Source organism: Neofelis nebulosa, chromosome 2, assembly GCF_028018385.1.
Source record: "Neofelis nebulosa isolate mNeoNeb1 chromosome 2, mNeoNeb1.pri, whole genome shotgun sequence".
Classification (NCBI taxonomy): Eukaryota; Metazoa; Chordata; class Mammalia; order Carnivora; family Felidae; genus Neofelis; species Neofelis nebulosa.
In genome coordinates, this window is record NC_080783.1 from 8231358 (window position 1) to 8371328 (window position 139971).

A 139971-nucleotide genomic window follows, 5' to 3' on the forward strand; every position below is an offset into this window, starting at 1 on the left:
CTGACACACAACAGCCCTCTGGATTCTCGTACATACACAACCAGAAAATGCAGGGATGCTAAGAGCCCTGGGAGGAAGCCAATTAACAACCAATTATCTGGTCCTCCAGGCAGATGGGTTTGGGAGGCATGTAAGCTGCTCTGCTTCAGGAGCTAAGGCAAAGAAAACTGAGCTTGTCTCCAATTATTCATTATTTTACAGAAAGGCTGTGCCTGGTATCCTCTTACCTCATCTCTGTATTTGAGCTACAATTCTTCTTCTTTTTTTTTTTTTTTTTTCACATCAATGTTTTTAATTAAAAAAATTTTTTTAATGTTTATTTATTTTTGAAAGAGAGAGAGACAGAGCAAGAGCAGGGGGAGGGGCAGAGAGAGAGGGAGACACAGAATCCGAAGCAGGCTCCAGGCTCCGAGCTGTCAGCACACAGCCTGATGTGGGGCTCGAACTCATGAACCGTGAGATCATGACCTGAGCCGAAGTTGGATGCTTAACTGACTGAGCCACCCAGGTGCCCCTCAATGTTTTAAACTTTATTTATTTTAAGAGAGGGAGAGAGTGCATGTGCGAGTGGGGGAAGAGCAAAGAGAGAGGGTGAGAGAGAGAATCCCAAGCAGACCCTGCACTGTCAGTGCAGAGGCCATTGCGGGGCTCACAGTCACAATCTGTGAGATCATGATCTGAGCCCAAGTCGAGAGTCAGGAGGTTAACGGACTGAGCCACCCAGGTGCCCCCACATCACATTTAATCAGTACAGACCAACATGGTCAATCAGATAATTCTTTTTAATTTTTTTTATTTGTGTGTGTGAGAGAGAGAGAGAGGGAGAGAGAGAGAGAGAGAGAGAGAGAGAGAGAGAGAGAGAATCTTCATCAGGTTCCACGCTCAGCACGGAGCCCGGTGCGGGGTTCGATCCCATGACCCTGGGGATCATGACCTGAGCCGACGCGCATGACCTGGACGCTCAACCAATTGAGCCACCCAGGTGCCCCAGTCAGATAATTCTTAATATGAACAAATGGGGAAAAAGAAAAAAAAAGTACATAAGTAAACATGGGAACGAGATGTGTTTTAGCAAAGAATGTCAGGTTCTGGATGTAACTTGCCCCGCAGTTTTCATTTCCACAGCTGTGTGCCGAGAGTCTGAACGGATGAGCTTCCGGGCCAGCCTGCTGTTGGGTTGGGGGCTGGCCAAAACCCACTGCAGGGTTCGTGCTACTGATACCCGTGCCAGTCATTTGCTGATTCATCTGCAAGAGGTTCTACTGGGGCCGTTGAGCTTGCGGCAGGCCAAGCTCACCCGAGGGTGTGCCCCTCTGTCCTACGGTTCCTCCTTGGGGGCCGACCACATTTGAAGGAAGTGACATCACACTGGTTCATGTGTTTCCCATAGACCCGCTGGGCCTGGGCATGCCCACCATCAGGCTGGCGCTCTGTCCCATCACATTTCCTAGAAGACCAGGAGCTGCAGGCGGAGGCACAGGCGTGCCCGTCGATGGAAAGCCTTGAAAGACAGACGGTGCTCCGGAGGCAAATGGCATATTTGTGGGTCCCATAAGCACACCAGGAGTACTCTTCTGCCGAACGGTTCCTGTACCACACAGAGAGAAGATGGAGTCTTTGGAGCGTCGCTTCTTCCCCACCTCTTCTGACTTTGTAGCTTGCTGAGTGAACAGATCGAGCACGCCAGATATTAATGTAGACAGAGTGGCAGCAGCAGGTATAGAGGACGTCCCCGGAGCTGGGGGTGTAGACGGTTGGAGGTAAGGGATTCGAAGTCTTTGGTCCAAAGGTGTCCAGATCATCACTCAGGGCTGGCAGCGCGGTTGTGTTCCCATTGGTCACTGGTGCCTCAGCAGCGCCATCAGGTCCTAAAAGGTTGGCAGTGGGCTCTGCGACTTTTTTAGCGCTGGTACTTTTATTTTCAAAAATTTTTAATGTTTTTAATATTTTTAATTTATTTTTGAGAGACAGAGAGAGAGAGACAGAGTATGAGCTGGTGAGGGGCAGGGAGAGAAGGGGACAGAGAATCTGAAGCAGGCTCCAGGCTCTGAGCTGTCAGCACAGAGCCCGACACGGGGCCCGAACCCACAATCTGTGAGATCGTGACCTGAGCTGAAGTTGGATGTTCAACCGACTGAGACACCCAGGCGCCCCAATATTGCATTTAAAAAAAAATTTTTTTTTAACGTTTATTTATTTTTGAGACAGAGAGAGACAGAGCATGAACAGGGGAGGGTCAGAGAGAGTGAGACACAGAATCCAAAATAGGCTCCAGGCTCCAAGCTGTCAGCACAGAGCCCGACGCGGGGCTCGAACTCACGGACCGTGAGATCATGACCTGAGCCGAAGTCGGACGCTTAACCGACCGAGCCACCCAGGCGCCCCCCCAATATTGCATTTTATCGTAGTATTTCTTCTTTTCATATTCGTCTCTGACAAAAAAAAAAAAAAAATTCCACTGCTTGATCTACCCGTGGTCTTCGAAAGTTCTCTGGAAGATTGGCTTTATAGAATAGTCTTGCTTTACTATTTCCCATATCTCGCATGCCCTGTATCTGTCCTGGTGTCCACTGCGTCTAGGTTGACTGACTTGACCTTGGATAAATGAACCCCAAGATTTCTATGGATTCCAGCACATCTGATGCAAATAAACACACCAATATTCCAGGAAGCCCATGGAGGACCTTTGAGCTTGCGGTTCACGCACTGTGTGCTGTCTTCCTCCCTCAGCACCTTGGACAGGAAGAGCTGGCGCTGTTGTTCAGCCTCTGAGCCTCCTCATGGCAGGAGCACGTGGCCATCTCAGCAGCGGGGTGGGGACCCCTGGGCAGTTTCGGCCGTGGCGGTCATGGGCAGGAGCTGGGCAGGGTGAACGCACCTGGAGCCGTCAAGACCGCAGGTGGACTCTTTTTCATACATTTTTAGAGGTAGAGTTGCAGGGCCAGAGAGAGAGAGACATCTCTATATTTTGGTACCTGCTGCCAGGTTTGTCTCCGGTAATGCTGTAATTCTCATCCTTGGCGAGGAAGCCTGTTCCTCTCTATCTGAGAGGCTGCGTGCGGCGAGGAGGGTGTCCTGTATGCCTCCCAGATAAACGTGGGGAGAAGCGGGGACAATTTAGAGGCTTAGAGAGGGGGAGGAGGGGTCCGCAAAGGGTGGCAGCGTGGAAGACTGGTTACACACTCCGGGGGCGGGGGGGGTCGACCCTACCAATAAATATGCTGAAAATAACAAAAGGCACGTTTCTCACTCTCAGGGAGGGATGAACAAAAGGGGATGAATGCCGTTGTTGGTTAGATTGGAATTGGAGGAATGACCCTGGGATCATGACCTGAGCTGAAATCAAGAATTGTGTGCTCAACCCACTGAGCCACTCAGGTGCTCCAAAGAACTGCATTTTATTTATTTATTTATTTATTCGTTTGTTTATTTAATTTTATTTATTTAAATGTTTATTTTTGAGAGAGAGAGAGAAACAGAATGAGAGGAGGAGGGGCAGAGAGAGGGGGAGACACAGAATCCGAAGCAGGCTCCAGGCTCGGAGCTGTCAGCACAGAGACCGATGGGGGGCTCCACCTCAGGAGCCCTGAGATCATGACCTGAGCTGAAGTTGGACGCTTAACTGACTGAGCCACCCAGGCGCCCCCAAGGAACTGCACTTTAAAATGAAAAAAAAAAAAAAAAAAAAAAATAGGAGGAACAAATTTGACTGTTGAAACAAATTTCTAACTCCCCTCCTCCTCCCACCCTAACCAACCCCCAGAGGTAACCACTGTTCACTTCAGAATCAGACACAGGAAGAGACACGGAACACAGCCGCCCCTCCCGCCAGGCCCTGCTTCACTCCCCAGCCCGTGAGTTGCACGCTGTCCACGGCAGGGTGGGGGGCTGCGGGAGAACCTCGACCTGTTCTCCCGTCCTCAACTCCATGGAGGGGACTATGTGTCCCCCTTCTGCAGACTAGGAAGCTGAGGTCAGAGGAGGGAAGGGACTCGTCCAAGGTCACACATCCAAGTCCTTGCTTTTGCTGCAGCCGCCCTCTTTCACCACAGAATGACCTCTGCTCGGGGAAAGAGCCAGCCTGGAGCCAGGTGGGGGCTGGGGTCCTCCTGGGTCCCTTTCCTGAGGGAGAGGGGTTCAGCCTGACTGAACTGGTTCTGCCCTAATAAAGGCCTGCTTGTTGCAGCCTGCTCTTTCCATCTTTGTTTACAGTGTTTGCACACAAACACACTTGAGAAGTTCGTGGGAACATGAGTGGCCGGAAGGCAGGATGCTAGCCTGAGGGTGGACAGGGCCTGCCGGGCCACCTACACGGGGATGGGGCCTGCCTCCTTCCTGTAACTCCTCTGGCCCTCTGTCTCTCTCTGCGTCCTTCTCCTCCCAGGGGGTGGAGAAGCCTCTACATTATTGTCTCTTGCTGCCTCAAAAGAGAAATATTAAAAATCCCTTCATTTTTGCTCAGAAGAGGTACCAAGCTTCTGAGACATGCACCTACTTTCTTTTATTTGAAAAATAGTTATCAGGTGCCAGCTAAGTGCTTTCTGGGCACTCTACATCCTTATTTCATTTAATCCTCTCATGACTTCATGAGTAGGTCTGTTGTCATTTCCGCTTTACGGATGAGGAAACTGAGGCATAGAAAGTCTAAGCAACATGCACCCCTCCCCAAGAGCTTCAGAACAGAGGTTATAAAACTGCATCCTTGGAAACTCACCTCACAGCCTCTGAGCTGCAATCACACGTCCTAACCCCTTGGAAGGCACGAAGCCCTAACTAGGAAACTCTTGAATTTTTTCCAAAAGTTCCAGAGCCAAATGGGTACCGATGCTGCTCTTCAGGGAAAGGCACTCAGTAGCTGCCCATGGGCTGGGAACATGGAGGGAACAGACCAGCCCATGGAAAGTGACACTTCTAAGCAGTTCAGGGCCACTAAGAACCAGGCAGGGCGGTTCTTGAAGACAACTCATAACCCAGCGAGGGAGAGGCAACATGGGCTTGAGAAGGGGAACCAGGCTAGGCATGGCCACAAAAATCCAGTCTCTGAGGGGATGAATAATGCATGTGGACATTTATTTTTAAGTCTAGACTCTTGAGGGGCACCTGGGTGGCTCAGTCAGTTAAGCGCCTGACTTTGGCTCAGGTCATGATCTCACGGTTCATGGGTTCGAGCCCTGCGTTGGGCTCTGTGCTGACAGCTCAGAGCCTCAAGGCTGCTTTGGATTCTGTGTGTGTCTCTCTCTCTGCTCCTCTCCTGCTTGCACTCTGTCTCTCTGTCTCTGTCTCTCTCTCTCAAAAATAAACATTAAAAAAATTTTTGAGTCCAGACTCTTGAAATTTGATTGTCTTTGGAAATGGGGGATGTAGTGTCAGAACCATAGAGTAAAAGGTGGAAAGTTTTTTATTTGGATAAACTTAGTCCCAAATCCCACCTCCAGCACTTGTTAGCTACAGGACCTTGGACAAGTTATTCAATGTTTCAGACTCACTGCTTCCTTGTGTTTAAGGCCAGTTTGTCATAACCTCCATCTTAAGGCAGCTGGCAAGAGTAACAGACATTTTGCTACTTGAGAACAGGCTGTTTATAAGTCTGATTTTTTTTTTTTTTGAGTCCAAAAAGATCAGAAAAGGTTTAAACTTTCAGTTCTTGGATGTGGTTTCCTCAAGTAGGAGGGTGAGCTGGTCTTTCCGAGTTTTAAAATCTGCAATCTCTTATCTTCCCTGCAGATGCATGTTCTCCTGGGCATCGTTTTCCAAAAAGGTTTTGTCGGCTCAGTGAGCCTTTTAGACAAGCCACCCCCCACCCCCAAAGTTGGGTCCCACTGTGCCCACATGAGCTGCTGGCCCCTTTTTCTGATGTTGGTGCATTTGAAGAGGCCTTGAACCTCTGAGTGGCAGGGACCCATGCGCTTTGTCTCAGCTGCGTGGCACTCGGGCTGTCTGCCAGCAACGATCCACAAGGTGGGAATCTGCCCTCCTCCACTCCAGAAGGCTCACCTGTCCCAAGCAGTGAGAACACCGGGGTCAGATCCAACTTCACTTCAGGGCATCCCAAGTCTCACCCGGGGCAGGAAATCCAGGCAAGTGTCTTAAAAAGTAGGGATGTGGTCCCAGCCCAGGGCAAGCATCCGGAAGATGTAGGGCCACACCCCAGGCCTTTTGGCTACATGCCTGGGGCGGTGGGCCACACCGAACAGCCTCCCTGGTCCTCCAGCTACCTGATAGTCTCCAGGAAATTCTGCCTTAATTACAGCCAGTCTGGATATTTGCAAACCAAGATCGTTACATTGTGCACAGGAGCCTGCTATCGTTTGCAACCAGAATTTCGGTAGCGGCATCTCTTGGCCCACTGCCTTCAAGTGCTCAGCTTCCTGCCTTCTTTTTACTTGGGGCCTGCTGTGTCCACACTGGGGTCCAGCCCTCCACCGCACACTCCCAGTGTCCCTGTGTTCCGTCCCTTGCCCCATGTCTCATGGTTGCCGGTTGATATGCCCGGCATTTTTCACTTACCTCATGATAACTCTAGAAAGATTCATTCCATATGCATGAGCAACGGTCCTTTTTCCACTACCTGCAGGTTTGGAAATTTATTTCATGTTATATCCTTTGGAATCCTGAGCCTCTGTTTGCCAGCACTTCGAATATTTACTGCTTTTGTATCTGTTGACTATGGAGGCCTTGGGAATGGCAATAACCATGATAAAATATAAAACAGTACTCAGACTAACTAAAAGTCGTCTGCTTTCTATTATCAGACGTGCTAAATGAGAAGCGATTACTCCTCCCAGGTGGAATTAATGATATTCATGGGACACTGAAACTAAACCAGAATTGACGTATTTAGTGGTAAAGGGGCATTATAGCTGCAATTGACTCTCAGATTATGCCGGTATAAAAAAACTCAAAGGGAAGACAAAAACACTAAGGTAGACACAGCAAACCCATGTGACTAACGAGTCCCTAAGCCCTCTGACAGCAGTCACTGGCAGGAGGTCAGGAGCTTTGGTTATGAGCTAACCGTGAGCATTCACAACAGGGAAGATCCCGGGAGGGGCCTCCCTGCAGTTAACTGAGAAGGATGTGTGGACGAGCAGGTGCCAGGAGCACCAGTGACAACTAGCCCCACCCCGGGGTGGGATGAAGGACACACAGACTCAGGACAAGAGAGACCCAGGCATTTTCTGGCCCTCTCGATGTGCGACCTGAGTCTGTCCTCCCTTTGGCCACAAGTGGACTGACTCTGTAGCCCAGACCCTGCCCGAGAGACCGGGATGGTTCAGAGCCAGGCCGCATGGCCCTCAGACGGCAAGAAGCCAGACAATTAGTCCCGAGTGGCCCTCTCCGTGGGCAGGAGAGGCAGAGGCGATGCTAACTGGAGGTCTTGGCCGCTGGTCCTCGAGGTCCAACTGCAGGGCCTGGGCCTCCTGCACTGTGGCCAGGTTCCCCATAAGTTTGTGTTTTCCTTCTTCTCACTGGGGAGTAGCTTTCCTGCCCTAGGATGTTGGGGACCTTGCCCTTCCAAGCCCTGCTGAGCAAGCTTTTCTGTTCTCTAGCTTCCTCCCCAGCCCTGACTCCTGGCAGCTTTCTAGTATCTTTCAGAGAATTCTGAGCACAGTTACGGTTACCATTTCTTGAGTGTGTCAACCCTAGGTGTTTTAACCCACATTATCTCACTTAGCATCTAGAGAAGTAAGTGCTGTTCTTGCTCTTTTACAGACCAGGAAGCCGGTGTCTGGAGTGCACAGAGGCTTGTCTAAGGCCACACAGCCAGTTTGTGGCAGTACAAGCAAGGATTCTCATCCAGGCCTCACTCTTCCTTGCCTTCCTTTGCCTTCTCTCTCCTTGGGAAGTGTGCTGGTTTCTGTGAGTGGATCCAGGCTGGGGGACTTGGGGAGTGCAGATGGCCACACACAGGCTGCATGGCTTACTGAGGTGCAATCCCAGCCCCTGCACTGGGGAACCCTCCCCCACTCTGAAGGGACTCAGACCTTTCCTCCTCTCTCCCTTAGCCCTGGCCTGGCCCGGGTCCAGCCCAGCAGAGCCAGGTGACAGGTGTCTGACGTGGAGAAGTTCCTAGGTAAGCATGGGCACTCTCCCCACTCCAAATGTTTGCTATGCCCAGCTCTCCATGTTTGCTGAGCCTGATTACTGGTGGACTCTGGGCTGTCCCCACTGCCTTCAGAACAATTCCTCTCTCCCATCCAATACCTTGGTGTCCCCAAGCTCATCTCATCCTCCTTGTCTGGTCCCTGTAGGCAGTAGAGCAGGGGGAGGGGTGGGGGTGAATGGTGAATGTTCCAGAAGCTGCTCAGGTGGTGCCGGTGAAGACTTGGCTTGGGGCAGCTGCCCTTCTGTGGCTCTCAGCAGGGTGAGGAAAGGCTATGGAGCTAATCATGTACTTCAGGCCCTGCGAGCCCTGCACAGACTCCAGGACCTGAGAGGTCTCCCGGCTGCCTCCCGTAGACCCCTGAGGCATTTGCGATTGTGCACAGTGGGGCCCTTAACACCCTGGTCTGGGCAGATGCCCACCAGCCAGGCCAGGAGACTGAAATGTATACCCAGAAAACCTAAGATGCATTTACTCCAGGCTTCAGCCCTGCAGTACCCCAGCGAACGTGGCCCTGGAGAAGCTCCCTCAGGACGGAGCAGGGAGGCAGCAGCATACCTACCATCAGTTCCGATGGGACATGCTGCCATGGCGGTCTTGAGCTCAGGCCTGAGGCTGGGACACCCAGGGCCCTCTGAACAGTGCAGGGGTGGCTATAGCCATCATGGCCATTGGGCCTCCCCTTTTGGGGGGGCCACCCCTGTATTTTAGCCTGGCATGGTCTTTGATTTCAGTTAATGTTGTGAATGATGCAGCCAGCTAAAGAATTCCTATTGGCAGGAACCATTGTGTCTCTGTCAGGCAGAAATAGGTCCTTCCCTTTCCTTTCCTGGGCTCGGAGCACCTCCAATGAGTCCACAGTGGGTTTCAGGATGCTCAGAGTGTATGCAAAGTGGTGTGTGTGGTGGGAGTGTGATTCCAGTGATGGGGGCAGGGGTTGACAATGCTCATCACATGCTAAGTACCACCCTGACCCCATGGTGGGCTGTTTCCCAGTGATGCTGCCTACCCTTCAACGCTCCTCTGATATAATAGCAGCTTGGACCTTGAAGGTTCTGGGTGGGGTCACTCATCTGGGGTGGAGTAGTTAATTCTCAGGGACACCCTAGGATTCTTTTCCCCAAGGACATCTGCCCCTGCACTGGCCTACAATTTCCCTGTGCCTGGGGTTGTGTTTACACGTGGGGTTCCTGGGAAGGCAGGGCTTGTGGAGGCTCTGAGAGGGTCTGACTCCCAGTTCCCAAGGCCAGACAGTGACTCATGGGGGAAGGGGAGGCAGGGAAAGTCTGGGGGGAAGAAGGTCACACCTCCACTTGTCGTTACATAGACTTTTTTGAGTGCTGGCTGCATGCCAGCCCTGTGCTAAATCTTTGCACTGATGTTTCAAGGAACACATGGTTACACATTCCACCGGGAAGGAGAGTCAAGGCACAGAGGGGCTGATCTCTTTCCCATTCACACTGCCCAGGCAGCCCTTCTGGGTCCTAGGACTTGGTATTTAACCCCTTCCGGTGCTTCTCAAAGTGTGATTCTTGGGTTTGGGGCTCCCTGGAGGGTGTTCCTCGAAAATGAAGGTTGCTGGACTCTGCCCAGACTAAATGAATCAGACCCTGGGAAGAGGCCCAGGAACCAGCATTTGGGCCTGCAAGATCCATGTATGTAAGCTCCCTAGAAAGTTCCTAATGAAATAACTTCCAGCTAAGGAGCTGGTTGGAGGAAGGGACAGAGCAGGGAAGGGGCTCCCTGCTGGAGTTCACCTGTCTACAGCTTCTGGGAGCAGGAGGAGGCTGGGATCCCAGCACTCATGAATCTTCCCTTACAGTTCCCTCCTTCCCCCTTGGGCACCCTGCGGTGGGGTGAGAGGGATGGAGAAACATTTGAATGGATGAGAGGGAGGGCATTTGGGGGTGAGGGAATATAGTGGGGGGAGGCAGGAAGGCAAGTGGGGCATGGGGTCCAACACCAAGCTAGACTTTGGTATGTTCTTTTTCAGAAGGAAGTGAGGTGGGTGGCTGGGGAGGTTTTCCAGCAGAGGAGTGAGGTGTTGGGGGCTCCCACTGGGCAGTGGGAGGACAGACTGGAGGGAGGACGGAGGCTCCCGCAGCAGGCAGAAGTCCTGGGAGGGCAGGAGGAGATGCTCAGGGGCCGGGAACCCTAGGGAGAGGGGTGGAGACTGTTGCCCTGGGACTTGGGGCCCCAGAGAGGGAGAGGAGACCCTTTGGGGCACGTGGACTTTCAGGTGCGTCTGAAATGTGCGGCAGGAGGAGGCGGGGGCTGGAGAGACCCCATAATAAGGAGTTAGGGTCAGAGCACGCTGGAGACCCTGGCAAGGGTGTGAGAGCCAGACCACTCGCACTTCGTGTCTCTGAGGCTCGGTTTCCTCATTTGTAAAGGGGTTGTTGTGAGGGTTCCGTTAGGGTTCCGTGGGAGTTTGATAATGGTGCTCCTGGGAGTGTCGCGCCAGACGCCTGGAAACAACTAGGGGTGGGTGTGGGGACCCCAGATGAGGGTGTCTGGGTCCAGCGATGCGGGGGGAGCACCGCCCCCTGGTGGCGGTCCCTTTCGGGTCACCCAGACTACAGGCGGGGCGACGGGAAGGGCTACTCGGGGGCCGGTCGCCGTCCAGCCTCCAGTCGGCTGGTTCCTGGCGCCGCGTCTGGGCGTCGGTCTCCGCCGCCCGCCGCGCGCCTCGATGTCTCCAGCCGCTTACGGGAGGGTAGGTGAACGCGATACCGCCGAGGCCAAGGGCGCGGGCGGCTGGACGGGGCGCGCGGGTGGCCTGGGGCTGGGGCGCGGGACTGGGAAGGGCGCACAGAGGGTCTCCCCAGGGCCGTAGGGATCGGAGGCGCCCCCCTTCCCGGAGGACTCGCAGCCTCCGGGTTATTTCTGTCTTTTTGCCGGCCACGGGCGCTGCGACCGTTCCCGGTGGCGCAGAGATTCTCCCTCGAACCCTGCTCGGCGCCTGCGGGTCCCCAGCTCCTCCCCGCGGCTGCCTGCTCGGCTCTTGCCCCCAGCCTGGGAGGCGGGCAGGTGAACCGCCTGGATGGGTGAAAATGCGTTCCATCCCAGGGTTCGGGGATCAGGTGTGGGACTGGCAGGGAGGCTGGGGGAGACTTCTGGGTGGAGGTTCTGGTGAGGAGGAAGACATTCCGGATTAAGAATTCTTGGGGTCTGGGACAGAAAAAGACCTAGAAAGAAAGTTGAAATGTGGCCGCGCAGGTACATGGGCAACGGGGATGCCCCAAGCCCCCGTTGGCAAGAGGAAATGTAGGTGATGGAATAAGGAGAGGATCCAGGAAGAGAGCTTGAAAATCCGAGGTTGCCCTGAGGAGAGGGGTGGTGGTGATGGCGGGCTTGGCAAAAAGGCTAAGGAGGACAGTCCCCAGCTCCCGGCCTGTCCCACCAAACCATCTGCCCAGCCGAATCTTGTTTCGGCCCCTGTCTCATCTCCCTTGGACGGTTCTTTCTTACATTTGTTTTTTAAAATATTTTATTTTTGAGTGATCTCCACACTCAGTGTGGGGCCCACGCTCGCAACCCTGCACCCTCTACCTACTGAGCCGGCCAGGTGCCCCTCCCTTGGACTAATCTTCCGTTTCCACGTGGGAAGTAAGGATAATGTTCCTATGCGTTGATCTCGACCACCTAAAACGTACCAGGCACACCCCTTACAACTTGATATGTGTTCCCTCACTTAATCTTCACAGAAATTAGGGGGTAAGCTTTGTGGACACCCCGTTTCACAGATGAGGAGACTGAGGCACAGTGAGGTGAGGTCACAGCTAGAGTGTAGCAGAGTTGGCATCTGACCCCAAAGCAGCGTGTTTGGCTCTGTGGTCTGGGTCCTTACCACTATATCCCACGGACTGGCAGAGATAGGGACCCAACAGAGGAGAGGGGGCCCCAGAACTAGCAGGGTCACGGTTGTCAAATATTTCAACGTTTAACAGCGCAGGTGATAGGAAACAGGAACACTAACCAGCTGTGGGGTTACCATTCTAGTTTTTAGCCTTTGACCCCCTCGCTTCGTCCCCACAATGACTCAGTCCTCCCTGAGAGATGGCTGATAACCGGGCCCTTCTGTGTGTCAGGCAGGCCCTGAGCTAATACCTTTTGTAGCTTAAACTCCCTGCATCCTTGTAATAAGGAGACAGTCAGAAAGGTTCCCCTACAAATGGCCACACAGCCCAGAACTGAGGAGTTGGATTTGAATCCGGGCGGTTGCTTCCAGAGACCTTGTTCTTAAAAACCGTACTGATAAGATACTGCATGTTGTGCCCATTTTACAGATGCCCAAACTGAGTCTCTCTCCCAAAGTCCAGGGCTTGAAAGGGGACAGACCCAAGGGGAGACTGCTGACCGCAAAGCCCATGCTCCGGAGGATCCATTGTTTATTTAAAGCTTCAGTGGATTGTGAAATTTATAACTGAGTCCTGCTTTTTAAAAATTTTTTCTTAATGTTTATTCATTTTTTTTTTTTTAATTTTTTTAACGTTTATTTATTTTTGAGACAGAGAGAGACAGAGCATGAACGGGGGAGGGTCAGAGAGAGAGGGAGACACAGAATCCGAAACAGGCTCCAGGCTCTGAGCTGTCGGCACAGGGCCCGACGCGGGGCTCGAACTCACGGACTGCGAGATCGTGACCTGAGCCGAAGTCGGACGCTTAACCGACTGAGCCACCCAGGCGCCCCAATGTTTATTCATTTTTGAAAGACAGAGACGGAGTGTGAGTGGGGGAAGGGCCAAGAGAAAGGGAGACACAGGATCTGAAGCAGGCTCCAGGCTCTGAGCTGTCAGCACAGCGCCCGACGCGGGGCCCGAACCCACAAACTGCCAGATCATGACCTGAGCCAAAGTTGGACGTTTAAGCAACTGAGCCACCCAGGCGCCCCGACCGAGTCCCGCTTTTTATCGTTTCCAAGATGTACATTTTTACATCTCTGAAATCGTTACACACCTTACAACGGATGACGGTTTTTTGTTTCTCAGTGGTACGTAAAATAACCTTCCTCCTAGTGTCGCCGGCACCTTTGGTTTAATGAATTACCAGGGATCTCTGAGTGGTGTTTCCGGGGGGTCTCTCTCTTCTGTTCCACAGACTCCTCTCTGCTTCAACTGCTCCATCCTCCCTGGAGACATGTCCCCGACGGAGGCAGGGAGTCCGGTGCCCTGCAATGGCAGTAGGGCCTGGGGGGTCTTTGGCCCTGAGGACTTGAACCTGACAGATGAGGAACTGAGACTCAAGTACCGGGGCCCCCGGCAGACGGAGCTGTTCGTGCCCATCTGCGCCACGTACCTGCTGATCTTCGTGGTGGGCGCCGTGGGCAACGGGCTGACCTGCACGGTCATCCTGCGCCACAAGGCCATGCGCACGCCCACCAACTATTACCTCCTCAGCCTCGCTGTGTCGGACCTGCTGGTGCTGCTCGTGGGCCTGCCCCTGGAGCTCTATGAGATGTGGCACAACTACCCCTTCCTGCTGGGCGCTGGTGGCTGCTACTTCCGCACGCTGCTCTTCGAGACGGTCTGCCTGGCCTCGGTGCTCAACGTCACCGCCCTGAGTGTGGAGCGCTACGTGGCCGTGGTGCACCCGCTGCAGGCCAGATCCACGATGACTCGGGTCCACGTGCGCCGCGTACTCGGAGCCATCTGGGGCCTCGCCGTGCTGTGCTCTCTGCCTAACGCCAGCCTGCACGGCATCCAGCATCTGGAGGTGCCCTGCCGGGGCACGGTGCCCCACTCAGCTGTGTGCACCTTGGTCCGCTCGAGGGCCCTCTACAACCTGGTGGTGCAAATCACCACTCTGTTCTTCTTCTGTTTGCCTATGGCCACCATCAGCGTGCTCTATCTGCTCATCGGGCTTCGGCTGCAGCGGGAGAGACTGCTGCTGCTCAGGCAGGAGGCCAGGGGCAGGGCCAAGTCCAGCGAGAGCCGCAGGTTTCAGCGGCCGCAGGATCAGGGTCGGACACAGGTGACCAAGATGCTGTGTAAGTGTTGCGGCGGGGAAGAGGGACTGAGCCAGGCCCTGGGTAAGGGGCTAGAGCTTCCAGGACCTGGGGGCTGAGTGTCTGGGTTTGAGATGGGGGCTGAGTGTGAAGTTTGGAGTCGTCACCGCTGCCGCCCATGCCGCCCTGTGTGTGTGCACGCACCTGTGCGATTACTCTGTAAGAAACTCAAAGATAAATGGCAGGATGGGCCACATAATTTGTGGGGTCCAGTGTGAAATGAAAATTTGGGGTCCCTTGTTCAAAAATCATTAAGACCGTCCAGGCAAGCGGGGCACCTCAGTGGCTCAGTCGGTTAAGCGTCTGACTCTTGGTTTTGGCTCAGGTCATGATCTCACAGTTCGTGGGTTTGAGCCCCGCGTTGGGCTCTGCGCTGAAGGTGTGGAGCCTGCTTGGGATTCTCTCTCTCCTCTCTCCTTCTCTCACTGCCCACCCCCCACTCGTGCTCTAAATCTCTCTCTCTCAAAATAAATAAAGAAACATGAAAAGGAAAAAAGACTGTGCAGACAGCAATAATCGAGCATAAACTAAGCCACGAAGCCTAGGGTCCTTCTCAGCTTGGAGGCCTGTGCAGAAGCTGGTGCTGGTTCGTGGAATCAAACCACAGACAGGGCCAGGGCATGTGGCTGGGTTCCAGGACGGCAGAGCTGTTTGTGGCAGCTGGATCTCCAGGTCTCTCATCTTTGCTCCTAAACACGTCTTGGCTTTGTCCTTCCCTATAGCAGCCTGGGAGGCATGGCCATGGGCACAGAATTCCCCTTTCTTGAGGAACTGCCCTCTTCCCTTAATGGCTGTTGAAAAATCCCAGGGAAGGATTCCGATTGGTGGGCTTAGGTCACAGCCCGCCCCTGGCCCAGAGTGCAGGATGCTGAGGTTTGCAGTCCCCATGGATTCACGTGGTGGGATCTGGGGGGAGCAAAATTCCCCAAAGTAGGGGAGCAAGGTGTTGGAGAGGCAAGATGATAAATTCCCTCCATGCTATATCTCTGGTTCCTAGGGAACCACAGGAATGGCCACTGCTGTCTAAAAGAGTCTCATCAGGGGGCATATTTGTGAAAGTCAGGGCAGAAGTGTGGATTGGGGCAGGCCGTGGCAAGCCCAGCTGGGTTGAGGCTCTGGGTGTTACTGTCATCTAGATCTGGCTCTTTTTCAAAAACAGTGGCCCTGGGGAAGCCAGACAAAATGACACTAAGCCAATCACTGATTTCGTCCCCATCCTGCCCTACCCTAGCAGGGTCTGAATCGGGTAGGTGGGGTGAGCCAGGGCAAGACAGAGCTAGTGAGACCCTGGTCAAAGCCATGGGATTATATAGGGGACTGCCCCATTCCCAGGGAGAGACCCACTCATCGTGTCCTCCAGAAAGTGTCCCAGAGCCCAAGGCCTCTTGTGCTGCTCCCTAAAATGAGGCTGACCCCAGAGTTCCATGCTTGCCCCTCAGCTCTGTGAAGCCTGCACTGCAGACAACCTGCTCCCTGCCCATTCTGCCTCTGCTTTCTACTTACTTCCTTGTCCCATGGGGGTCAAGTCTGCTCAGCTGGGATGGCTCTCCCCCTGGGAAGTTGGGGTGCTTCCTTAAGCCTGCCTTGCTTGCTGGCCTGGGGCTCTGGCTTTCTCCTTTCCCCACCTCCCTGGCTCCTTCCCCCACCTTTACTTTCTGAGGGCCTGGTGGGGATATTGTAAGCAGCATCCTGATTGAAATCCTGGATTAGGAGGGAAAACCGTGCTGGGGTGTGGTGGGGAAGGCACTGCAGGGGAAAGATAGACAGTCGCAGAAGCAAACACAAGAAATAAACAGAAATCGAGGCAAGGCCATGAAAGAGACCCCAGGAAGGGCGTGGCTGGTCAACACCACAGCTGGAGGGAAGCTCTGGGAAGCTGGGTGAACTCTTAGAGTCACCTAGTTCCAAACTCTGTGGTGAGAGAGCCAGACCGGGCCAGTTTGGCTCAGATGTCCACACCCGGTCCAGTTGACTGTGGCTGGGGGGTGGGGGGAAGGGGGGTAGAGCACACGCCCACTGCCCTGTCAGTGACAGCGGTGGGACCAACCTCTCTGAAAGGGGTGATGAGGCCAGGGTGGGCAAACTTCTAGAAACTTCCATATGGACGACGGGCGGGGGTGGGAAGGTGAGAGTGGGCAGCCTACACTGAAGCCCAGGGAGGGCGGTTAGTTGAGAGGACACCGGCAGGCACCAAAGTCTCCCCTCTGTGTCCCTGCAGTCGTGCTGGTCGTGGTGTTTGGAGTCTGCTGGGCCCCTTTCCACGTCGATCGCCTCATGTGGAGCTTTGTGTCCAGCTGGACCGAGGGCGTGTACCTGGCCTTCCAGTACGTGCATATTATCTCCGGTGTCTTCTTCTACCTCAGCTCCGCCATTAACCCTGTGCTTTACAACCTCATGTCGAGCCGTTTCAGGGAGACTTTCCAGGAAGCCCTGTGCTTGGGGGCCCGGCGCCGCTACCACAGGCCCTGCCACAACTCCCACAGCCTCAGCAGGGTGACCATGGGCAGCACCCTGTGTGACCTGGGCTCCCCGGGCACCAGGGCCCACCCTCTGACTGAGAATGGTGGCCGAGAGGGGCAGCAAGAGACTGACCCCTTCTGAGCGGAGCCTCGAAGCAGCTACACCCAGAGAGACCAGAGTGCCACACGCAGTTTTGGGAGCCACACTCGCCTTCCTCTGCTGGGGTGTCTTCGAGCCCTGTCCCCCTTTGTGCCCGTCGCCACTTCAGCCTCTAAACTCTGACTGGCACCTCAGTGATTCCTACCCCCACCCAAGTTTTGGAAGGAATATAACGTTGCTATCTGCCCTCCAGAGCCCCAGGCCCACAGGCAAAGCCCTTCTTCTACAGAAACATGGCAGCTGGTTAACTGGCGGAGCCAGCCTCCATCTGGTCTCTCCCCCAACCTCACCCCCATTTTTTTTTTAATTTTAATTTTAATTTTTTATTTTTTTTTCAATATATGAAGTTTATTGTCAAATTGGTTTCCATACAACACCCAGTGCTCATCCCAAAAGGTGCCCTCCTCAGTACCCATCACCCACTCTCCCCTCCCTCCCACCCCTCACCCCCATTTTCTGAAATGTTTTCATCGGGTCCCACCTTTCCTTCCCACTTCTCGTTGAGATTCTGCAGGTTCCGGCCCGTTCCGGCCCTCTCAGCTCTTGGTCTGTACCCGGGGCCCCCTCCAGCCTGGCCCTCCGTGGCCCCCCGTCAGCTCGTTCTGCTCTGGATCTCCCCCTGGTGGAGTCGCTGGGTGGCAGGGGTGCCGGGGATCCGGGGGACCTGGTTCTGGTCTCAGCCCTGCTGCCACCACCTTGCAGCGTGACATCACCTTTCCAAGCCTTGGTCCCTTGTTTGCAAAATAAGAGGGGCCCTGACATTGTACAGTGTCACACTTTGACTTTAGCCGCAGTTTTTTGGTGCGTGTGCTTAAGTCACTGCTTGTAACAAAACTGATGGAAAACCCAGGATCGACAAGGCAGAAATTACTCTGTATTTCCTCACCACCCTCCAGCTCCTACTCCCTCCCTGACCTCCCTGTCTGCGCCGCCCCCCGCCCCCCGCCCCTGCCACTGCACTGAGAGCCACCCTAGGCATGTTCTTTGCCTGACAGCGACTGAGGGCCAGCGTGTGAGCGAGGCCCCTGCCTGCCTCAGTCCTCGCCTCCACGTGGGCTGGCTGGGAGGCCTGAGGTGGGCAGAACCCGGGCCTGGCTGACCAGAGGATTCCGGAGGTAAGAGACATGGGCCAACCAAGGGCAAGGGGTGACCGTGAGGACAGTTTTGCCTGGGGCTCAGTGAGGGAAGAGCGACCAGGGGTAAGTATGTAAGTCCTGAAACGAGCCCCATCCCAAATGCTTGGGGGCTGGTGCCGTGCTCAGTCAGGACCCACTCGGTTTCTGGAACTTGACCTGTTACAAGTCTGTGGACCCCAACCCCTTCCTGAAACAGGACTGCTGTGGGAGGACTCCCAGCCTCCCTGGCGGGTGCTGCAGGTGCCCAGAGTGAAGAAGGTGGCATGACGCAGGTCTGTTTGCCCAGGTTCTCCCCGTGACGTGGAGAGATTGTACAGGGTTGTGCACAATGATCTGGAGGTTTTGAAATTCAATTATAAAAATTTCGAATGCTCTTGGTAGAAAAATTGGAAAGTACAAATAAGCAAAAATGAATGAATTTTAAGTAATTAAAGACCATCTTTGCTGGGGTCGGCAGGAGCGGGAAACGGGGAGTTGTTTAACGGGTACAGGGTTTCAGTTTTGCAAGATGAGAACGTTCTGGAGATTGGTTGCCCAACAGTGTGACTGTACTTAATACTGAACTGCACCCTTAAATGGTTAAGGTGGTAAATTTTATGTTATGTGTATTTTGCCACAATTTTTTTTTTTTTAAAGAAAGGATTAAGGCTAGGGGTGCCTGGGTGGCTCAGTCAGTTAATCATCCGAGTCTTGATTTTGGGTCAAGTCATGAGATGGAGCCCTGCGTCGGGCTCAACACTGGGTGTAGAGCCTGCTTGGGATTCTCTCTGTCCCTCTCCCTCTCCCTCTGCCCCTCCTCTGCTCACATTCTCTCTCAGCACAGGAAGGAAGGGAGGAAGGGAGGAAGGGAGAAGGGAGGAAGGGAGGAAGGGAGGAAGGATTAAGTCTAAAGGAAAAGAGGAAAGTTAGAGACCACCCATAGCTTTACTCTCCCGAGGTAACCACTGTGTGGAAGACAGACGGGGGCCTTCAGAGAGAGGGGCTTGTGAAAAGAAGCAGCACAGAAGGTCGCCTCTGAAGTGAGCTCCCGGGGCTCCGGGCTGGCCAGGGGCAGCAGCCAGGCCCCGGACTCCAGGCTGGAGCTGCGGTTCCCAAAGACTAACCGTGGGCTCCCAGGGACCTCTCTCAAGCGACTGTCAGAGATGACCTATGGTCCCGAGGAGCTTGGGCCAGTGTGCGGTTATGGGAGGTTTGCTGCAGAGCAGTGCTGGGCTGAGTGGGGAAGGTGGAGATGTGACTTATCAGAAGGCATGGCTCCCCTTAGTGTAAACTCGATGCCTGTCTCTCAAGTGTCTCCCCAACGTGTCAGTGGCTGGGTCCCATTTGTCACAGGTCACCAGTTACCATGGAAAGTGGAAAAAAACCACTCTGGGCTCTGCCCTGGAGCAAAAGGGATGGAGGTGGAAAGGCCAGCCAGCAGGATCCCACTCCCCGGCAGTGAGTCCCCTGCGGCAGGCCCTTCTGCACCGGTCAGGGTGGGGCAGCGTTCCCCGGAGCGCCCGGGGCTACTCCCAGGCCAGGGGTCCCCAACTCTTCTTAAGTGTCTGGGGTTTCTGGGGCTCGAGCCACCTCCCCCTCCTGGCTACGGTCACCCACATCTCTCCTCCTCTGTGTTCAAGAGCTGGGGCTCTCTCCACTTCCTATCTACTCCACTCCTTTTTCAAAAAAGAGAGAGTGCACATGCGTGAGGGGGAAGGCCAGAGAAAGAGGGGGACAGGGGATCTGAAGTGGCTGTGTGCTGACAGCAGAGAGCCCGATGCGGGGCTCAAACTCACAAACCTTCAGATCATGACGTGAGCCGAAGTCGGACACTTAACCGACCGAGCCACCCAGGCGCCCCTCCATCTATTCCACTCTTGCCATTATCCTGGGAGGCATCGAAGTCCACATGGATGTCCCACTGCTGCCCTGTTTCAGTTCCCGATCTTTCCTTCAGCTCTGGAGACCTCTCCTCCACCCCGCCTCTTGGATCCTTGGTGACCTCCTCACTCCCAGGACCTCCAGGAGTTTTTCCATTTCTGGAAGGGGGAACTCTTGACCATGACAGCCTCCTTCCTGCTCTTCCCCTATGATAGATTTATTTTTCTACCTCAGCCAGCCTTCCTCGTTCTCGACTGCTCTGCTTTCCTCCACTTCGTCAGCTTCCTCCCATCTTCACCTCCCTTCGGATGTGTCCTACATCCCATGGTCCTTCTCGGCCAGGTTACACACAACCTTCTATGCCAGAATCTCTAAGCGCCAAGGTGAGCATGCTGGAATCATCCTTCTCGAGAAGGTTTATTTTCTCTGGGAATTCACAGTCCCAAGACTAGTCTCAACAAACAAAGCTGCATTTTCCCACTCTTCCTTCTTTTAAGTATCTATTCAGAAAATGTAAAGGACAGGGGCCGCCTGGTGGCTCAGTCAGTTAAGTGTTCAACTCTGGATTTTGGCTCAGGCCATGATCTCATGGTTGGTGAGTTCGAGCCCCGCATCAGGCTCCACAGTGCTTGGGACTCTCTCTCTGCCCCTCCTGCATACGCTCTCAAAATAAATAAATAAACTAAGAAAAAAAAAAAGAAGAAAGAAAATGTGAGGGACACGGCACTTCACATCTATTGCTACATAGTCAGATGGTATTTCCAAATCAGTCCTGACGTGTGGGGACCCACCTCATGTTGTATACTTCTCAGACTCTTCCTTCCCCATGTTCCCTTCTAATGGATCCACCAAGTTTTCTTTGTCCCAGGACTTCCTTGTAGAGAGGAGCTGCCTGGCATATTTACCGCATTCCTGGTGTGTGTGTGGGCCAGGAGTCCCTCAGAGTATGACTCTCGTCAAGAGACCAAACCCAGGCTCCCACTGCAGACACTGGAAGGGTTCCGGACACTCTACCGCTGACATCACCAAGTGGCCCGTGACTCGCCCTCAGGCAGCTTGGCTGATCTGACATGGGACTCCTGTCTGGAGCAAGTGATCCTAAGACCCGTGACAACAGGGGCAGATGTGTCCAGGCCCACAGTGCCAACAGCAGCATCCCGTCCGGGCTGGTTCCTGGAGCTCCCGCCACCCGGGCTCCTTGGTTCCTGCCCTTTTTGCTCTGCCAGCTGTTCTGGCCTTCCTGTTGCTGTTGTGAGCTACTGGGAGCCTTTCAATAAATTCCTTTTCTTCTTGAGTCGGCCAGAGTCGTTGGCTGTTTTTTGCAACGAAGAACCTTAACACGTGCATCCGTTCACTGGTTTGAAGATGACGCATTCTGTTTGTTCTACTAGTGGTTATCTTTATACGTTTCTAAGATGAGCAGATATTATCACTATTTGTTAAAAGCCCAAACTACAGTAATACTTCTTTTTTTTTTTTTTTTTTTCAACGTTTATTTATTTTTGGGACAGAGAGAGACAGAGCATGAACGGGGGAGGGTCAGAGAGAGAGGGAGACACAGAATCCGAAGCAGGCTCCAGGCTCTGAGCTGTCGGCACAGAGCCCGACGCGGGGCTCGAACTCACGGACCGCGAGATCGTGACCTGGCTGAAGTCGGACGCTTAACCGACGGCGCCACCCAGGCGCCCCACTACAGTAATACTTCTTAATCATCATTCTCTCTCACTGTTTTTAAAACTAGCTTTTTTTTTTTTTTCAAGGCAAGAAAAGACGAGGACAGATTTAAGGCATTTGATCCTAGAAACATATGTACATTTTTCTAACAGCCTAAACCTCTTCAGCACAAGAAAAGAACCTGAGTGCGACAAAGCAGTAGGGTACAGAGGTGGTGAGCAAGGCCTCTGGAGTCAGGCCCCCTGGGTTTGAATCTCGGTTTAGCAGCTCATTAGCCTTCAAAGTCAGAATGGCCTTAGGCCAGAGTCAGACTGGACTGAAAGGTATTGATATTTCCAAACAAAGAATGTGCAACCTGCCTGCACACAAATAAGAGAACTCACAGGCTCAGAAGCCAGCATCCTTCCAACCAGTGTCCAGGTTCCTAAATCCACAAGGTTTAGTGTGAGGATGGTAGTTGCCCTCTCAGGTAAATGTCCCTTTGTGTGACCTCCTTTAATGCGGCGCCCTAACCTTCACCCTCTTTCAAGCTTCTGCGCAGCGCAGGGAAGGACAGCTAGGGGGCTGTTTAGGAACCGAGGCCCCAGGCCCAGGTGAGGGATTCATACCAATTCTTTTTTTTTTTTTTTTTTTTTTAATGTTTATTTTTTAAATTTTATTTATTTTTTTTAATGTTTATTTTTGAAAGAGAGAGAGAGCGAGAGAGCGAGAGCTAGCGTGAGGAAAACAAGCTGGGGAGGGGCGGGGCGGGGTGGGGGGGACCGAGGATCCAAAGCAGGCTCTGTGCTGACAGTAGATAGCCCCCAGGTGAGGGATTCATGGAAGGGTGTACCTGGCTGGGGAAGAGTCCCCTGGCTCGGGAGAAGTGGCCACAGGCTGGGGCTAGACCGGAAGGCCCGGAAGCTGCTACCACATTCTCTGGAACATCTATAAGAGGAGCGGGATCTTTTTATCTATTATTCAAGTGTCTCCAGCAGCATGAAAGCAATGTGGGCATCAGTCATTCAGCTAGCACCACGTGCCAGCCATTGTACGGGGGTAGGACAGGGCATACAAACCTACTGGCCTAGAAGTGCTCTGACAGCTGGAACTCAGGGCGGCACCGAAGGGGGCACCTGCCTCAGCAGAGGGAAGGCGTCCAGGAGGAAGTGATGCTGCTCAAGACTCAAAGGCGGGGGAGAAGGAGTCTGACTGGCCTCTGAGCTTTGGCCAGGAGAGGCGGAACTTCTCTTATGACGATTCCACCAAAACTGAATCCAGGGGAGGAAGGGAGGGACCCTAGAGGGAATGCGGGCTGTCAGAAGGAGGAAGGGACACCGGGAGGCAAAAACACAGCAAAGCAGACTGCGCTCCACATTCATGGCTTTCACTCTGCGCACTTCCCTGGCTGCCCTTCCTGGAATTTGGATTTGGAATCTTCCTGCCAGTCATTTTCCCTGGCTGGTTTACCTCATTAGACATGCATAGGCAGGATTTCTTTTGTTTCTATTTTAGTCAATTTTAAACAATGAAGTATACAGAATGAAAATGATACTTCTGTTCCCAACACCTACATAAACCACTGTTAGGCTCTTGGCAATTTGATTCCTATCATGTCCCCACACATATCCCCTCCCCCCATAACGAATAATAGATTGTTTCCAATCATTTGCTTTTCAAAACAAACTGCCTAGAACCATCAGGTAGAAGATTAATGGTTACAATGGGTGATGAAGCTGACAACACCCGGAACAGTCTGATCGATTTTAACTTCACTAAAGTGGGACAACCAGACCCTAAGTGCCTCCTAGAGGAAGGCAAGAGAATTACACGCCACCAACCATGAAGTCTTCTGCAAAAAAACCCTGAGCCTTAATGTAACGGAGCCTCCAGATCTAACTACCAGTTTAAAAGAACACTGAGGTTGGACGAATATGTTCAAGATACCATGAAGAGGGGCGCCTGGGTGGCTCAGTCGGTTGAGCATCCGGTTTTGACTCAGGCCATGATCTCATGGTTCATTGAGTTTGAGTCCCACATTAGGCTTCGCACTGACAACGCAGAGCCTGCTTCAGATCCTCTGTTCCCCTCTCTCTGCCACTTCCCCACTTTCTCAAGTGCTCGCTCTCAAAAATAAACATTAAAGAAAAAACAGATACCTTAAAGGTGTCATCCAAATCCAGAATGAGGTCAAATTCTATAGGACAAATGACTTGGTTTCTTCAATAAATAGATAGCATTTAAAAGAGGTTTTCTATTAAAGATTTTAAATGATTTGAGACAGTAACAACCAAATGGAATGTGTAGAAACTTTTGAATCTTAATTCAAGCAAACCAACAGTAAGAAGGCATTTTGGAGACAGAAAATTGAACACAGACTATTAACTGGTATCAAGCCAATATCATGTTAATGTACATAATAAAGTGTTTATAGGTAGACTGATAGGATGCCTAGGATTCACATTAAAATACTCAAGTAAAAAAAAAATGAAGGGAAGAGGGGGGAAAGTAAGGCAGGGAATAGTTGCAAAAAATTTGGCAAAAATATTGAAATTTTGAACCTGGGTGATGGGTAAAAGTGGATTCATTTTTTATTCTATTTAATGTATGTTTGGAAATGTTCATAATAAAATCCTTTTTCTTTAATGTTTATTTATTAAAAATTTTTTTTAATGTTTTATTTATTTTTAAGACAGAGAGAGACAGAGCATGAGTGGGGATGGGGCAGAGAGAGAGGGAGACACAGAATCTGAAGCAGGCTCCAGGCTCTGAGCTTTCAGCACAGAGCCCGATGCAGGGTTTGAACTCACAAACCTCAAGATCACGACATGAGCCCAAGCTGGGACGCTTAACCGACTGAGCCACCCAGGTTCCCTAATGTGTGAAGTCTTTACTGCAAACTTAAAAAGAATTTTATTATGGGGGCACCTGGGAGGCTCAGTCAGTTGAGTGTCCGACTTCGGCTCAGGTCATGATCTCACAGTTCATGAGTTCAAGCCACACACCGGGCTCTCTGCTGACAGCACAGCACAGAGCCTGCTTCGGATCCTGTCTCCCTCTCTGCTTTTCCCCTTCTTGTGCTCTCTCTTAAAAATAAACATTAAGAAATATTTTAAAAAATTCACGTCTATCAGTGTGACTGCTTCTTTATTATTTAGATACCTATAAGTGGAATTATTAAATATAAGGAATGAGAATTTTTACCTTGATTGGAAATTGACAAAGTTCTCTGAGTGACTGTAATGAGGGGGTTCAGGGCACACTATCCCGAAGTATGGCGCCTTGGCATATTGAATATTTTAAGCTAAATGAATTTGAACAAAGCAGGTGCAGAGAGGACTCTGAGGCAAAGGTACCCTCCCTGTATGCGGAGGAAAGGAGCACCCTTTTCTCCAAGACACCATGAGGAATATGAACCAACAGGCCTTGCTGTTTTCTCTGGTTTCCCACACTGAGCTCATACTCCTTTGTCCCATTCTGTGTTCCCACAAGTCTCCACTCTTCATCAAACAGCATAAAACACTCAGGCTTAACCACTTCAGGTCTTCCTTTTGAAGGCTCCCGCGTTACATAAAACTTACGATGAAGAAACTTACATGCTTTTCTCTTGTTTATCTCTTTTGTCCCCCAACCCAGAATTTAGGAGGATAGAGCAAAAAAAAAATGTATTTTCTTCCCTACAGTAGCAATTTGCCAGTTTCCCACAATCCTAAAATACTGCCCAAAATACTGTTTGAGGTTTTAAATTCTGTTAATCTGACGGATACAAATGGTATCTTACTAAATTGTATTTTCCTGACGGTTGTATGGTCGAGCACGGTTTCACACTCTTTTGTGCTACTTAAACGTCTTCTGAAAATCGCTTTTCGTATCCTTTGTCCATTTTTGTCTTTTATTAATATGTCTCTTATTACTGATTTAAAACAAAATTTTAAGTGAATTCTCTACCACATGTGGTGTTGAAAGTCACAACCCCCAAGATCAAGAGACTCATGCTGCACGGACTGAGCTACCCAGGCACCCCTCTTATTCCTGATTTTAATAAGAATGCTTTTTACTTACCGTCATCACATCTTTCACTTTTACATAGGCATTATTTCAAATGATATGGTATTTTATTAATAACACCTAAATCACAAGTTTCGAGAAGTCCATGATAAAATGTGTGAAACGTAACTATGCCGGGCACAAAACAGGTATTGATGGCTAGAACCATCACCAACGTCACGGGCGGCGTGGCGGCGGTGCCCGGGGTTGAGAGACCGTCCGCCAATCCCTCCTGTCGGGTCGCAGCCTCTGATGCCCTGCGCCTCCCTCTCGGCTACGAGCAGGTGGCGGCCTCACCGGGTGAACTGAGCGCCTGGAACCTATCTACCCTTGCTCACGAGCGGGCAACGAGTGGCTGCTTTTATGACTGCCATTCACTTTCTCCGGACCCACCGACAAGGGTGTACCGGGACGTGGGACCACCCGCCAGGTCCCCAAACCTAACAGGACTTGCACCTCCTACTCCGCCAACCTGAACCGAACACCGAACCGACCACGAAAACCGACGAAAACCAAGATGTCCGCCCTGTGCGCAGGCGCAGCATTGGTGGCCCTGACTCGAGACCCCGCCCCCAGGCTCGCGCTCTCAGTCTCCTCCTGGGGCTCGCGTCTCGGATTGGCCCAGAGACTGTGCGGGCTCTGATTGGCCGACGCGGAGGCACGAGGGCTCCGTCTCCTTCCCGAGAGCGTTCAGCACGGGTCCAGAGTCCTGGGCGGCCGCTGGGAGGGCGCTCCAGATCTGCCGGCGCCAGGGGCTTCCTGCTCGGCTCTGCAGTGCGCGGTGGCTCGCTGGGCCCTGGGTGGGCGGGGCCGCACCCCCGCAGTCGCCTGTTAAAGGAGGGACCAGACTGTGCGGGTTAACTTGAGAAGTGGCGGCTCTAGGTTCTGGTGCGAGACTCCTCATTTGTGTTGTAAATTTGGACGGAGGTAGAGATGGACGCTGCTCTACTTAACACTGAGTTCTCAGTCTGGAAAGGTAAAGACATTTGAACTGTAGGTACTGATTTTTTTACCTGTATGGGGGCTTTATTTTGGCCCGGTGTGCCTTCATTTGAGCAGTTGGTAGTGGAATTAATTTTTAAAAACATCGAAATTATTTGAAAACGCGTGGTGAAGGGAGCCGATGAGAGGGAAAGGGAGGAATTCTTGGAAGCTTGCCTAATACCTTGAGGAGTTACCATTTCTAGGTTTTGGCAGAAATCACGGTATGGGACATCTGACCTACAGACATTTACCAAAAATTATCTTTTTCGATATATTTTGTTACTCCCCAGTGTGAGCAAAATATTCCAAATATAACTAACTTTAGGATAAGGCCTAAATTTATTACAAGTAGAATTCTTACAAATAGAATTTATTACAAATTGAAACTTATTGCAGATACTAGAGGCAAAACGTACCTAGCATGGAATGTCAAAGGCCCTGTGATGAGCCTAATCATCTTGTCCATTGTAAGCAGGAAAAAAAGCAAGATGAACTGAAGAAAATGAGTTTTTTTCCAAAGGAGATAGAATATGGGGAAGATGAGATGTCAGACGATGGAAGTAGAGATGAGGTAATTATATATACAGCACGTGGCATAATGACTTCCTACTGTCAGAATCCAGAGTAAAACAGTTAAACTGCCTTGTTTAATCTCAAAAGTGGTATCCTGAACACTTTCTGACTAGTTTCACAAGCCCACCCTCTAGACTCAGTGCTAAAATCTGACAGTCACTTTTAGAAAAAAAAATTACAGACCACTCCCATGAGCATGGATGCAGAAATTCCAAACAGAATCTTATCGAGTCAACTACCCGCGTCCTGTAAAAAGAATAATGATACGTTGTGAGAAGTGAGGTTTGTTTCGGGGGAATGCAAAAGTGTTTTTTTGTTTTAAAAGGTGATATTGGTTGCCTGGAAATACTGGCTTGAAAGGAAATCTCTTGATTTGTCAGGCTGCCCCATTAAATGTCTTTAGTTTGTATGCCCGCCAAACATCTCTGTTTCCATATCTATTCTTTTGACAAATGTTTAGGTCCCTACTACATTCTCTGCTTCTGGCTGGGAGCCTCTGTATTAGCATTTGAATATGGACGGGTTTAAGTTAAGTCCTGAAAGAACTGAGGTGGATGAGTGAGGACACAGCTACTGAATAGTGAATGTTTCCTGTCTGCAGCCACTGTGCTCGGGCTTAGCGCATTAAGTGACCATATTAGGCAGGCGGCATCAGCCCCATTTTATAGATGGGAAAACAGATGTAGCCATTAACTAACTTGCCCATGGTTTTAGAACTAATAAGCGACACAGCCAGGATTTTCCATGGTTCTGCAGAATCCAAAGCCCTTACCCCTTCCCAGCTCATTTTTTTTTGTCTTCCCCCCAAGCATTCGTTGTAAGAGGCAGTCAACAATCGTTTATTGTCCACTTTGAGCAACCAGTTGTATAAAAGAAACTTTCCTCAGCCCTATTCAGTCTAGTAGTTGTTTTAATCAGTCAAAAGTAAATTATCCATACATACCGTTTGATTTTAATTTAAAACATTAAATATATATTCATTTACCAATCCTTTGATGTGGGACTAAGGTTTTGTCTTTGACTTTGGGTTCAGCATTGGAATAATTTGTCTTCCCTGTACAAAGTACACCCATAAGTGCATCTTCTGTAATTTGAAGGGTTTTTTTTTAAGTTTATTTTTATTTATTTTGAGAGACAGCGTGAGTGGGGGAGGGGCAGAGAGAGAGGGAGAGGGAGACAGAATCCCAAGCAGACTCTGCACTGTCAGCACAGAGCCGGATGTGGAGCTTGAACTCTGTGAGATCATGACCTGAGCTGAAATCAAGAGTCAGACACTTAACTGACTGAGCCACCCAGACGCCCTGAAGTTTGTTTCTTTTTTTTATTAAATTTTTTTTTTAAATGCTTATTTTATTTTTGAGAGAGAGAGACAGAGCATGAGCAGGGAAGGGGCAGAGAGAGAGGGAGACACAGAATCTGAAGCAGGCTCCAGGCTCTGAGCTGTCAGCACAGAGCCTGACACGGGGCTCAAACTCACGAACCTCGAGATAATGACCTGAGCCAAAGTCGGATGTTTAACCGACTGAGCCACCCAGGTGCCCCAAGTTTGTTTCTTTAGAGCAAAGAAAACCAGAAAGACTACTAGTAAAGCGATTTGAATACTCCTACATATTTACCATTTTTTCCATCCTTTTATGGCTGCTCACCCACACCTAACCTGACTACAGGTTTTTAAGCTTTATCTAATATGTCCAAAGCATTCAACTTGGTTTTCATAGATTTAGTAACTTACTTTTTGCATGATTCGTTTCTATGATTTGGTTATGTAATTGAAACTGCAAATACGATGGTCGCTTGCAGGTTTGGAACAAACGCAATTGATGCTTTTTAAGGATATACTTTAGCCATATGGAACAGAAATGCCTGGGTGTATTTTGAGTACCATAGAGGAACCTGCTAGCCACACATGCTTGGCATTTCATGGATGGCAAGTTAGTAAGTCCTGTTTGGAATTGAGACTGTCATTTAATCTAGCCATAGATATGTTATATGATGGTTAGACACAGTTAAGAGAACATCTAATGTATTATGATGGTCACTATACATTGCATTAGCTTTCCATACCGATCAGCCAGAAGGTTCTTGGTGAATGCAACTTTTTATTTTATTTTATTATTTTTTTAATTTTATTTTTTGTTTTTTAAAATTTACATCCAACTTAGTTAGCATATAGTGCAACAATGACTTCAGGAGTAGATTCCTTAGTGCCCCTTACCCATTTAGCCCATCCTCCCTCCCTCAACCCCTCCTGTAACCCTCAGTTTGTTCTCCATATTTATGAGTCTCTTCTGGTTTGTCCCCCTCCCTGTTTTTATATTATCTTTGTTTCCCTTCCCTTATGTTCATCTGTTTTGTCTCTTAAAGTCCTCATGTGAGTGAAGTCATATGATTTTTGTCTTTCTCTGACTAATTTCGCTTAGCAGAATACCCTCTAGTTCCATCCACGTGGTCGCCAATGGCAAGATTTCATTCTTTTTGATTGCCGAGTAATACTCCATTGTATATATATACCACATCTTCTTTATCCATTCATCCATCAATGGACATTTGGGTTCTTTCCATCCTTTGGCTATTGTCGATAGTGCTGCTATAAACATGGGGTGCATGTGTCCCTTCGAAACAGCACACCTGTATCCTGTGGATAAATGCCTAGTAGTGCAATTGCCGGGTCGTAGGGTAGTTCTGTTTTTAGTTTTTTGAGGAACCTCCATACTGTTTTCCAGAGTGGCTGCACCAGCTTGCATTCCCATTGGTGAATGCAACTTTTGCTTTGGAACTCAGACTCTGGTAGCTTAGAGGAAAACAGGAGTAGTCACATAATATTTTTCTTAGGCTGATAAGCATGTGATGTGGTTCTCGACTGTTCACACTGGTCACCCTTGGTCATTAAAGTGTGGTTCTTATAATCCTTGATTAGTGCAGCATGTAGTAATACTGTTGCAATTAGATGAACGTTTAAGGTAACCAGAACCTAAAGCTGGCTCATTGAAATTATTTCATTAAAACCCTCATCTTTTGGGACACCTGGCTGGCTCAGTAGAGCATGTGACTCTTGATCTCTGGGTTGTAAGTTCAAGCTCCACGTTGGGTATAGAGATTACTAAAAATGAATAGATTAAAAAAATAAATAAATAAAACCCTAATCTCTTTCACCTAACTTCCCTGATCCCACATCATTACCATGCCAGATGCACTGGTCCCCCTCATCTGCTTGCCTATAAATTGTGTTCATAATCAGTAATGCTAATCACATGTACTTATCTCTTCCTATGATGTGGATTGAGGGCTATATATATATATACACACCAGTTTGCTGGGGTTGCCTTAATAAAATATCACAGACTGGGTGGCTGAACAGCAGAAGTTTATTTGCTCACAGTTCTGAAAACTGGAAGTTGAAGATCAAGCTGTTGGCAGGTTTGGTCTTCTGAAGCCTCTCTCCTTGGCTTGTAAATGTCTGCTTTCTCAGTGTTTATTCACGTAGTCATTCGTCTGTCATCTGTGGCCTAATCTCTTATAAGGACAGCAGTCATATTGGATTAGGGCCAGTGTAACAACCCCATTTTAACTTAATTACTTCTTTAAAGGCCTGTCTCCAGATACAGTAATATTCTTTTTTTTTTTTTTAATTTTTTAACATTTATTTATTTTTGAGAGACAGAGCGTGAGTGGGGGTGGGGCAGAGAGAGAGGGAGACACAGAATCTGAAGCAGGCTCCAGGCTCTGAGCTGTCAGCATAGAGCCCAACACAGGACTCGAACCCACAGACCGTGAGATCATGACCTGAGCCAAAGTCGGATGCTTAACCGACTGAGCCACCCAGGCGCCCCCAGTAATATGTTTAGATGCTGGGGATTAGGACTTTGACATATGAATTTTAGTGGGATATAGTTCAGCCCGTAACACCAGTAATGCCTTCCCTGTATTATGACATGGTTCTAGGTAGCACTGGCAAGATAAAGACAGTGCTTCTCTTAATTGCCCATCTTGTTCTTTTGTGTATGGTGAAACTGCATTCAGTGCTTTACTAAAATTGTCATCTTTAGGTATCTAATTTTATAATACCATGCCCAGTTATTAGTAGCCGTGGGGTGGGAATTGATGGTATAATTAGAAAACATGAGACTCAATGTTTGGGGCTTGGCTCTCATTCCCGTGTATGTTCTAGTTGTCCGTTGTGGGAGGCTCTTCACTCTGATGTATATTTGTATGCAAAGATTTGGCACTCTAAAGGCATGTGGAGCCATCTAAACAGTAGTTGACTTGGCATATTTTCCTAGGGCAGTAGCTTGGATACTCCTAGAAACTAGTTCCTTCCCTGTAAAGATTCTGATTTGATAACTCTAAGTGAAGTCTAGGAATTTGTTTTTCTTTTCCTTTTTCTTAAGACGAGCACGTCAGGTGGCGCTGGGAGCTCTCTTACTGCACATTGAGAAGTTCATCTCAGATCAACATAGACATTGACATATGTGCCTGACCAAATCTTGCCCTTGCTCACTGTATATGTGGCTGTAACCTCTTGGGCAGGGGGAAGACCTGCTTTCATTGTTGCTACTTCTCCTCCAGGCTGTCGTCCCTCAGAAAGATGGTGGGAAGGTTACTACTGCTCTAGAAAATAAAGTCAGGGGGAAAACGTCTCTGGCTCCCATGGTTGCTGAGAAACTAACATCACCACACAGGAAGACAGCCACATGGGCCAAATTGCCAAAAGACAGGAGGAGTGCCAAGAAGAGAAGTGGGAACGATGAGGAGGAAGAAGATAAGAACACGGAGTTGGGCCAAGATGAGAAAGGTAACAAGTCCTCTTCCAGAGGCGTTCCTGGCTAGTGGCTACAAGATAGCAAGGGTCAGCCCTGTGTCCTTCCACATTGCTGTTAGAGGCGTTCTGCGAAGATACCCCCCTTCAGAAAGTTGCCGTGGCAATCCCTGGCTGATTTTTCAGGCCTGGCTTCATTGAGGAGGAAATCTCAGTGGACATTTGACCTCTGCTGTCCCCATGACCAGAATCAGTTTTCACTGAACATTATACATTGATTGTTTCTGTCGTGGTGCCGTGAGCCACGCGCGTTAATAGTCCCCCAAACTTAATTCTCAGTGACTTTGTTTTTGTCTTGATGGAATCTATGTAACATTTTAAATTGTATTGCTTCCAGGAGTGCCTGGCTGGCTCAGTCAGTGGAACATATGACTCTGAATCTCAGGGTTGTGAGATTGAGCCCCATGTTGGGTGTAGAGATTACTTAAAAATTAAAAAAAAAGATACTGCTTCCAAATAAGTAATTATTATATTTTTATTAAAATACAATGGCAATGCATTTAAAGTTATTTCAAAATAAGAGGTTAAAGTGGCAGTGAATTTTTTTTTTTTTTTTGGTTTGTGCATTATAGCCAGATTTATGGGAAGTTTTTCTGAAAGAACAATTTGTTATTCTCATTCTTTTTTTTTTTTTTTAAACTTTTTTTTTTTTTTTAACCTTTTATTTATTTTTGAGACAGAGAGAGACAGAGCATGAACGGGGGAGGGGCAGAGAGAGAGGGAGACACAGAATCGGAAGCAGGCTCCAGGCTCTGAGCCATCAGGCCAGAGCCCGACGTGGGGCTCGAACTCACGGACCGCGAGATCGTGACCTGAGCTGAAGTCGGCCGCTTAACCAACTGAGCCACCCAGGCGCCCCTGTTATTCTCATTCTTAATAAGTCTGTCTAATTGATTAGGTAGATTTTCATTTAGAATCTGAAAAAGAAGATGTGTATTCTACATGGGTCAGAGGGAGAAAGCTCTTCCTGTAGGGGTTGGGGACAGTGACTGAGGAAAAGGGCTGTGAGGAAGAAGAGGAAGAGGAAGGTCAGAATGACCTAAATCAGTTCAGTAGAGGGGTGGCCCGTATCAAGGAATTCAGGTTGTAAGGGAAGCCCTTGGGCAGAGGCTGTTGGATTTCTTTTAGGAACTTGAAGAACTTTCTGATTAGTTTATAAATGCTTTCACAAGTACTCTGACCAGATCTAACCTATGTGTTTTGTGAAGAGTAGACATACCATAGGTGTGATATTTGTGATTAGAGTAAAAGCTTCCGGTTTACTCATTAGTGGTACAGACAGATCATTAAAAATATAGTATTCTGGCTTTTGCCCACAGAGCCTATCAAAAAAACACCTGATAAATGGAAGAAGGAGATGGCTAAACAGAAGGCTTTCCCTGAAATCAAAAAACAGAGATTGGAAGGTAACTTGTTTGTTGTGTTTTAAAGCACAAGACAAAACATGGAGACTTGCATACTGGTTAAGTGTAGATTTGATGTTTGTGGACAAGGCGAAAGCCCAAGTGATAAACAAGGGGATTTTTATTGCAGTTTGGCATTACAATATGCCAGAAACTTTAACGGAGTTTTCTTTTAGCATCATTGTTACTGAACTGTTTATTTGAGTTCTTTCCTTCCTTCCTTCCTTCCTTCCTTCCTTCCTTCCTTCCTTCCTTCCTTCCTTCCTTAACCTTTTTGTATGGCAGTTGAACCACCTGTAACTTTCAGACTGTTTGTTGGAAACCTGAATTTCAACAAAACCGCTGCTGAACTAAAAACTGGTCTCAGTGAGTTTTTTGCTAAAAATGATCTCACAGTGGTTGATGTCAGAGTTGGCATGTCCAGGTAAATACTGATAGATGAAGAATGTTGAGTCGATCAGCCCAGCATTATTATCCCTGGAGAAATTACGAGTTCCCGTATTTTTCTGTTTCATTGTGGGTTACCAGACTTCTGTCTCATCGGATCCTTCTGTTACCTGCTGTTCACCCTTTAGTGGGGTTTCGCATCAGTCTCTGGCCCCCGTTGCCCTGCGGGGCAAACATTCTAAGATCCCCAGTGGATGCCTGACACCACAGATAGTACTGAACCCTGCGTATACTATGTTTTTTCTTTTACAACATACTGTGATAAAGTTGAATTTATAACTTAACCACACTAAGAGATGAACAACAATACAACAAAATAGAACAAATGTAACAGTATACTATAATGAAAGTTACATGAATGTGGTTTGCCTCTCTCAAAATATTTTTACTCTGCTATGCACACCCTCTTTCTTGTGATGCTGTGAAATGACGAAATGCCTCCATGATGAGATGCGGTGAGGTGCGTGGTATAGGCGTTGTGACCTCGCTTTAGAGTGCTGTTGACATTTTGAAGCTAGGTCAGAAGGAGGATTGTCTGCTTCCAGACCACACAATTGACTGTGGATAACTGCAACCACGGATAAGAGGGGCTACTATATTTAAAATCTTTCAGTGGCTCTTAGAAAATCCATTGTATTGGGGCATCTGGGTGGCTCAGTCAGTTAAGCATCTGACTTGGATTCAGGTCAAGATCTCATGGTTCGTGAGTTCAGTTCCCATGTCGGGCTCTCTGCTGTTAGCACAGAGCCCGCTTCAGATCCTCTGCCCCCCTCTTTCTCTGCCCCTCCCCCACTCACATGCATGCACTCTCTCTCTCATAAATATAAATTTTAAAAAATTTATTAAAAAAAATCCATCATATTAAATTGCTATCCCATTTTTCCAATTGAAATGTTAAAATAATCCCGAGATTCTCCTTGTCTTTACAGAAACATATTTCCATGATTTTCTACAGTGAGTGATGTTATTTGCCCACGATTATTTCATTTTACTTTATTATTTCTTAAATACATTTATTTTGAGAGAGCACAAGCAAGGGAGGGGCAGAGAGAGAGGGAGAAAGAGAGAATCCCAACAGGCTCTGCACGGTCAACTTGGAGCCCGAAGGGGGCTCAAACTCATGAACTGTGAGATCACGTCCTGAGCCAAAACCAAGTCCAGCACTTAATGGACTAGGCCACCCAAGCGCCCCTGCCCAGAATTATTTTAAACTAAGCTGCACATTTAATCGTAGCCCCCTCGCTTTGGTGGCAAATATAGGTTCTGTATCACTTCTGCTTTTTTTGCCAAGTTGAATTTCATCTTTCTCACTTCTTTTTCATCAGAAGCGTATTCCCTGGGTGTGAGCATATTTTATAGTACTCAGACTGTCTTAGGTAAAAACAAACAAAAAATAATAATAGTAACAGGGGCACCTGGGTGGTTCAGTCGGTTGAGCATCCGACTTCTGCTCAGGTCATGATCTCACAGTTTGTGAGTTCGAGCCCCGTGTCGGGCTCTGTGCTGACAGCTCAGAGCCTGGAGCCTGCTTCGGATTCTGTGTCTCCCTCTCTGCACCTTCCCCGCTTGCACTCTGTCTCTTTCTCTCTCAAAAATAAATAAACATTAAAAAAAAATAATAATAATAGTAAACATTCATTGAGCACTCACTGTTCCAGGCACTGTTCTTCGTTCCTTATTTCTATTAACTCATTGAACCTGTTAAGACAATCCTCAGTGGTAATTACTGCTGTTCTTCCCATTTCACAAAGAAAATTTAGGCACAGAGAAGTTAAGTAATGTGCCCAACATCACACAGTTAGAAAGTGGCAGAGCTCGGAGTTGAACCCAGCACTCTGGCTCCAGAGCCTACGCCACAACTTTTGTCACATCGCTCTTACGGTTTTTGTTAACTGTTTGTTTGTAATTTGCAATAAATAAGAACCCTTTGTGCGTTAAAAAAAAAAATCTTTCTGTAATACCCCTTGGGTTTGCTAATACATTCCTCATTAGGAGTGATATTTTTGTTCTAATTTACGAATGCACATGGATTTTCCTTAAAACAAAAATTCAAAACCTTACTTTTAAACTTCATTTTCTATAGGTTTTGGTTAAATTTGGTCAGTTGCTAAACAGAAAACTAATAAAGATTTCAGCAGGTGAATTTGCACTGACTTCAGATCAGATCCAGAACAGGCTTTCTCCATTTTGGCACTATTGACATTTTGGGCCGGATAATTTGTGGGGGACTGTCCAGTTCATTACAGGCTCTGTAGCAGTGTGCCTGGATTCTCCCCACTGAGTAGTAGAAGCACTCCCCCAGTTGTGACAGCCAGAATGTCTCTAGACATTGTCAAACTTGCCTATAGGTGAGAACCACTCCTTTGGTTACTTTATTGGCATTCTTATTGCTGGTTGGTGGAGCCTTAGTTTTAAATTGTAAATGACTCAGTGCTGATTTCCACTTTCACATCCAGTGTGACTAGCCAACCAGAAGTCATGTGCCTCTTGATCTTACTTGGTGTTTTTTTCCCCTTTTACATCTCTGTAGGAAATTTGGTTATGTGAATTTTAAATCTGCTAATGATCAGGGAAAAGCCTTGAAACTTAGTGAGACAAAGGTCCTTGGGAATGAAATTAAATTGAGAAAACCAAAAGGAAAGGAAGTAAAGAAAGGTATGTAAACAAGGTAATTTATTTATAGATAACTGTGGGGGCACCTGGTGGCTCAGTCGGTTAAGCGGCCGACTTCGGCTCAGGTCATGATCTCATGGTTCGTGAGTTCGAGCCCCGCGTTGGGCTCTGTGCCGACAGCTCAGAGCCAGGAGCCTGCTTTGGATTCTGTGTCTCCCTCTCTCTGCTCCTTCCCCACTCACACTCTGTCTCTCTCTCTCAAAAATAAGTAAACATTATAGATAACTGTGTATCTAGAAGACTCTGGGTCAGGAACTAGTAGTATCAGATTCTTTCTTATTGTGTACAAGTACTTAGTTACCACCAGGTCACCTGCTTCCACAGCACAAACTTTATCTGCATTGCTCTCACCCTGTGTGCTCTAGCTGCCTGGCTCACCTTCCCTGTCATAGCATCCTTTGTCTACAGTGCTCTCTGTCATTATGTATCTTTCCTTCTCTGCCATAATGTTCTCTGCAGGACTCAGTCCCTGACCACCTGCAGCCCATCCATAGAATCTCAGTTTAAAGGTCACTTCCTCAGATCAAAAAAATTTCCCTTCCAGACTAGATTAAGTCTTTTTTTGGGGGAGAGGGAGTATGGGGGATTTCCTTTCCTTTCCTTTCCTTTCCTTTCCTTTCCTTTCCTTTCCTGTCCTGTCCTGTCCTGTCCTGTCCTGTCCTGTCCTGTAATCTCTCCACTCAATGTGAGGCTTAAACTCACGACCCAGAGGTCAAGAGTTGCATGCTTTTCTGATTGAGCCAGCCACGCGCCCCTAGGTTAAGTGTTTACTAGATGTTCTCATTTCCCTTTTACTTTTCCTTCTTAGCACTTATCAGAGTTTGTAATTATGTGACTGTATGTTTGCTAGCCTTTTCCTCTAAAGCCACATTCCCGAGAGTAGAAACCTGTATTTTCATGTACCATGTAGCATAGGCCCTCACCCAGATGTGTGTTCAAACATTTGTTAAGTGAAGGACTATGTATTGCTATTAACACTCCCTAACTCTTGGAGAAGTATTTTTCCTCCCTTGTACAACTTTTGATGCTTATTAGATCTGAACTCAGACTGAAAATATGCTTTTTTGTTATATAGCTTGAAATACCAAAACACTTTTGATCAAGGACTTGCCTGATAAAGTCACTCAGCGTGAGTTAAAAGAAGTGTTTAAGGATGCCTTTCAAATCAGATTGGTGAGCAAGGATGGGATGAATAAAAGGTGTGTTTTGTACCGGTGTTGAAAAACAATGTATTTCTACTGGGTTCAGACATAACAGAATTTCACTACATTCTCCCAAGTCACTTAGGCCTGATTTTAGAAAACAAAAGAGTAGTTATCCAACCTTTCTACCAGTAGGCATAAAAAACTGAAGGGGGCAGGGGCGCCTGGGTGGCTCAGGTCATGATCTTGCGGTTTGTGAGTTCAAGCCTCGCATCAGGCTCTGCAGCACAGAGCCTAGAGCCTGCTTCAGATTCTGTGTCTCCCTCTCTCTCTCTCTGCCTCTCCCCTGCTTGCACTCTCTCTCTGTCTCTCTCTCAAAAATAAATAAACATTAAAAAAATTTTTTAAAAAGGAAAAAAGAGAATAAAAAAAACTGAAGGGGGCATCATAAATGGACAGTCAGAAGTTTCTAGAAAACTGTAGTGGTGTCATTGAGAAATGAAGGCTTATGCTACCAAGTTCGAGACTGAAGATTGGAAGAATTCAGTCATAGATCATCTCCATTCTTCTCTCTCCAGGGCTGACTCCAGTAAAACAGCACACTTGGTGAATTGCCTGGACAGGTGGCCAAACAAGCATTGAATTGGCCCGTTAGAACTATGTTGTAACAGGGGCGCCTGGGGGGCTCAGTTAAACATTCGACTTCAGCTCAGGTCATGATCTCACAGTTTGTGAGTTTGAGCCCCGCATTAGCCTCTGTATTAATATAGCTCGGAGCTTGGAGCCTCCTTCAGATTCTGTGTCTCCCTAGCTTTCTGCCCCTCCCCTGCTCATATTCTGTCTCTCTCTCAAAAATAAATAAATATTAAAAAGACAACAACAACCTTAAAGCCATCATCGGTAAAAAAAAAAAAAAAAAAAAAAAAAAAAAACCAAGGGGGGTCGCACCTGGGTGGCTCAGTTGGTTAAGCCTCCGACTTTGGCTCAGGACATGATCTCACTGTTCTTGAGTTCGAGCCCCACACTGGGCTCTGTGCTGACATCTGCTTCAGATTCTGTGTCTCTCTTTCTCTCTGCTCCTATCCTGCTTGTGCTGTCCCTTCCAAAATACATTTAAAAAAATTTTTTTTAAAAAGAACTGTGTTGTAATAATTAATGAAAAACTAGCACTACGTATCTAGGCTTTGGTAGAGTAAGAGGGTGAATGTGGTGAAATCAGAAAGGATGGAGTAGGATGTATTTTGAAAGGAATTCTCTTTTTTTTTTTTAATTTTTTAATTTTTATTTTTTTTAATGTTTTTACTTATTTTTGAGACAGAGAAAGACAGAGCATGAGCAGGGGAGGGGCAGAGAGAGAGGAAGACACAGAATCCAGAGCAGGCTCCAGGCTCTGAGCTGTCAGCACAGAGCCCGACGCGGGGCTTGAACTCATGGACTGTGAGATCATGACCCGAGCTGAAGTCGGACACTTAACCGACTGAGCCACCCAGGCTCCCCTGGAATTCTCTTTTTTAAAAACCTTTTTAATGTTTATTTTTGATAGAGAGACAGAGTATGAGTGGGGGAGGGGCAGAGAGAGAGGGAGACACAGAATCCGAAGCAGACTCCAGGCTCTGAGCTGTCAGCGCAGAGTCCGATGTGGGGCTCAAACTCACAAACTGTGAGATCATGACCTGAGTGGAAGTCAGACGCTTAACTGACTGCGCCACCCTGGCACCACCACCACCTCCCCTTTTTTTTTACGTAAGCTCAAAACTGCCTCATGTAAGGCTTGAAGTTAGAACCCTAAGATCAAGACCTGAGCTGAGATCAAGAGTGAGATGCTTAGCTGACTGAGCCACCCACACAACCCTCTTTTTTTTTTTTTTTTAAGATTTTGATAATTTTTTTTGAAGTTTTTTTATTTTGAAAGAAAAAGAATGAGTGGGGAAGGGGCAGAGAGAGAGGGAGAGAGAGGATCCCAAGCAGGCTCTGTATCATCTGCACAGAGCCCTATGTGGGACTTGAACTCATGAACCGTGAAATCATGACCTGAGGCAACATCAAGAGTTGGACGCTTAATTGACTGAGCCATCCAGGTGCCCATTAAAATTTCATTAGGGGCGCCTGGGTGGCGCAGTCGGTTAAGCGTCCGACTTCAGCCAGGTCACGATCTCGCGGTCCGTGAGTTCGAGCCCCGCGTCAGGCTCTGGGCTGATGGCTCGGAGCCTGGAGCCTGTTTCCGATTCTGTGTCTCCCTCTCTCTCTGCCCCTCCCCCGTTCATGCTCTGTCTCTCTCTGTCCCAAAAATAAATAAAAAACGTTGAAAAAAAAAATTTTAATGTTTATTTTTGAGGGAGGGAGACAGAACGTGAGTGGGGGAAGAGCAGAGAGAGAGGGAGACACAGAATCGGAAGCAGGCTCCAGGCTCCAAGCTGTCAGCACAGAGCCTGATGTGGGGCTTGAACCCATGAACCATGAGATCATGACCTGAGCTGAAGTTGGACGCTTAACCTACTGAGCCACCCAGGTACCCCTATTTTAAGGCAGCCCTTAAGATTTTATTTTTAAGTAATCTCTATACCCACCGTGAGGCTCAAACTTACAACCCCTAGATCAAGAGTCCCATGCTCCACCAACTGAGCCGCTCAGAGGCGCCTATTTTGGAGGAATTCTTAATGAGGTGCAGCTGGCATATCAGAGTTACAGATACATTTGAGTGAAAATTGTTGGAGTAGGTAAACTCTAAAATAGTCTATACCAGTGTATTCTGAATAACCTCTCTAGAAAAGAATCCTACCAATTCAGAACACAAGTCTGAAAGGATGAATCCCATATTGTTAGCAATTAGCTATTGTCAGTGTTTTCTGTGAGGAGATTTGGGGACTCTGCCATGCTTACAGTCAGAAACACTGGAAAACAACAAAAAATTGCTGTCAAAAACCATAGAATTTCTCTAATGATATTTAAATAAGTTTTGATTACATATACTTAAGTCTTCAGAATCATTCCTTTACATGAAGAATTATTATAAAGGGGAGATAGCGGAAGCCAAGGAATCCATGGCCGTATTAAATAAAGCCTAATACCTATGTCAGAAGCGAGTGTGGTACATTCTTCAAGAATATTCTTACTCAGCAGATCCTTTCTACTTATCTTTCACCGAAGTAAGTTACAGGTTCATGAAGGTTTACGTTGAAAGTATGGAATCATAAAGTACTAGAGGAAGACTTGGAGAATGTTTTTGTTTTGTTTGTTTTTAAAGATTTTGTTTTTAAGTAATCTCTACATCCAATGGGGGGCTGGAACTCCCAATCCCAAGATCAAGAGTCACATGCTCTTCCAACTGAACCAGCTGGACTCTGCTGTTTGTTTGTTTTTTTTTGTTTTGTTTTGTTTTTTTTGTTTTTAACATTTTTAATTTATTTTTGGGACAGAGAGAGACAGAGCATGAACGGGGGAGGGGCAGAGAGAGAGGGAGACACAGAATCGGAAGCAGGCTCCAGGCTCCGAGCCATCAGCCCAGAGCCTGACGCGGGGCTCGAACTCACGGACCGCGAGATCGTGACCTGGCTGAAGTCGGACGCTTAACCGACTGCGCCACCCAGGCGCCCCTGTTTGTTTGTTTTTAATCTTCAGCAGGGGAAGACCCGTTGAGTGTGACACAAATCCTGGAAGTCCTAAAAGAATAGATAAGTTTGACTGCATAAATATAAAGTATTTCTGTGTGGGGGAAAAAATCCCTTAAGCAAAGTCAAAAGACAAGTAAGAAACCAGGAAAAAAAATTTGTAATTTCTATCAAAACTGAGGGCTAATAGGGGTGCCTGGGTGGCTCAGTCGATTAACCTTCCGACTTTGGCTCTTCGTCATGATCTCTCAGTCCATGAGTTCAAGCTCTGCGTCAGGCTCTTGCTGACAGCTCAGAGCCTGGAACCCACTTTGGATTCTGTGTCTTCCTCTCTCTCTGCCCCTCCCCCACTCACACTGTGTCTTTCTCAAAAAAAAAATAAAGAAATGAAAAAAAAAACAACTGAGGGCTAATTTTGTTGATAAAGTGTATCTTACAAATCAATGAAAAAAAGACCAACAATCCAGTAAAAATATTGGCAAAGTATGAACAAGTAGGTCACAGAAAAGGAATTTTTTTTATGTGTATCTTTTTCCTTTATTTTTAAATTTTATTTATTTTTATTAACTTGTTTTATTTTTTATTTTTTTTAATTTACATCCAAATTAGCATATAGTGCAACAATGACTTCAGCAGTAGATTCCTTAGTGCCCCTTACCCATTTAGCCCATCCCCCCTCCCACCATCCCTCCCTAACCCTCAGTTCTCTGTATTTAAGAGTCTCTTCTGGTTTGTCCCCCTCCCTGTTTTTATATTGTCTTTGCTTCCCTTCCCTTATGTTCACCTGTTTTGTCTCTTAAACTCCTCATGTGAGTGAAGTCATACGATTTTTGTCTTTCTCTGACTAATTTCACTTAGCATAATACCCTCCAGTTCCATCCACGTAGTTGCAAATGGCAAGATTTCATTCTTTCTGATTGCCGAGTAATACTCCATTGTATATATATACCACATCTTTATCCGTTCATCCATCGATGGACATTTGGGCTCTTTCCATACTTTGACTATTGTTGATAGTGCTGCTATAAACATGGGGGTGCATGTGTCCCTTCAAAACAGCGCACCTGTATCCCTTGGATAAATGCCTAGTAGTGCAATCGCTGGGTCGTAGGGTAGTTCTATTTTTAGTTTTTTGAGGAACTTCCATACTGTTTTCCAGATGGCTGCACCAGCTTGCATTCCCAAAGGAATTTTGAACATAAGACACCCATCCTCATTCATACTAAAAGAATTGTTAATTAAAATGTAATTTTAAGGGGCGCCTGGGTGGCTCAGTCAATTGGGCATCTGACTTCAGCTCAGGTCATGATCTCACGGTCCTTGAGTTCGGGCCCCACGTCGGGCTCTGTGCTGACAGCTTGGAGCCTGGAGCCTGCTTCTGACTCTGTGTCTCCCTCTCTGTGACCCTCCCCCATTCATGCTCTGTCTCAAAAATAAATAAACATTAAAAAAAAAAATTTAAAACAAAGTCTACTCTTAAAAAAAAATGTAATTTTAATTAATTTAATGTAGATGCAACTTCCTACCTGTTAGATGTTCACAGATCAAAAAATGTATCACCACAGTGCTAGAGGGTTGGAGAAACTGGCATGCTCGGACTTCGTTGGTAGAAGGGATATATTGGTGAAGTCTCTATAGAGATGAGTTAGTATCTGTTATAGTCGCACGTGCTGTTTTATCCTGCAGATAGAGTCAGACAAGTGTGACATAATGTGTTACAAAATTGGTTGTGCAAAATTAGAATTGACCTGAATATCTGTCAATAGAAAACTGACTAAAATTTTCTGGTAGATCCAAAAGATATTCTAGTATACAGTTGTAAAAAGAAGTGAAACAGCATTTTGTGTACTGATGGGAAATAATCTCCAATATAAAGGCAAAATATAGAACAGTGTGTGTGATGTTCTACTTTTTATGTAAAAATATAATGGAGGTTGTGTTTTGTGTACAAAACACAAATGTTAAAAACAGATCAAAGACCTAAAACAGAAGAGCTAAAACAAGACTGTGGCAGAAACACAGGAGTAAATCATTGTGATCTTAGGTTAGGGTGTTGCACAGGTGATGGAAGATTGACAGGTTGGGCTTTATTAAAATTAAAAACATTTGTACTTCAAAGGACACTATACAAAAAAACTCCACAGACTGGGAGAAAATATTGCACATCATGTGTCTGTTAAGGGACTTATCTTCAGAATATGTGAAGAACTCTTAGAACTCAATAATAAGACAACCCAATTAAAAAATGGGCAAAGGGCTTGGGGTGCCTGATGACTCACTCGGTTAAGAGTGTGACTCTTGATTTCGGCATAGGTCATAATCACAAGGTGTGGGATCGAGCCCCACGTCGGGCTCTGCACTGAATGTGGAGCCTGCTTGGGATGCTCTCTCTCCCTCTCATTCTACCCCTCCCTGCTTGCGATCGCTCTTTCTCTCAAAAATAAGTAAACATCTTTATTTTTATCATTTTTTTATAAGTAAACATTTTTTAAAAAAATGGACAAAGCGCTTGAATGGACATTTCTCCAAACAAGGTGTAAAAGTGCCCAATAAGAACATGAAAAGATGCTCGACATGAGTCGTTAGGGAGATGCAAATCAAAACCATGGTGTGATGCTACTTCACAACCAGTAGAGTGGCTATAAAAAATGGCAGGCCATAACAACTGTTGGCAAGGATATGGGGAACTTGGAACCTTCGTTCGTTGCTGGCGGGAACGTAAAATAGTGCCGTTGCTTTGGAAAACGGTTTGGTGGTTTCCGAAAACGTTAAGCATAGAGTTGCCATATGGTGCAGCAATTCTGCCACTAGGTGCGCACCCAAAAGGAATGAACACGTATATCCACACGTTTCGACAAATGTTCATATCGGCTTCATCCTTACTAGCCCCAAAGTGGAAACAACCCCAAATGTCCCCCAGCAAATGAATGGATAAACAAAACGTGGTTCTTCCATGCAACGTAATACCATTCTGTCATAAAAAGGAATGAAATAGTAACATATGCTACAACATGGAGGATCTGAAAAACATTCGGCTACGTGAAAGAAGCCACTCACAAAAGATTGCACGGTCCTGTGATCCCATTTGTATGAGATGTCCAGAATAGGCAAATAGCATAGTGGTTGGGCCAAGGGTTGGGAATGACTTGGGAGAACGAGGAGTAACCACTGACGGACATTTTGGGAGATGATAAAAATCTGCCGAAATCAGATTATCGTGATGGTTATAGAATTCTATACATACATTAGAAGTCATTGTACGCTATTTTATTTTTAAGTCATCCCTGCACCCAACATGGGGCTTGAACTTACAACCTGGAGATCACGAGTCACATGCTTCACTGATGGAGCCAGCCAGGTGCCCCTCCCGGTGCACTTTATTTATTTATTTATTTATTTATTTATTTATTTTATTTTATTTTTTTAATTTTTTTTTTTAACGTTTATTTATTTTTGAGACAGAGAGAGACAGAGCATGAACAGGGGAGGGCCAGAGAGAGAGGGAGACACAGAATCCGAAAGAGGCTCCAGGCTCTGAGCTGTCAGCACAGAGCCCGACGCGGGGCTCGAACTCACAGACCGTGAGATCATGACCTGAGCCGAGGTCTGACGCTCAACGACTGAGCCACCGAGGTGCCCCCTCACTGTGCACTTTAAATGGATGAGTTTTATGATACATGAATTATATCTCAGTAAAGCTTTAAAAAATAGAGTGTGGGGCACCTGGGTGGCTCAGCCGGTTGAGCATCCAACTTTGGCTCAGGTCATGATCTCACGGTTCATGAGTTTGAGCCCTGCGTCGGGCTCTGTGCTGACAGCTCAGAGCCTGGAGCCTGCTTTGGATTCTGTATCTCCCTCTCTCTGCCCCTCCCCTGCTCGCACTCTGTCTCTCTCTGTCTCAAAAATAAATAAAAACATTAACAAAAATAGAGTGTGTATATGTGTACATTTGCTTTTATATGTACAGCATGTTGCCTCTGAGGATAGAAATTGGGCAGAAGGCACACTGCACCATATCCTTTTCTACCTTTTGCCTTTTGAATCTTGTATGTGTATTACTAATTCAGAAGCCAAAAGTACTGAATGCTGACTATGCTTTCTTCTCCCCTCCACCCGGTCCCCACAATTGCAGGATCGCCTATGCTGACTTCAAATCACAGGCTGATGCAGAGAGGGCCTTGGAAGACAAGCAAGGAACAAAGATTGGAGGGCTTGCCATAGCTCTGGACCCTGTTGGAGAGAAAAGTCAAGGCCAAGAAGAGAGAGGCTGGAAGAACAGCACGCGGAGAAGTAAGGGACGCTAAAGCTCCATAGGCTGAAACTTGCCAGGGTCGGGTTGTCAGCCAGGTTCCCCAGAGAGGGGCTGGAATCAGGATAGGGACACTTTTTTGTTTTTTAAGTTTATTTATTTTGAGAGAGAGAGAGAGAGAGAGCAAGGGAGGGGCAAAGAGAGAGGGGAAGAGAGGATTCCAAGCAAGTTCCACGCTGCCAGCACAGAGCCTGACGCGGGGCTCAAACTCACGAACTGAGATCGTGGCTTGAGCTGAAACTAAGAGCCGATGCTTAACTGACTGAGCCCCCCAGCGCCCCTCAGGATAGGGACACTTAAATACAATTTCTCCCTGTATTAAAAATGGGTAAGTCCTCCTCAGATCAAGTTAATGAGTATTGTCCTAGTTAACTGTAACCTTGAAGTCTGCAAAAACACAGCACTTTGAGATACATCAGCTTAGCTCCCCTTCTTGGGGGCTCTCTAGGATTGTGTTTGGACAGGTTCGTAAAGCTGTGGTTTCAGAAATTAGATATTTAATTCTCTTCAAGTAGAGTTTTTGTCAGGTTTAAACCAGAGACCCCAAACGAGTCCCTAATCTGCCTAATCTAGTGAGTAGTCATAATGGCTTCTACAGTATTTACAGGGGGAAAAAACCCCACAATTTATTATGAATATTTTTAAAAATCAAGAAATTTCACATAGAAATCTGGATTTCCAGCTTCTTTTGCTGTTGCATCAGAAAATCTGGTGGCCCTGGGGCTGCATTCCTACATGTCTGCAGTTGTCTGCACAGGAAAATCAGAGGCTTCCTCTTAGCTGTTGACTACAACCCCCACCATTCACTAAGTTCTTCCCTAACTGAAGGAGCGAACAGCACACTTACACTTTGCAAAAATAGAGTCAGTACTTTTTTCTTGCAAAGCATTAGCGAAGGTGACATGTTAATATTTCTTATGCATTTGTCTCTTTCAAAAGTGGGAAAACGGAAGCTAGAACAAGAAAGCCACACATTTCAAGAAAAATGGGAGCGAGCCTATTTCTTTGTGGAGGTAAAGAATGTCCCTACGTGTTTAATATGCAAACAAAGCGTGTCTGTGTCGAAGGAGTATCACCTCAGACACCATTATGAAACAAACCACAGCAGGAACCATGAGGGATATACAGAAAAGATGCGTGATAAAAAACTAAATGAGCTGAAAAAAAGACTGAAATTTCAACACGATGTCCTTTTGAATGTGAATAAAATAAGTGATGCTGCTATGAAATGCAGTTATGTATTAAGTGAGAAAATTGCCCGGGCATCCAAACCTTTTACAGATGGCGAGTTTATAAAGGAATGTCTATTGAGTGCCGCGGAGATTATGTGCCCTGAACAGAGACACGCATTTGCGAACATAAGACTAAGTGCTAATATTGTTCCGCAGCACGTTGGCGATGTGGCTGGGAACTTACAGGACAAGTTGCGAGGAAAAGGTAAATCATTTGTGGCTTTCTCCATTGCAGCTCATGAAGGGGCTGATGTAGATAATGCCCCCCAACTGGCTGTATTTATTCGTGGTGTTGACGAAACTTTTGATGTGACCGAAGAGCTTTTGGACATGGTACCCATGACAGGCACCTCATCAGGAAACGAATTATTTGTATGTGTTGAGGAAAGTCTTAAAAAATTTAATGTAGACTGGTCGAAATTAGTCAGTGTTAGCACCGATGGCAATTCTGCACTGGTTGGTGTTGAACAACTTGTTACAGAACTTAAATCTAAGGTGTCAGGGCTTTGCAAAGACACAGAGCTTAAGTCTGTGCACGGCCTCATTCTCCAGGAGTCACTTTGCACTAAAAAGTTAAAAATGGATCATGTCATGGACATAGTAATTCACACCATAACCTGGATACGTTCCCATGGCTCAGACCACAGAGAGTTCAGTGCTTTGTTCAGTGAGTTAGATGCACAGTATGGAAGCTTGTTCTCCGTGGGACTTAAGTGGCTGAGTCGTGGCATGGTGTTAAGGCGGTTTTTCGAACTGTTGGAAGAAATTGATTTTTTCATGTCTTCTAAAGGAAAACCTGTTCCCCAGCTTACTAGCAAAGATTGGGTCAAAGACTTAGCCTTTCTGGTTGACATTATGACTTACCTAAACATGTTGGATATCTCCCTGCAAAGGCGTTCACAAGTGGTTACGCAGATGTATGACTCAATTCACTCGTTTTTAATGAAACTGTGTCTTTGGGAGACTCATTTGGCAAGGAACAATCTGGCCCACTTCCCCACGCTGAAATTAGTTTCCGAAAATGAAAGAGATGGCCTGAACTATATTCCCAGAATTAAAGAGTTGAAGACTGAGTTCCAAAAACGGTTCTCTGATTTCAAACTTTATGAAAACGAGCTGACATTGTTCAGTTCACCTTTCTCAGTTAATATTAACAACGTGAGCGAGGAGCTACAGATGGAGGTTATTGAACTACAGTGCAACACGATACTGAAAACGAAATACGACTGTGTCGGAATCCCAGAATTCTACAAACACCTTGGGAATGGTTACCCTAAATATAAAAACCATTGTGCAAAGATTCTGTCCATGTTTGGAAGTACCTACATTTGTGAGCAGCTATTTTCAGTTATGAAACAACAGAAAACTACTAAGTATTGCCCCCAGTTAAAAGATTCAGGGGTGACTTCCCTGCGGCGCGTTGCTGCACCAGATACACACCCTGGCGTGGAATGACACCTCGGGGCTTAAGAAAGGAGTGTCACGTTTTGGATTTCAAATCTAAGGACTAATACATTATGAGACTTTGATTATTTCTATTTCCAAATTGTATTTGTTCACTGTCGAATTTAAACCACAATCTCTGGCATCCTACGTTTGTATCTTATCACGTATAAAATAACGTTTGATTATACCTTGGCGGTTTATTTTTCCCCTGCCGTACCTTTCTGGCCCTGAAGAGTGATTCACGTTGGTAAACCTCTGCCCTAGAAGCAATCGCATTTTTCCCAAAGGCACTTGTGAACCGGGGATGTGAACCAGGGAGTCTGCTGGATGAATGGGGTGTTTAGATGCCTAGAGCAGCTCTGTCCCCAAGGATGACAGACTCAGCCCCCTCCCTGGAGAGAGCTGGGACCGCATAGCCAATACTGGCCCCTCGGCTTCTCTTTTGGTGCTTCCATTTTGCATTTACACATTTCTTTGAAATTTCAATGTTGTTGGTCAGCATTAGAAGAAGTTGTGGCTGGGCCCACAGCCATTCTGCCTCTCACAGGCACGGATAGGCATTTCCTCCCCATCAGGGCCGCCCCCAAGGGGATGCAGAATGAGGTGTCCGTGTGCGGAACAGCTTATGAGCATCATTCTGGGGAGAAGGCCCATAGGTACCAGCAGCCCCTTACAAAAGTCTGTGACCCGAAATGTGTTTTTCCACCGTGAAATTGGGACATGACTGCTCACTGTTACAGACACTGTATTTTAAATAGTCCAATTATGGGGCGCCCGGGCGGCTCAGTTGGTTAAGCGTCCAACATCGGCTCAGGTCACGATCTCACGGTCCGTGGGTTCGAGGCCCATGTCGGGCTCTGTGCTGACAGCTCAGAGCCTGGAGCCTGTTTAGGATTCTATGACTCCCTCTCCCTCTGCCCTTCCCCTGCTTGTGCTCGCTCGCTCTCTCTCAAAAAAAAAAAAAAAAAATTTAAATAGTCCAATTATGAAAGTGAAATGTACTTATTGTAGAACATTTGGAAACTATAAAGAAATAGAGGGAAAAGTCTATAATGTCAACAACCAAAGGTAACCCCTATAAATATTTAAATATGTTTGTTTCCTTTCACTTCCTATGAATTATTTTATATGCTTGAGTGCATTATGTCTGAATCATTTTGTGTTCTGTTCTCCTTCCCCCCCTCCCCTCTTAACAGTGAAATCCTAAGCATCTATCAGTCTTCCAAGCTCAAAGTTGAGTTTATCTGATTGCGTCAGGTGTGTACTGACGGGCCTTTGGCAGCCAGGGTGAGTTCTCTTGGCGTCGCATAAGCCATAGGATTGATTTTTCTGTTCTGCCAGGCTCTGAGAAGGCCAGAGAAACACCCTGTTTTCTGGGGAAGGAATGGGAGATTACGTCTGATGACACTCAGGACAGCCTTTGGGCAGAGGTTCTGGGACCATTAAGGAGCATGAAGAAGCTCAGCTTTCTAGATCTGACCTTAATCTCTGCACCATTTGCCACCACTCTCCTCCCTTCCCTCTCCTTGAAATCTCACTCTCATTTTCCTCCTTCCTCTCGGAATGCTTCTTCTCAGGCCCTCTCCTTCCTCTGTCCTTTAAATGATGATTTTCCTCCAGTGACTTTTCTTCCCTACAATTTACCGGTGGCTTTTAGCATGGGGGCGGGGGTGGGCAGGGGACAGGGGAGGTCAGTCAGGGCTCTCTTAAAGCAATACTTAAAAGATACCAACCTAAGACGCCTAGGTGGCTCAGTCTGTTAAGTGTCCGACTCTTGGTTTTGGTTCAGGTCATGATCTCATGGTTCCTGAGATGGAGCCCTGGGTCAGCTCCACCCACTCGCAGATAGCATGGAGTCTGTTTGGGATTCTCTCTCTCTCTCTCTCTCTCTCTCTCTCTGCCCCTCCCCCACAAAAAATAAATAAACTTCAAGAGATACAAAGCCTTTTCCAAGAACTATGCACACATGTACCTACATGTGTGTTTTTATCACACTTTCAGGAAGTCTCCAGACCCTAGAAGCCCAGCTTGGGACCATCTAGTCCCATGGCTTCAGTTATATCTAGTCCTATGGCTTCAGTTATGTGCAAGCTTTCAGCATAGAATCTCCAGCCCTGCACTTCTTTCTAAATGCCAGCCTGGAAGCCGCTGGACCTCTCCACTGGGATGTCCCACAGGCCCTTTCAATGCATGGTGTTGATGATTTAATTCATCATTTCTCTCCCCAAACCCTTAAGCCAATTCTTTTCTAGTTTTCTTTATTTTACTGAATGGTGCCATCATCCACCAGTTCTGGCTCAAGGCAGAAACCTGGCAGTCATCTTGGACTCCTCCTTAACTCACTTCCCATTTCTATTTCGTTGCCAAATCTTGATTATACTACTTAACCAAGGTTTCCAATCTTCCCACTTCTCTACAATCCCATTAGTAGTGAACACTACCCTAGTTAGGACCATTGTCATCTCTTGCTTGAACTCCTGCAAAAGCCCCTACCTGGTCTCCCTGCTTCTGGTTTCCCCATCTACAATTCTCGGCTTCCAAAATATTCTTCATAGAGTTACCAAAAAATAAGTCAAAACAAAATCATATTAAGTCACATTACTCCCCTGCTTAACATTCTCTGATACTTCCCTACATCATTTATAATAAAAGTCAAACTCCTCTAACTCAACAACAAAAACAACCCAATTAAGTGGTCAAAGGACTTGTACAGACATTTCTTCAAAGAAGATGTACAAATGGCCAGTAAGCACATGAAAAGATGCTTAGCATCACTGATCAATAGGGATATGCAGATTGAAACTACAATGAGATACCACCTCACGTTCATTAGGTGGCTACTATAACACAAACAACAGCAAACAGAAAACAAGTGTTGGAGAGGCTGTAGGGTAATTGGAACCCTTGTACTCTGTTGGTGAGAATGGAAAATAGTGCAACCACTGTGGGAAACAATATGGTGATTCCTCAAAATTTAAAAATAGAATTGGCATCTGATCCAGCAATTCCACTGTTGGGTGTATACCCAGAAGACCTGAAAGCAGGGTCTTGAAGAGCTTTTTGTATACGCATGTTCACAACAGCTAAAACATGGACGCAACCCAAGGGTCTCCCAACGGATGAATGCATACGCAACATGTGGTATATACATAAAATTGGAATATCATTTGGCCTTAAAAAAGAAGGAAGTTCTGACACATGTTCCAACATGGATGAACCTTAAGAACATCATGCTGAGTAAAATAAGCCAATCACGAAACAAACAAATATAGGATGATTCCACTTAGGAGCTTAGAGTCGTCAGTCAGGATCCTAGTGCGGGGGGAATGGAGGGGAGGGGCTTCGTGTTTAGTGGGTATAGAGTTTTAGCTTTGCAAGATGAAAAGAGTTCTGGAGATGGATGGTGGTAGTAATTGCACAATATTACAAATACATTTAATACCATTGAACTGTACACTTAAAAATAATTAAGATGACATGTTATTTGTACTTTACCCGGTAAAAAAAAAAAAGGAGGGGGTGCCTGAGTGGGTCAGTCAGTTGAGCATCCGACTTTGGCTCAGGTCATCATCTTGAGGTTTGTCAGTTTGAGCCTCGCGTCAGGCTCTGTGCTGACAGCTCAGAGCCTGGAACCTGCTTTGGATTCTCTCTCTCTCTCTCTCTCTCTCTCTCTCTCTCTCTCTTTCTCTCTTTCTCTCTCTCTCTCTCCGTCTCTCTCTGTCTCTCTCAAAGATAAATAAACATTAAAAAATTTAAAATAAAGAGGAAAAAAACCCCAAACTCCTCACCTACGATGGGTCTACAAAGCCATATGTAATAGGGGCTCTCCTGTCTCCCTGATTTCTTATCCACTTTGCTCTTGGCTGCACACCTGATACTTGCCTTCTTTCTGTGCCTTGAGTCCTTTGCATAGCTGTTCCTGGAATATTCCTCTCTGGGTCTCGTGACCACCCAGGTCAGAGCTTCAGTGTTGCCTCCTCAGAGAAGCCTCTCCTGACCCACCTTAGAATGACCGCCCCCCCAGGCAACCCCTCCCTCTCCTTTTTTGTTTCCACTTATGTGATATCCTTACCCCAAAATGTATCCTCCGTGTCATATCAGGAGGCATATGGAGTCCATTTGCCCCATTCCTGGTGATGTTATCTTTGATCATTTGCTTAAGATGGTTCCTGTCAGGTTCCTTCACTATAATATTACTTGTTTATAAGTATCTCATGGACAGATACTAAGAGACTCTCTAAATAGTCTGTTTCTTATCCTACTTTCTCCTATTAATTTTAACGTCTATTGCTGATTCTTGCCTGAAACAGTTACCACTGGGGTATTTGCCAAATGGTAGTTTTCAATTTTGCTCATTCTATATTTATTGGTTGGAATTCCATGAGGAAGTCCTTTCCCTTCACCCTCATTAATTTTTTTCTTCATTCATTCAAGTATTTATATCCATATGGACTCACAGATTCTTATTTAATCCTATAGCTTCTTATTTTATCCTATAGCTTCTTATTCTAAGGGCTATAATCCTTTGTGATCATTATTTATTTTGTCTATCAGATTGTCCCAGATCTGGCATGGGAGCCCATTCAAGTTGCCTCCTGTGTCTACTGATATGGGTCTACATGTCCCCATTATTATTTGAACCCTTCCTTACCTTCTGGCACCACAAGGTGTTAGAGGCTCATCTTGTAATTTCCTTGCCACAGCCGTGAAGATACGGCTGTTCCCCAAGAAGTCTTGGGGACTTTCCTTACAGGATGGCAGTAGACACCGAGACCTGGGTGCTGGGTGAGGTCATTGATGTTGGGCATTGGGACCTTCAGGCCCTCTCAGTGGATGGTCAGGAAATGTATGTACATACACATAGATACCAAAAGCTATTTTGACAAATCTGTCTGTAATTTTGAAAACTATGAGTTCACAATGATGGCTCTACTTCCAGCCCAACACCACAGTGTTTATTCTAGCTGACCCCCTTTCCATATTTTTAACTCATTTTTATGACAGAAATCTGGCTTTTATTAGTATAATTTTCTTTTTTTCCTTTTTTTAAATAATTTTTTAAATTTATTTATTTTTGAGAGAGAGAGAGAGAGAGAGAGAGAGCATGAGTGGGGGAAGCAGAGAGAAAGGGAGAGAGAGATCCCAAGCAGGCTCCGCACTGTCAGCCCAGAGCCTGATGCAGGGCTTGAGCTCATGAGCCATGAGAGCACGACCTGTGCTGAAACCAAGAGTCGACGCTTAACCAACTGAGCCACCCAGGTGCCCCAGTCAGTATAATTTTCTTATCTGCTTAGTGCAGATACGAAAAATAAACCTACTACTTAGGGTACGATATTGTACAAGTTTTTTCTTTAGTCTCAGGGTATTTGGTCTAAATACTCTTTTCTAAAGTTGCTTATTTGAGTTGTCCCCGTGTCCTCGGGGTTATTATTCATTTGTAGTACACTTGGGGTCATTTGTTCCTGTTTATATTTCACTTCGGGTCATCTCCACCCCTCCTCTTCCCCAATTGCTTGTTGATTAAAAAATGTTTTCAATAGTAATGATTCTAAAAGTCAGAACCATACAGCCATGTCCCTAGAAGCGTCACTTCCCCGTGCCTTCCACCCGTCCCACTCTCCCACCTTCACACCCCGTGACCAGCCAGGTAACCAACCTCAGTTAGTTTCTGCTCTATCCCTACTGTATTTCTTTTCACACGTTTCCCTTCTTTACATGACAGGAAGCCTACTATAGATTGCTTTTGCACTTGGCTTTTTATACTTAACAGTTTCTTGGAAATTGCTAGGAGACCTTGTGAGCTATTATGTTATGGTGCTGCTTACTCACCTACAGTTCCGTTTCATCAAGTTCACCATCAGCATTTGTGAAGTTGTTGAATAGTCTTGCCTCTTGTGCATGAAAAACAGCATGGACTATTTGGGGGAAGTGAAAGGTGGACATCTGGCCAATACAAGGCTCTGAGGAGGGGAGGTGATGGGATTATGCTCATCAGTGTGGGCCTGGGCCACCTGCCTGAGCCCTAGGCCCAGGTGGGTCAGCACTTAGGCCAGTGGGTACCCTCAAAAATTATTAGGGACTGAGACAGCAGAGAAGGGTTATGGTAGGCAACCACAGTAGTCGAAAACTCGAATTCTTCCTTTCATTTACTCATCTGTGCAGGGTATCATCTCTCTGTTGTGGGGCTGAAAGGAACAGAGAAGACAGGAGAGAATGGAGAGACAGGCAGAGGCCAGATGAGGGCGAGGGCCCTGGCTTGCTACACTTGGGAGCGGATACCCGCAGACCGGACTGGGACAGGGCCAGGGTGAGAAGGCAGGGAGATCAGCAAAGGTGTGGGCGTGGCTGAACAGAGGCAGTGCCAGAGGGGACTGTCGGGAGGGTGACATCTGGATATGGAGGGACACCAGAAAGTGTCAATGATGCCTCCCAGGCTTCTTGCTTGGTGACCAACAGAGAGAACGAAGGCAGAGGAGCTGGTTTGAGGGAAGCTGAGGGTCTGCAGTGGTAGGCCGTGGGTGTCCTCAGCAGGGAGTGGTGCTTTAAGCTGTCTGTGGCTGTGCCTGGAACACCAAAAAATAAGATTCAAAAGTGGGAGTGGCCTGATGGTAAGTGAAAGAAGCCAGGCCCCAAAGGCTACCTGCTGTATGATTTCATTTCCATTACCTTCCTGAAAAGGCAAAACCATAGAGACAGCAAGTGGATCAGGGGTTGTGGGGGCTGGGACCGACTACAAGAGGGCATGAGGGAAACTTAAGGGGGGCTGGCAGCATTCTTTCTCCATTATACCATGACTGTACATGTTTACTAAAACTCATTGAACTGTCACCCAAAAAGGTTGAGTTTTACTGTATGTAAATTACACCTTAGTAGGTGACTTCTTAAAAAATGGAAGGAGGGTAACCTGGGTGGCTCAGTCAGTTAAGGGTCCGGCTGTTGATATCAGCTCAGGTTCATGATCTCACAGCTCAGAATAGAGCCTGCTTAAGATTCTCTCCCTCTCTGTCCCTCCATCCCTCTCCTGTTTGTACGTGTCCTCTCTCAAACAATAAAAAAAATTTTAAAAAAAATTAAAAATAGAAGGAAGCCCAGGGGACACTGATTGCTGTGAAGCCGTGAGGAGAGAGCCCAGAGGAGAATGAGGGGAGTCCTGAGACTGTATAGAATAGAGACCTTGAGTGTCAGATACCAAAGGGGTCAAGTTAAGGTAAGACCCAGGTTTCCAGCAGATGTAACAACCAGGAGGCCACTGATGACCTCACTGGAGAGATTTATTTTTCCCCCAATGTAGGGTCCCCGTTCTCCCCATGTAGGATCGCCATCCTTCCCCTGTAGGGTCCCCATTCTCCCCATGTAAGGTCTCCATCTTCCCCCTTAACAATTGTTAAGATTTCAAGATAGTGACAGTGAAGCACTAAACCAGTCCCAGGCCACTCCAAAGTATGTATCACGCACCCATGAAGCTGGCCCTGCTGCCACCTGAAAGTCAGGGCCCCGAAGAAGTCGCAGCTGCTTCAGGATCTGTCTGGAGAAGCCAGCAGGGTCTCTATGGAGAACAGGCTCACAGGCTTGGCGGGAACCAGAAATTGCCTTGGCGCTGCCACCTGCTGGCCATGTCATGCCACTGCACCTCCCTTCCGAGAACAGGACCTTGGATAGAGTGAGAAACTCAGCTCCAAGGCTGCCCCTCCTTCACTGAAGAGAAACAGTCCCCTGGGGCATTCTGCTGATGTCACACCAGCCACAGCACCCCAGTGATGATGGCAGCACCTCACTGTCACGTTTAAACTTCTCTGTTCTTACAACCCCACAAAAGAGAGATGATACCCTGCACAGATGAGTAAATGAAAAGAAGAATTCGAGTTTTTGACTACTGTGTTTGCCTCCCATAACCCTTCTCTGCTGTCTCAGTCCCTAATAATTTTTGAGGGTACCCACTGGCCTAAGTGCTGACTCACTTGGGCCTGGGGCTCGGGCAGGTGGCCCAGGCCCACACTGACCAGCATAATCCCGTTACTGGGCCACAGGGTGGGCCTCTAACCCAAGGCCAGTGGAAACGACTTTTTTTTTTTTAGCTGGGGCTGCTGGAAAAAATGTTTTTTAGCTCCCTCTAGACTCTAGGATGTATAGACATGAGGTTCTTTTTTTGACCGCAGCAAAAGACACTGACACCATGACGAAAGCTAGTCTAAGCATGAAGCTGACACAGAACAGTGGGAAAAGAAAGATGAAAAACAACTGGTACAGGACGACATCTTTGAGCTGCCGGATCAAGCCAGCCCTGAAGTGCTATGAGACGGGGCACCCAGAACCTTGTGGTGCTGAGAGCCAATGAACCCCTTGGGCATTTAAACGGTTCGAGCAGCTGCTTACAATGAAAGGTATCTAATCTTTCATCTGCATCTCTAGCTTTTCTTCCCATCCTCTTGACCGTGAGTCTTCAAGCCCCTCAGTCTCCCTTGAGTCCTCAGCATGGCACCAGCCCTCTCTCTCCAGGCTTTTGCACATTCCGTTGTGCCTGCCCAGGGCACTCTCCCCTTGCCCACCAGGCTGACAGATCCCACAGACCCTTATGGTCTCAGCCTAGATGACACCTCCTCAACGAGGCTCTTCCTGACTGCAGTTCCCTCCAGAAACATTTGCTGAGCTCCTGCTCTGCCAGACAGCGGGCTAGGGCCCCACACCCCATGGGGGCTCTGGAGATGCCGGTGATCTCAGGGGAGGCAACCTGAGTCAAAGACTCACACTCATGTCCTCAGACAGCAGAACGTGGCTGGGTGAACCTGGAGATTTCAGAGAAAACCGGCAGGGCTGGAAAGCAGAGTCAGGGAGCTGGGAATAGATCTTACTCTCACGGGAGTGCCGACATGGTGAGGAGGGTTAGGATTCTAGATCTGTTGTGAAAGCGGTCAGCTGGCCTTCTATGTCTGCCAAGCTACCTTCCGATTTAGCTTCCGTTGTCAATTTATGAATAATACAGTCCTGGTACAGTGAGGGCTGTATTTCTCCTTGAAGGTTCATATACATACATTTTTAATTTTTAAAAAAAATTTTTTTTAACGTTTATTTATTTTTGAGACAGGGAGAGACAGAGCATGAACGGGGGAGGGTCAGAGAGAGAGGGAGACACGGAATCTGAAACAGGCTCCAGGCTTTGAGCCGTCAGCACAGAGCCCGACGCGGGGCTCGAACTCACGGACCGTGAGATCGTGACCTGAGCCGGAGTCGGACGCTTAACCGACCGAACCACCCAGGCGCCCCTAATTTTTTAACATTTATTTATTTTTGAGAGACAGAGAGAGACAGAGTGCAAGCAGGGGAGGGGCAGAGGGAGAAGGAGACACAGAATCCCCAAACGGGCTCCAGCCTCTGAGCTGTCGGCACAGAGCCCAATGCGGGGCTCCAACCCATGAACTGTGAGAACCTGACCTGAGCTGAAGTTGGGCACTCAACCAACTGAGCCACCCAAAGGCTCCCCAAAGGAATTTTTTTTATCATGATATAATTCCCATACCATAATATTCCCCCTTTTATAGTATACAATTCACTGTTTGTTTTTTGTATATTCACAGCACAGCTGTCCAATTGTAGGACATTTTCATGACCTCAAAAAGAGACTCCATACTCAGTTATTCCCCATTTCCTCCTTCCCCTAGTCCTTGGAAACCACTAATCCCCTTTCTGTCTCTAAAGATTTGCTGATTTTGGATATTTCATATAAATGGAATCATGAAATATGTGTGGTATTTTGCATCAGGGTTCTTTGACTTACCATAATGTTTTCAAAGGTCACCCATATTGTAGCATAGTACTTTTTTTTTTTCCAGTAATCTCTATTTCCAACATGGAGCTTGAACTCATGACCCAGAGATCAAGAGTCACATGCTCTTCTGACTGAGCCAGCCAGGCGCCCCACTTCATTTCTTTTTATCACTGAAAAATATTCTGTTATATGGATATTCTGTGTATCCATTCATTAGTTGTTAGACATTTAGGTTATTTTACTTTTTGTCTGTGATAAATAATGCTACTATGAATGTTCATGTACAAGTTTTTGCATGGACATAGTTTGCATTTCTCTTGGCCATATATACCTAGAAGTGGATTTGCCGTGTTATATGGTAACTCTATGTTTAGCCACTTGAGGAGCCGCCAGACTATTTTCCAAAGCAACTGCACTATTTTACATTCCCCTCAGCAGGTGTTTGAGGGCTCCAGTTTCTCCGTATCCTCATCAACACTTGTTAGGATCTGACTTTTGTTTAATTTTTTTTTTTAATGTTTATTCAGTGTTGAGAGATAGAGACAGAACATGAGCAGGGGAGGGGCGGAGAGAGGGGGAGACACAGAATCCGAAGCAGGCTCCAGGCTCCGAGCTGTCGGCACAGAGCCCGACGTGGGGCTCGAACCCACGAACCGTGAGATCATGACCTGAGCCGAAGTCGGACGCCCAACCGACTGAGCCACCCAGGCGCCGCAGGATCTGACTTTTTGATTGTAGCTGTCCTAGTGGGTATGAAGATGTATCTCATCGTGGTTTCAATTTGTGTTTCCCTGGTGGTTAATGATGTTGAGCATCTTTTCATGTGCTCATTCACTATTTGTATATCTTTGGAGAAATGTCTATTCAAATCCTTTGCCTTCTGCACCCCCCCCCATCCTTTGCCATTTTTTTAAAGATTTTATTTCATTTTTTAAATTTTAAAAAAATGTTTATTTATTTTTGAGAGAGGCAGAGACAGAGTGCAAGTGAGGGAGGGACAGAGAGAAAGAGAGAGAGAATCCCAAGCAGACTCCATCCTGTCAGCGTAGAACTCACAGAACCTGACTTGGGGCTTGATCTCACGAACCATGAGATCATGACCTGAGCCGAAATCAAGAGTCAGACGCTTAACTGCCTGAGTCACCCAAGCACTCTGCCTTTGCCATTTTTGTTGTTATCATTAAATTGCAGGAATTCTTTATATATTCTGGATATTAACCCTGATCAGATACATGATTAGCAAATATTTTCTCCCATTGTGTGGATTGTCTTCAACTTTCTTGATCATGTCCTTTGCAACACAAGAGTTGTGTGGCAGTGGTTTGTATTCTTTCTTTTTTTCTTCCCCTGAAGTCCAGTGTATCCACTTTTTCTTTCGTTGCTTATACTTTTGGTGTTCTATCTAGGAAACCATCGCTTCCTCTAAGATCAGGAAGACACACACCTATGTTTTCTTCTAAAAGTTTGGCATTTTAGCTCATTTAGGTCATTGATCCATTCTGAGTTAATTTTTATAAACGGTGTGAGACAGGGGTCCAGTCTCACTCTTTTGCATGTGGTTATCCAGCCGTCCCTGCACCATTTGCCGAAGAGATTATTTCTCTGCTGAGTTGTCTTGGCACCTTTGTCAAGATCAATTGACCATAAATGTATGGGTTTATTTCTGGACTTTCCAATCTATTCCGTTGATCTATATGTCTATCTTTAAAAATGTTTTTTAATGTTTATTTATTTTGAGAGAGAGAGAGAGAGCATGAGTGGGGGAGGAGCAGAGAGAGAGGGAGACCCAGAATCCGAAGCAGGCTCCAGGCTCTGAGCTGCCAGCACAGAGCCCGACACGGGGCTCAAACTCAACAGACCACAAGATCATGACCTGAGCAAAAGTCAGACACTCAACCGACTGAGCCACCCAGGCGCCCCTGATCTATATGTCTATCTTGATGTCAGTACCACACAGCCTTGGTTACCACAGCTTTGGGGTAAGTTTTGAGGTCAAAGAGTGTGTCCTCCAACTTTGTTTTTTTCCAAAACTTTTGTGGCTACTCTGGGTCTCTTGCATGTTCACATGTGTTTTGGGATCAGCTTATCAATTTCTGCAAAAATTGTTGGAATTTTTACTGGGATTGTATTGAATCTGCATATCAATTTGGGAAGTATTGCCATCTTAATGAAATTAAGTCTTCTAATCCATGAACCCAGGATTTCCTTTAATGGTGCTTTGTGGTTTTCAGTGTACAATCTTTTGTTAAACTTACTCCTAAGTGTTTTATTTTCCTTGATTCCAGCATAAACAGAATTGATTTCTTAATCCCATTTTTTTAAACGTTTTTTTTCAATGTTTATTTATTTTTGAGACAGAGAGAGAGAGAGACAGAGACAGAGACAGAGACAGAGCACAAGCGGGGAGGGGCAAAGAGAAAGGGAGACACAGAATCTAAAGCAGGCTCCAGGCTCTGAGCTGTTAGCACAGAACCCGACGCGGGTCTTGAACCCACGAACTGTGAGACTGTGACCTGAGCCGAAGTCAGACACTTAACCCACTGAGCCACCCAGGCGCCCCTAATCCCATTTTTGATTGTTTATTGCTATTTTATAGAAATAAAATTGATTTTTGCCCACTGATCTTATACAGTCTTGCTGAACTTTTCATTATCTCTAACAGGTTTTTTTTTTGGGGGGGGGGAATCCTGGTGGATTTCCTACATATAAGATAATCTCATCTGCAAGTAGAGATAGTTTTACTTCTTCCTTTTCAAACCAGATGCCTTCCCCACCCCCATTACCCTGGATGGAACCTCCAATCCAATGTTGAACAGAAGTGGTAAGAGTAGACATCTTTGTCTCGTTTCTGATCTTAAGGGGAAAAGCTTTCAGTCGTTCACCATCAAGTGTGTTAGCCATTTTGTCGATGCCCTTTAGCAGATTGGGGAAGTACCCTTCTATTTCTTTGTTGAGTGCTTTTATCATGAAAGAGTGTTGGATTTTGTAAAATGCATTTTCTGCATCTGTTGAGATGCGTATATGGTTTTTGTTCTTTATGGTTGACACTTTTTAGAAAGCAGTTGCCTGTGCAGGGTAGAGGAATAGGAACAAGGAAAATGGGAGACGGGAGGGCAAGAGACACTTTCTACTGTCTATCCTTTTATATTGTCTGGTTTCTTGAATGTATTTCTTATCAAAAACTTAAATTATCTTTTTAAAAATCATGGTAAAATAAACATAAAATAGAATTTACCATTTTAACATTAAGTTACAGTTCAGGGGCGCCTGGGGGCTCAGTCCATTGAGCGTCCGACTTCCACTCAGGCCATGATCTCCTGGTCTGTGAGTCTGAGCCCCACATCGGGGTCTGTGCCTTCAGCAGCTGAGCCCGCTTGGATCCTCTGTCTTTCTCTCTCTGCCCCTCCTCTGCTTGCACCCTCTCTCTCTTTCTCTCTCTCAAAAATGAATAAACGCTTAAAAAAAAAGCAAAGTCTTAAAAAAAAGTTCAGCTGCGTTAAGTATATTCACATCGTTGTACAACCAAGCTCCAGAACTTTTTCTTTTTTTTCCTGTTTTTTTCCAAAGATTTTATTTTATTTTTTATTTATTTTTATTTTTTTCTGATGTTTATTTATTTTTGGGAGAGAGACAGAGCATGAGCAGGTGAGGGGCGGAGAGAGAGAGAGGGAGACAGAATCTGAAGCAGGCTCCAGGCTCTGAGCTGTTAGCACAGAGCCCGACGCAGGGCTCGAGCTCACGAGCCGTGAGATCATGACCTGAGCCGAAGTTGAGTGCTCAACCAACCGAGCCACCCAGGCGCCCCATCAGAGATTTTATTTTTTAGTAATCTCTACACCCAACATGGGGCTTGGACTTAAAACCCTGAGATTGAGAGTCACATGCTCCACTGACCGAGCCAGCCAGGCCCCCCTGGAACTCTTTTTATCTTGCAACACTGAAACTCCACACTCATTAAACAATAACCCTTCATTCCCTCTGCCCCCCAGCCTCTGGAAACTACCATCCTGTTTTCTGTTTCTGTGATTTTACTCTGGCTGGCTCGTGTAAGTGAAAGCATACTCTCTTTGTGACTCTCGTATTTCACTTACCATAATGTCTCCAAGGCTCATCATGGTGTAGCATGTGTCAGAATTTCCTTTCTTCTTCGAGCCTCAGTAATTTTCCATCGTGTGAATGGGTATGTACACGTCTACAAAATGTGGCGCATGTATATATTTTTTTGTCTTTTGTTTGTTTACCCACATTTTATTTATCTATTCACTTACTGATGCACATTTGTGACCTTTTGGCTGTTGTGAATACTAGCCAGACGTGGCTATTGAATATGAGTGTGCAAATGTCTCCGAGGCCCTGCTTTCAATTCTTTTGGATATATACACAGAAGTGGGATCGCCGGCTCAAATGGTAATTCCATCTGCAAGTTTTTGAGGAGTCTCACGCTGGTGTCCATAGCAGCGGCAGCATTTTACATTTCCACCAACAGTGTACAAGGGGTCCACCTTCGCCACATCCTCACTAGTACTTTTTGTTTTTTAAGTGTGAGGGATAAATTATCTTTTTAAAGTTCAGGTTTCTGAACCTACAAAGCTAAGGTCCAGACCCTCGTCTATTTTCAAGCTCGCCTGCTTTCAGTCCTTTGCACAGGGCACAGTGCCCTAGACCTGGGAGGACAACCGGAGGACTGGGCGGGAACAGAGGCTGAGGCCAGGTGGGGGCTGGAGATTCGGGAAAGACAGTACCTGTTTGGGAAGGGTGCCCCAGGTCCGATGAGGTGGCCGTGGGCTGGGGTTAGGCTGTGGGACCTGGAGGCAGCTGCCTTATTCTCTGGAGTTCCTGGGATCTCCACAGTCTCCTGGAATACCTGTTGGAATTCTGGGGATCTTCATCAATAATCCTGAAGTTCCTCCGGTGGCTCTAAGGCACATGGGCATCGTCCATGGAATCAGCAGTTATTGAGCACCAATAAAAGGATGAATCCTGGGGCGCCTGGGTGGCTCAGTAGGTTGAGCGTCCGACTTCAGCTCAGGTCACGATCTCGCGGTCAGTGAGTTCGAGCCCCGCGTCGGGCTCTGGGCTGATGGCTCAGAGCCTGGAGCCTGCTTCCGATTCTGTGTCTCCCTCTCTCTCTGCCCCTCCCCCGTTCATGCTCTGTCTCTCTCTGTCTCAAAAATAAATAAACGTTAAAAAAAATTTTTTTAAAAAAAGGATGAATCCTTTTAGGATGAATTCTACATAGCCTCAAAAACTCATTGCTGAGTGGAGGGACAGAAATGCAAGCATACTCACCCATATGTGTTGTGACAGCTGGGGTTTTGGGGGCAAAGAGGAGCCCTCATCTCAGTCTGGGGGTAACAGGAGGACTCCTGGAAGAAATGGTCGAATCCTGAGAGCTGACCAGGAGGCTGGACATGGGGCAGGTCATTTCAGGTGGGGGAGGGGCACAGGAGAAGGTGCTAATGGGACAGAGACCAGAGGGCCCACTAAGAAAAGGACAGTAGTCCAGTTGGCTGAATCCTGGAGGCCATAGCAAGGCACAGGACCAGGACTAGGTTGAAACAAGTGAGGGAGTTGGGTGCAAAATTTAAGGCCGAAACCTCAGTAATCAATATGATATTTTTATTTTTTACTTTAAAGAGAGAGAGAATGTGAGCAGGGGAGGGGGCAGAGGGAGAGAGAGAGAATCTTAAGCAGGCTTCATGCTCAGTGAAGAGCCGGATGCGGGGCTCGATCCCACAACCCTGGGAACATGATGTGAGCCGAAATCAAGAGTTGGATGCTTAAAAACAAAAAAAAAGAGTTGGACGCTTAACTGACTGAGCCACCCAGGCACCTCCAATATGATATTGTAATGCAAGACTTAAAAACCAAAATTAGGGGCACCCGGGTGTCTCAGTCGGTTAAGCATCCGACTTCGGTTCAGGTCATGATCTCATAGTCCATGGGTTTCAGCCCCGAGTTGGGCTCTGTGCTGATAGCTCAGAGCCTGGAGCCTGTTTTCGATTCTGTGTCTCCCTCACTCTCTGTCCCTCTCCCGCTCATGCAGTGTCTCATTTTCTCTCAAAAATAAATAAACATTTAAAAAACTAATAATAAAATAAAAATAAAATAAAAACCAAAATTAGGGGTGCCTGGGTGGTCAGTCAGTTCAGCATCCGACTTTGGCTCAGGTCATGATCTCACAGTTGGTGAGTTTGAGCCCCCGCATTGGGCTCGCTGCTGTCACCCTGTCAGCAGCACAGCCCGCTTCAGATCCACTGTCCCCTTCCCTGCCCCTCCCCCACTCGCGCGCGCGCTCTCTCTCTCTCTCAAAAAAAACCCTAAATAAAACATTTAAAAGTTTTATATAAATAAATAAATAAGTAAATAAATAAGAACCAAAATTAGGGGCGCCTGGGTGGCTCAGTCAGTTGAGAGTCCCACTCTTGATTTTGGCTCAGGTCATGTCTCATGGGGTCATGTGTTTGAGCCCTGTGTCCAGCTCTGTGCTAACAGTGCAGAGCCTGCTTGTGGTCCTCTGTCTCCCTCTCTCGCTGCCCTCCCCTGCTTGCGCTCTCTCTTTCTCAAAAATAAATAAATAAACGCTTTTAAAAAATAAAAATAAAAACCAAAATTAATGCAAGAAAATACATGATGAACAAAACGTTAAATTTTAAGTAAAGACGGGATCAGTAACAGTGGTTACACCAGTCACAGTGGAGCCTAAGGCAAAAGTAACCCCAGTATTACTGATCCTGTGTTTTCAGTCGTGGGCTAAGGCACTCGATTTTATCCTGCCCACTCGCTATGAGAAGTCATTGGAATCTTTTTTTTTTTTAAGCTTATTTATTTATTATTTGAGGGGGAAGGTCAGAGAGGGAGAGGGAAAGAGAGAATCCCAGGCAGGCTCTGTGCTGTCAGTGCAAGCCTGACTCTGGGCTCAATCTCAGGAACCATGAGATCATGACCTGAGCTGAAATCAAGGGTCAGATGCTTAACCAACTGAGCCTCCCAGGTGCCCCAGAAGTCATTGTTTGTAACTGTTGATTTAAAAACCGAGGTGCGGGGCTCCTGGGTGGCTCAGTAAGTTAAGCGTCCAACTCTTGATTTCAGCTGAGGCCATAAGCTCACGGTTTGTGAGATTGAGCCTCACTTGGGCTCTGCACTGTCAGCGTGGAGCCTGCTTAGGATTCTCTCTCACTCTCTCTCTGCCCCTTCTCAGCTTGCATATGCATGTTCTCTGTCTCTCAAAAATAAATAAACGTTAGAAAAAAAATTTTTTTTAAATTTTTTTAACGTTTATTTATTTTTGAGAGACAGAGCACAAGCAGGGGAGGGGCAGAGAGAGAGAGGAGACACAGAATCTGAAGCAGGCTCCAGGCTCTGAGCTGTCAGCACAGAGCCTGATGCGGGGCTCGAATTCATAAACCGTGAGATCATGACCTGAGCTGAAGTTGGACGCTTAACCGACTGAGCCACCCAGGTGCCCCGAAAAAAATTGTTTTTAAAACCAAGGTGGCTACTGTATGGGTAGATCAAGATACAGGGCAAGACTGGTGTCGGGGAGGTGTTAATCCAGGCAGGAAATGATAAAGACTTGAAGAGAGAGAGGCTGTGGGAAGGGTATGGACGATTCCTAAGTCACTGGGAGGCCAGGCCTTGGGAAGCCTTGGCTGCTGGAGCTGAGGGAGAGAGTAGGATCTACCACACATCTGGCTCTTGGCTGGGAGGGTTAGGAGGGCTGCTGGCTGTGTTTCATTTACTGAGGTTTGAAAGATGGCAGTTCAGCATGGAGGAAGAAGCTGAGTTCAGTTTGTGGTGCTCTGCTTTTTGAGATTTATAGGACACCAAAGGGAGATGTCTGGCAGGCAAAGGGTTAATGAGCCTGGAGCCCAGGAGGAAGTTGCTTCTGAAGAGCACCCTCCCCCCATTTGCACACGTTGGGTGACAGTCCTCCGCTGGGAGGCGGCTGCTGCCACCAGAGAAGGTGCCCCAAGCAGAGGGGCCGGAGGCGGGGGCTATACACATGCGGACATGGAGGTGATCCCGGGAGAGAATGGAATGGAGGCAGGAGGCCAGGAGACCTTGTGGGCAAGAGAAAGAAGCCACAAAAAGGTTCAGAAAGTTAAGGTCTAAAGTGTCCTTTGGGCTAGCAAGCAAGAGGGTGTGTGGGGTCCCCCCAGAGCACGGGGCTGGAGGCCCCTGCGGAGTCTGAAAGGGCCTGGCAGCATCTTTTCTCAATGATTCCAGAGGCTTGCTCCAGTGAAGGACAGCAGTGCAGAGGAGAGGAGGTGTTGAAATGGAAGGTGTGGCTGAGGAGATCACCGCAGTGGCCCCCAGGAGGAAGGCGGGGAGGGACTTGGGAGAAAGGATGTTGTTTTAGAAAAGATTCCGGTCCCTGGAGCCTTGGAGGGGAGCTAAGGACTTGGCTGGATGTAAATCAGGCTGTGGGAGTGCCCTGGGGAGGTCTGTTTTTCTCTGTGAAGTGGAGGGTAGGGTAACAGTCCAGAGTGAGAGGAGGGAGGTGGGGGGCCCTGGAGAGAGGCATGGGTAGGTGCTAGGGAGGTGGGAATGAGAGCCCATGAGCCCTGGGAGCTCCAGGAAGACTTTCTGGGCCCTGCTGGGAACAGGATGGTTGTCATACAGGATCCCTCCTGGGGGCGGGGCTGGCCACCGGTGAGGTGGGAGCTGAGGGCTGGCTCTGGGCTGTGAGGAAGACAAAGGCTAGGTGGCTTCCTTGCACAGGTCGCCTCACACATGGGGCACTGGCCTAAACACCATGCAAGGCCTAGCAAGGAAGGAAGAGTTCTGGACAGCATCTGAAGGCCCCACGAAACAGAAAAAGGCAGAAGCAGGGTTTGGGTTGGTAAAGGGAAGTTGGCTCTGCCCATCTTCACCTCTTCACAGCAAGCTTGGAGGCCTGGACTTGAGGCTGCAAATTCCTCTCAAGGCCAGTAGGGCGCCCTCTGCTGCCTTGCACCCTTCCCTCCCTTCCCCCTACTCAGAGCGCTGACCCTCTGGTTTGGGCATCTGCCCTGATCACTCCACCGTGGCCTTCCCTTCAGTGGACTGGCCTTCCCTTCAGTGGACTAGCCGTCCACTGGCCCCTGGGCTGAGGGTGGCAGCAGTTTCCTGCTTGTGCCTCACACCCCCATTTGCCTTCTCGGCAATTCAGTCAACCAGTTCCCTGCTTTAAACTCTGTTTTAAAACACACCACACACACACACACACCCCTCCCTCTGTTTTAAATATCTGAGGCAATTTTTCTTTGCTGGTTGGAGCCTGACTGAGGCATTGGGTTCCTGAAGGCCGCATCTGGGAACTGGAGTTTCTCCTTCTGAAGATGCACAGACTTCCTCCGCTGCGCTGTGGGACCCCTGTGCTGATGTGAGGCTCACTGTGGCCGACTGGGCCTCGGGGTGCAGAAGTGCCCGTGGATGCTCAGAGTGGGCACCTCAGTGCAGACAGGTGCAGTGGGAGTGGGGGTTGGTAACGGGGCTGTGCCAGGCAGTGGGTAGAAGAGGTGGCCACTGGCTGTTCAAGGCAGTACCCCAGGCCCTAGGCTGTTGTCAGAAGTTGGTCGGATGCCTAGTATTAAAATTCAAGGAGGGGTGCCTGGGTGTCTCAGTCAGTTAAGCGTTCCAACTTCTGCTTAGGTCATGATCTCAAAGTTTGTGAGTTCGAGCCCCGCATCCAGCTCTCTGTTGGAGCGAGCTCTCACCGTGGAGCCAGCTTCGGATCCTCTATCCCACTCCCCCTCAATAATAAATCAACATTAAAAAAAGAAAATATTTAAAAAAAGAAAATTCAAGGTAAAGAATTAGAGTGATACCCCGGCGGAAGTGGTGACCTCACACCTCTCTCCCATCTCATCCCTCCTCTGCAAAAATGTACAGTGCTGTCTCAGCCCTGGAGCTCCGGGGGCAGCAGATAACCCCAGCCAGCCAGACAGGGGGGATCACCCCTGGCTGGAGCTGCCTCCAAGAACTCCAACCGAAGGCCACACTTGGGAGAGCACCTACCAAAATGTGAAAGGCTGTCCTCTTTGACCCCACTGTTCTACATTTAATTATTCTACAGATACGAACTGTATATGTGCAAAATAAAGTATGTAAACAGTTTATTTACTGTGGCGGCCTTGTTGTGGAAACATACAGCAAACAACCCCAAATGTCCAGCAATAAGGACAATTGGTTAAATAAAGGATCCTCCCACAGGAGCCACACTCTGTAGCTCTTGAAAAGAATGAGGCCGCTCTGCGTGCACTGATGCGAGTTACAAGAGAGGGCTGGTTAATAAAAAAGAAGGCCAAGTTCAGATGAGTGTATAGTATGCATATAGCATTTGTGTGAAATATAATAAATACATGTCTATTTGTAAATGCATTGGTCGAATCTGGAAGGATATGCAAGAGGCTACTGCTGGCACTTGTGTTGGAACAGGGTGGCCGGGGGACAGGGAGGGAGGAGACCATTTACTGTGTATCTTTTTGAACTTTATACCATGTGTGTGCTTTGCAATACAACAAATAAAGAAGTCATTTTTAGAAAACTGAAAAAAAAAAAAAAAAAGGCAGCATTTGGAAACAAAACTCCTGTGCTGCGGTTACTCTACTCTGGGTAGGTCCTGTGGTCAGGTTAGGGATAGATGGAGAGGTTAGGGAGCATTGGGATTCTAGCAGCAAGAGAATAAAACTGGAGTTAGCCTTACTTAAGTTTCTGGGTATTTGGGTAGCTAAGGTTTCCTTTCCAGAATTTCAGATTTAGAACCCCCAAGGACGTGGATCTGAGCTGCCTTTGCTTTACTTTTAATAATTAGCCATATTGGGGTGCCTGGGTGACTCAGTCAGTTAAGCGTCCGACTTAGGCTCAGGTCACCATTTCGTGGTTTGTGAGTTCGAGCCCCACATCGGACTCTGTGCTAATAGCTCAGAACCTGGAGCCTGCTTCAGATTCTGTGACTTCCTCTCTGCCGCACCCCCGCTCATGCTCGCGCGTGCTCTCTCACTCTCAAAAATAAATAAACATTAAAAACATACTTAGATGTATCCTTGGAAAAGGGAAAAATAATCCCTGCCTTCATTTAATAGATGAAAAACACAGAGGCAGAAGGTCAGAGTGAAGAGGCAATATTTCATATTTCATATCTGCCACCAGGTTCAGGTTGCAGGTTCAGACTACAGTTTCCCCTCATCCAAGGTCCAATGTATTTGGGCCTTGCTAGGGAGGTCCACCCTGAAGGGCATCATCCTGTGTTCAAAGCAATGGTCTGCTCTGCCTCGTTCTGGCTATAAGCAATTTATTTCACATGGCGTTTACTCACCTTTTATTTTTTAATTTATTTTCAGATGCTCTGTGTTTCTTTTTAATTTCAGTGTTGACATTTAAAATTGTAAGATATTTAAAGTGTATGCATTATGGTGATTCCATGTACATAGACGTTGTGAAGGATTCCCCCAATTGGTTAATTGACGACATGCGTCATCTCACATACTTGTCTTTCCTGTTTTGGTGAGAACATGAAAGTTCTGTTCTTAGCAAATTTCAGTTATACAGTACAATATTATCAATACAGTATTACCAACTATAGTCACTATGTTTTACATTAGATCCTCAGACCTTCATCTTCTAGCTGAAAGTGTACACCCTTTTACCAACCTCTCCCTATTTCCTCAAACCCCCACCCCCTGGCAACCACTTTTCTACTCTGTTTCTAGGAGGGTTTTTTTGTTTTTGTTTTTGTTTGTTTGTTTTTTGTAGATTCCACATACAAATGATAACATGCATTATTTGTTTTTGTCTGGTTTACTTTACTTAGCATAATGACCTCGGGGTCCATCCATGTTGTCCTAAATGGCAGGATTTCCTTGTTTCCTATGGCTGAATAATATTCCATTGTGTGTGTGTGTGTGTATATATATATATATATATATATATATATATATATATATATATCTCGCATCTTCTTTATCCATTCATCCATTGACAGACACTTCGGTTGTTTCCATATCTTGGCTATTGTGAATAATGCTGCAATGAACATGGGTGTGCAGACATTTCTTTGAGATCCTGTTTTCATTTCCTTTGGAAATATACCCGGAAATGGGATTGCTAGATCATATGATGGTTCTATTTTTTTTTAATGTTTATTTATTTATTTTGAGAGGGGGCGTGGAGACAGAATCCCAGGCAGGCTCCACACTGTCAGCGTAGAGCCCACGCAGGGCTTGATCTCACAAACTGTGAGATCACAACCTGAGTGAAAATCGAGAGTCGGACGTTGAACTGAGCCACCCGGGCACCCCAGTAGTTCTACTTTTTAATTTTTTGAGAAGCCTCTATATTGTTTTCCATAGTGGCTGCACCAATTTACATTCCCTTGCATATCTTTTGTTTTTAAAGATTTTATTTTTGGGGCACCTGGGTGGCTCCTTTTCTCCTACTACTCTCTGCTCTATAAACTCCCATCCCACCCCCTCCCTCTCCTTTAGAAGACAACAGACACGAGCTACCATGATTCTCACATCCACACTCCATTCATTGAGTGGATATTTACTAAGCACCTTTTTTTTTTTTTTAATTATTTTTGTTAGCATTTGTTTATTTTTGAGAAAGAGAGAGACAGAGTGCGAGCAGGGGAGGGACAGAGAGAAAGAGAGACACAGAATCGGAAGCAGGCTCCAGGCTCTGAGCTGTCAGCACAGAGCCCGACAGGGGGCCCAAACTCACAAACTGCAAGATTATGACCTGAGCCGGAAGGAGGATGCTTAACCGACTGAGCCACCCAGATTCCCCTTTACTAAGCACCTTTTATGCACCAGGCACTGTCTGGGCACTCAGGAGGCACTCACTGCACCAGACGGACGGTTAAGCCTTGCTGCCCCCGCCCCTCAGCCTACATTTTGGTTTACACTTACTGGGTAGCTACATAGGTGCTCTTACCTTTACTCTCAAACTGGTCTATATCAAGGGGTGACCAGCCCCTTTATTCAAGAATTCTTCCTCACTGAATCTTGTCCTCTCATTTCCTTCCTGACCTATCATCTCTCCCTCTACCGGCTCTTCCCCACAGGCTGTACAGATACGTTCATTTTCCTCTTCCAGCAGCATCAGCAGAGGGAACACTTCCTCTCCCCCGGGGGGTGTTTCCTACACAGGCACCCTGCACTTAGCGCTGCCAGTTCTCTGTCCAGGGTGGTGTGGCTTCTCCCCCAGCACACTGAAACAAGTCTTGCCAAGATCTCCATCATTTCTCAGTCCCAAATCCAGCAGACTCCTTCAGACCTCACCTCATTTGACCCTTTTATGGCACTGGGCACTGTTCTTTCTTTCTTCTTGAAACCCGCTGATCCCTTGGCTTCTAAAACTCCCCTCTTAGCTCTGCTTCTGCCTCTGGGCCTTCTCCCACTCCGAGATGTCTCTCATCACCGGGCCTGGGATGCCCAGCCTTCTCCTCTCCTTGTTCTAGCTGCTATTCTGGGCATGTTCCTCATACCACCTGTGTCTGTGGCTATGTGACCATTCCTGCAGAGCCAGTTGTCTGAAACAACGGGGATCCCTCATGCACGCAACATGTCCCACACTGAACTCATTAGCTTCCTCCAAAACCTATGGCCCTGTTTGTATCACTCCACTTACACACACACACACTCAACAGATAATGGGTAAATTATCCTCTCTTCCTCTATTTGGGTCACCAAATCTGTCCATAATAACAATAGCTAATATTAGTTGAGGGCTGAGGGCTTAGTATGTGCTCTCGAAAAGTACACGCAGCATCTCACTTAATACACATTATGACCCAAGAGGCTGGTACTATTATTATCCCCATTTCATAGATAAAGCACCTGGGATGACAGAGTAGGGTCCTAGCTGCTCTACTTACTAGCTGTGTGACCCTGGACAAGTTAATTTACCTCTCTACGCCCTAGTTCTGTAAAACAGAGATACCTTTCTTGTAAAAGTAAATGAATCAATATGCAAAGAACTGGAATAGTGTTTGGAGCTCGGGGAACATTATATAAATACTAAGCATTACTATTTTTCTATCCCAGACTGATTCCAAAGCAAGGCACTTGAACACTAAACAACACCGAATCGTCCCATTACTTCCTTTACCTGAATCATTCACTCATTCACTTAGCAAATAATTTTCACCTCTACGGTGTCTGGCAATGCTTTAGGTGCCAGGAATACAGCAGACAACAAAGTCTATGTTCTCAAGGCCAGGGAGGGAGCAAACAGACAATTAACGGCCAAGAAAAATGCCAGTAATAAGTACTTGCAGATGACTCAATTAGGGGGATGTGATAGGGAGTCCCCAAGTGATACCTTTCATTGGAGGGTCAAGGATGATCACCTCTTAAGAGGTGATATAAACTGAGATCTGAATGACAAGAAGCCAGCCACACCAATAAGTTGTAGAATATTGTCACTTGATCATGCCCACCTCTCATCTCTCATCTCTCCAGGCTCTTCCTATGAGTACCCTAATCTTGCTCTGTGCCAAACTGCTTGAAAACACCAGAGTCTTCTTATTCCACCATGTCTGGGCCCATGCTGTTCTTTTTGTCCTCCATAACCCAGTAAGTGTCCCCTTGGTCCCCATCCCAGAGTTCAAAATATGAACTTCCTCAGGGGGTCTCCATAGGTCAGAAAAGCAGGGTGCTGGGGCGCCTGGGTGGCGCAGTCGGTTAAGCGTCCGACTTCAGCCAGGTCACGATCTCGCGGTCCGTGAGTTCGAGCCCCGCGTCAGGCTCTGGGCTGATGGCTCGGAGCCTGGAGCCTGTTTCCGATTCTGTGTCTCCCTCTCTCTCTGCCCCTCCCCCGTTCATGCTCTGTCTCTCTCTGTCCCAAAAATAAATAAAAAACGTTGAAAAAAAAAATTTAAAAGAAAAGCAGGGTGCTGACCCCAGAACTGGCCCCAACCTCCTCCAAAGAAAAGCAGGGTGCTGACCCCAGAACTGGCCCCAACCTCCTCCCTAATCAGAGCCCCAGTGGCTAGCTGTGGGTTTCCTACACACTCAGTCCCAGGAGTATGCTAGTTAAGCATTGCAAAATAACTTGATTGCTCCCTAAGAATCCCCATGGGCCCTTGTTAAAATACAAAATCCTGGTCCCCAATTCAAACCTCTTTAATTAGAATCTCCAGAGGCAACTCTGGACATCAGTTCAATTGTGGAAATATCATCACAGCTGAAGGTATCCTGGTTTTGCAGAAACGTTTATTTTTATGAAAAAAATATTTTTTAGTGTTTATGTATTTGAGGGGGGAAGGGCGGAGAGAGAGAGAGAGATGGAGAGACAGAATCTGAAGCAGGATCCAGGCTCGGAGGTGTCAGCACAGAACCTGATGAGGGGCTAGAACCCATGAACCGTGAGATCATGACCTGAGCCTGAGCAGAAGTTGGAAGCTTAACCGAATGAGCCACCCAGGCAACCCTGAAGAGACATTTAGATACCAGATGCCCAGGATATATCCTAGGCAGGCTCTATACTGAAGGAAGTGCTCTGGGTCAAGTTTGGCACCAACTAAATTTGCCCGCAGTGACCTATCAGAACTGGCAAAAGCACCACCCAAAGAATCTCCTGTGCCTCTGCCATTGAGGAAACCTTTCCTTGCCTCTTGACTAACTCCTGGACCATTTGGTGAGACTGACTTCTAAGTCACATTTTAATTTATGTTTTAGTCCCAAATAACAAAAAGGGGAACTTGTGAGTGGTCAAAGGGTTGGCCTGTGGTTGGCCTCACCAAGTTCCTCTCCCCACCGCAGTTATAATGCCCGGTGGCCACCAGAAAGTTATCTCTCCGGTCTTGTTCCTCGTTGGGAGAAATACCCAGCTCATGAGGCTACTTGACACTAAATGTAATGTTTGTGCACTGTTCACAGACATAGGCGACTGTCTTTATTAACAGCTCTTAGGAGGCAGCTTCAGGCACGTGGCCTGGGAGAGAATCACCTGCAGACGGGGATTTTCTGGCTCGGGTTCATTGGCGGGCCAGGCTGAAGTGCGCCTCCTACGAGGGCGCTGTGAACCTGGTGGTCCCTTTATTTCGGAAGGTCTCGGGCTCATCAGCAGGGAAATGGGGACGAACTACTCTCTCCACGGCCGCCGGGCGGCTCAGCGTGGAGAGCGGGCTGCAGCCGCTCGTGCGGCCGCCCAAGATCTCCACGCACCCCTCCCTCCCCCGAGTAGACAGGACACCGACACGGTCAGGTACCTGAGACTACCCATATGCAGCCGCCCGCGTCTCGGGAACTAGCGGCGCCAAAAGCGTCAGTCCCACGGCGCAAGCGCCGCGAGCGCGGGCAGCGAAGAGGCTCTTCAGGAACCGCGCGCCTACCACCCAATCAGAGCCGGCCTTGCACAAAGCGAATCCCGCCCCCAGGGCGCCGCCACCGAATCCCCTCCCCCTCCCGTGCCCGCCTCGGCCCGCCCACCCCTGCCTGCGCCCCGCCTCGCGCCGTTCTTGGGTAGAGGCTCGCGATTGGTCCATAGGATGGACGCAACCTCTGGTTGGCCGAGACGGAGTCACGAGGACGCCGTCGTCGCCTTTCCAGAGGCGATTACTGGGCAGGCTCAGTCTTTCGCCTCAGTCTCGAGCTCTAGCTGGCAGCCAAGCATACGTGCTCCGGGATATTCTGTACCAGCGGCCGCCATCGCCGTCGCTTGGGTTCCTCTGGACTCGTCTGCGCCACTCGCCCGCCACACACTCCGCCGGCATACGCCGCCATCATGGTGAAGCTCGCAAAAGTAAGAAGCCTGCTTGCGCAAGCATGGACGTCGAGGCCTGCTTTCTGAGGAGGGCGCGCGCGGCGCCGCGAGGAGGAGGGCCTGCGCGCCGTCCCGGGCGCGCTCGAGGGCGCCATGCTGCGGGAAATCTCGCGCGGTTAGCGGGGAGGTCTCGCGTTTTTTGGCTAATCGGTGGCGAGGTGAAGGGCTTCGGCAGGTTCCGCGGGTGGTTGTGGTGGGGCGGAAAGACTTCGAGACTGAGTGGGGAGGGGGCGCCGGGCCTTGGGGTGGAGGGATGATGCCAAACTCCTGCGACGGGCCGAAGCGGGGCCCCGCCTCCTGACGCACGTGCCCCAGCGCGCGGCCCGCCACGTGGGCCGCCCCGCGTGTGTCCCGGCGTCTGCGGAGGGGACCTGGCCGTGAGTTGGGCAGAGGCGGGACTGCTCTAAACGGAGGGCCTGCGGCCTACGGGATGTCGGCTCCGGCCAGACGGGCGGGCACGAGGTGGGCTCCAGGAGGAGGCCCTGCCTCGTGCTTTTTATGCTGTGCTGCGCGCACATGGTGACCTGCGCGGTATCTTCACGTGGTTCCGCGGGGTCTGGAAGGGGCGGGGTTTCCACGGGAAAGAACTTAGGAAGAGCGAAGGTTGTAAGGGCTAGCGTGGTTTTTTGAAAACTTGTCTTAAAGACCCTCACCACCCCGAATTTGGATTCAGGCGAGAGTGTCGGTTGTGGTGCCAGAATTAACGAAAGGCTTTTTTAAGGTAGTTCCCCCCACGCGGTAAAGAGCTGTGGGTTGTTGGCCGTTAAAATGGGCCGGTTGTCTGTACTGTTAAAACCATTCGTGATGTTTGTAAATCACAGGAAAAATGGGGGAGCGGGGCCCAAGAGTCCTACCGCTTTACCGTTGACCTCACTACTAGTTTACCTAGTAGTTCACGTGTCAGTATTTTTATCCGGCAGTCTGAAAAGCGGATTTAAAAAAAGCAGGTGGCTTACTACGCTTAAGAATGATGGGAAAATATGAAGGGTCTGAGATGTTGGAGGTGTGATGTGCTAATTGTTTGTTTTAGGCTGGTAAAAATCAAAGTGACCCCAAGAAAATGGCTCCTCCCCCTAAGGAGGTAGAAGAAGACAGCGAAGATGAGGAAATGTCAGAAGATGAAGATGATGATAGCAGTGGAGAAGAGGTAATTCTATATAGCTTCATGCCGAGTTGTGTTAAACTGCCAAGCAGAGAGTTAAAACAGGTGGTATCAGGTGTCTGAAAATACTGGCAAAAATAAGATTATATTCATTCATCCGTGGTCTGCGGAGATTGTTTCCCAAGCTCTTCATTGGCATGTTGAGATACAGGGTAAGTATTTGGATGAATTTGACAGAAAAGATTTAGAGTCTCCTTTTCCTGTGCTCTTTGTAGGGCTTGGTGCCATATGTCCTATTAAATCGTGACATTTTTCTAGTTTTAGTATGTTAGGCCAACACACTAGATGAATAAACAGCCTGGACTGTTAAGTGTCTAGTAAGTGGCATTGCTGAGCATTGTTTTCAGGTCTCGGTTAGCCTTACCAGATCCTTTCCTAGCCTCCAAGGAGGATTGATTATGAGCTGTGTGATACTAGTTACTGTTAACCTCTTGGTGTGGGTTGACGGTGGCCACCTCTCTGTATTAACTGATAACATGCCTGGCTACTGTTTGCTCACGGTAAAGACCACCAATCCCTATATTTTTGCCTAGATTTGTTGAGGATTTGATAAAGGTTTTACTGTTAATTCATTACCTGATGAAACTAGGAGCAAAAAGTGGCTTTGAGTGTAAAATTAAGGTAGACGAATGGAAGTTTTTATCAAGCTTAAGATGCTCACTCTTTATTAATTTTGCAAGGGTTGACTGTCCAGTCTATTTGTTACTCATTTTATTTTCTAGTTCTAAGAATGAGCTTTTTATACCAGCACCCACTGTAAGAATCCTAAATGATTAAGTAGTACTTAACAAGTAGAGCTTTCTGTGTGCGAGACTTCTAATAGATATGCCAACTCATAATCTCTCTAACAGTATGAGAGGTTGATGTTATTATCCTTTACGGATGAGGAAAAAAAGTTGAGGCTTAAAAGTTATTTTAAGCTTTTCCTAAGGCTGCTAAAGTGGCAGGTAGGATCCAAACTGTTGTCAGAGTCCATATTAAGCTGTGCCACTTTAAATGCAGTTAGAATGTATGAAGTACAGGAATTCAGAGGTATTTTAACTGTTCAGAGCAGTTTTTTATGCTTCCGTATTGTATTTTATCTGAAGAAGAAGGCTGTGACTTCAGGCACATGGGAGGACCCGATGTCATGGCCCTGTAGTTTAACACACTAACATACATCCAATGTGTGTGGTCTTGAGCCAGAACCAGTGTGAGAATTTAGTACTTGCTCAGGGGACCAAGGCACTCTTTGGGATTGGAAACAGATTTATGTTTGGTTTTATTTATTCTTCAGGTTATCATTCCTCAGAAAAAAGGCAAGAAGGCTGCCGCAACTCCAGCAAAGAAGGTGATGGTTTCCCCAACAAAAAAGGTTGCAGTCGCCACACCGGCCAAGAAAGCAGTTGTCACCCCCGGCAAAAAGGCAGCAGCCACACCAGCCAAAAAAACCGTCGCGCCAGCCAAAGCAATAGCAACACCTGGCAAGAAGGGAGCCACCCCGGGCAAGGCATTGGTAGCCCCTCCTGGTAAGAAAGGAGCAGCCACCCCAGCCAAGGGAGCAAAGAATGGGAAGAATGCCAAGAAGGAAGACAGTGATGAGGAAGATGACGAGGACAGTGAAGAGGACGACGAGGAAGAGGAGGATGAAGAGGAGGATGAATTCGAGCCGGCAGTGATGAAAGCCGCCGCTGCTGCCCCTGCCTCAGATGATGAGGACGACGACGAGGAGGAGGAAGAGGACGAGGACGAGGAAGAGGATGAGGATGAGGATGACGATGGTAAGGAGTTCTTTTGTTTCCGGACTAGTTTGTGGACGGCGCATTAGAGGTGAGGTTTTGGCAGTAACGCTACACATTCCAGGACGGTCTGGGAGTTAGATGAAAATCCTCCCAGGGATTTTCCGGGGTGTCTGTGGTACAGAAGTCTTAAGCCACCCAAAATGATTGCCTGCCCCTGAGAAAATGTTTAAAATGGCCTATTTTGTGAGTATTTTTCGTAAGGTGGGATTTGCTCCCAACAGATCTGTTTACTCCTTTCTGTAACCGCTGAGCATGGTGGCGTTGGTAGGATTGCATTTCTTTTCCTTTAGATTTTCCAAGAACTAAAGTTGGTTTGGGGAGAATTCTCTTGAGTTTTTGAGTAAGTTGCATCTCTTTCAGACTCTGAAGAAGAAGCTATGGAGACCACACCAGCCAAAGGAAAGAAAATCCCTGCAAAAGCCGTTCCTGTGAAGGCCAAGAGTGCAGCTGAAGATGAAGATGAGGAGGAGGATGATGAGGATGAAGAGGAGGAGGAGGAGGATGAGGAAGAGGAGGATGATGATGAGGAAGAAGAGGAGGAGGAGGAGGAGGAGGAAGAAGAAGAAGGTAATCAAGTTAGATTCTGAAGTACGGTGATAAAAATTATAGAGGTTACTTGGGAAGAAAAGGCACTTCAATATGTGTGACTACTCACTGGTAACAGTGTTGAAAATCTTGTGTACAGAGCCTATTAAAGAAGTACCTGGAAAGCGAAAGAAGGAAATGGCCAAACAGAAAGCGGCTCCTGAAGCCAAGAAACAGAAAGTAGAAGGTAACTTGCAGAATGGGGGGTAGGGGAAGGGTGTGGCACCTGATCGCACAAGTGATGAACAGCAGAGGGACTTAATACTGAAGCCTGATGTGATATTGTGATGTCTGATGTGCTCTGTGTAGAAATTTCACACTGGAAATTTAAGTTCATGCCATACTTTATAAATAGACTAATTTGAATTCCTGTTTTGTACAGGTACAGAACCAACTACATCATTCAATCTTTTTGTTGGAAACCTGAATTTCAGCAAATCTGCTCCTGAATTAAAAACGGGCATTAGTGATATTTTTGCTAAAAATGATCTTGCTGTTGTGGATGTCAGAATTGGTGTGTCTAGGTGAGTATGGAGGAATTCTGCACATTACTCCTGGATTTGCAAGTTTCCAAATATTAGACATGAATGAGTTAAGTTACTAGATTATCAAAATGTAAAATCCCAAATTGAAGTTCCTAAAATCTCCCTTACGTTTTGTTACAGCGTTAATTTTTAGTAAGTTACAAGATTTGAATTTTAGGTTTCTAGAAAGATCTGAAACTACTGGATTTGAAGAGATGTAATGGTTCTAACTTCCATTTATTTTGAGAGAGAGCACAAGTGGGGGAGGGGCAGCAAGAGAGGGAGAGAGAGAATCCCAAGCAGGCTCCAAGCTGCCAGCACAGAGCCCAGTGTGGGGTTCGAGCACAGGAAACTGTGAGATCATGGCCTGAGCCGAAACCAAGAGTCAGACGCTTGACCAACTGAGCCACCCAGGAGCCCCTAAACCGGGTTCTTTTGATTGCTGTTAGTATCAGTTGTTAGGAGCAGTATGGCTAATGCAGACCTCAAAGGTGAACTTGCATCAGTTCCCTGATACCTTGCTCTATAGCAGCAGTTTAATAGAGCCTTGACTCCTGTTAAGACCATAGGTTTTTCTTTGCTTAATTCTTGTTTGCATCATCACATCGTCACATTTTGCCTGCCTGGAAGGGATTGTGTAGTCATGTTTTCATGGGGTTTTTTTTCCCCCATTCGTAATTTTGCATTTTTCATCTTACTGTCTTAAAGGAAGTTTGGCTATGTGGATTTTGAATCTGCTGAAGATCTGGAAAAAGCTTTGGAACTCACTGGTTTAAAAGTCTTTGGCAATGAAATTAAACTAGAAAAACCAAAGGGAAAAGACAGTAAGAAAGGTATGTAAGACTGGGTAATTGTGATGACTGACCTCTAACTTCTTAATGGTTATACATCTAGTTGGGAGCTAGTTGGCCAGGGTAAATAGCTTAACTTTTATTGGTTTCCTTATAATGTGAGGGTTTAAATGAGTTCAAGTGATAAATGTACTGTTTGCCGGTTTTCTAAATTCCCGAGCAAGAATAGACTTCTTTAAAAAAGAATTGGTTAATAGAGAGAGGTCTTTCCTCAATAGAACTAGATTAGATCCTAACTACTCTTTTTGTATTCTTTATCTTTTCTCTCTGTTTGTCACATTTCAAAATGTATGATCATAATCTTTTTTAATTCAAAAAGCATTTAGCACCTGTTTTAGTTTGAGCACTGCTCTGAGTATCCAACACGCAATTTGATTTCACTGGTGACAGCAGCTTGTGTTTTTGCCATTTGCTGCATCTCTATACTTACGTGCCGTGTATAAGTGTGTGTACGTATATGTACATGCCTTGTATATCGTAGGATCTCAAATTATTTGTTGAACAGAACTTTTCCATTAGTTCTTCAGGGAGGGGAGGGTATGTCTTTCAAGCAATACGCTTCATTTGTTTGGTTTTTTTTTAAATCTAGATCGAGACGCAAGAACACTTTTGGCTAAAAATCTGCCTTACAAAGTTACTCAGGATGAATTAAAAGAAGTATTTGAAGATGCTGTGGAAATCAGATTAGTCAGCAAGGATGGAAAGAGTAAAGGGTATGTTTTGTGTGTAAGGAATGTCGACTTCTATTAAAATTAATGTACTTTTCTGATTTTATAAAAGAAATTTTGATCTCACTTTCCTAGGTGTGTGATTGGTGCAAACTAATCTTTAACCAGTGCCTTAACTTTCTACCTGTGCAGTGGGAAAACATACTTTAGGGTCATTGTAAAAGACTTCAAATATATACCAAGTATTGTGAAATGTACTTAGCTTTGTAAGTAATAGCAGTTGTGCAGTGAGATGGGGTTACCATGAACAAGTTTTCTAGGTGTGCTTGGCAACCTTCTGTAGTGGACAAGTGAAACATGGCAGAAAACCAGAACATTTCAGTTCTTTAAGAACATTTTTATTGTACTCATTTGAAACAAGGTTCTGTTGGTGAGATTAGAACATTTGTGTTAACATGGTTTTTGTTTTTTTTGTTTTTTTTTTAATTTTTTTTTTTTTTAACGTTTATTTATTTTTGAGACAGAGACAGAGCATCAACGGGGGAGGGTCAGGGAGAGGGAGACACAGAATTCGAAACAGGGTCCAGGCTCTGAGCTGTCAGCACAGAGCCCGACGCGGGGCTCGAACTCACGGACCATGAGATCATGACCTGAGCCGAAGTCGGCCACTTAACTGACTGAGCCACCCAGGCGCCCCTACATGGTTTTGTTTTTTTTTTTTTTTTTTTAAATCAGTGTTTTTTAAGTTCTTAATGTCTTTCTATTTTTTTTCTACTGTTGCAGGATTGCTTATATTGAATTTAAGACAGAAGCTGATGCAGAAAAAACCTTGGAAGAAAAGCAGGGAACGGAGATAGATGGGCGATCTATTTCCCTGTACTATACTGGAGAGAAGGGTCAAAATCAAGACTACAGAGGTGGAAAGAATAGCACTTGGAGTGGTAAGAATTTACAGAATTCCAGGATTGATGGAGGGACATCTTTGCATTTTTACTGCTGTTTTTTTTTTTTTAAGTTCACTAGTAAATTAGATATAGCTCTAGATCGGTCAAGTTCTGTACCTCTATGATAGTAATTCAGTGTCTTGAGTGAGGTGTATGAAGTCGTTTTGCATTGGAACATAGATCTCCCTGTGTGTTTGACCCTTTAAAGGACTTCGATGATATGCGTCTTTAAATTAGAATATTTGTTCTAGGAACATATAAACAAATAGCTTTTACATATTTAGGTAATAGGAATATAATAGTGCATGGTAAGTACTCAGTATGAGTAACAAGTGGAAGTCCACCTGCATGTCCATTGACGTGTTAATTCTTTCCAGTCATAGAAGTTCTCGAATAAGGTATAGCTGTGACTGAACTTAGGAACTATTGTTTCAGAGTCTTCATTTGGCTTTTTTTTTCCTTTGTAGGTGAATCAAAAACTCTGGTTTTAAGCAATCTCTCCTACAATGCAACGGAAGAAACTCTTCAAGAAGTATTTGAGAAGGCGACTTTTATTAAAGTGCCCCAGAACCAAAATGGCAAATCTAAAGGGTAAAATAATTAGTATGGTCAGGATATTAATTATGGGCTTTAAGAGGCTGAATCATTTTAGCTCACAAATTGGGTATAAAGAGCATCATTTAAGTATCTCTTTGGTGGCATTAGATGTCTGCAGCCCAGCAACTATGTGCTTGGTAACTAACTCTAAGTATTGATTATTATTCTCAGGTATGCATTTATAGAATTTGCTTCATTTGAAGATGCTAAAGAAGCTTTAAATTCCTGTAATAAAAGGGAAATTGAGGGCAGAGCAATCAGGCTGGAGTTGCAAGGACCCAGGGGATCACCTAATGCAAGAAGCCGTGAGTTAACGTTTGACATGGTGTTACGTTGAGGGTCGGCACTCGGTGCTATGCTGCGTCAATGTTTGTGTTTCCTGTTGCTGCTGAGTAAAAGATACTGGATATGATGATTGATTATCTGAGAACATAACTGATGAAATCCCAAGAAAATTCCTCTAGATAGTCAAGTTCTGATCCAGTGAGGTCTTCTAGCAGCACATTCGCCCACAGTTACTGCCCTATGTGGTGATTGCAACAGCTGCCCGCTTGTTTAGGGATTGCTGTCTTTGCATTGCTTCTCCTTTTTCCCATAAAGGATCTGAGACAGGACCTCAGCTGCTCTGGTGATCGGTACAAACTTGAGATGATTGATCTATGCCTTTTGCTTTAATTGAGCACTAGTTTGCTAAGTTGCTTTTATGTGCCTTTTTTCCAGAGATTTTTAAGTGAAAGGCTAGCTTCTGCTAAGCCGGGTATTCTTGGCCAGTAGTCCCATACTGGACGTTATTAAAAGCTACCATCTGGTTATTGTGGCTTTAGGTAAAATGTGCGATTTTTCTTCCATAGAGCCGTCCAAAACCTTGTTTGTCAAAGGTCTGTCTGAGGATACCACAGAAGAAACATTAAAGGAATCGTTCGACGGCTCTGTTCGGGCAAGGATAGTCACTGACCGGGAGACTGGGTCCTCCAAAGGGTAAGATGAAAGGAAATACTTGTCCACGTAGCGGAGACCTCCTTTGTAGTATACCTTCTCACTGAGCTCCTTTCTGTCGATTGGTGGCAGTTTATGGATTCGCACGAGAAGAAGAGACAATTCACAGTTAGCATTATTTTGCCCTCTGTCTTCACAGAGGTATATTCTGATCTGTGAGACATTTCTGGGGGTCGATAAAATGAGTTCCAGCCTTCCACAAGGAAGCCTTTCACTCTGTCACTTGGGTCTTTCCTCCACTGAGCAAATCTACTTCCTGTGGAATCACTGTCCCAACATGTGAGGTTAATCTTGGCACTTGGCAGTATGTGTTCTTTCTATAACGAGTAATCTCATTTGGCATTTCAGGTTTGGTTTTGTAGACTTCAACAGTGAGGAAGATGCCAAAGCCGCCAAGGAGGCCATGGAAGATGGTGAAATTGATGGAAACAAAGTTACTTTGGACTGGGCCAAACCGAAGGGTGAAGGTGGCTTTGGAGGTCGCGGTGGAGGCAGAGGTGGCTTTGGAGGCCGAGGTGGTGGCAGAGGAGGCCGAGGTGGATTTGGTGGCAGAGGCCGGGGAGGCTTTGGAGGTAAGGAGGCTGGGGCTTCCTCGATGTGTGCACTGGACACTGACACGTGTCCTTCACGATGTGTCCAGAGCCCAGGGCAGGGTTCCTGCATCAACCTCCAGGTTGTCACTGATCACTGTGGGGAGGGGAGGACTCCTGGCTGCTTTGTACTCATTCTTCAATGTCTTGGCTTCCTATAGGGCGAGGAGGCTTCCGAGGAGGCAGAGGAGGAGGGGGAGACCACAAGCCACAAGGAAAGAAGACGAAGTTTGAATAGTTTCTTCTATCCCTCTGTCTTTACCCTCTTCTGTTTGAAAGAAAAGGACTCTGGGGTTTTTACTCTGTTACCTGATCAATGACAGAGCCTTCTGAGGACATTCCAAGACAGTATACAGTCCTGTGGTCTACTTGGAAGTTGGTATAGATAACATTTCAAGGGAGATACCCTGTTGGTTTTGACTGGATATTCATATAAACTTTTTAAAGAGATGAGTGATAGAGCTAATCCTTATCTGTAAGTTTTGAATTTATATTGTTTCTTCCCATGTACAAAACCATTTTTTTCCTACGAATAGTTTTGTTTTTGTTTTTTTGCGTTGGGGGGGTGTAAAGGAAAGCAGAATGTTTTATCATGATTTTTGCTTCAGCAACTTTGGGACAAATTAAAAGTCCTAAACTCTGGTGCCAGACTTGTACTTCCTAGAGTGTCTCCTGGAATACCACTGCAGGTGGAGCGTGGCAGAGCCGGCTCTGTGGCTCCAGATCACCCCACCCCACCCCTGCCATGGAAATGCTTGTTACATTGGGTTCAAGTATCCTGGCTACAAGTTTTGGTGAGATGGTTGGTAAAGTGACTTGAAAGACTTGTTGGAAATCTGCTGTGGCTTATCCTGTTTGTTGCAGGCCTGAGGATCAGGTGTTCTGAAGAAGTACTCTGGAGAGGGGCTAGGAGCACATTGGTCAGGCCTCCTGAAACCTGCAGCTGAGAGCATGGATTCTGGAATTGGCGATAATTCAATAGAATTTGTGCTAGATGAATGGAACGGTGGGGGCTTGGGGATTATGGTGAGCCTGGGGAAGAAAACCAAGTCCAGTTGGTGGGCCCTTGTGTTTTGTAGATCTTCCAACAACTCTGGTTCAACCAACCAAGTAAGGGCTTTGGTATTACACGATACTCAGTATTCACTAATTTACTCCTTATTCCCTCTAGCACTACTAATAATCAAGGGCCCCAAGGTCTGTGCCAGCAGATTAACAGGATTACTGAATGATGCCTTAGATGCGGAGCAGAGATGTTAAAACAGCCATCCAAAAAGCCCATGGACTCTAACCACCTGTTTTAGACTAGTCAAAGTGCCAAATCAAAATGTAGGTGGGTGTCTGGCTGGTAGAGCATGTGACTTTTTAGTTTCAACCCTTAACTTTGAGAGTGCAAGAACCCCAAGCAGGCTCTGAGCTGTCAGCGCAGAGCCTGACCTGGGACTTGATCCCACAAACCGTGAGATCATGACCTGAACTGAAATTGAGTGGGATGCTCAACTGAGAGAGCCACCCAGGTGCCCCATTAAAAACCATTAAAAAAAAAAAAAATCTTGATTTGGCTCAGGTCACGATCTCTGGGGTTTGTGGGATTGCCTGCTTGGGGTTCTCAGTCCTCTCTGTCCCCTGCTTGTGCTTGCTCTCAAACATTTAAAAAAACAACTCTTTCGCATTTTAGCAAAATAAAATCTTTATTTTTGAGAGCAGGGGAGGGGCAGAGGAGGACAGGACGGAAGTGGCCTCTGTGGACCGCTTGTGACGCGTAACCAATGGAGTCACCTAGGTGTCTCTTACAATACATTTTTAATGTGAGTGTACAAAGAAAAGGGGCTCCAGGGTGGTTCAGTTAAGTATTCGACTTCTGCTCCGGTCATGATCACAGGGTTCATGAGTTCAAGCCCCACGTCAGGCTCTGCTGACAGCTCAGAGCCTGGAGCTCTCTTTCTGCCCCTCCCTTGCTCATGTTCTCTCTTAAAAATAAACATCAAAAAAGTGTTTTTGTAAGTAAATGTTCGTTTTAGGCCTGGTTGAGTTTCACTGTGGGTTAAGGAAATCTCAGCTGTATGCATATTTTTTGCAGCTTAAGCTAGTCTTGTGGATATGGGGGATAGCTATGATGGCCTGCTTTGAGGGTGAGCGCACCAGTGGAAGCTTGTTGCTGCTATGAAGGTCAAGCCAGCAAGCAGATGTTCTTGGATAAACTTAAAAAAAAAGCTTGGCAGCCTGTGTTTCTCTGGATTCAAAAGTTGCTGTTCACTCAGTGGAATTCAGACTGCCTAATGTCAAAATTTGCATCCGGGCAAAACAGTGTCCCAAAACTGGGCTAGCAAGGCCTGTGAAGTTGGTGTTTGCGTCTCCTGAAACCTAGCAAAGGAGGATTCTAGGGCTGTCGTGACCCTACAGCCTTCTCTCGTGTAGGTGCTTGCCCTGGTTGGCTACTCTACCTGGCAGGCCTAGAGGTTTAAATAAACCTGAAAAGTTATTTGGCCATTAGGAACAGAGACCAGGGTTGCTATGAGTCCAGGCCCAGCACAGCCAGTGCTTAAGTACCTGTTAACTAAATAGGACTTCACAGCCCTAGAGGTGTGGGCTGTCTGTGGGTTCCCTTGCTGAAGGGAGGGGAAACGTATTCCACCATTAGAATTGCTCTTGGGGTGTCTGGCTGGTGCAGTCAGTTAAGCATCTGACTTTGGCTCAGGTCATGATCTGGTTTGTGAGTTCAAGCCCCAAATCGGGCTCTGCTGTCAGTCCTGAGCCCACTTCGGATCTTCTGTTCCCCTCTCTGCCCCTCCTTTCCTGTCTCAAAAATAAACATAAAAATCTAGAATCACTGTACACATCTACTTTAATAAGCGAATGCTGCTGATGGTGTGCCTTCCCTCAGGCACTTCCCTCAGCCCCTCCATACGCCTGATGTGGGTGGAAAAGTAAGGTTCGTTCTCCCTTTCTGCTCTTCGGTTCCTCACCATTAAATCGAGGACAGTCCAGTCCTGTTATTACTGGTTGTTCCATGGGTGGTGTGCTGACTTGTGTGGAATGGAGAGGAGGTTGGAGGATAGTCCGTCACCCTGGAAGGCGAAGGAGGAGCATTAATGCTTACCTTTAGGGACTAGAATCCTGCAAACGTCTTAATTCTTACCTCCCATACACCGGTCTGGTCTCCAGGTTGGTGGGCTGGGTGAAGGTTTTGCAGCCATTTTAGAAAAGTAGCTCCCGTTGGCAAATGGTTGTCGCCACTTCTGTCATTCTTCCAGCAGGTGGCGGCACATCCACAAGGATGTGGAAACCTAAGGCTGTGTTTTCAGGGCAATGTGTTTTTTTTCTTGTACTTTTTTTTTTCTTCGGTTTCATTTTATATTAGAGACTCTGAAGCACATTCCAGGCTCCGAGCTGTCAATGCAGAGCCTGAAGTGGGGCTCGAACTCACCAGCAGTGAGATCATGACCTGAGCCAAAGTCGATGGAGCCTCCCAGGTGCCCTGTGGTGGTGGTGTTTTTTGTTTTTGTTTTTTGTTTTTTAATGTTTATTTAACACATTAAAGAGAGCGCACAAGCGAGGGAAGGGCAGAGAGAAAAAAATCCCAAGCAGGCTCTGTGCTGTGCTGTCTGTGCCCACAAACTGGAAGATCATGACCTGAGCCGACATCAAGAGTTGGACACTTAACTGAGCCACCTAGGTGCTCCCAGGCCAATGTGTCTTTAACTTCAAATTTACACTTGGATTAAGTGATGGGGCTTGGGAGTCTGCAAGAAGTCCACTCAGCACACTAAGAGATGCTGTGGAATGCACAGAGAACTCAATTTCATGGAATGGTTGGCCTGTGCCCTTTCCCAGAGGTATCCCATTTTTGTATGCTTGGTTCACTGTCTCTTTGTATCTCAATCTGTTTCCCCTCAGCCTAAAAAAGTGCCAAAAGTTTTCTCGTCAGAATTGTCCCCTGACCCTACCTCCCCACCCAGCTGTTGCCACTTGCCTTCATTGCCAAACTTTGAGAAGGACCACACTCCTGCGTCCCACTCCTTGTCCCTAGCATTGTGACTTATGTCCCCTTGCTTCCTTGCAGCATTTGACAGATGAGCCCTCCTTCCTGCCTGAAACTCCCTTCCCCGCCCTTAGAAAACCTGGGCAGACAGTAGAGTGGTGTGCGCTGTGACCCTCTGTGACCCTTGGCTGAGGTGGAGAGGGGAAGAGCAAGCAGCCCTCGGCTTAGAGCCTTTCAACAGGCTCATTCTCTCCAATTTCTAGATAGGAGCCAGTGACTATCCCCCGCAGATCAGGTAACCCAGCGACGCCGGGAAAAGGCCTGGAGAGTTCCTCTACTGCTGGGCCCTCCGCGTGGAAACATGAAAAGCACACATGTATCCCTGCCAACCTCTGAGTAGAGGGGCTTGGTGTCATTGTTCTGTCCCGTGGGCCTAGGACAGTGCCTGACATGCAGTAGGTACTCAGTAAGTGATAAACGAAGGAACCCCGGAGAAAGTCCTTCCCCCAAATGCAGGGAAAGCTGTGATAGCAGGAGAGAACCTAGGCCAGGAGTTCTTAACATTTGCATGTAGGGGGTCCTGGTAAAGACTGAACCTCTCAGAATAACGTTCTCAAGATTATTTGCTTTAAAAGAAAGGATTACAAGGGAAACCAATTATATTGAAGTAAATTTATTATTTATGCACAACTTTTGTGATAGAATTATATGTGTTCACTAATGCATTATTAGATAAGATGTATTTGCATTTAAAATACAGTTAAGTTAGGGTTTGGTTCTGGTAATGATGGAGTGTCTGAAAACAGACCGTTCTGTTAACAATTATAAACTGTACAAAATATAAATCAGCTTTTAAAGTCGTTGGACAGATAATACCAGATAGAAACTGAAGCAGATGTCTATCACCCTTAGAAGACAAGGGTACTGAGTGAGATCCATGTTTAACCAGTTTTCTCCTGTTGGGTACCCATGAGTTAGCATGGATCCCCAGACACAGAGTTTAATCAGAAAGGGGGCCTGTCTTATTGCGCTGAGGAGTCCGTTTGGAGTTTAAGTCTGGAAATTTTCCTGAAAATAAAAGAGACACTGAGCCATAAGACCTGCACACTTAACTGCCTTCAAATTCTCAGCCAAGTCCTACATTGTGTATGCACAGGGCAAGATTCTAACGAGCCCAGGGGAAAACAACTGGAAAGTTAACAGAGCTGGCTATAGATGCCAGCAGCTGCCGAGTGCCGGGGAGGCAGAGTTTGGAGTTCAAATTCTGCCCAGTTAGATAGAGGCTTTTAATAAGCACTTCAAGCTTTTCTCTGAGACTTAGAAAGACCACATTTCAGAAGTAACAGCCACATCCCACACCTAAGGACTGAGCCTAGGATGCGGGGCAAAACGCAAAACCAAAATAGGCTCACCCTAACAAAGCCTCAAGCCTGAAACTGAGCCCCTCCTCATGCTCAAGATGACGTGTTGGGAATTTAATTGCCTACAAAACTCAACAGTGTTCAGAGAAGGATAATAGAAATCAGACTGTCTACAGTGCATCATCCACAATGTCCAGGAAGCAAAAAATTGCTAGGGGCACCTGGCTGGCTCAGTCTGTAGGGCATGTGACTCTTCATCTTGGAGTCATGAGGTTGAGCCCCACCTTGGGCATAGAGCTGACTTTTAAAAAAAAATTACTACAGGGGCGCCTGGGTGGCTCGGTCAGTTAAGCGTCCGACTTCAGCCCGGGTCATGATCTCAGCTCATGAGTTCGAGCCCCGCGTTGGGCTCTGTGCTGATGGCTCCGAGTCTGAAGCCTGCTTCGGATTCTGTGTCTCCCTCTCTCTCTCTGCCCCTCACCCACTCTCTGTCTCTCTCTCTCTCTCTCTCAAACATTAAAAAAAAAATTAAAAATTACTAGACATGCAATGAAGTATGGAAATGTAGTCCGCAATCATAAAGTCGATAAACACATAACTCACATATTGAAATATGAAGGCAAGGACTTCAATCATAAATATGTTAAACAATTTGCAGAAGAGGAGTATATATAATAAAGAAATGGAGGTGTTTCTGGAGAGCTATGAAAACTCTAAGAAGGGAACCAAATGGAAAGCCTAGAACCGAAAAACAAAATATCTCAAAAAATTCACTAGAAGGGCTTAACAGCAGAAGAAAGGATCAGTTAACCAGAGGACAGTTCAATAGAAATTATTGACAGAGTTTGGCACACGCTATCCCAAAATACAGCAGCAGCTTGGCATATTGAGTATTTCAAGCGGAAGGAATGTGAGAGCAGATTCCGGAAGGACTCTGTGACCTTCCCTGAGGCGGGTCATAGGCCCTTCAGTGAAAGGAGCACCCTTATCTCTGAAGACAGGGACACCAAGAGGAGATGAAGGAATGGGATTTGCCCCCGTTGCATGAACTCAGGTCATACCTTCTCTTTCTTTGGTCCTGTCACATGTTCCCACGACCCTCCACTCTTTCTTTTTTTTTATTTTTTGAGAGAGAATGAGCAGGGGAGGGGCAGACAGAGAGGGACAGAGAGAATTCCAAGCAGGCTCTGCCCTGTCAGCACAGAGCCCGATGTGGGGCTCGAACCCACGAACCGTGAGATCATGACCCCAGCAGAAAGCAAGAGTCGGATACCAGGCGTGCCCACAGCTCTCCACTCTTTGTCAAACTTAACAACAGTTAGGCTTCACTGCTTAGGTCTTCATTTCCTTGTGAAGGCTCCCATGGCACGTAAAACTTACATTAAAGAAATCTGTGTGATTTTTCTCTTGTTAACTTATCTGTTGTTACAGGGGCTCCAAGCCCAGAACTTCCCCTACACTATCCAAACTGAAGCTCAAAGAGAAAAAAGATTGGGGAAAAAACTGAAGAGAGCCTCAGTGACCACATCAAATTGCCTCATGTACGTGTAATTGAGTCCACGGAGGACAGGAGAGAATGAATGGAGCTGAAAAATATCTCTTTGAAAAATAATGATTGGAATTTTCTAAATTTGATGAGAAACAACCCCCAGAGCCAAGAAGAAAGCCACACCTCTGCACATCATAACCGAATTGTTCAAAAACAAAGACTAAAACAGCCACTCAATAAAGACCTATTACCTGCAAAGGAACACGGGTAAGAATAATGGCTACATTCTTATCAGAAAAATATAAGACAGTGGATGATATCTTTAAAAACTTTTTTTTAAGTTTATTTATTTTGAGAGAGAGAGAGAGAGAGAGAGAGCACAAACATGGGAGGGACAGAGAGAAGGAGAGAGAGAATCCCAAGCAGGCTCTGCACCATCAGCACAGAGCCGGATGCAGGGCTTGAACTCACGAATGGTGAGATCATGACCTGAGCTGAAGTTGGACACTTAACCAACTAAGCCACCCAGGCGCCCCTGTGCAATTTTTACTTTTAAAACTGAGCATCAGCTTTCCAGGGACACAAAATACAAATTTTAAATAAACACTCCACAATGGAGCAGGTCAATTCCGGATAAAATCCTACAGGTTCTGCTGATTGTCTCACCAAGAGGCAGGGCTCAAGTCATTATTAGGAGAAAATTTTATTTCTAAAGTGTCATTTTACATGCAGAGATGTCTATTAAACATCACGATCATACCAGGGAGGAGGTGGGGGGCGGGGGGGGGGGGGGAGATGGGTTAAATAAGTGATGGGGATTAAAAAGTGCACTTGTGACGGCCACTGGCTGTTGTACGTGCATTTTGAATCACTAAATTCTACACCTGAAACTAATTTGATACTGTATGTGAACTAACAAATTTAAAGTCAAAACCTGTAAAAGTAAAACACATCACAATTAAACGTGCCAAAGGAGAAGCCAAATGTCAAAATGCCTCCTTTAATCCACCCAAACATCTCAAATCCACCCTTTGCTGACCTTTCATAACCCCATTTTTTAAAGTTTAAAAAAACTTTCATGTTTATTTTATTTATTTTGAGGGGGCGGGAGGGGCACAGAGGGAGAGAGAGAATCCCAAGCGGGCTCCGTGCTGTCGGTGCAGGGCCCAATGCGGGGCTCAATCTCACGAGCTGTGAGATCGTGACCTGGGCTGAAATCGAGTCACACGCTCTTAACTAACCGAGCCACCAGGGTGCCCCTAAAAAATTTTTTTCTTACACAAGAGAAGGTGGACTGATACACGTTGGTAAATGCCAACCGTCTATAAGCACATGGAGACGCAGTGTAATCTCTTAGCTCACAGACGGAGATAGGAGGGGAAAAGCTAGACTTCTATGCCCTTCTACACAGGGGCCTAGTGCCCTTCAGCGGCCAGTGAATTAAGGGAGCAGAAGGTGGTTTGGTTTTGTTCCCGGCTCCCCGGTGGTGTTGATTCCATAAAGTTTTTGTTGAGACAGGAAGGGATGAAAATGAATTTGGAACAGAAAGGAGTAGAGATCTTTCCCCCCAATGTATTCTGCTCAAGGTTTTTTCCTCCCCAGATAGTTGAGAGCCCTTGCTGGTGTAAAAGAGAGAAACGGGACCTCAAAAAACAGGGCGACAGAGCACAAGAGGAGAGGGGGGGAAAAAAAGGCTGCAACTTGCTCCCAGGAACTGGAGGCGATTTAGGAAGGAAGGCTGGAATCCATCCCTGTTCCATGAGTCGCTTCTCCCTCCTCGTCCCTCCCCTTCCTCCCGCTCAACATCATCTTCATCCTCACTTTGTCAATATCTTCCATTCCTCCTCCTCCGCCATCATCTTCTCCTTCCTCTTCTTCATCATCCATGTCGGGAGCCAAGGAGCGCTGCCATGGATTTGCCCCATGTCATCTCTGATTGCCCCGCCCCACTCACCCGCGCCTGCGCAGACTGGTCAGTAAACCAGAGGAGGACACCCTCTGGCTGCCACGCTCTCTCCTCCTGCTGGCTTGACTCTGAGTCTGACTTGAACGTTTTGCCAAATCCTTTCCAGATTTCCACTTGACTTCCGTGAGCCCTGGGGGTGGATCAACACTCCGATGAACTTCTTTGGAAAGCACTTTGTTTCCGAAGTGAGGTTTTCACCAAGATAAAAATCTATTCTGTCACCTGATTTAATACCTTGAAGTTCTGTCGCTTCCACTCTTGGCGAACAATGCTCACATCTTCATCCTCCTCCCTAAGCGGTGCAGACACTTGAGGATGGCTGACGAATGTCGTTCCCCCCAGATGTGGAGTTTGGGCCACCAGCTCCGACCCCTCCTGAAAAAATGGTTGGCGGGGTTTGTTACGTTTCTGTTGTCTTTGCACAGTCTCCTTACTGGCTTGGCCATTAAGTCTGACTATTGCATTTTGTACTTCATCCATATGTTCAGTTGCTTCTTGCTGTTCTTTTTCTGAGGGCTCGTGCGCCCCCTTGTGGTTAGCGTCGGGCGCCCTTTCATGGATTTTGGTCCAAGGTGCTGCTCAGGGTCTCGCGTGCGGACCGGAAGAGAAGGGCAGGCAGAGGGGGGCCCACTCGGCTCTCCAGTCCGCGCACCACCCCGCTCTCGGGCGCCGCCCTGGCGGCCGCTACTCGCCGCTCCCTCCCTCGCCACGCGCGCAGCTGCGGCCCCGGCGGGAGCCTCCTCCCATGCATCTTCCTCACCGCCAAAATAACTGCAGCAAAAGTTGAGAAGACATTGCGAGAACTGAAATAACTAGGGAACTGGAGAGATATACCCCGTTTGTGGATGAGAAGACACAATACTGTTAAGACGTCATCCTCTCCAAATTTATTTATAGATTCAATCCAATCATCATAGTCTCGGCAACGTTTTTAGTGGACGTTGACAAGATGACTTAAAAGCTTATATGGAAATGCAAAGGACTAGAATAGCTAAAATGGCCTTGAAAAATAAAAGAAACAAAGCTGGAGGACTCACACTAAATGAATTCAAGATTTATTAGAAAGCTGCAGAAACCAAGGCAGTGCCTTACTGTTGTGAGGATAAATATATCAATGAAATAGAGAAGGTATTCTGGAAGTAATTCCTCATATATTGATTTGATTGATTTTTTTAAATGGCATTAAGGCATTCAATGGGGGGAAAAGACAGTCTTCTCAACAAATAGTGTTTAGAAAACTAGGTTATTTATATTTAAAAAAAATGAACCTCAACTTTTACTCCACCCTATATATAAAAATTAATGCACGGTGGATCACAGACCTGAATACAAAACATAGAACTACAAAACTTCTAGAAGAAAACAAAGGAGAATATCTTTATGGCTTAGGGTAGGGAATGATTTCTTAGGATACAAAAGGCATTAACTATAAATGGGGAAAAATGTTAAATGGGACTTCATCAAAATTAAAATGTCTGCTCATCGGGGGGCGCCTGGGTGGCTCAGTCGGTTAAGCGTCCGACTTCGCTCAGGTCATGATCTCACGGTCCCTGAGTTAGAGCCCCACGGCGGGCTCTGTGCTGACAGCCCAGAGCCTGGAGCCTGCTTCGGATTCTGTGTCTCCCTCTCTGTCTGACCCTCCCCCATTCATGCTCTGTCTCTCTGTGTCTCAAAAATAAATAAACATTAAAAAAAAATTAAAATGTCTGCTCATCGGAAGGCACTTTTTGTTTGTTTTGTGTTTTATTTATTTATTTTTTAAAGATTTTCTTTTTTTTTTTTTAATTTTTTTTAACGTTTATTTATTTTTGAGACAGAGAGAGACAGAGCATGAATGGGGGAGGGTCAGAGAGAGGGAGACACAGAATCTGAAACAGGCTCCAGGCTCCGAGCTGTCAGCACAGAGCCGGACGCGGGGCTCGAACTCATGGACCGCGAGATCGTGACCTGAGCCGAAGTCGGCCGCTTAACCGACTGAGCCACCCAGGCGCCCCTATTTATTTTTAAGATTTTATTTTTTAAAGCAATCTCTACACCCATCGTGGGATTCTAACTCACAACCCAGAGATCAAGAGTCGCACGCTCCACTGACTGAGTCAGCCAGGTGCCCCTCATCAGGAGACACTGTTAAGAAAATGAAAAGACAACCATAAGTTGGGAGAAAATATTCACAAATGAATTCCCGATAAAGGATTTGTACCCATAAACTATAAAGGATTACAAGTCCTCAAGAAAAAGATAACCTAATAAAAAGACTAGTCTTAAACAGACACTTTATAAAAGAAGACATCTGAATTTGCAAAAAAAAAAAAAAAAAAAGCACATGAAAAAGTGCTCAACATCATTAGCCATCAGAGAAATACAAATCAAAACCACAAAGAGATACCACTGTCTACCCACCAGCATGGCTAAAGTTAAGACTACTGGCAGGGCAAATGTTGTCAAGGCTATAGAGCCAAATCTCTTACCCATTGCCAGTAAAATGTCAAATGGTACGGCCATTTTGGAAAGTGGCCGTTTATTATAAAATTCAACATACAGCTACACCGACAGTTTATAATACTGTAAAGTTAAACATATACCTACGCTATGACTCCAGTTCTGTTTCTAAGTATTTACTCAGGAGAAATTAAAATGTGTCCACACACACAAAAATTGTATGAAAATGTTTGTAACAGCTTTCTTTTTTTCTGGTATAAGTCCAGAAAATCTTGATTTGGATAGATATATATCTAAGCGTCCAAGGCTTGCTTCACTAGGTGAAGACAGGGTTTTCTCAAAGAATAGTAACATTCTGGGGTGCCTGGGTGGCTCAGTCGGTTAAGCCCCTGACTTCAGCTCAGGTCCTGATCTCATAGTTCATGGGTTTGAGCCCTACATCGGGCTCTGTGCCGACAGCTCAGAGCCTGAAGCCTGCTTGGGATTCTGTTCTCTCTCTCTCTGCCCCTCTCCTGCTCACTCTGTCTCTCTGTCTCTCTCTGTCTCTCTCAAAAATAAATATTTAAAGACATTAAAAAATAAAAAAGAACTTGTTCTTTAAAAGCCAGTGAGAAGCCCTCTATAAACTGTTTTCCCATTTCCTCGTAAACTTTTTCAAATGCAGTGATGGAGGGACCTGCTTCCGACAGAGTTGATGACTTTGATGAATGTTGACAACACATCTCGCAGAGATATTGGGCAAGTCTCTACTGCCTGTGCCGGTCTGCGTAAAAAGCATCCAGCGATGACGACGTGCAGAGCTCTCTTTATCACTCGAGTTTGCAAAATAAGCTTTGCGGGAGGTCCATCTGGCCAGAGAATGAAGCGTTTCTTTCCAGGCACAACCGATTTGGCAAAAAACGTGTTTAGCGCTTCCAAAACGTCGACAGCCTTTGTAGTTTGCACGGGGCGACTCACAAAGTAAGAAAGCCGGCAGCGCGTCCCTCGTGACCAAAAGCAAGGAGATGCCCCCTCGCTGAGAGGGGTCTGCGGTTTCGTCCATTTGCCTGCTGGAGGGGAAAGCGAGGCTGTTTCCTCAACGACCTGCTTCCACTGGTAAAAGAAAGGTCATCTATTCTAGAACATATCACACCGTTCGACAAGGAACTGCTTCCACTGCTGTCCTCTGATCCAACCCAAAAAGTAGCTCGTTAATTTCCTCGCGCATGCCCTTGCCTTCCACACGTCTCTCGAACAGTGTGGGAGATTTGTCTTTGGCTGAGCAGTTTCAGAGCCCGCGGCAGTAAAAGCTTATTGTGAGCCCATCCAGTGTCGGGAGTGTTCCAAATTTCCCGAATTGAGCTCTCCTTAAACAAAACCCCCTGCATCTTTAAATGCATTTTTTTTGGGAGGGCCAGACGTGCCATGCCCTTTCAGTGTCGCCGGTTTTATTCTCCCATTCATTCGCGAGATTTTTCCAGCACAAGAACACTGGCTCTTGTGTTCTGTCATGTTCGTTATTAAACGTGAAGCGGGATAATACGTAGCTTTTATCATAGTCCTCTGTCTTCAGTATTGCAGCTACAGCGTGGTTTCGTCCAGTGACTGTGATGGCCTTTTGATGTCTCAACCTGGCTAGGCTACAGCCCCCAGTTCTGGAGTCAGAACTAGCCTAGGTGTTGCCAGGAAGGTGTTTGGCGAGGTGATGAAAGTTTATAGGCAATTGATGTTAAGAGAGATTATCCTACATAATCTAAGGGGGCCTAATTCAAACAGTTGAAAGGCTTTAAAGAGCAGGGTGGAAGATTCCCGAAAGAAGAAATTCTGCCTGTGTAGTTCAACTCTTGTGGGCGTGGAGTTCTAGCCAGCCCTTCCTGACGGGTTGCCCTTGTGGATTCTGGGCTTGCCAGCGCCCTCTGGCAGCCCCCACAGTCGTGAGAGGCAGTTCCTTGTAATACATTTCAGTATATACAGCTGACCTTCATTATTCTTAGATTTCATATTTGCAAGTTCAACTACTGATTACAATTTAGTATATCCATGGGGCGCCTGGGTGGCTCAGTCGGTTAAAGCATCCGACTTTGGCTCCGGTCATGATCTCATGGTTCGCGGGTTCGGGCCCCGGGTCGGGCTCTGTGCTGACAGCTCAGAGCCTGGAGCCTGCTTCAGATTCTGTGTCTCCCTCTCTCTCTGTTCCTCCCCACTTGTCCTCTTTCTCTCTCTCTCAAAGATTAATAAAAAATAAAAAAGATATAAAATTTAGTATATCCATACAATGAAATACCACTCAACAATGAAAAGGAGCTGTTGAGGGGCGCCTGGCTGGCTCAGTCCACACAGCATACGACTCTTGATATCTTGGTTGTGAGTTCAAGCCCCACATTCAATGTAGAGCTTACTTAGAAAAGAAAAAAAAAAAAACAAGACTGAAAAGGAGGTATTGATACGCACAACAGGGTGGGTGGATTTGTAAATAATTATGCTAGGTAAAAGCAGTTAGATGAAAAAGAGTAGGTGCTATATAGATGATTGCACAGCTATAAAATTCCAGAAAATGCAAACTGATCCATGATGGTAGGAAGCAGATCAGTGGTTGCCTGAAGACCAGGGAAGGGAGACAGGGAGGCAAAGAAGGAAAGAAGGGAGAGAGTGCCTAGGGGCACAAGTGATGGGTGGCCCGCTCTCTTGACCGTGGTCACGGTTTGACATGAGTATGCATGTCAGACTTATTACGTTATCCACTTTCAATACGTGAAATTATTGTATGTCCGTATATTTCAATAACGGCATAAAAGACTCCCCACATTTTGGTTAGAATTGTATTAAAACACTGACATTAATTTGGAAAGACCGACATTCTTTTTTTTTAATTTTTTTTTTTTTTAATTTTTTTTTTTTCAACGTTTTTTATTTTTTATTTTTGGGACAGAGAGAGACAGAGCATGAACGGGGGAGGGGCAGAGAGAGAGGGAGACACAGAATCGGAAACAGGCTCCAGGCTCCGAGCCATCAGCCCAGAGCCTGACGCGGGGCTCGAACTCACGGACCGCGAGATCGTGACCTGGCTGAAGTCGGACGCTTAACCGACTGCGCCACCCAGGCGCCCCAAGACCGACATTCTTACAACCGTCAGTTTTCCATCCTGGAACAGGTGACTTATATCACTAAGAAAAAAATTTACCTTTCTTCACACATCTCTTACATTTATTATTAAGGCTACTCCAAATAATGTTTTTTTTTATCCTAATAATTTTTTAAAGGAGAATTGCATGTTTCTCCTCTTATTTTATTAAAAAATTTTTTTTAAGTTTATTTCTTTTGAGAGAGAGAGAGTGTGTGAGATAGCGGGGGAGGGGCAAAGAGAGAGGGAGAGAGAGAAAATCCCAGGCAGGTTCTGCACTGTCAGCACAGAGCTCAACTCGGGGCTCGAACTCAAACCATGAGATCATGATCTGAGCCGAAATCAATAGACGCTTAACCAACTGAGCCACCCAGGCGCCCCCTAGTAATGTTTTTTCCTGGTTATTTTGATAGAGTCTTTCCCACCATTATGTAATCTAATTGAATGTTATTAACATATCAGAAAACATGTCTTAGGGCACCTGGGTGGCTCAGTGGTTAAGTGTCTGACTCTTGGTTTCCACTCAGGTCATGGTCTTGAAGTTGGTGGGTTCGAGCCCCGCGTTGGGCTCTGTGCTGACAGCTGAGAGCCTGGAGCCTGCTTCGGATTCTGTGTCTCCCTCTCCCTTTGTCCCTCCCCGCTTGTGCTCTCTCAAAAATAAACATTTAAAAAGAACAAAAAAACCCACATGTCTATTCTTCTCGCATTTAGTCTCTTTGCTACACTGTCATAAGTGTGACGTATTTCACTTGATTTGGTTTTTCTGTAGTAGTCAACTGTGTCATCTGCAAATCACATAACTTCCTTTTCACTAGTCCTATTTCTCGTGTCCGTTTTCTTGTTTCACATCTTTTTGCTTTGTGACTTCCAGACCTAGTTAGCTCATGATTGTGGCCTCGAGGGAATACGTTTGATCATGCTGAGAACCACCCAAGTGTTTTACCATTACATAGGATGCCAACTTTTATGTTCAAATTGATGTTTTAAAAAAATCTTTTGGGGCGCCTGGGTGGCTCAGTAGGTTAAGTGTGCAAATCTTGATTTTGCTCAGGTCATGATCTCACCATCATGAGATCCAGCCCTGAGTTGGGCCATAAGCCAGGCATGGAGTCTGCTTGAGATTCTCTCTCTCAGTCTCTCTCTCTCTCCTGCCTCTCCCCTGCTTGCTTACCTGCATGATCTCTCTCAAAAAATTCAAAAAATAAAAATAAAAATAAATTTATTAGAGACATTGTCAAGCACATATTAAAGTAGAAAGACCAGAAAAAAGAACCTGCTACCCCACGGCCCCCAGCTTTGTCCAAATTTGTTTCATTTGTCCCTCATCCTTCCCACAACCCTCAGAAATTTTTGAAATATATTTTCTATATTATATAATTTCATCCGTATTTCCAATTTTCCCAATATTTTGTCCACATATTTCCAACATTATATTAATTTGTTTAAGATATTTCAATATGTATCTTTAAAGGTTAATGATTCTTTTAATAAAACAATAATTCCATTATCACATCTTACAAGTTAAACATTAATTCCTTGCTGTCATCAAATATTCAGTGTTCAGATTTCCTTGATTAGCTCATCATTTTTTATTTTTTTTTCACTTCCCTTATCAAACCTGCATTCAAAGGAGGCACACATGGCTTTGGAGTTTCTTTCTTTCTTTCTTTCTTTCTTTCTTTCTTTCTTTCTTTCTTCTTTTCGAGTTTATTTGTTTTGAGAGAGAGAGAGAGAACGGAGGAGGGGCAGAGAGAGAGGGAGAGAGAGAATCCCAAGCAGACTCTGTGTTGTCAGCTCAGAGCCCATCTTGGGGCTCGATCCCATGAACTGTGAGACCATGATCTGAGCTGAAATCAAGAATCAGACGCTCAACTGACTGAGCCACCCAGGAGCCCCTGGAGGCTCTTTCAGTCTGTGAATTTTCCTTCCCTCTTTTCATTTTTCTTGCTGTTTGTTCATCGATGACATCAAGTGATTTGCCTGCAGAATGGGCCTCCTCTTGGTTTTGCTGATTACGTCCCTGTGGGTGGTGTTTACCATGTTCTCTGCCCCCTCGTATTTCTAGACAATAGATTAGATTGAGGTTCAGTTTTTTGGACCAAGTGTAGGTGGAGTCACTGGGCAGGTCTCCGGGACCCAGACTCTGAGAGGGAAATTTGCAAAAGGAGGTTTACTGGGCAGGGCTCTCAGGCTCAGCGCCTGGGGGTGGGGGGGAGGAAGGGTGGGAGGAGGAGGGGAGAGGGGGGAGGAGGGGGGAGAGAGGGAGATGGGGGACAGGAACAGCTGGGCTGGGATGCAGCTGAAATGGAGGTCTCAGTTCCCATGGGAGCTCTGGAGCTGGGACTATCCCTCAGATTGTTCCGGATGGAGGCAGGGGTAGGGCTTTTGTACCCTCTCATTGGCCTGTCTCTGGGGCGGCGAGAGTACAACCTGTGGCCAGCCTCCAGGAAGGGACCCAGCACTGGGCTCTGTGCTGACAGTTCAGAGCCTGGAGCCTGCTTGGGATTCTGTGTCTCCCTCTCTCTCTGCCCCTCCCCGGCTCACGCTCTGTCTCTGTCCCTCAAAAATAAATAAACATTAAAAAAAAATTTTTTTTAAATTATCTATCATCTATCTACTATTGTGGTAAAATATACATTACACAAAATTTGTCATTTTAATCTTTTTAAAGCGTACAGTTCAGTGGCATTAAATACATTTACAGAGCTGTGCAACCATCACCAGCATCCGACTTCAGAACTTTTTCATCATCCCCAACATAAATTCTGTGCCCTTTAAACACTCCCTCCCTCCTCTCCTCACTTCCCTTGGTAACCTCGACTCCACTCTCTGTCTCTATGAATTTGGCTACTCTAGGTACCTCATGTAAGTGGAATCAGACGGTATTTGTCTTTTTGTGTCTGTTCTATTTCACTTAGCGTGAGGTTTTCATCCGTGTTGCAGCGTGTATGTACCACGTTGTGGCAATTTCATTCAGTTATCCCACTGTATGGATAGACCACGTTTCCTTTATCAATTCATCTACTGATGGACTTTGGGGCCTGCTTCCACCTTTTGGTTATTGTGAATAATGCTGCATGAGCACCGATGTACAAGTATCTGTTTGAGTCCCTGCTTTCAGTTCTTTTGGGTATATACCTGGAATTAAAATTGTTGCATCAAGTGGTTTCTGAGGAACCACCAAACTGTTTTCCATAGTGGCTACATCGTTTTACATTCCCACCAATCAACGCACGAGGGTTCCAAGTGCTCCGTATCCTTGCCGACACTTGTTATTCCCTCCCCCTCCCTTTTTTTCCCCACAAATGGGCTCCATGACCAATGCGGGGCTTGAACTCATGATCCTGAGATCAAGAGTCACATGTTCTACCAACTGAGCCAGCCAGGCCCACCCCCCCTTTCTTTTTTTATTAGCCATCCTCATGGATAAGAGCCATCCTAATGAGATACCTAAGTGATACCTCATTGTGGGTTTGATTTGCTTCCCTAATGACTAGTGATGTTAAATATCTTTTCGTGTGCTTATTGGCTGTTTATCTTCTTTGAGAAATATCTATTCAGATCCTTTGCCCTATTGAACTTTTAATATGCTACTAAACTGTATTGTATAATCTTTCATTTAGAACTTTTGTGTTTGGTGAATCCACTTAATTTGCTCCCAAGTTCCAGAGATGTTTTTTGTTGTTTTGGGTTGTTAAAGTTTGGTATAGTTTGTTAGGTACCAATAGCTCACTACCCAGGTTCAGTTCTGGAAAGCAGGCCCCCTTCTTGTGCAAAGAGAATGGAAATTCCTGTTCTTTCTGCTCTGGGTTCCTCTTTCCTTCACTCAGAATCTGATGTCCAAGCTGCAATTCCAGATTTGCACAGACTTGAAAGCCCCATGGGGAGATCCATGAACCTGTTTAAATTGGAGGTCAGTCACGAATGAACAATCCTGATGGGCTTTGGTGGGCAGAGAATGGAAGCCAGATTGCTCAGTCTGTGGAGCACGCGACTCTTGATCTCGGGATCATGAGTTCAAGCCCCACCTTGGGCACAGAGATTACTTTAAAAAAAAAAAGTTCCCAAGAGGAAAACAATCTCTTGAGAAAAGGGTTTGGTGGAGGGTCCAGGCTCGTCTGGGGGCCAAGGGTGTGAAGCATCAGATCCTGAGCAGAGTGTGAGGGTCAGCTGTAATCTGTCCCAGCCTGGGGCGCTGCAGGCTGAGTTTGTCATTTTTGTTTCCTCTTAACCCCTTCCTTGGGGAATCCATCCTTCCTTGACAGCCCCCTTTCATTGTAATCCTGCTTGGGCCATGTGGATTGGATGGGCCTAACCCTGTCCCGGGCCTCAGTGATATCCTGGTTAGTGGACTCCGTTCTCCTCGCCATAAACACTGGTCCGGCTTGGATATATGATACACGCCGGCCTAAGGAGAATCTCTCCTTGAGTGTTTGCCAGAAATATCGGAAAGATACTCATTTCAGAACTGAATGAATGCGAGTTTGCTCCTTGGTGAGGTACAGATAGAGATTACATTGGGCGGAGCTGTCACACAGAGAGGAAAATTTATTTGCGGCAAATAAGGAGATGAGGGGGGAATAACTTCCAAAGCCATGTGGCTCCCTGAGCAGGGGTGAGTGGGTTTCTTTTCTTTAGGCTTAGGATGAACATTCAGAAAGGAGATCTTTGTCATCGTACGTAGAGACGGGCATAAGGTCATGCCTGTGTCTTAAGGAAACATGCCTACACATTGTATGTTATGTTAATGAGGTTTGTGCTCCTTCTTGGGTAGAGGTTTTAAATTATAAAGAGGCAGAGATAACTGGACAAGGAGAAGGGTCATGGGGATGCTCCAAGAGCCTAGAGCTGGAATAAACTGGATGAGGTCTCGGGATCCTTATCCTGGGTAAGGAATGCAGGGCCTTGCTTACCTTTGAAACAGCACTGGGAGTTTGACCACTGATTTATTGTCTCTGTTATGGTTAGACTATTTCCTGGCCTGGTAGAGACTATTCATCTTTGCATTCCCTTTAAATCCTTAACTATCGAGGTCTTTGCATTTTTCCCCCGTTCTGACACCTCGTAGAAAGTTCTGCAAGAAGTGGGCATGGGCAAGTAGGGCAATGGGCATGGGCAAGTAGGGCATAAATCACAGTAGGGCATAAATAGCTGGAGGTCTGAAATGACTTCTCTGGTATCACAAAAGCTGTATCTCCTTTTTTTTTTTTTTTCTTCTAACTCTGCTTACTTTTTTTTTTTTTTCTTTTGGGAGTGTGATCTGTAAAGACCACCTAAGTCTGAAGCTGCCTGCTAGAGAATCAAGTCAACTCAGAGAAAAAAAGAGCTAACAGATGAAAGGCAATCATTTAGGCACCTGGATCCAGCCATACCCGAAGCCCTAGAGATTTGTTACATCCACTTAAAAGTTCTTTTTTTCTTTCTCAAACCAAGTTTGGAGTTGGGTTTCTGTCAGTTACCAGTGACTGCAACCAGAATAGGGGAAAGCTTTGTGGCAAAACTGAAAGAACCATATTTCCCCCAGGGACTTGAGCCATTTCACTGTGGGATCCATATCCCTTGTAAGAGAACAAGGCATGAGAAGGGGAGATGTGTCTCAGGGAGGTGCAGATGCAGAGGTGCTGGTGAGACAGCTGTGGGGTGAATACAGAGGTGGGGGGTGGGGAGGGCATCGGCAATGTCCAGGAGGGGAGGATGGTCATTGTCTAGTCTGCTGTCTCTAGCAGAGACCTAACAGAGGCAGCCTTGGCATGCAAAAGGCCCCCAAGGGGGCCTTCTGCTCCGTAGCTGGTCAGCAATGCCCATGGGTTGCTAGAGGGTCAGAGGCACTCAGCGGCAGTGTGGGCACAGGGTGTTGGGTGAGTAGGTTAACCGGGTCTAAGTCACTAAGTGTGATGAGGAAGGCAGCGAGCAAAACCCAGCTTTGGTGAGAATGATCCAGCACACAAGCCCCTTGGGGGGATTGAAGTGAAGGCTGGGTCTGCCCTGGAAAAGGGGGACTATTGATCAAAAGGATTTAGGGACAAATGGGAGGGCAAGAACCCGGGAGCTCAAGACCAGGAAATGGAAGGGGGTTCTGGATGTGTGTCAGGAGTCTGGCATCGTGCAGCTGGGCTCGCTCTGCTGGGTTTTGCATCCGGGTTGTACTGACTTCATACAAGGGGTTGGACAGTTTGTCCTTTTCCACATCAGCAGTGGCTTACATAGGCTGGAGTGAGTTGTTTCTTTGGAATCTGAAAGAACTTACTGACCAAATGATCTACAGGGACTCTGGGAAGGTGATTTTTTTTTAAGCTTATTTATTTATCTTGAGAGAGAGAGAGAGAGAGAGGGAGGGAGCTTGACACAGGGATTGATCCCACAAACGATGAGATCATGACCTGAGCCAAAATCAAGAGTTGGCTGCTCCACCAACTGAGCCACAAAGGCACCCCTGGGAAGACGATCCTCTGATAATGCTTTGAGGTTCTTCCTCACTTAGGGGAACATAAGGATTTCCTTTTCTTTGTGAGTCTGTTTCTTGTATTAATTTGAACCATACTTTCCAATAAGATTTAAAAACCTATTCACATGTTCATGTGGGAATTGTAATTCTTATAATTTTACATTATAAACTGTGTTAATTACATCAACTTGCTAATTGCATTTGTCTTTTCTCTCCTTTTATTCAATTTGGCAGAAACTGTAACTATTGAAGTGCTTAATTTTTTTGTTTAAGACTCTACTTTTGGGGGCGCCTGGCTGGCTCAGTCGGTGGAGCATGCGACTTGATCTCAGAACTGTGGGTTCAAGCTTCATGTTGAGTGTAGAGATTACATAAAAATAAAATCTTAAGGAGTACCTGACTGGCTCAGTCAGTTGAGCGTCCGACTTTGGCTCAGGTCATCATCTCATGGCTCATGAGTTCGAGCCCCACGTTGGGCTCTGTGCTGACAGCCCAGAGCCTGGAGCCTGCTTCAGATTCTGTCTCAGTCTCTCCCTCTCTGCCCCTCCCCTGCTCGTGCACTCTCTCTTTCTCTCTCAAATGGAAACAAACAAAAAAAAATTTTTTTAAGATATTAAAAAAATCTTTAAAAAAATCGACTTTTGAATTTCTTTATCAATTCTACTGCTTTCACATTTATTAAAGTTAACTTTCCTCTTTATTATTTCTTTTTTCTGGCTTTGTTTTAAAGTTCTTTCCCTGAAATTTTGAGTTGAAATATTAGGTCAGTTATTTATAGTATTTTTTCTTACAAAAAATGAATGCATTTAAAGTTGGTAAATTTTACAATGTTCAAATAGTCACGACTTCAGGGCTAAGGCCTGACATATAACACCTTTGAAGTCATAATGACGTAAATTGGCATTATCTCGTAATTATGTGGTATTCCTAATTCAAAACAATCAACCATTATAGTTTCTATTTTCTCTTTGACTCGACAGTTACTTAAGAAGGAGGCTAGGATTGTTGTTTGCTTCACTTTTGTGACTAATCTCTGGTTTACTGTATCCTGGACATAGTGTTTGGCCTGTCAGATTTCTGCTTTGGAGGATACTTGATGTTTTCTTTCTTCTTAATACACACATGTGGTAAACGTTTCATGTGCAAAAGGAAGTATAAGCTGTGTGTGGTACAGAGTTTGACATGGATTTTTTTTTTTTTTATAATTTAATGTGTTTTGAATTTTATTTTTAAGAGAGAGACAGCATGAGCAGGGGAGGGTCAGAGAGAGAGGGAGACACAGAATCCAAAACAGCTCCAGGCTCTGATCTGTCAACACAGAGCCCGATGCAGGGCTCAAACTCATGAACCACGAGGTCATGACCTGAGCCAAAGCGGACACCAACCGAGCCACCTAATGCAGGGCTCGAACTCACAAACTGTGGGATCATGACCTGAGCCGAAGGCAAGAATCAGACACTTAACTGACTGAGCCACCCAAGTGCGCCAAGGAACTTTCTATTTAAAAAACTTTAAAAAAAATGTTTGTTTATTAAAACAATTTTTTTTTAACATTTATTCATTTTTGAGAGACAGAGACAGAGCATGAGCAGGGGAGGGGCAGAGAGAGAGAGGGAGACACAGATTCTGAAGCAGGCTCCAGGCTCCGAGCTGTCAGCACAGAGCCCAATGCGGGGCTCGAACTCACAAACTGTGAGATCATGACCTGAGGTTGGATGCTTAACTGATTAAGCCACCCAGGCACCCTGAGAACTTTCTGTTTTTTAAAGTGCCAAACAGCACAGCTGTAAATCACATAAAACAAATCTAGCAAGAAACGTTTGATGGGATCTGGATGAGCTGAGCTGATGTGAGTCCCACCTTTCCACTGGCAGCTGGTTTTAGCTAACTGCAGGCAGCTCTGGGGGATGCTCCGCTCCTTCTCGAAGCCTTCCAGACCACGTGCATGGCTTCAGCGTGGTGGGTAATTTTCAGCTTCCTCGCCCCAGCTGCCTGAGCACAGATCTCACTCCATCGCTTAGGGCAGCCTGCTTCAGCAGGTGGGACCACTGACCTATGTGTCTCTCCTGGATGATTAGTGGACTCAGACCAATCATGCTGCAGGTGGCCCTTGGTCTTTTACTTGAGCTGAGTTTTATGTCACTTGCAACCAAACCTATCCTAACCAATGTTGGCTATATCCAATGTGAGCTTTATATAAAAATTAGAGTATTGCATCATGTGTCTGAGAGCTCAGACACTAAACAATTACGGTAATAGCAAACTATTCCCTGATATGTAAGGCCTTCATTCTGATGTCAGAAGGCCTGGGAGGGTGGGCGAGCTAGTGGCTGGTGCTTTCTCCCGGCAGGCTGGAGAGAGAGGGCAAGTTGGGTAGAGAGGCTGATAGAGAGAGAGAGAGAGGATTCCAAGCAAGCTCCATGCTCAAAGCGGAGCCCTACTCGGGTCTCCATCCCAGAGACCATCTGAGCCAGATAGATGCTCAACCTACTGAGCCACCCAGGCGCCCCTTTTCATCTTATTTTTTTATTAAAAATTTTTTTAAATGTTTATTTATTTTTGAGAGAGAGACAGAGAGTGAGCAGAGGAGGGACAGAGAGAGGGGAGACACAGAATCCGAAGCGGTCTCTGGTCTCTGAGCTGTCAGCACAGAGCCCGACATGGGGCTGGAACTCACGAACTGAGAGATCATGACCTGAGCTGAAGTCAGATGCTTAACCCACCGAGCCACCCAGGAGCCCCTATTTTATTTTTTAAAGTAGGCTCTAGGCCCAATGTGGGGCTGAAACTCACAACCCAGAGGTCAAGAGTGGCCTGCTACTCAGGGAGCCAGCCAGGCGCCCTGGCCTGTGATTTCTGTCAACTGTAAGGGGCTGCAATTCATCTCCTTGGTGGGTAAAATAAGAATAAGTCCTCCTTCCCCTGAAATAGCGACCCTAAGGTGGCCCAGAAGACCTCACAGCCATCTCCCTCCAAAGCCACCATGTCCGTCCGGATGTTGGCACGTTTCTACCTCCTAAACTTTACCTCTCAACTCAGGGCTACGTGCTAGAAAGCCTCACACAGAGAAGCCAAAGGAAAAGGATAAAACCTCGAAACAATTCCTGTTACACAGTTTGGTGTGGGGCTTTCCAGCGTTTGTGGGGCACACATGCCCTCAGGTAACGCCGGGGATTTGGGGTACAAATAACGCAAATTCCAGATTTCACAAAACCGGCGCAAATCGTCCCTCCCGTCCCGTGGTCACGATACCCTACGTGGGCAGTTGGGGGCGCTCCCCGCCCTCTCCTGGGATTGCCCGGGAGCCGAGGACTCCGCCGTCCTCCCGCCGCACCGCGCCCTCGGTCCTCGCGGGGCCCCGCGCCCGGTCCGCCGCTGCCGAGCCGGCTCCGGGGGTAAGTGCGCCGCCCCCACCGCGGAGCCGCGGGCCGGCAGGTGCGTCCCGCCCGGACACGCCTCTCTGGGGGAGCGGAGCGCCGCGCTCTCCGTCCTCTGCCCGGACCCCCGGGATTCTGCGGCTTCCGCCACCATTCACCGCCCTCCTCTCCGCCCCCAGCCCGAAGGCAAAGCGCGATTGTCCCCACTAAAGCCCGGGGCGGTTCTGGGATGGCCTCTGGGTCGCCGGCTGGCCTGACCGCCCTGGGACGCCCGCGCCCTCCAGCACCGCTTTTCTGCACCGAGATTACAAGCCCCGGGGCGGGGGGGTGGGGGGGGCGGTGGGGGGGGGTGGGGGACGGCTGCCCAGCCTAGGGGCGGGGGCAAGAATTCTGGGCATTCCTGGTAGATTCGGCCGCACCGGATTAAAATAAATTCCTAACAGGTCACCTGCTGCACTGCACGGTCAGTAAATGCTCGTCCGGCCACTAGTTCCCCCTGGGGTGTTTGTCCGAGTGACCTGGGCAGCTGTTTAAAACACCTAGACTCTCGTCCACTCTCGAGGTTCGCAAGGAACCGCTTGGGTTGGGGCCTGGACGCCAGCATTTTTCAAAGCTCCCTGGGGAGCTTTTCAGACAAGCCTGGGGGCTTGAGTCCTGTCCAAAAGGATTGAGCTGTGTGCCTGGGTTCACCTGGGTGGTGTAAAATTTGTTCCAAGATGTAAGTTTTGTACTAGAAATACATGCAAAAATTGCATTCCGCTCCATAATATGTGTCGTTTTATTTTTTTATTAAAAAAATCGTTTTTCAGTGTTTGTTTTCGAGAGACAGTGAGCGGGAGAGGGGCAGAGAGAGAGAGAGAGAGAGAAAAAGAGGGAGGGAGTCACAGAATCTGAAGCAGGCTCCAGGCTCTGAACTGTCAGCACAGGGCTGGTCACCGCCTCCAACTCATGAACCAAGAGATGGTGACTGAGCCACCCAGGCGCCCCGAGTTTGTGTTCGTTTTAATATAAAAACTTGTTAAGAGAAGTTTCTGAGAAAGATAAATTTATAATTCATACAGATCTAAAAATGACCCCCGAGGTAAAGTTTTATTTTATTCACACGAGAACAATCAGATGATACAGCCAGCACACAGGAGACATTGACAAGCACAAATTTATATGGAGTGACAGAATTGAATTGCAAACGGAGGCAAAACTGGTTTTTCCACAGGGGGGATAGAAGTCAATGGAAGCTCTTCTGGACAAGTGTTTCCATAGCCATCAGTACCTGCAATTTTTTAAAAGGTGCAAGATAGCTCAAGGACAATGAACTGGGCTAGAAGGAGATAGCTTGGGGTTGTGCTTTAAAGCATATATATATATTTTTAAGTTTATTTATTTATCTTGAGAAAGAGAGAGAGGGAGGGTGAGAGCAGGGGAAGGGCAGATGGAGAGGGAGAGAGAGAATCCCCAGCAGGCTCCGCACTTACAGCGCACGGACTCAGGGCTCGAACCCACGCCCCGTGAGATCATGACCTGAGCCAAAAATCGAGAGTTGAAGGCTTACCCGACTGAACCACCCAGGTGCCCCAAGCATAATGTATTTTTGAAACAAGCTTTTCTTCACAGTATTTTAAGTAACTATCTGGATTTTTTTTTTCTTATAGTGCTAATACTCCTGGCCTCCTCCACACATCAAAATATCAGATTTCAAACTAGTCATTGGCTATAACATTTTTCTACTCTCTGGGCTTTGGGGCAAAAATCCACAAATACACCTGGAATTACCACTAAGGGAAAAAGGAAGGGTTGAATGAAGGTCTTGGGAGACAGCAGGTTGAGGGCTTTAGGGGCACAGACCTAAATTCAAGTTGTGTCCTGTCACACAGTAGCTCTGGGCGCCTTCTCCTGGGAGTGGTTTCTTCACTTGACTGTGGTGTGTAATGGGGCTCCAGAAGCTTCCCTCCCCACTCCTTCTCAGTCTAAGTGGACAGCGTAAGTCTTGTGGGAACAGGCTTTCTTTGTTAAGGCTGGGGTTCTTTCAGTGATCTCCTATAGTTCTGTAAACGTGGCTGAGTGGCCGTGGGGACCCCTTTTCAAGCGGCCTTGAAGCTGACAGCATGGGAGGGAAGGAAGCAGGTTGTATTCAAGCCCAGGGCCTTTGGGGAGGAAAGAATTTGAGACCCATCCCCCTGTCAGCCTGCTCCAGGATCAGGTTGAGGACTAAAATCTATTGTCAGGAGAGGCCTGGAAATTTGCTTGCCAGGGACAGAGAGCCTGAGAGCAGATTGTGTAAGGGACTGAGAGCCACAGGACTCAGTACCCCTAACTTGCTACTGCTCTTTGGGGAAGGAGGGCTGCACTAGTGAGGGTGATTAAGAGAAGGATCACTTTGGGGCGCCTGGGTGGCTCAGTCGATTAAGCGTCCGACTTCGGCTCAGGTCATGATCTCGTGGTTTGTGAGTTCGAGCCCCCGCGTCGGGCTCTGTGCTGACAGCTCAAGAGCCTGGAGCCTGCCTCAGAATCTGTGTTTCCCTCTCTCTCTGCCCCTCCCCCTGCTTGTACTCTGTCTGTCTCTTTGAAAGTAAATAAAAATTTTCTAAAAAAAGAGAGGAGGATCACTTTGTGTGAAGCATGGGCCTTGCTACAGCTTGTGCCCCGGGGCAGGCTGCGCCCCACAGCATGACCGACCGTGTGGAGGGGCAGGCAACAGACTTTCCAAAGTCTTTGGACTTTCCACTGAGGAAGACTTTGGAGTTCTGTACAATTTGGGAGTAAGTGGGCTCCGAGAGGGAGAAAAAATAATTTTTCTTTTTTTTTTTTAATTTTTAATGTTTATTTATTTATTTTTGAGAGAGAGAGAGAGAGAGAGAGAGCGAGCACAAGTAGGGGAGGGGCAGAGAGAGAGGGAGACACAGAATCCGAAGCAGGCTCCAGGCTCTGAGCTGTCAGCACAGAGCCCCACATGGGGCTCGAACTCACAAACTGTGGGATCATGACCTGAGCCGAAGTCAGAGGCCTAACCAACTGAGCCACCCAGGCGCCCCCAAAAATAATTTTTCTTAGACTTCCGGTAATAAAAGACAGATAAACAGAAGTTGAGCAACATGGGTGCCTCCTGTATGCATGGGAGATAACCTAGGAAAACTGAGTTAAAACTCTACGAAATGGCCGAAGCCGCCACTCTAAATACCACCTTCAGCCCAAGATTAGAGAAAGATGTCGGGACAGGTGGTGTGTGGGGGTGGAAAGGGAGGGGGAGTGGTGAGTTGTGAGAAGTTACCCGGAAAAGCACAGCAAGCAAGGGGCAGGTTGTCAGGCAGATTTAAGCCCCCGCCCTCTGCACTGGGAATGCTATAGCCCTTTCCAGCCACCTTCCTCTCCCTGGTACAGAGAGGGAGACCGAAGTGCAGATTTCTTTCACAAGATGAAACGTCCCCTTGCAAAAGAGTAACATCCACTCATTCTTCAGAGCTGCTCCTGTGTCTGCTGTTTCTGAAGAATAACCAGCTCCAGATAATTCTTACGCCAAAGGGGCGTATTTTGGAATGTCCTCCTCTGCTTCAGTTTTCTGCCAGTGGGGGCACAGGAGGAGCTGGCGCTCCATCACTCAACGAGAAACGCTGAAATGTATCCGTATTTGTACCCTGAGTTAAGGTCATACCCATTATACATGTGAAATGCCAGGCATATTGACTAAGCCCCATAAAATGGCAGTTGTCGTCACTGTTACCTGCAAAGCTTCCCCGAGTGGCCTTTGTGCCTGTTTCCCCAAGTGATCAGCATCAGACCAAGGTCACACTCCCAGGCGGACTGAGGAAACCAGGGCCGGCTGAGTGGAAGGGGCAGAGCCAGGCCAGGAGCTGGCTGAGGGCTGGTCAGCTGGGGTGCCCTCTGGGCTGGAGCCATGCTTCTGGGCAGCCGGCGTAGGGTGGGCATGGTCTCAGCAATGTCCCCAGTCACCAACTCCTTCTTTCCTGGAGTTCTGTTCCTGCTGAGGGGACAGAGGAGCCAGGGACAGTGGTGGGGTGGCCTTGGGGCTGTGTCAGCCTGATGTTCTTGGGACCTGGGACTGGCTGCCTCTCCATGCCCCAAACGGGACCGGGGTCATGGACATGTCTCGAGGGTTCCACCCGATCTTGTTTGTTCCCGGCTCTGGAAGGTGCCTGCGGAACCTCCATGCCTGCGGAAAACAACCTCACCCCCAGCAGATGCGCCTTTCTCACCAGGACACTGCCACCCCCGTCTCTCCCATCTCCAGCCCTGTCCGCCAGGCCGCTGGCCGCTGTCCCTGATGCCCTGCATGTTCCCAGCCAGGACTGACCTCCTTCCCCTTCTTGCGCAGGAATGCCACCCCTCCTTCAGGACGCAGAGGCACTGTCACCCCCAGGGCTGAAGGCTGCTCCCCATCCTGTGTCGGGCGGGGTCCTGACATACTGGCCCCCTTTGGTGGGCAACCTGACCTTCCTCCCTTCCTCCTGCCATGCAGCACAGAAGCCCCACTCCTTTGCCAGTTCTGCCAGCTCAGGCCTGGGCCCCTGAAGTCTGAAATGGGGTCAGCAGCAAGGCCGCCCTGGGGGCCCACGGCTGAGCAAATTCCCATGCTGGGAAGTGCGGTCTCCGCTTAAAGCCTCAGGTCCACGGGGCCCACAGGAAGGGGGTGCACACCCAGGGCCCCTGCACCTTGTCCCTTTGCTCTCAAGATCGAGTCTGAACATCTTCCTGCAATGCAGGCCTGAGACTAGGCCCTTTCTCGCAGGCTCCTGTCCTTTTTTCTTTTCTTTCTTTTTTAAAGTTTATTTATTTTGAGAGAAAGTGTGAGTGGGGGAGGGGCAGAAAGATAAGGAGAGAAAGAATCCCAAGCAGGTTCTGGGCTGTCAGGGCGAAGCCTGACTTGGGGCTCAAACTCACGAACTGTGAGATCATGACCTGAGCCAAAACCAAGAGTCTGGACACTTAAACTGACTGAACCAGCCAGGCGCCCCTCCTGTCCCTTCTCACACCCCACCCTAGCACCCCCGGAGAGGAGCTTTTTTCTGCTTCAGGTACAACAGCCTCCTCTAGCTCTAAACTTCATTCTTCAGGTCCTAGCCGAACACAGTGCTGTCCCTGGAACCCCGCCCAGGGTCGTCGCTTCCACCTTCCACCTCCCAGTCTCCTGGGTGTCCCTCCCTGATGCCCCTGTCCTCTGTGGACTGAGCTCGGGTTAGACAGAGGACCTACTGCCCCCCTCTGCTTTCTGGAGCCCCTGGCTTCACAGGGTATGAGGGACACAGGGCGCTGACAACTTGGGGGTGTGACCTGTGCTCAGCAGGCTGTGTGCTTGGTTTAACCCTCTGTTGTGGCAAACTGGAAATTCTTAACTTTTAAAACCAGGGGCCCTGCATTTTCATTTTGCACTGGGCCCTTCAAATTATGCAGCTGGTCGTCTGAGACATGGGAAAATCTGGGCTGAGGAGGAAGAGCTGCCGTGTCCTTTTTCCCTCTGGGGGCTTGGACCCAGGCAGCCAGGGCCGCGAGGGACAGCCGTTTAGTCCCGTGCCCCCTTCTGCACTCCTAGATGTTGTGTGACATTAGGACCCAGCCATTCCTTCCACTTCCCTGGAGGAGAGGCCCAGTGTAGACAGCCGGGGGCACCTGACCTACTCTGTGATGCCTAGAGCTGGGCCCAGGCAGGGAGCGGCTGGTTTGCTCACTAGGGCCCCAGCGACTCTTCTGGGGACAGCTGCTTTCCCCAACCTAGAGGTAAGCAACTTAGGCCAAGGTTCCCCATACCCTGCAGTCCCCTGAACCACCAACCCCGGACCCCACGGAGCCACTGTTTCAGTGCTTCTCGTCAACCGTATTAATGCTTCCAGGTTGACCCAAGGGACATCAGGGAGCCCGCGAGCTCGTGCACACCCCCACCCGACCCCGCTCACGGGCGCGTCAGGCTCCACGGGAATGCACCATTAGCCGGCATGCTTCTCCCCTCCAGCGCCCCGTCCAGGGGGCGTCTCTCTGTGGTCTCTGCTTTAATCCTGGCACCCACATCCCTCTAAAGCCCTTCAAGCAGTCCTGTGTACCCACCAGCAAGAGGGAGGAACAAGCCGTGTCTTCAGAAATCTCTGGCAACCTGGGCCCCGGACACTCTCTGATGGAAATGGTGACAGGAAGTTTCACACCAGAAAACAACCACCTCCTTTTATTGAGAAAACAGAGTTGATCCCACAGTCGCTTCCCAGGTGACTCCACCCTGAGAAATGAGGTGGCATCCTTCTGCACCCATCCACAAGGACCCCCGGCCCCGGGCGAGGCGGAACACAAGGGTCCCTCCATCCCCTCCCAGGGGCACACGCTGGTCTGCTCAGGCCCTGGAGAAGTAGGCGTGCAGGGAGGGCAGGGTTCTGGGGGTGGGGGGGGCGCTGTGACGGGCATGGGGGTGCTCTGGGGGGAGGCGAGTGGCCGAGGGAGGTGGACTCTTGCTGGAATGAGGGAAGGGGAGGGAAGAATACCGCCATCTCCCGAGGCCTGGCACTCTTTCCTTCCAGATTCTTCATAAATAAAACTTCACAGTAGTAGAGGAACGTCCATCTCCAGGGCCAAACCAGCTGGTTTCCGGCCGGGGAGCCAGGCCTCAGTGGGACCGCACGAGGGCCCTGGGCCGGTGGGGCAGCACCGTGACCGCGGGGGGCTGGAGCACTGCTCTCTGGCCCTGTGTCAGGGGCGGGGGAGTGGGGGGGGGCTGCGGCCCGCCCGCAGGTTCTGAGGATCGCTGAGGTAGTCGGAGCGGCCAGCCGCGCGTCCAGACAGGGGCAGATGGAGCATCACAGGCCACGGCCAGGAGTCAGGCCCCCTGGGAGCAGACACTGAGCAGCAACTCCAGGCGGGTCTGGGGGGCGGGAGTGGCGCTGAGGGCCTTCTGAGGTTCCGTCTCCTGGAGACCCAGGGGCAGGGACTGTGGGGGAAGGGGGGGCCTGTGAGCCTGCACAGGGCTGAGCTTCTCCTGAAAGGGCTGCTTGGGCCCAGCGGGGGGGAGACTGAGGCATTTCATGGGAGAAAGAGAATCTTCTCTGTGAAGATGAGAGGGCCACCACAGACCCGTCCGGGGTCAGGCCTAACCCAGGTACCTGAGCACCGGCTTCCTTCAGAGACCGCCAGGGCCTCCACCAGGTCACGGGGAGCCAAGCAGGGCACCCAGGTTAGGAGGGCGACCAGTGGCTGGTGGCCTGGTTCCCAAGATGATCCTCCCGCGGTCCGGGCAGTTCCCAACAGTCCTGGGCCTCAGCTCCACTTTCTGGGGAGTGTCCGCGCAGGGAGGCCTCATTCCGGCTAACTGCACCCCATCACACCCAGGGGCGCACACGGCCCAAACCCTCCAGCTCCCTGCAGGGGACCACAGACCACGTCCTGGCTTTGCGGCTCTGGCCCCATGATTTCTGGGGCTCAGGAACACCTGCCCTCGCCTGGCCCGGTGGTCGGGCCGGGGTCAGAGCACCTGCAGCTTGCGGGAGCAGGTGAGGTTGCCGTGCACCAGCCCCCACATAGCCAGCAGCTCGGCGGGCAGCAACTTGTGCACCACAAGCATGGAGCGGAAAAAGCAGGGTTCCTTGTTCATGCGGCTGTTGCGGTTCCGAGAGATGCCGAAAGTCTTGAAGCCCTCGTGGGCCGTGGGCTGCACGCCCAGCACCTCCAGACACATGCCCAGGAAGACGTCGTCGATGGGGTACAGCTCCAGGGTGTCGCAGGCGTGATGCAGGCGCCGGGCCAGGCTGCCGGCCATGAGGAAGCCCCCTCCGCCCGCGTACGGCGGGTAGCTGGCCTTGCTGTACAGAACCCCCGGGATGTAGTATTTGTTGTCCTTCTTGCGGATCGGCCTGGCGTGCTGCAGGACGTCGCCCACAAACAGGTCTTCCTGTGGCTGCCGGTCCGCCAGAAATTCGAGCAGGTTGGGGGGATTGACGAAGACATCGTCGTCGCCCTTGAAGATGAAGTGAACTTTGGGGCAGTAGATGTCAAACCACTTGAGGAAGTGGATCTCCTTGAGGGTCAGGTTGAAGAAGCTGTCGAGAAAGTCCCACTGCAGGATGTCGCCGTAGAGACGGTCTTCGTAGGCCAGCAGCTGCTGGTAGTGGGCCCGCTCCTCCTGCTTGGAGGCCGTTCCCAGCAGGAAGAGGGTGTGCACAGCGCCGCGGCCCCTGCCCACCGTCTCCTGCTCACGGCCCCAGGTCTGGCGGATGGCCTCGCGGCGGTCGTGCTGCGTGATGACCGACTTGACCACCACCAGCAGGTAGACGTCACCGTGGCACTTCTCTGGGTGGTTCAGCAGCATGGGGAAGTATCGGCAGTGGCGATAGGACAGAAACTGCCGGAAGTGTGGTTCCAGGCCCTGGAACCAGGGCTGGTGGGTCAAGTTGACATTGACCGAGCAGTTAGTGATGTTGATGTCCCAAGTCTGGGGCCCTCGTGAGGCCATGGGCGTGGGGGCAACCGCATCCTTCGGGTTCTTCCAGAAACTGTTGGGGTTCACCAGGTGTCCGCTTGGTTTCTGAGCCTTTGGTGGCTCTAGAGTGGGGGGCGGGGGTGCCTGCAGAAACTGGTTGGGAGTCAGACTGCGCTGGAATACCGTTACGGCCACCAGCAGGGCCAGGGACAGGCACACACTCTTGTAGACGGTTTTCTTCCTAGGGGTGAGGGGATGGAGGGTGGTTCAGAGGAGAGAGGAAGGGGTGAGTCCCCTGTGACTCTCCAGCAGCCTTGTTCGGAGCTGCAGTCCCAGATGGGCATGTGGAGCCTGGACACAGACTCAGGTCCTGCGGCCCGAGTGGTCAGAGGAGGGTCCTGCCTTCTCCCCCACCCTGACTTCCCTCTTCCAGGACCAGGGCAACCTCGATGCACGAAGTTTAAGTACAAGCATTGTGGAGTCGGGCTGCAGGGGTTCAAATCTTGGCTCTGCCACTTATAAGCTTAGTGACTCTGAGTGGGTCCCCTTAACCTCTCCAAACTGTCATTTCTTTTTCCCCGGCATGAGGATAACAACAAGGAATTGGAGTGCTGTCTAATGTGCCTGGCACACAGTGGGTATGCAGTCCGGGGATGCTGTGCGTCTACAAGGACGACCTCTGGTGGAGACTTTCTGCCTGTTCCCCGACCCCGGCAAGGCACCCGGTTTGCTTTCATTTCTCTGTGCAAACTTCATGACCCATTGGGGTGAACCATCCTGGGGGGCAGAGACAGCACCCGCTCTACAGCTTGGGAGCTCAGGAACCTCTGGGGGGACACCAGGGAGAGTGTCTAACGTGGGACCTGAAGAAGCCTGTCCCTTCCCCTTCCACCCCATCCATTTGATCCAACGCACAATAGCTGCCCTCATGGCCGAGCGAGGCCCGAGAATGGGACAAGGGTCTCCTGCCGTCTTACCGGCTCTGCTCAGCTTGGGCCCCACTCTCCCCCTAGGAGAGATGGCGTTCCCCCAGCTCTGCCTCCCCGGGGAAGGGAACACATTCAGACCTCCACTCTCCAGCGACCCTCTTTGTCCACAGAGCTCCTACCACACCAATTTCGGAAGCAAAAATTAGAGCTTTTTGCTAGAGATGCTGGCAGGCCCAAGGCAGGGGGCCTGAGCCCTGGGGCCCCAGGACCCTCTCTCCTCAGCTCACACTCTGGAGGTGGCTAGGCCTCCTGGCCTGGTCTCTCTTGTGGAGACACAGGGGCTGGGGGCTTTGGGGACACAGGCAGTCCAGAAGTGTGGCGTCACAGGGCCAGGCCAAGAGGGAGACAGCCCCAACCTCCAGAGGGGGAGCCGCAGGGCAAATGGAAGAAATAGACTGCGATGTGGCATTACAGGGATGCTGGAGAAGTTGGGGGTGGCCCTCATGCCTGGCTAGTTGAAAGTTCAGGCACCCAGGGCTGGTAAATGCTGAGCCCCCTGGAGCGATGTTTTCCCATGGAGTCCCAAGGGTTCCGGTTTATGGGGTAGGAGGAAGACTGGGTCACCCCAGGTGCTGGAGTGGGGGTGTGACCCAAGACTCGACCCTCCCAAGGGGGACAGCAGAATGTTCTGGGTCAGGGTCTCTTGCCCCAGGCGTTTCAGCGAAACACCCCTTCCCCTGAGTCTGGGAGGTCGGGACTGGAGGAAGTCCGGCGGGGGTCACCCCAGGGGAAGGGGATGCGGGCGAGACCCCTCTGCCCAGGCCTATCCACCTGCACCACCCCACTCCATTTGTAGGACTGAAGTCCCTCAGGGGAGTAAAGAGAAGGGGACAGGGGGAGTGGGGCTGGAGGCCCGAGCTCCCCCGGAGGAAGGAAAGCCCCTCGGGGCGGGGGGGGGGGGGGGTGGGGGGGTGGGGAAGAGGGGAGAGGACGGCGGTCGCCCAGGACGCAGGAGGCCCTCAGAACGGGAGACGCGACCGGGCTGCCGGAGAGCCCTTGAGTCCCCAAAGCCCGGGGTCCCGAGGTGGGCTCAGGGTGCCGCGGGCCCCGGGCCGGGGCAGAGCCGAGGGGCCGCCGGCGAGGGCAGCGCGCACGGGCTCCGCGGAGCCCGGCCGCGTCCGGCTGGTGCGGGCGCCGCACAACCCCGGGCATCCCGGCCGCCGCCGCCGCCGCCGAGCCCGTCCGTCCCGGGAAACTGAGGCCAGCCCCGGGGCACCCGGCGCGGCATCCTCCCATCCCCGAGAGCCGCCCGGCTCCCCCCCCCCCCCCCCCCCCACCGTGCATCCCGGACCTCGGGGGAGGGAGCCCAGGGTCCCCGCGCCCCCCGGCCCGGCCTCCCGCCCGACGGCCCGGCCGGGTCCCCCACTCACCACAGAGACATGGCGGCCCGGGCCGGGGCGGCGGCGGAGCGGGGCGCGCGGGTCGCAGCTCTGGGCGCCGCGGCTCGGGGACGGCGGGCGGGGACGAGGACGGGGCGGGCGAGAGCGAAGGCCGGGCCGCGCCCCCGCCGCGACTTTCCACTTCCCCGCGGCCGGAGGAGGGACCGGGAGGGGCGGCGGCGGCCCAGGTGCGTTAACCCCTTCGGCGCCCCCGGCCCTCCAGCCCCTCGGCCGCCGGGCCAGCCCTCCGCACTGCGGCGAGCGCCGGTGGCCCATTTCCTAGAGGCGGAACCCGAGGCCCGACCGGGAGTGGGGACCTCGGAGCCCACGAGGATCGCTCCCGTCACCCCTGCCCCCGGGTACTCGGTTTCCCCCGCGGAGCTTCCATGGGGTCGTCGGCCCTTCTGGAAGACTGTGAACCAGGACACCACCCACCTGCAACCTTCCTGGCGCCCCGCGGTCCCCACCGGCTCCCTCTGGCCCTATTAGGACTTTTTTTTCCGTGGTAGGGGAGGCAAAGGAAGACAAAGCTTCCTTTTCCCCCTCCGATTCCCTCTGCCTTCTCCCCATTCCCCCTTCCCAGGCAGGCCTCCCTGCACCCTGCTGTTGGGTCCCCTGGGCCAGCCATCTAGGGCTTGTCTGCAGGGGAGAGGGGCTGCAGGGGGGGCGCAATGTCTGTGAGATAAGACGCCCCAGGAGGCTAGGCTGCCCGTGTCAGGGGCCACCGCTCCGGAAGCCTTTTTCTGTGCCCCAAAGTGGAGGCCCTCTCCCCCTCTGGGGTCCCTCCTGCCTCAGAGGGCTCCCCTCACTACCAAGGGAAGGCCTGCTTGCCTGGCCCCAACCATCTCTCTTTTCATCCATCAACAAATATTTCACTCAAACCCCTTTTTTGTCCCCAGCCTTTATTAATCTGCCTGTGTGTGTGCCAGACCCAGCGTTTCCTAGGGAGTGGGCTCAAGTGACAGAAGACACAGAAGGGAATTCTTGGCTCAGCAGGGTCTGGGGAGATGGGTGTTTCCATCCGGGTGACTTCCAGAATCGTCTAGCAGGTAAAAACCTCTGCTGGTTTGGCCGTTGCCCACAGGTCTGTTCTAGTCTTGCTCCATGATGAGGTCCCATGGCTGAGCTGACAGCAGGACCTCAGAAAATGCCCATAGAATTGAAATGGAAGCATTTAACAGTGCAATAAAGAATAGCTAACATTCATCAAGCAGTTACAATATGCCAAGCATGATTCTAGGCTCACACATGAATCACTTAATCCTAGAGGCATGTACTATTTTATTCCCAGTTACAAAGGAGGAAATAGAGGTGCCCAGAGGAGGAAAACCCAGGGGGTCAGGTCTTATAGTAAACAAAGGCAGAAGGCTTGGCTGGCTCGAGAAGCAGGCCCCTGAGCCCTTCTCCAGGGGACAGCAGTGGCAGGGAGTTATTTTCCTGCCAAGGGGTTCCCTAGGGAGGCCGGGAGGTCCCTGAGTATAGAGGCTGGAGGTAGGAACTCTGATAAGGCCATGCCTGCCAAGCTGGGCCCTAAACCTAGGACCCTGAGCCTGGGGTGAGGAGCCTCTTTATTTATTTTTTAAGATTTTATTTTTAAGTAATCGCTACACTCAACATGGGGCTCAAACTCACAACCCTGAGATCCAGAATCACATGCTCTACTGACAGAACCAGCCAGGAGCCCCCAGCTCTTTCTTTAAGGCTCCAGAGGCCCTTGGAGGAGGAGGAAAAACCCAAGATTTGACAGAATTTGCCGGCATGTTGCAAGTTCCAATCAGGGAATGTGAAGGGCCTTCCAGGCAGAATTCCAGTCAAGAACCCTGGGGCCAGTGTTGTTTCTAATGGCCCCTCCCAAGTAGGGAAGGAGCAGAGGAGGGTCTGACCTGCAGCCCAGAGCCCCTCCTTGGCTTGGCTGCCTGCCCCTGCCCCACTGGCCACCTGTCCCACAGGTCACCCAGTGCTGCACTCCACTGCCCAGGCTTCTGGGTTCTGCCCCTTCATCTTGCAAGTGTGGCCTGGAGGGAGGGCCAGGGCAGCCTGGCCAAGGACATCCCATCCAGGGTCAGCACTGACCTCTCACCCAGAAGCTATGGGGTTTCCTCAGGTGCCTGGGAGGGGCAGACACAGTCGCCCCTGGGAAGGGGCTTGGAGCCCAGGTTCTGAGACTGGAGGGGTGGGGGGTGGGGTCAGGGCTCTACACTTCCGGGCTGTCAGTAGGGGCAGGTGGCTTATCCCCTTGAGACCTCAATTTCCTGCCAGCACAGGGTTACGCGAGATGACGCATGCGAAGTGCGTAGATTAGTGTCTCCTACATGGTGGCATTATGACAGGTTGGCTGCTGTTGATAGTATTGTTAATATTTGGCCTGACCCAAAGGCCCCAGAACCCACCGGGGCTCAAGGGGGTGGTGATGGCTGGAGCCGCTAAAGGCCAACTGAGTGTTTGCCAGTGGAATTTGGTTCATTGAGAGGAACAGTTTGTCATCGTGGATTCATTTGATCTGTGCGTACCTATGTGGAACTAGGATGGGGGGAAACGGATGAAAGTTAAATACTCAGTCCCTGACTGCCCCGGGGTGGGGTGGGGGGATGGGGATGTGGGAGCCAGGCCAGCCCCTGGTCAGTTCTCACCCTGCAGGCTGCTTGGGCCTGTCCCTATCAGGAAGCGCTAGGAGGCTCACCCAGTCTGGCTCATTCCACCTGTCCCAGCCCCTGTGGGCAGAACCCCAGCGGATTCCTGCTGATTATCTCAAACCACAGTTGAGGTGGTTGAGCAAGGCCCTGAGGAGGGGGAGGTCAGTTTGCAGATGGAATCTTCTCCGGGGCCCACAGCCCTGGCTAAAGGCTATGGAAGCTGCAGAACCCAGGTCCCAGGAGGTGGGGTGGGGCTGGGCTTGGGGAGGTGGTCTGTCTGTAGCCTGGAGGGATGGTGGGGGAATGGGAAAGGTAGTTGGGTAGGCAGAGGGAGTCCCATGCAGCAGCGGTGGGTTAGATGTCCCTGTCACTGTCCCCTCTTTCAGGCTGAGGCGCTGCCCTGGAAGAGGGAGCTCAAAGAGCCCCTGATGTGGGAGAAACTCCCCTTCCCTCAGTCCCTCTTCCTTCCCCACACCTCCTTTGTACCTTCCCTCTCCTTTCCTCTCCATCCCTGCTCCTTTTTCCTCTGCCATTTCCCTTTCTCCATCCCTATTCCCACTTTCTGTTGTATCTGCTCCACGAACACTCTAGAATTGATTGGAATCCAGATCCTGCTGGTTTGACGCAAGAGCATCGTGGCCGTTGACGGGGGAAGGGGTGGGGGGTGGAGGGGAGGCCAAGGACCCGCAGACATTCTGGTGTGGGGAGACATCTGAAAGGCCAGAGGTTGTCCTGGGTCAGCCTTTGACTGGACAAAGTGGGGTTGACTTGGGCCCCAGAGAACCTGAATGCCGGGTGTAGGGAGCCCTGGGCTCCTTACATAGACTGCCGTGAACAGAGGCTGCGTTGCCCTGGCTTTAATCACATCAGTGCGGCAGTGGGGTGTGTGTGAGTGTGTGATGGAATTCATTTTCGTGGTCAAAGACTCTGAGGAGCTACCCTACACTGGCAGCCATGGCCAGTGCTTCGAGTGTGGCCGTCTACACTTGCAGAGGGCCTGCTGATTAGCAGTGGTGTATCAGAATTAGAAGTCATCCCTCTGTAGTGAAAAGAGTGTCCCTGAAGACGTGTGCTCGGCAAGAAATACAGCACAGACCCCTCTCCCCATGACTGAACGAGTCCAGCAGCCCAGCAGAGCAGTGCCCTGCGTCCAGAACTTTCTCTAATTGGTCCTGGGTGCCTCACACAATGATCTCACTGGAGTGTTAGCCAACCTTCGGCCATCATGTCCTGGAATCTACCCGGAGAGAAGCTTTCCTGCACAGGATGGAGAGTGGGGCTCCCCCAGGCTCCCAGGCAGGGATGGGGTGGCACTGATTTCATTGTAACTTACCGTCCTGTGAGGAGGTGTGGGGTGAGGCTTACCATCTTCACTGCCTCTGTCCCTGGTGGCCACCCACATCTACTGTAGAGGATGACCACCCTGCAGGGCATCCTGGGAAGAACTGCTCAGTCAGGAGGACATAGCACAGAGGAGGAAGAGAAAGAGAGACCGAGAAGAAGCTGGCAGAGAGGTGGGGAGGTGGAGGAAGGGAGGAAGAGTTCAGGGGGGCAGGGAGGACAAGGTTTTCAAAGCATGGGGGATCTGGTCTGGAGTCTGGGAAGTCCCCGCACCCAAAGGAAGATTGGGCCAGAGAGAAGCTCAGATCACAAGGCCTTCAGAGAAGATGGGCGGGAGAGTTAAAAGGGGCTCCACCTGAGCAACACAATGAGCAACATCCTGTTCCTGGGGACCCCCAGATGTCCTTTGATGGCCAAGTGCTGCTCAAGCCAAGACTGAGTGAACAACCAAGAAGGTAACATGGCCATGACCAGTGAAGATGTTTTTAAATTATAATTTCAGGGCCTGCCTGCAGAGAATCTGGTGGAACCTGGGAAATTGTTTTTTTTTTTTTTTTTTTTTTTTTTTTTTTTCAGTTTCCCAGATGATTCTGAGGTACAGGCAGGTTTGGGATCCACTGGCATTGAGCCCTCCAGTTCCAGCTCTCTTAGGTGTGAGCAGGGGCAGAGGAGGGACACTGTCTCCTGTGACCCTGAATAGAAGGAGGCCAGGATGGGGAGGCAGCTGTTGAGGAAAGTGGGGGTAGAGGTGGGGAGAGCTGAGGAATTCACTTTTCCCAGCCCAGCAGGTGGCAGTTAAGGAAGAGCTGGAGGAGAGTGGGAAAGGGTGGCTGCGGCCTCTGTGTGGGGTCTGAGGGAGGCAGGGAGAGACAGCAGGGAGTGTTCAGTGCCATTTAGGGCTCCTCTGGGTGTGAGAGACAGAAGCCCAACTCAAACTAGCTCAAGCAAAAGGAATGTATTTACTCCTATGGGGGGAAACCACTCTCTCTTGCTCTCTCTTGTTGTCTCCTCACAACCCACACCCCTGGATAGTCCGCCCATCTCCTGGCTCTTCTACATCCGCAGGCTCCTTCCATGATGAGTAGGAGAGAGGTAGGTGTGCAGATGGCCTCAGGCCTTTATCGCTCTATCTTGATGATCCCAGAGGAAAGAGGTGGGTTTTTTTTTTTGTTTTTTTTTTTGTTTTTTTCCCCTCCCAACCTCCATGTATAAAATTCCAGGGAAGGACTCTCGTTGGTTTTGCCTCAGTCACACGCCCAAACCTGGGTCGGTGATCGTGTCTGGGGGCCTGGATACTGTCACTGGCTAGACCTGGCTCATGTGTCCCCTGTGGTGGTTGGGGCAGGGCCTTGGGACCAGCAGCCCCACAGGAACAACCTGGAGGGGCAGGTCCCTCAAAGGAAGCTGCTGTTATCAAGAAAGCAGGGGCAGGGGTGCCGGCCAGTCTTCTCACTCTTGCCGAATCCCCTTGGACTCTCAAATCGCCCTCTCAAACACACCTGTAAGACTGGGGGCCCCAGGAGGAAGACGAGAGGGGTGGGTGGCTGTGTGGGCAATGTCCCCACGTGGTTTCCTGACAAATCCTTCTCTCCTGGGAGGGAGGAGCTCCCAGGCTGGCCGGTGGAGGGTGGACGCAGCTCCTTGGAGGGCTGGCCGCTCTCTGGCCCTTTTCCCTTGCCTGCGCCCCCACTGGCTGGTCTGGGGGTCAGCCAAGGCCACCCGGGGCTCGGGGGTGGGGTGTGTGTGTGGGAGCCAGTCAGTTGAGGGCGGGGCTGGGCAGCTGAAAGAGAAGCCAGGGTTCACAAAGGCTCGGGAACCAGGAACCGGGATCTGGGCAGGCTTGGGAGAAGTGGGGTGGAGCGGCTGCACGGGAATGGAGGAAGCGCTCCTACACGCGGCCAGACAGACGCACGGACACGTTCACACACAAGCACGCGCATTCAGAGAGACGCACGCATAACGCTCGTATTCGTACACACAGGAGACGCGTGTGCACCTAGTGAGAAAGGCACATAGACACCCCCTACACGGGGATGCACATTTCTGGAGAGATGCACACACACACACACACACACACCTGGACATAACGGCAGACACACATACACAGATACTCATCACACAGGGACACGCCTAGAGAGACACGTACCTTCACACACGTACACTCACACACCCGAGGTTTTTCCCAGGAGGGAGGGGCCTCCCCTCGCCACCTCACCTGCTACCGGTGAAACCCCACCTGGCAGGCCCAGGGGCGCCACCTCAGGATGAGGCAGGTCCCTACTGTATCCACGAGTAATGGTCTCTTTTGATCCGCCCCCAGGTCCTCCAGTCTGTGCCCATCCCTGCCTCCAGGAACCTCTGGGCACTGCCCACGGGCCCTTAATACCACCCACATCTACCCCCAGCCCCTCTTCCAGCCACCCTGGCCTTCTCCCATTTACCAAGATCCCAGCTTTCTTCTGCTCAAATGCATTCCCCACTTCTGAATCGAGTGAATTCCTGTTCATCTTTCAAACCCCAGCTCAAATGTCCCCTCCCTTGGGGTGGATGCTTGCTCCCTTGGCCGGCATCACGTCTGTCTGTCCCTCCTCCATCGATCGCACCAAACTGGACACAGGGGAGTACCGGGGAGTGGAGGGGAGGCACGGACGCCTATCGGTTGAATAGCCAGGGAATGGATTGCCAGCACCGGCCACCCGGAGGACACCCTGGCAGGGAGAAGCGCCGTCTTGCCTTGGGCACATTCAGAGCATGACGGGGTGTGCCCAGCCTGGGGAGGCTTGGGCGGCCCAGACAGTGGGCCGGTGGGCCCGGTCCCACCCCCAGCACACACGTTCAAATTCACACTGACGTGCATTCACACGCGGGTGGGCATTGTGCCCCCTCGTCCTGGGCAGCTGGGCTGCCCCTCCCCCCAGGCCACCAATGACTCACATCCCCACCCGCCACGGTCTGCTTGGGCACACACAGCCTCCTTTCAGCCCCTCAGCCTCAAACACTAGCTTACTCTTCCCTCCCCGGCGCCTCTCCTTCCCCAGAGCCGGCCTGCCCTCCCAGCCTGGCAGCTGAGCCCCACGGGGAGGCCATGCAGAGGCCTCCTTCCTCTCCAGAGCACAGGGCTCCCTGTCTCTCGTCACCCGGCTTCTGTCCAAGCCAGCCTTGAATGGCTGCCTTTTCATGGCTCAGAGCCTGGCCAGGTGCATTCTGGGCAGCCCTGCTCCCGCCAGTGTCTGCCAGGAAGCTGTCGGCCCTGGTGCTGCTACCACTGAGGCGCGAGAGCCAGAGGGGCCGGTGAGACTCAGCTTCGGAGATCCCTCCCAGGCTCTGGTCAAAGGCCTCCTCACGCCTACAGATGCTTCACACACACCTTCCCATCTGTCTCCTCACCAGGCCTAAATAGTCTGGCCAGGCACAGATTATTATTATCATTCCCGTTTTACTAAGGGAACAACTGAGGCCCAGAGAAAGGTCAACCTGCTGGTGAGTGGTGGAGCTGGGACCCAGTCCTGGTACAGAGGGGTTAATAACACAATGCACGTCGCGGGATGGCGCTGAACGTGATGAGGTGGCCAGGCCAGGCACCCTGAGGGTTCCTCAAATTGCCACCGCATTATGATAGTCACGAAAGCAGTTGTAGGTTTTATATCCAGCACCCCTTCCTTTTTTTGATAACAGACCTCCCCCTCTGGTTTGCGGCTGGGTTCTCAACCAGGGCGGGCCAGTCACAGTCCCTTACACCTTCTCTTGCCTCAAGAGTGTTCTCAGTCCAGGGGAGAGGCCTGTGACCTGCACTGGGCCAGTTAGGGCTCTGCCCTCGGGAGTTTCAAAGTAAACTAGGAGAGGGACACCCTTTTTCTTCTCTCTGATCATGGGGGCTTTGAGGGTGTGACTCAACATATTGGGGGAGAAAGTATGTCACATGCACCCCACGCCCCCTTCACTCAGCAGTGGGAGAGAACAGAACAACACGGAGCAAAACAGAAGCAGAGTCTGCCTGGGGCCGGAATCGCGGTTCTAGAGACCTTGTGGTCAGCAAAACAGAGTCCCTCCCTTAAAGATATCTATGCCCTAGTCCCCAGAACCCGTGCCTATGTTGGGTTATAGGCAAAAAGGATGCAAATGTAACTAAGGTTACAGACCTCGAAATAGGGTGGCTAGCCAGGGGGGCCCAATCTAATCACAAGAGCCCGTGGAAATAGAGAACCTTCCCTGTCCGAAAGCCGAGGAAATGCAGCAGAAAGGAAAATCAGGAAGATTCCAGGAGTGAGGGGGATTTGGTGTGCCTTTACTGGTTCTGAAATATAGGGAGCCGCCTGCAGCCCCGAGACCGGAGAGAGGTCTCTGTGAGCCCCAGCTGACAGCCAGGAGGATACGAGCACCTCCGTCCTGCAACCACAAGGAACTGCGTTCTGCCCACGGTCTGAATGAGTTTAGAAGCAGACTGCCCCAGAGCCTCTGAATAAGAGCCCAGCTGGCCAACACCTTGATTTTGACCTTGTAAGATGCTGAGCAGAGAAACTAGCTGAGCCAATCCACACTTCTGATCTACAGAGTGTGAGAGAATAAATTCGAGTTGTTTTAAGTCACTAAGTTTGTGGTACTTTGTTACAGCAGCATTAGGAAGATAATATACACCCTAAGTGCGTATTATATTACATTATATCATATCATATCATATCATGTCATATCATATTATTATTAATATATTATATATAATACTGGTGTGACACTGCCTTCCTTGATTTGGTTACAGGTGCCAATAATTTTTCGTTGCTGTTTTTTTGTCACCCCCAACTAAAGACTTTTAACTCATGCCATTATTGTTATCTCCTTCAAAGCTCCCCCCAACGGCCCGCCGTCACAGGCATGTAGGAGACAGGGCACCTGGAACTTGAGACGAACGCACAAGCTTGAGGAGAGCCAAGAGTGTGGGAGCCCCAAGAGGGACAGGTCCTCTCAGATCTCACGGTCTTTACAGGCTTGAGGCAGTTCTTCCAGAAGGCGCAGGTAGCCTGGCTCTGCCCCTTCCTCACCGAGCTGGATCCTTCCCTTCCCCACAGCAAGGCTGAGGTCAATGGGGAGAAAGCCAGTGCATGCGAGCCAGGGAGGAATGACTTGTGAAAACTTTCTATGGTGGCCTGGTCCAAGCTTGTAAAGGCTGGCAGGGTCAAAAGACATAGAGGTTCCGGTCCAAGATGGCAACGAAGGCACTCCTGAACTCACCTTCTCCCACGGACACCCTGACTCTACAGCTACACATGAGCAATTGCCTCTGAAGGAAGTTCAGAAACTAGCTGGGCAACAACTACACATCAGGAGAACGACAAAATATCTACATCGAAAAGTCTGAGACACACTCTCATTACGTACATCACCCCAGGCACAGTGACACGCAATTGCGAAGGGATTCACAACTCCACCTTCTCCCCAAGGAGCCAAGTGTTGATCCAACATCCAGCACCCTGACTTTTAAGACTTCCACCTAAAGGATGGGCCCCCCAGACACCTAGCTCTGAAAGCCTACAGGGCTTGTGTCCCTGAGACCGACCAGACTAGAGCAAACAAAGAAAGAGTTCTTAACTGGCTACCCAACCCCCCCCCCCCCACCACAAGGGCTCTACTATCAAAATTCCAGTGGCATTTTTCAAAGAAATAGGAAAAAACAACACCAAAATTTGTATGGAACTATAAAAGACCCTGAAATGTCAAAGTAATCTCGAGAAAGAACAAAGATGGAGGCATCACCCTTCTTGATCTCAAACTATACTACAAAGTGATAGTAATCAAAACAGTGTGGTATTGGCATAAAGACCGACACCTACATCAGTGGAACAGAACAGAGAGCCCAGAAATAAACCCACATATGTATGGTGAATTAACTTACAATAAAAAAAACCAAGAATATACAATGGGGAAAGGATAATCTTGTCAATAAATGGTGCTGGGGAAACTGAATATCCACATGCAAAAGAATGAAACTTGACCCTCATCTTACACTACACCCAAAGTCAACTCAAAATGGATTAAAGGCTTGAATGAAGTGTAACCTGAAACCATAAAACTTCTAGAAGAAAACATCGGAAGTAAGTTCCTCAATGTTAGTCTTGGCAATTTTTTGGAATTTTTTTGAATTTAACACCAAAGGAAAGGCAACAACAAAAAATTAAACAAAGTCGGGCTACATCAAACCAAAAAGCTTCTGCAGAGCAAAGGAAACCATCGAAAATTGAAAAGGCAACCTACAGAATTGGAGAAAATACTTGCAAATCATGCATCTGATGAGAGGTTAACACCCAAAATATACAAAGAACTCATACAACCCAATAGCAAAAAATCTGATTAGAAAGCAGGCAAAGGAACTGAATAGACATATTCTCAAAGAAGACATCCAAATGGCCAACAGGTATGTGAAAGGGTGGTCAACATTACTAATCATCAGGGAAGGGAAAAGCAAAGCCACAAAAGACAAGAGATAACAAGTATTGGTGAAGATTTGGAGAGAAGGGAACCTTTCCTTGTGCATGTTTGGCAGGAATGTAAATTGGCGTAGCTGCTATAAAAATAATACGGGGCACCTGGCTGGCTCATTTGGTAGAGGATGTGACTCTTGATCTAGGGGCTGTGAGTTTGAGCCCCACATAGGGCACAGAGGTTACGAAAGAAAGAAAGAAAGAAAGAAAGAAAGAGAGAGAGAGAAAAGAAAATGGAGGTTTGTTTTTTTTTTTTTAAATAAAACGTGAAACTACCATATGATTTAGCATTCCCACTTCTGATCATATATTCAGAGGAAATGAAAACAGGATACCAAAGAGACAGATGCACACCCATGTTCTTTGCAGCATTGTTCACAATAGCCAAGTTATGGAAACAACCTAAGTGTCCATCAACGGAAAGGCGGACAAGAAATATGGTCTATATATACATATATATACACACACATATATGTGTATACACACACACACACACACACACACACACAGGAATATTATTCAGACATGAGAAAGAAATTGTGCCATTGTGCCAGCATGGATGGAACTTGAGGGCATTACACTAAGTGAAATAAGCCAGACAGAGAAAGACAAATACTACATGGTATCATTTATATGTGGATTCTTTTTAAAAAATTTTAAAAATGTTTGTTTTTGAGAAAGAGAGAGAGAGAGAGCATGAGTGGGGGAGGGACAGAGAGAGAGGGAGACACAGAACCCGAAGCAGGCTCCAGGCTCTGAGCCGTCAGCACAGAGACCGACGTGGGGCTCAAACCCACGAACCGTGAGATCATGACCTGAGCCAATGTCAGACGCTTAACTGACTGAGCCACCCAGGCGCCCCGCTTATATGTGGATTCTTAAAAAAAGAAAAAGTCAAACTCAGAAACAGATAGAAAACAGAGCCAGGGGCTCCATGGAGCAGAGGAAGTAGGGAGGGGTTGGTGAAAGGGTACAAACTTGCAGCTATAAGATGAGTAAGTTCTGAGGATCTAATGGCGAGGATAGTAGACAACACTGTATTGTGTAGTTGAAATTTACCAAGACAGTAGAACTTAAATGTTCTCACCAAAAAAAAAAAAAAAAAAAAAGATAAATATGTGAGGTGATGGATATGCTAATTAACTAGATGGAGGGAAGCCTTTCACAATGTCTACTATATGAAATCGCCGTGATGTATACTTTAAATATCTTACAATTTTATATTGTCAATTATACCTTAATAAAGCTGGAAAAAAAAAAAAACACGGGAAATCATGATTCAGAGGAAGATTTGTAGCAACAGGACAGGAAAGGCTGGTGTTTTACTATATGCAGAGATCACCCAGATAGAAAAACAGGAAGGCCCAAGGAAAGAAATGACGCAAAGGGAATGAGGAAGCCATTCTCAAAGGAGTATAAGCTAACTCACAGACAGATGGGAAAGAAATAAAGAGGAGGTAGAAGGAAAGAAGGGAGGAAGGAGGAAAAGAAGAAAAGAAGGAGGGAAGGAGGGAAGGAAGGATGGAAGGAAGGGAGGAAGGGAGGAAGGAAGGAAGGAAGGAAGGAAGGAAGGAAGGAGAGAAGAAAGGAGAGAAGAAAGAAGGGAAGGAAGGAAGGTGGGAAGGAAGGAAAGAGGGAGGGAAAGAGGGAAGGAAGAAAGGAAGGAAGGAAGGAGGAAGGGAGGAAGGAAGGAAGGAGAGAAGAAAGGAGAGAAGAAAGGAGGGAAGGAGGGAAGGTGGGAAGGAAGGAAAGAAGGAGGGAAAGAGAGAAGGAAGAAAGGAAGTAAGGAGGGAGGAAGGAAGGAAGGAAGGAAGGGAGAGAAATGCCATTTTCTCCTGAAAATGCCTGGAGATAATGGCATCTGAGCTCCTAAGTTGCCCACCTCCCCATCCCAGACTGCCCTCCTGCAACTATAACCTGGTCCCCCTCAGTTTCTTCTGGAAAATCTCAAGGCACCATCAGCATTTTTTGTTGTTCCCAGTGGGTCTTTAAGCAGCTCTCTGGAGCCATGTTTTCCAGAACCTACATCTAGGGCCAAAGTTCCTCAATGTGCTGTTCACCTTGCCCTGACCTCCCCCCCCCCCCCCGCCCCCCACCGCTGCTCACAAACATTGATTGAGCAATGAGGGCACACAGGCTGCCAGGTGCTGGACCAGGAATGAACATTTCTTAGATACAACACCAAAAGCATGATTCATAAAAGAAAAAAAAGTTGATAAACCATACTTCATCAACCTAATTTCTGCTCTTTGAAAGACATTTGGAAAAGAATCAGCAGACAAGACAGAGACTCGGAGAAATTATTTGCAAAGCAAGTTTCTGATAAAGAACTTGCGTGGTGAGTACAGAAAGTACTCTCAAATGGAAAATTAGAAAACAAACAACTCTATGAAAAAAAAAATGAAAGATTTGAATGGACTTCTCACCAGAGGAGATCTACAGATGGCAAGGAATCACATGAAAGACGTTCAACACCATTGGTCATTAGGGGCGTGTGAATTAAGATCACAATGAGAGACAGATCTATCAGAATGTGTTAGTTAGCAAGACTGACCATGTCAAGTGTTGATGAGGACACGGAGCACCTAGAACTCTCGTGCGATCGTGGCGGGAATGTACATTGGTGTGTCAACTTTGGACAACAGTTGGACAGTTTCTTAATCAGTTAAACATACCTACCCATAACCCGGCCATTCCACTCCTAAGTATTTACCAAAGAGAAACATGTCCATACCAAGACTTGTACATGAATGCTCCCAGCAGCTTTATTTTTAGTAGCTAAATATACCAAAGGTGATATATCTGGACAATGCAATTCTCCATAATAAAAAGAACTGAATTACCAGCACTTGCCAGAGCAGGGATAATTTCAAACTAATTTCAAACTAATTATGCCGGCTGAAAGAAGCCAGACAAAAAAGAGTACATACTGTATGATTATAAGTAAAAAATTCTAGAAAATACAAACAAATCTACGGTGACAGAAAAATAAGTTGCCTAATGGGGGGGAGAGATTACGAGACAGCACGAGGAAATTGTTGAAGGTGATGGTTTCTCACTCTCTTGCTCATGGTGATGGTTTCACGGATGCTCCCATCTATCAGAGTTTATCACCGTGTACACTTTAGACACATACAGTTGATTGTACGTCAGTGATACCTCAGTAAAGCTGCTATTTATTTCTTTAACTAAAAAATTATTTTATTTTATTTTAGAGAGAGAGTGCCAGCAGGGGAGAGGCAGAGAGCGTGCGCGAAAGAGAACGAGAGAGAGAGAGAGAGAGAGAGAATGAGAGTGGGGTGGGAGAGGGGCAGAGAGCGAAGGAGAGAGAGAATTCCAAGTAGGCTTTGTGCAGCACCAAGCCTGACGAGGGGCTCAAACTCAACACCAGAGCCGAAATCAGGAGTTGGACCCTCAACCGACTGAGCCACCCAGGCACCCCTGTTTATTTATTTATTTTTAAGTAGGCTCCATGCCCAATGTGGGGCTTGAACTCATGACCCCGAGATCAAGAGTCGCATGCTCTACCGACTGAACCAGCCAGGAACCCTGAGCGATTCCTCAGTAGAGCTGTTAAAAGGAACCGGAGACCAGCTACGCACAGGCTCTCCCTGAGGGAACCTGTAGTTTGTGGGGAAGGCAGGCAGTGGACACCCAGGGGCGGCCACAGCCGGGAGTAACCTCAGAGTGTGGGGAGCTCAGGACGGGGCCCTGAATTGAGACCTACAGCCCTGGTACCCAGGAGACTCCCGCAATTCAGGTTTGACCCCCACCTGGCCCAGACAGGACACTGCGGGGAGCAGCCCGGGCCCTCCCTACCCCCGCGGAGTTCACGGGCAGGGACCCCACAGTGTGCCTGTGAGATGACCGGGCGTCAAAGGATCTTGGGAAGCAGGGACAGAGAGGGGTCAGGAAAGTCCTCCTGGGGCCTAGGCAGGTAAGGGAGGCGGAGGCTGGAGCAGAAAGGTCAGGCAGAAACCTGACCCCGTGTCCCCTGGGGGTGACCTTCTCCCCAGGGGCCTGCAGAGTCTTCCTTCCTTGAAGGCGTGGGCCCTCCCGGATCTCAGCCTGGGGTCTGCGCAGCCTGCGCGGCCCCCACCCCCTCCAGTGCCCGGCTGCCGGTCTCACTTCACCCCGCCCCCCTCAGGGCGGGGTCTCAGAACCCAGGGCTCTGCCCCGAAAGTGGTAACGCAGATGAGGTGGGATGCCTATCTCGAGGGCTGTGCCCCTGCCTCACCAGAGGCCCCAGGCCGCTCTGGTCACTGTGGAAGGCCATCCCTCAGCCAGGGACAAGGGACTGGTATGATCCTGTCCGCGGCCGGGAGGTGAGAAGTGTGGACGGTTGAACGGCACCAGGTGACAGGCAGTGAGGAAAGAGTGGGTGAGATGGACCCTGGGGGGCCTCTCCACCACTCTGGCGTCGCCAAGAGAGCTGGGTGCAGACACAGGAGTGCCACACGCCAGAAAGGTGTCTGGGCTCTGGGCAACTGCCTTCCTGTGGGGCCCCTTGGCTGTCTTCGGGGTGCAAGCTTCGGACATTGGAAGGGACGAGGCCGTAAGGGCAGCCTCTGTGGAACAGGCCACCGAGAGTGTGGTGCTGACTTCCCTGGACCCCTCTGAGGTAAGCCTGCTTGGGAAGGTGACACCCCACATCCACACCTGCTTGACCCAGGGCGCTTTCAGCAGGGTAGGGAGGGCTTTTCACCCCATCTTCACGGGTGGACCTCCCTCTGAACAGCCTTGGGTTCCCTGCAGGAGACTGAGCTGGTCTACTCCAGGGCCCAGGGAGGCCTCATCTTCAGGGGTCCTCCTATCCCCTCCTGCCCTCCCCATCAAAACGAGGAAAGGATACCCTGATGGAATCATTTTTCCTTTGACCGGGAGCTTCTCTCTGGATCTGTGGCTCAAGCCACTTTTTGCCCAATCGTGGACTATAGTTCTGAATCTCAGCTTGGTCTCAGGCTGGGTTTAGACACAGGATGACATCTGTCTTCCAAGACTTCATGGAGCCAGAGACACCCGGGGAGAAGGAAGAGTACAGGCCAGGAGGCGCCCACCCCTCCCCTCTACTTGGATCCTCCCGTCTCGGTGTGGAGTCCCCGGTGCCCTCCTTTCCCGAACTGTCACCAGACTGGAGCGGAACCCTGGGTGATGAGAGAGGAAGGCCCAGAAGCAAGCGGGTCAGTGAGTGGATGGGATGAGAGGCAGGAACAGAAAAGGGCATTTTCAGAGCCAGGGGACCCATGATCCTGGAGGCTGGGACCCGGGATCTTTAACATGGGACCTCCATGTCAGGTGTGAGGAGTCACTGGTTCTGACGTCAGAGAACCAACAACGGAGAAAAGAAAACCCAGTCCTGGGTTTGATGCTGCAGAAGTCGACCAAATGGAGCTTGAGTGAGGGCAGAGTGAGCCCCGAGCCACCTGCTCCAGGGCACAGAGGGGAGAGGCCAGAGTTGTTCCAGGCGGGGCATATTTCAGTGCCTGCCTGTCCCCACCCTAGCCAGCAGTCACAGAACCTCACATCCTGGCGGTAAACTTTTTTATCAGCCACACCATCGTGCAGGAAAAAGATGGAGGTATGTTTCATGCCCGGGCCAATGTCTGAGGAGTTGCATTTAACGGTTAACTATGACCTTGAACTTTTTGGTCCGGTTTGGTCTGCAGGTACTCCTGCCTTAAGGTGACCTCAGAATCCTGGCAGGAACCCTGACCCTCATGACAGAGGCTGTGGGGTGAGTCTAGTCCCCCAGCAGAGCCCAGGGCTGATATGACCACCAGTTTGGCACTGTGACGTCGCCGTCTTGTCCCGCCTTTACTCCCATTGCTGATTTCCCCTCCACCTGGCCTCAAGGTCACCTCACTTGTCCCTTCTGAGGCTTGTAGTTACACATATCACAGAGGGGACTCTCACCATGTTGAAGTAACAATGAAGGTGGAAACTTGTTCTCACAAGAGTGACGGATGGAAGGGTCTGGAGCTTTGCTGCTAAAGAATCAGAAGGGACCCAGCTTCGTGACGTTTCCCTAGAAGGACCAGAGGCAGAGCCGCTGGCGTTGAGACACTTCCTGCCGGCAGCCGGGGTAAGCAGCATGTGTGCGTGTGTGTGGGGGGGTGACTGCACCACACACGCTTTCAGAGTTGCTCAGCCACTAACCGAAGGTGGGTTTGGAAGGAATACTGGGGACCGTGTGGCAGACCAGCCAAAGTGGAAGCGACGAGGGCCACTGTTTCACTCTCAAATCTTTTGGTTGCTAGTGACACCCTCAACCTTGAGAGTCATTAGGGGGAAAAGAAAAGGCAGGATTTATTGGGCCAGATAAGCGGAAAAGGTCAGGGTGTGGCTGGAGACAACTGCTACCAGGGAGCCCGCCTGGCCAGCGTCACCTCCGCCCCTTCCTGTGGTGCCTCCTTCTCTCGTCCTGCAGATGGGGACATGGCCACTGGCATCAGCTTTGCGGCCTCACCAGATAGGGGTTCGGGTCTCTGAGTGGCGCGTCAGTCCATCTCCCACCCTGCAAGAACCTGGGGAGGCGGGTCTGGGCAGTGAATGGGAGTTGCCCTTTGGACCATGTGGCGGGGGGACCCGCCTCCCGCTGGGAGGGAGTCATCCCAGGCCTCCCAGGGCAGCACCCCAGGGATTGCCTGGAATCAGAGGCCCCCCCAGACGGGGCCTGCAGGGTGCCGCGGTGCCTTCAAGCCCATCTCCGTGTGTGGGTGTCGGGTGTCCCGCCGTGCAGCCCCCAGAGCCCCTGGGTCGCGCCCTCGGACCAGCTGCAGCCCTGCACATTCTTAGTAGTTGATTTTCCCTGAAGCCTTGCGATGAAAATGCCACTCCCGCCATTTCTTCTGGGGGGGCGGGTAGGGGGGGTCAGGGGGTGCTCTTCACAGCCGCCTGAACATCATCCATTTGCCTGGGTGTTGCCTCACTCTGCCGCTCAGAGGAGGGGCTGGCCCAGCCCGGCTCAGCCTCCTTTCCCTCGCTGTTTCCATGTACTCCTTTGGAGATCCCACAAAATCTCAGAAATCTCCTCCTCTTTTGCCTGGTTTTTGTGTTTTTCCGCCTGCCGGCCGCTCCACACCTTTAGTAGAAGGGGGTTTCTGGCCACTGATGCCTTCCTTGTCCAGGGTTTGCTCCCCACTGTCCCCTGGCCCCACTGCCTTGGGCCCCCTGGCGTCCTGTCTGTGATGCTCTGGGCACAGAAACAGGTGTCCCCCAAAGTGGCCCAGCAGGAGACTCTCAACGCCGGCTCCAGCTGGGTCCCCACACCAGGTCATTAATGGACCCTCAAGCCGCAGGGCCAGGGGGCTCCCCTGAGGCCCTGCAAGCCCTCTGATCATGCTGCTCCCCGGGGGGGCCGTTGAAGACTGGCCTTGGGAATGGTGCTAGTGTTCCTCACCTCACACCCCAGCCTGAATCTAGGCTCTATGCCCTGCCTTCTGCCCGTAAGCCCAGTGTCCCCAGGAAACCCTGGGCGCGGCCCCTCCGGACCTATAAAGTCCCTGAGGCCTTCTGCCTGGCTTCTCCCTAGAAGATGCTGCTGCCCGAGTTCAAGCCTGGCCTGGGCAGCACCCAGGGACCTGCCAGTGTGACGAGGGCCCCCTTATCTCTTCTCAGACCTGTCGGTGCCCCTGCCCTGACCACACCACCAAGTCCTAGGAGTCCGACTGTGTATCTAGTGAGTTCTCACTCCCGGGGAGTGGTGACTGCTACCCGTCACTGGCAGGCAGAGCAGGGCCCTGTCGTTAAACAGGTGGGGCAGGTGCGTCTCTGGGCAGCGTAGGTATCGGAAGTGTGAGCGGCAGGAGTGTGCCAAGCGGCAAGGTCCAGGCAAGGCGCACCCAGGGTAACCCGGTGTCGTCCCTCACTCAGCACGTAATCCAGGAGCAAAGTCTCCGGGCTGGCTCCCGTAAGGCGAAGGCCTGGGTGTGAGGTGATGTTAGCACTTTGGGCCGACGCCAGAGACCTGAGGTGGTGTAGACAGAGGTGTGGACAGAGGCTTTCGGAGCGGCGGCTGCTCGTCCAGCACGCATGCCGCCATTCGGGCTTGCCGTTGTCGGGGGCACCCGCCCTGCACCTGACACTCTGCCTCCGACTGCCCTTCTTTGTACACCCCTGCCGGCCGTCTTTCACAAGCAGGGGGGCGGGGTGGGGAGGGGAGAAGCCCCGGTCTGTAGGGTTTCCCAGCTTCTGCGGTGTGTTTGTTCCCAACACGGCCAATTCCAGGCTGTGGAAATGATATCCGCGAACAGTCAGGGAGAGACGCATAGCGGCTGTCATGTCCTATTTCCCCCAAACGGATACAACAGATGTAAGTAACCGCCAGGACATAGACGATGGTAAATACAGTAAAACAATTAGGAAGGGATGAGTTTTGAGTATTTGTTACTTTATTTGATTTGAGAGAGAGAAAGCAAGCGTCAGCCAGGAAGAGGGGCAGAGAAAGAGAGAGAGAGGGAGACGGAGGGAGGGGGACAGAGAGAGAGAGAGAGAGAGAGAGAGAGAGAGAGAGAGAGAATCTCAAGCAGTCTCCATGTTCAATGCGGAGCCTGACTCAGGGCTGGATCCCAAGACTCTGGGATCATGACCTGAGCTGAAATCGAGTTGGGCGCTTAACCGACCGAGCCACCCAGGCGCCCCTTATTACCGTCTATCAAATAGAATTTATTGAATTGTAAGTTTAGATAATTTAAAATTTTTTGTTAGCCGTTACGTTTGACAGCAGCTCATAGAACCCATGAAAATTTAGGGAGCGGCCCCTGTGAGCTGACACAGGCTGCCGCGGGCCCGGGTGCCAGAGGAGGGCCTGGTGGACCCCCTGCCCCACCCCCCGGCGCCCCCCAAGATCACTGCCCCGAGGCCTTCGCTCCGTCTCCCCTCTCTGAGCTCAGGCTGCGCCCTGCCCCCTCTTCCCTCTCTAGGACGTCCCCCGCTGACCTCAGTGCCTTTGGCAGCCTTTCTTGGTGCCGGGCCGACCTCCTCCGGCCCATCGCTCTGGGGCTCCTGTTCCCCGGAAGGTGGTCTCGGCAGCCCTGTCCTGCCAGCGACAACTGCCCAGCGCGTGCCCTGCTTTCCTCCGGGGTCCCTGTCCTCCTCCCCCGAGGGCGTCTCCTGCACCCGCCCCTCTTCTTTCTCTCAACCCCCCTTCTGCCCTCAGTTTCTTATTTCTCTAGTCCCCTCCTCTGAAAGCCCGTCCGCTCCGGGTCTTCAACTGTCCCCTTAGACCGGGGACTCTGTGTAGGTCGCTCGAGGGGGCACTTTCTCTCAGCCCCACAGCCTCCTCCAGAAAGTCTGCCCCTCGCTTCCCTGCGGCGCTGGTGCTCCGCCCTGGACTGTGGCAAAGGTTGGGAATTCTCCGTAGAAGATGGGCAGCGACTCGGGGGGCAGTGGAGCCGGGTCTCCACAGTGTTGCCCCCGCGGTATCCATGCGGCCTGCGGGGCCTGGGGCTGACACTAGGCCTTCCTTGAGTGCACACCTGAGGTCATAGCCGGCAGAGGCAGAAGTAAGACAGGACCTCCCCGCGGCCCCTGGTGACTGTCTCTCCTGCCTCTCAGCTCCTTCCCCCATGTGCCCCTTAGACAAGACCCCTGCAGCGCTTACTAGAACCCCTGCTCCTCTTGTTTGGATTGACCAGCCGGGCCTTAATCCAGGAACCCTAGAGACACTCCGCCCGCCCAACCGTAGGAAAGGCACACGTCCCGGGCTTGCTCTCTCGTTCCGCTGGCACCCCACCACGACCTCCCTGCCTGACCTCCCCAGGGTCAGGACCTGTGAGTAACAACCTTCTCTATTTCACTTTCTCTTGCTGTTGCCCCATTTAACAGTTTTTTAAAAACTTTTTAAAAATTTTATTTTAGAGAAAGGGAGAGAGTGTGAGCCGGGGGAAAGGGACAGAGGGAGAGAGAGAGAGACAGACAGAGACAGAGAGACAGAATCTTCAGCAGGCTCTATGCTCAGTGCAGAGCCCAAGTGGGGCTGGATCCCACGACCCTGGGATCATGACCTGAGCCGAAATCAAGAGTCAGACGCCAGGCTGAGCCACCCAGGCGCCCCAACAAATGTTAACTTAACAAAATCACCACATTCCACGTCCAGACACAGAGTAGCACCCCAGGATGTTTGTTGCGCTGAATCTAAATGTTACTCCCCAGCGGAAAAACAACCTTGAAAGATTTGGCCCTGAGGAGGGAGGTAAGTTCGAACGCCTTCAATGTGGCTGATTGTTCGGGCCATGCCCTGGGTCTGTTCACTTTCCCCGTATCCCCATCTGTCCACGCGACCTTCTGGCCATGGCTGTGCGGCCTGCTTTGGCCAACGGGCGAAGAGGAAGCACAAGGCAGGTAGAAACCTGAGCAGCACGTGGGCCTCATCTTACGGCAGTTCGAGCCCTGAGACTGCCCGTGAACGAGCCCAGGGCTAGCTTGCTGCGGGAGGACAGGCCTCATGGAGGAGAGCTCAGGACCCAGCCAACGGCCAGCTGTCGGACATGAGCGAGGCCCTTGACTGCCCTCTGGCCACAGACACACACACCTAGGTCCAGCCAAGTGCAACAGAACTGCCCAGTTGCGGCCCAGCCCCCATCAATGAGCCACAGAATTGTAAAGTTGACAAACTGTTGGTTTTAAGTCACTTCGGGGTGGCGGGGGGGGGGGGGGGGTGTAGTTTGTTATGCGCAAAGCAAAGGGAACCACTCCTTAGCACAAGGTATCACAAACAGCGTCTGGAGAGATGAAGACAGGCAGGCAGGCAGGAAGGCCGTCCGTCCGGCTATGAAGCTGTGCTTCACTGGCACACTGGGAGGGCCCAGGAAGATCCCCCAGATCTCGGGCCATGACAAGGGGGAGGCAGCGAGGCATTCGCTTCACACACAAAATGTAAGGCGGTAGCCAAAAACTTAGTAATCAAGGTAAATAATATTTTTAATGCAGTATTTAAAAAAATCAAATCAGCAAACCCTGGCTCATGAGCTGGCTGCCCTTTTCGCTAAAAAAAGCTTTATTGGAATTGGGGCCGGGATTAGGATTTAGTAAACACAGGGTCAGATCTTGTTTTTCTTACAAAGTTTGGCTTTTTTGGTCATGGAATTTTTGCATTAGTCTTATTTGTGTATTTGTTTTTTATTTAGTTCTTTAGATTTGGGCTAAATCCTTCCCAACCTACTGACTGCTGGTATCTGATTGGATCTCAAACTTCTACCTGTCTTATTATATTCCCACCAAAGGTCAAAATTTAAGCTGTTGTCAGATAGTTGCACCTTACTGTGAATGAAGCAAAATGAGATCAAGTTCTGCTCAGGAGATGGGGCGCCTGGGTGCCTCAG

General features: G+C 48.7%; 5 protein-coding genes, 1 long non-coding RNA gene, 3 other non-coding genes and 2 pseudogenes across 29 annotated transcripts in view; 7 read left to right on the plus strand and 4 right to left on the minus strand.

Annotated features, from left to right (window-relative positions):
* Positions 1-1113: 1113 nt before the first annotated feature.
* LOC131492734 (stromal membrane-associated protein 1-like) lies at positions 1114-2801 on the minus strand (annotated as a pseudogene).
* Positions 2802-10607: 7806 nt separating this feature from the next.
* Positions 10608-20018, plus strand: NMUR1 (neuromedin U receptor 1). The gene is made up of 3 exons (XM_058701432.1): positions 10608-10820; positions 13205-14093; positions 16330-20018. Exons 1-3 carry the CDS (start codon positions 10608-10610, stop codon positions 16710-16712), a joined length of 1485 nt encoding a protein of 494 aa, XP_058557415.1. The 3' UTR covers positions 16713-20018.
* Positions 20019-26139: 6121 nt separating this feature from the next.
* LOC131496161 (general transcription factor II-I repeat domain-containing protein 2-like) lies at positions 26140-56463 on the plus strand. 13 transcript variants are annotated; one of them, XM_058701487.1, is made up of 8 exons: positions 26169-26402; positions 26883-26981; positions 31550-31775; positions 33119-33205; positions 36180-36304; positions 37398-37521; positions 45205-45362; positions 46321-49200. In XM_058701487.1, the coding sequence occupies exons 6-8, from the start codon at positions 37511-37513 to the stop codon at positions 48066-48068; spliced, it is 1917 nt and encodes a 638-aa protein (XP_058557470.1). In that variant the 5' UTR covers positions 26169-26402; positions 26883-26981; positions 31550-31775; positions 33119-33205; positions 36180-36304; positions 37398-37510; the 3' UTR covers positions 48069-49200. The 13 variants fall into 13 exon arrangements, with proteins under 13 accessions (XP_058557528.1, XP_058557490.1, XP_058557509.1 ...); XM_058701480.1 differs by having other exon boundaries at positions 26886-26981; XM_058701496.1 differs by lacking the exon at positions 26883-26981 and having other exon boundaries at positions 26169-26419.
* On the plus strand, positions 39809-42536 carry LOC131496199 (uncharacterized). Its single transcript, XR_009254377.1, has 2 exons — positions 39809-40833; positions 41083-42536. It is a non-coding gene; the product is annotated as an uncharacterized LOC131496199 (long non-coding RNA).
* A 17907-nt stretch (positions 56464-74370) lies between the features above and the next one.
* Positions 74371-83925, plus strand: NCL (nucleolin). Of its 2 annotated transcripts, none has more exons than XM_058701567.1 (14): positions 74371-74556; positions 75608-75724; positions 77016-77499; positions 77881-78095; positions 78208-78292; positions 78488-78629; positions 79338-79462; positions 80070-80193; positions 80932-81089; positions 81560-81683; positions 81861-81994; positions 82541-82667; positions 83034-83257; positions 83437-83925. In XM_058701567.1, the coding sequence occupies exons 1-14, from the start codon at positions 74539-74541 to the stop codon at positions 83511-83513; spliced, it is 2154 nt and encodes a 717-aa protein (XP_058557550.1). In that variant the 5' UTR covers positions 74371-74538; the 3' UTR covers positions 83514-83925. The 2 variants fall into 2 exon arrangements, with proteins under 2 accessions (XP_058557550.1, XP_058557560.1); XM_058701577.1 differs by having other exon boundaries at positions 77881-78087; positions 78206-78292.
* LOC131505881 (small nucleolar RNA SNORD82) lies at positions 78337-78405 on the plus strand. Its single transcript, XR_009258634.1, has one exon. It is a non-coding gene; the product is annotated as a small nucleolar RNA SNORD82 (small nucleolar RNA).
* On the plus strand, positions 82093-82173 carry LOC131505889 (small nucleolar RNA SNORD20). Its single transcript, XR_009258642.1, has one exon. It is a non-coding gene; the product is annotated as a small nucleolar RNA SNORD20 (small nucleolar RNA).
* LOC131505869 (small nucleolar RNA SNORA75) lies at positions 82720-82851 on the plus strand. Its single transcript, XR_009258624.1, has one exon. It is a non-coding gene; the product is annotated as a small nucleolar RNA SNORA75 (small nucleolar RNA).
* Positions 83926-91832: 7907 nt separating the features above from the next.
* Positions 91833-94545, minus strand: LOC131505696 (protein SET-like; annotated as a pseudogene).
* Positions 94546-113572: 19027 nt separating this feature from the next.
* On the minus strand, positions 113573-118752 carry B3GNT7 (UDP-GlcNAc:betaGal beta-1,3-N-acetylglucosaminyltransferase 7). The gene is made up of 2 exons (XM_058701589.1): positions 118198-118752; positions 113573-116079 (listed from the first exon to the last, which is right to left on the minus strand). Exons 1-2 carry the CDS (start codon positions 118206-118208, stop codon positions 114885-114887), a joined length of 1206 nt encoding a protein of 401 aa, XP_058557572.1. The 5' UTR covers positions 118209-118752; the 3' UTR covers positions 113573-114884.
* Positions 118753-139606: 20854 nt separating this feature from the next.
* The window catches only part of ARMC9 (armadillo repeat containing 9), a 155287-nt gene continuing 154922 nt past the window's right edge, over positions 139607-139971 (minus strand). For all 8 annotated transcript variants that reach the window (XM_058701661.1, XM_058701641.1, XM_058701650.1 and 5 more), the window contains one exon: positions 139607-139971. This exon is cut by the window's right edge. The gene's annotated coding sequence lies outside the window, so the exon portion shown is untranslated.

Coding starts and splice junctions, on each gene's coding strand:
- NMUR1 (XM_058701432.1), top strand. CDS start 10,608: ATGAGGGTGTCTGGGTCCAGCGATGCGGGGGGAGCACCGCCCCCTGGT. Junction 10,821..13,204: donor CTCCAGCCGCTTACGGGAGG/GTAGGTGAACGC, acceptor TCTGTTCCACAG/ACTCCTCTCTGCTTCAACTG. Junction 14,094..16,329: donor ACAGGTGACCAAGATGCTGT/GTAAGTGTTGCG, acceptor GTGTCCCTGCAG/TCGTGCTGGTCGTGGTGTTT.
- NCL (XM_058701567.1), top strand. Junction 77,500..77,880: donor TGAGGATGAGGATGACGATG/GTAAGGAGTTCT, acceptor CATCTCTTTCAG/ACTCTGAAGAAGAAGCTATG. Junction 78,630..79,337: donor GTCAGAATTGGTGTGTCTAG/GTGAGTATGGAG, acceptor ACTGTCTTAAAG/GAAGTTTGGCTATGTGGATT.
- LOC131496161 (XM_058701463.1), top strand. CDS start 26,941: ATGGGGAAGATGAGATGTCAGACGATGGAAGTAGAGATGAG. Junction 26,982..45,204: donor ACGATGGAAGTAGAGATGAG/GTAATTATATAT, acceptor CCACAATTGCAG/GATCGCCTATGCTGACTTCA. Junction 45,363..46,320: donor GAAGAACAGCACGCGGAGAA/GTAAGGGACGCT, acceptor CTCTTTCAAAAG/TGGGAAAACGGAAGCTAGAA.